Source organism: Dendropsophus ebraccatus, chromosome 2, assembly GCF_027789765.1.
Source record: "Dendropsophus ebraccatus isolate aDenEbr1 chromosome 2, aDenEbr1.pat, whole genome shotgun sequence".
In the NCBI taxonomy this organism is placed as follows: domain Eukaryota; kingdom Metazoa; phylum Chordata; class Amphibia; order Anura; family Hylidae; genus Dendropsophus; species Dendropsophus ebraccatus.
In genome coordinates this window covers 176,605,616-176,735,203 of record NC_091455.1, presented here as the reverse complement: position 1 = coordinate 176,735,203, position 129,588 = coordinate 176,605,616, and the positions used below count along the sequence as shown (strand labels likewise).

Below are 129,588 nucleotides of genomic sequence, written 5' to 3'. Positions count from 1 at the left end.
TGTAACTAACACATTTGTGTTTATACATGTATGTGTCTATACTACCGTTCAAAAGTTTGGGGTCACCCAAACAATTTTGTGTTTTGCATGAAAAGTCACACTTATTTACCACCATACGTTGTGAAATGAATAGAAAATAGAGTAAAGACATTGACAAGGTTAGAAATAATGATTTGTATTTGAAATAACATTGTTTTTATATCAAACTTTGCTTTCGTCAAAGAATCCACCTTTTGCAGCAATTGCAGCATTGCACACCTTTGGCATTCTAGCTATTAATCTGTTGAGTTAAGCTGGAGAAATTGCACCCCACGCTTCTAAAAGGAGCTCCCACAAGTTGGATTGGTTGGATGGGCACTTCTGGCGTACCATACGGTAAAGCTCCTCCCACAACAGCTCAATGGGGTTCAGATCTGGTGACTGCGCTGGCCACTCCATTACCGATAGAATACCAGCTGCCTGCTTCTGATGTAAATAGTTCTTGCACAATTTGGAGGTGTGTTTAGGGTCATTGTCCTGTTGTAGGATGAAATTGGCTCCAATCAAGAGCTGTCCACTGGGTATGGCATGGCGTTGCAGAGTGATAGCCTTCCTTATTCAGAATCCCTTTTACCCTGTACACATCTCCCACCTTACCAGCACCAAAGCAACCCCAGACCATCACATTACCTCCACCATGCTTAACAGATGGAGTCAGGCATTCTTCCAGCATCTTTTCATTTGCTCTGCGTCTCACAAATGTTCTTCTTTGTGATCCAAACACCTCAAACTTGGATTCATCTGTCCACAACACTTTTTTCCAGTCTTCCTCTGTCCAATGTCTGTGTTCTTTTGCCCATCTTAATCTTTTTCTTTTATTGGCCAGTCTCAGATATGGCTTTTTCTTTGCCACTCTGCCCTGAAGCCCAAAATCCCACAGCCGCCTCTTCACTGTAGATGTTGACACTGGTGTTTTGCGGGTACTATTTAATGAAGATGCCAGTTGGGGACCTGTGAGGCGTCTGTTTCTCAAACTAGAGACTCTAATGTGCTTATCTTCTTGCTTAGTTGTGCAACGCGGCCTCCCACTTCTTTTTCTACTCTGGTTAGAGCCTGTTTGTGCTGTCCTCTGAAGGGAGTAGTTCACACCGTTGTAGGAAATCTTCAATTTCTTAGCAATTTCTCGCATGGAATAGCCTTCATTTCTAAGAACAAGAATAGACTGTCGAGTTTCAGATGAAAGTTCTCTTTTTCTGGCCATTTTGAGCGTTTAATTGACCCCACAAATGTGATGCTCCAGAAACATAATCTGCTCAAAGGAAGTTCAGTTTTGTAGCTTCTGTAACGAGCTAGACTGTTTTCAGATATGTGAACATGATTGCACAAGGGTTTTCTAATCATCAATTAGCCTTCTGAGCCAATGAGCAAACACATTGTACCATTAGAACACTGGAGTGATAGTTGCTAGAAATGGGCCTCTATACACCTATGTAGATATTGCACCAAAAACCAGACATTTGCAGCTAGAATAGCCATTTACCACATTAGCAATGTATAGAGTGTATTTGTTTAAAGTTAGGACTAGTTTAAAGTTATCTTCATTGAAAAGTACAGTGCTTTTCCTTAAAAAATAAGGACATTTCAATGTGACCCCAAACTTTTGAACGGTAGTGTATGTTTGTTACACAGAAAGGGTGGGTTCACACTGAGGAACTCTCGTGGATAAATTCCGCGATATTCCATCGGCTGTATGCGCACACGGCCGCGCACCTTTCCGCTGGCTCCATAGACATCATTCTATGGGCCGGCTGATTCCGCATTCCGCTGAAAGAATTGACGCGCGTACAGCCAACAGAATTCCGTGGAATTTATCCGCAAGAATTCCTCAATGTGAACCCACCCAAACCATTGGTGTTTTAATTACTGTCTGACCTTGGTACCCCCCCCCCCCCCCGGCGATCTCCATATCAGCCCTTGGCTCCCTTGTTTTTAACAGAGCCGTTGGTACAGCACGTGACCCATGGCTCTATTCATTCTTTATGGAGCTGCCGGAAAGAGCTGAGTGCTGTACTCGGCTCTCTCCAGCGGCTCCATTTATTCTCTATGCACTGGAAAGAGTCGAGTACAGGCTCCATAGTGATTGAATAGAGCCGTGGGTCACGTGCTGTACCCGTGATTCTATTTGAAGCAAAGGAGACGCAGTCCAATATAGAGATTGATTGGTGGGGATACAGAGTTTGGACTCCCCACAATCTGTTGCTTGTCACACCTTTTAAAATAAAGCCGATTTAAAAAAAATTACTTTATTTTACATACAGGACACAATAGAAAAATAATAAAAAAATGAATGCCAAGGTGTCTATAGCCTACAGTATAGGTTCACTTTTGGTTTTCATTGTTATAAGATTTATTTCTTAAGTACTTAAACCATTCTATAAATTTATTTAGCATTATTTTCTTTAGATGCATTACTACAATTGATAGAGTTGATTGGGAATTGTTGAGATTGGAGCTCATTAGCCAGTGCCAGTGGGCCTGTGTAAAAAGGCACCAAGGTATATAAGGTGAATATAAACTTTCAATAATGTCATCCATATGATCATTTGGTTGACAGTTATCTCTCCTGTCCTCCCCATACAGTCCCTGTGCTTTAAAGGGAAAGGAGGGGTAAGTCGTCACCAGACTGCTCTGGTGGAAGCTTATATCTGCTAGAACAACGGGTTGGTCAGTAAAATTTTATAACACCCGGCCCCTATCTCCACCAACATTATCTATAGCTGGAGTCTTAGGAGGCTCCCATACACCATGAACTGTGGCAGGCATGACAGCCAGTGTTAAGTGTATGAGGACCTTTAGGGTTTACTAGAGATAGGTTGCTTTGAAGAGCTGCCCTTTTTAGGGCATCTACCCTAGGGCACAATAGTGTTCATTTTGCAGGAAGAGATTAGAGATATGAACCCCTTCACGCACCATACATTCCATACATATTTACTTTATTTCAGTTCAGAAATGAATAGCTATATGTATGTATGTCTACTGATTTATTTTAGATTTTTGGTTGAACTTGATGGACATGTGTCTTTTTTCAACCGTATTAACTATGTAACTATTAACTATGTAACTATGTAACATATTACCAGTAAACGTTATGTTTTTGGCTCCATATTTTTGTTTTTTTTTGCTCCTCTGCATCCTCTTAAGGCCCTATTCCACGGGTCGTTTAGAGGAGCAATATCGTTCGTATTCGGCTGATATCGACCACTACGAACGATATTCGTCCCGTGGAATAGAGTGCAACGATCAGCCGACATCGTTCATGTCGGCTGATCGTTGCAGTCGCTTGTTTTTCAACATGTTGAAAAACAAGCGACTGATATAGCAGCGATCTGCTGCCGTCGCTCCGTTGAATAGGAGCATCGGCAGCAGGCGCTGCTGTATCCTATGGGCTGCCCGGACGATCAGCGATCCCCCGGGCAGCCCCCCCAGCAGCTCCCCGCCGCCCCTCCCGCACTCACCCGCTCGCTGATGCCGCGTTGAATAGCGGCAGCAGCGAGTGGGGAACGAGGAGCAAACAAGCGCTAATAGCGCTCGTTTGCTCCTTCAAACGACTCGTGGAATAGGGGCATTAGAAATCCCATGCCCTTTTAGAGATCTCCAGTTACAGTCACTAGAACTTATGGAAATTTCAGGTGGCTGTTATGAAGAGTGTTGAGCAAACTTTTCGAGAAAAGTTAAGTTCGAGTCGAATTTCTCAAACTGGAACCAAACCGAACTTCTTACTGTTAGTTCGAGTTAGCGTTTGAGATCAAGTTCGGGCTCCTTTCTGCCACCCAATCAGTGCAGAGCACATAGTGTCAGAAACGTCATTGCTGAGGTGTAGGGGTCTCATTTGCTGTTAAAATCAGATGACCGTGTCATATATATATCTCACTGTGATGCGTTCTGAATGCCATTTTCTGCTCCCCACTGTGCTGTACAGACTGTTCTCTGACTGCTTGCCTGCATGCTGCGACTTAGCTTAGTTAGGTTGGTAGTTAATAGGGTGTTTAGCAAGCTTAGGGACTTAGGGACAAGCTTAGACTTAGTTACCTAGCATTTTCCTGTCTATAAACAACAATACTTAGGTTTAGAATTGCTGGCTGCATATTGGATTTGCTAATTCATACTCAGTGCCCAAAAGTCCATTTTGTCAGTTTACATTGCTGAATAATTGTCTAAAAAATGGCTCCACCTCTGTCATACGAATCAATCAATTGTACCTAGGAGTTAAATTTATCCTTAGTGAGTACAAGTCCATTTTGTCAGTTTTGGGGGTGAAATACCGTTCATTACCGTGTTATTGTCATACAGATATATATCCAGGAGAGTTCTCTCTGTTGCTAAATCTTTCTCAATGGCAAAAAGAGTAATTTTCACAGTTTTTAGGCTGGGTTCACACTACGTATATTTCAGTCAGTATTGTGGTCCTCATATTGCAACCAAAACCAGGAGTGGATTAAAAACACAGAAAGGATCTGTTCAGACAATGTTGAAATTGAGTGGATGGCCGCCATTTAATGGCAAATATTTGCTGTTATTTTAAAACAACGGCTGTTGTATTGAAATAGTGGTGGCCATCCACTCAATTTCAATATTGCGTTAACATAGCCTGTGTTTTTAATCCACTCCTGGTTTTGGTTGCAATATGAGGACCACAATACTGACTGAAATATACGTAGTGTGAACCCAGCCTTAAAGGACAAGTGCCATGAAAAACGTTTTCCCAGTAATTGAAGCACATTACAAAGTTATATAACTCTGTAATATACTTCAATCACCTATCTGCCTCCCTTCCCTGTCTTTTCCCCCCTCCACCCCCCACCAGGAAGTGTCCTAACTCACACAGACCTAATTACTGTCGTCACCGTCACCAGGCAGCTCCTTCTTGTGAGGATGAGTCATCAGCAGGAAGGCTGCTCTAGGTCCTGTTACACCAGCCCCCCCTCCCCAGTCCAAGTGATGGCTTGCAGTTGTTCAGCCAATGGGAGCTGAGCAAGCTGAGTCACCTGACAAGGCAGGGGAGGGGGGGGGCTGCTGTAACAGGAGAAGGAGCTGAGAGAAGAGCTTGGTGACGGTGACGACAGTCATTAGGTCTGTGTGAGTTAGGACACTTCCTGGTGGGGGGTGGAGGGGGGAAAAGACAGGGAAGGGAGGCAGATAGGTGATTGATGCATATTACAGTTATATAACTTTGTAATGTGCTTCAATTACTGGGAAAAAGTTTTTCATGGCACTTGTCCTTTAAGTGCACCTAACTCTCAGTTATACCACTGCGTTATCCACATATATATAATACACTTTTCTGTATTTTTTTTATTACATACAACTTGTGCTACGCGCAGAGCTATCATATTTAGCTTCTGAACATGGTGAGAACTAGAGGTGCTAAGCGAGCAACCACAGGCATATGGAGAAGTGGAGATAGAGGTGTTCGCCAATCGTACTGTCGTCTAATCTACTCCAGTCTACAGAGGCATAACTTAAAGTTCTTGGGCCATGGTGTAAAAAGTGAAGTGGGGCCCCTGCTAGTTACCATGAGCCATTTCCAATACTGGTGTCCTATGTGTCAAAGGAGCTTTTGGGCCACCTCAGGGCCCCATAGCGGCTGCTACCGGTGCACCTCCTATAGCTCCGCCACTGTTTTCAAGCTGTCCTCATCTTTTAAGTTAAAGAAATGCAGTATTTTACTCTCTTAATTTTTTTTTCTGTCAATCTTACACCCAAATTTTCTTCACTAACTTGTTCCATGTATCCAGTTTACTCTTCTCCTCGCCTGTATAGGTATATAAATTAACCTAAACATCTTCTCCAATTGACTTTAATGGGGTTCAAATCGAACCTCAAACGGAAAACCATTACTGTTCAAAGTTCGACTCAAACTCAAACATTTTTCTGTTTGATCATCACTAGTTATGAATGCCATGCAGTGGCATCCATTACCCACTCATAGGGTCTCACTGTAAAATTTTATGAGTTTTTAATGGACTCTGAGGGTCTGCTATGTTATTCCATCCTTTTTGTCTCCATCGTGCTAATGGACCCCTATGGAAATGTATGTGAGAAACTCTCCTGGTGTATGTTTCAGTACATGAAAAATGTGATGTGAATTACAGAACTACATGCCCATGACACAACTAGATTGCCTTGACAGCTTTATGACAGGATCAGTACTTATGCAACAGCTGGGGGCCACAGGTAGGAGACCACCACTCTATGGTAAATGAATGTGACATTATGCTTTCATTTTTTTATTTAAAAATATCATAACAAATTAATTTCTTCACGGTATTAAGGACATATCCATACACTTCTAATATTTCTTATAAAATATTCACTGTATGATTTTTATTAAAGAAGATATATGTATATCTCCTATGAAGCTCGTAAGTAGGCCAGCTGGGCCTTGCAGCAGTCATGCCTTATCTAGCTACAATTGCCCGCAATGTGAACCCTGTAGCCTGACACGTGTAAAAGGAACTGTGAAAAGTGTTTGGGAGCGCCAGGAAACAAGGTAAACAATAAAATGACCCAGTTTTGCTCTGCTAATAAAAGAAATATGATGACCTGCGAAATATACAGAACAGGACTGGCTTTAGTGGATTAAAGATTTATAGCTGAAATGCTACTAATAGCCATTCCCATAAATAAAAGAAGAAGCAGCCATTACAAAAAAATCTCCTATAGTTAGGGATAAAGTCCAGGGACAAACACATATCAATGTTTGGATGAAGCTGAGCTGAACATGTAGGGATGCTTTCTGGTCAGTTGGTATGTGATATCCAGGATCACTAAGGATCCACAGTTAGGCCTTGTTCACATCTATTATCAGCAGGTTTTATAGGTCAGAATTAGAGATGAGCGAACCTCGAGCATGCTCGAGTCGATCCGAACCCGAATTTTCGGCATTTGATTAGCTGGGGCTGGTTGGATAAAGCCCTAAGGCTATGTGGAAATCATGGATATAGTCATTGGCTGTATCCACGTTTTCCAGACAACCTAAGAGCTTTATCCAAGTTCAGCAGCCCCAGCTAATCAAATACCGAACGCTCGGGTTTGGATCGACTCGAACCCGAACCCAGTTCGCTCATCTCTAGTCAGAATACCAATCAAAAGGTGTTCCATGGTGTGCCCATGGGTTGGATAGATAGAACAAGTCAATATCATGGCAGTATAAATTATTGTGCCACAAGTAAAAATAAACTAGCATGAAGAAGAGCAAATGTAGTCACAAATAGACCATGTTTGGTCTATACAGGCCTATGGCATGCTGAGGTGTACATTGAACTACTTTAGATGTAAAAACAGTAATAGATATGAACAAGGCCTTAAAGAGGTTGTTCTGGGATAACATTTTTCAAAATGTTTAACTTTTGGTGGCAGGGGTGGTGTGGTGTAAAATGTAATAAAAAAAAGACCTCAACTCCCCAACCCACAATGCTGATGGTCCCTGATCCTCTCGGCTGTTTCCTGACTGGTCATCCCTGGAACAACTGCCCTGCACAGCCAGACACTGGCCCCAGTGGTGACCTGCCTCCGACAGAGATTTGCTGAGTCCCTGAGGGGAGGACGCATCATCAGGAGAAGAAAGCAGCTGAGAGGACCATGAGAATTGGCATGGCAGTTGCAGGGATTGGGCTAGGTAAGTATAGGTCCCTATAGCCACACCATTTTTCTTTTTATTCATTAAGAATTAATTAAAGCAATATGGCTCCTTCATGGATTTTTTTTTATTCTGCACAGTAGGCAGTTCTTCTTCCCCATGTTCAGGTTGTTGACAGGGTTACTGAAGGTCAGTTATAAAATGTCGACATTAACTACAGATATACAAAGAATTTGTATGATGGGAATACCCTTTAAAGGGAACCAATCAGGTTGATTGTGCTAATATTGTTCCCAGCCGCACAGTATAGATCTACTGTGCAGCTCCCCAATGCTCCAATCACCCCTGCAGAGGTAGCTTTACATCAGGGAAAAAGGAGTTTTATTTCAGTGCAAGGCTGGGAAAGGGGTGGCAACTAGTCATCTGGGCAGAGAGGCGCTTGTGACTAGTCATGGCTCTCTGTCTGTCAGTGCTGTGCGGGGATGACTGACAGGCAGAAAAGCCACTAAAAGCTCTCTCTGCCTGTCAATCATACCTGCACTGTGTGGTGACAGGCAGAGAGCCGTGACTAGTCACGGGTGGCTCCCTGCCCAGATGACTAGTTGCCCGGCCTTGCTCGCTGGAATAAAACTCCTTTTTCCCCGATGTGATGCTACCACTGCAGGGTAGCTTCCGCTGGTAGCCTTGGGGAGCTGCATTGTAGATCTATACTGTGCAGCTGGGAACCATATTGGCACAATTGTGCTGATTGGTTCCCTTTAAGGTCTTTATAACACATGACTGTTGTGCATAGAAAAAGCTAATGGGATCTCACAGCAGTGCCAAAGATTGTATCCTCGAACCTATAATACTATCATATAACTGAGCAATATAGAAACACACAAGAGGAGAATACACAACTAATGCTGGTACTGTACAATTTGGACACTATGGGGGACATTTATTAAGTCCAACGTTTTTTACGCCGGACTTATAAATGTCCCCGCATCTTCGGCGCTACGGAGATTTATGTAGAGGCGGACTGAAAGGTGGAGTAGGTTTTCGGCGTATCTTTTAGTTAAAAAAAATGGTAAATCGTGCGGACTCTGAGTACGCGCCCCTGTTCCACCCCCTCCCCGCCCCCCCGGCGTATCCGGCGGAAAGTGGCGATTTGCAAATATTTTATTCGCAAAACGGCCATTTGCGAATAAAATATTCGCAAATCGCCCCTTTCTGCAAAAAAAGTATGCCTTTTTGTGTTGATACATGTCGCCCTATGAGTCTCTGAGGCATAAAAGTATAGAAGATCCATCTGCAGCGCTATGTAAAGTCAGAGGTGAAATCTTGACCTTAATTGGGTTAAAGCAGTATATAGATATTATTCCTTTGATGGACCGCACGGTCTTTCGAATTAATATATTATTATAGGTGACATAAGAGCACTTCACAAACACACTACTTCTATAGGGGCCTATATTTTGGACGAACCTATATTAACTTATTCCTATATGTGCATTATGTATTTAATTACAGCACAGATGGATTTTATAATTTTTGATCACTTGTAGCAATTGCTTTTTTGGATGGTTTGTATTTGTATTGTTTCTTTTTATTAAACCTAGAAATAAATATACATATATATATATATATATATATATATATATATATATATACACACACACACACACACACACACACATATACATAAAATATCTATTTTTGTATCCACAGCTCCTAAATAACTATTGCCACTGTACTGACCATATGATGGACACCATAAATAATATACAAAGGTGATAAATTACATTAACATACTACTTTATGGAAACATTGTAAGTATTAGTAAATGGTACAAATGTAAATATTATCATTGAATGATAAATATTTATTTGTTACATAGTTTCAGCATGTTCAAAAAAAACAGATTTGAGGAAAATATTTACCAAGTAATTTCTTCCTGCCCTTATCTTGTGTACTAGGGGGCTGTGCTTCTGCCCTTTCATTTCCAGGACCCTCAAATTCTTCTAATTCTTCCACCATTGCAGATTACTATACACAAAGGAAGCAGCCATTTCAATTTACATGCACTGGCAACCATGAAAACTTTAAATCGCGAAACATAAAAAAAACTACAAATACCATCTCACGTCTAGATTTCTGTTAGTGAATGATGTCTATTACGCACTATATTAATACCATAGTCATATAAAAAGCTTGAAAATACCAAAAGTGTAACCTTTATCATGAAAAACATAAAACAATCATAAATTGTAAATACTAAGAATTATAAAAAAAAAGTAAAAATTTTAAATAAAATGTACTAATTGTAATTGTCTACTAAAGATTGTTTTATACCTTAAAGTGGCTTTTCTAGCTTTGCAAGTTCAGTTTGTAAGATCCTTATAATGTAGACATTGAGATCACGGTGTAGTGTCCTGTACTCACCTCTCCTGAACAATAAGGCTTACACTGTTATATAGAACGTCATCTCAGTGGTACTTACCATACACACGCAGCATCAAAACTCTCATGTGTCCTAATGTGTTTTTTCAAACCGGTGCTGGAAACAGTTTGATAACCGGAGAGAGGTCCTCCCAGGCATGGAAAGATGAAATCTCCAAAAGGTGAAGGAAAAGAAAAGGGATGAGATCACTTTATGAAACTTACATGTACACTTGCTAACATGTACCCCATTGTGTAAAAATGCTGGAGGTGCAAATGTTTCATGTTTGTTGTGAAAAGGACAGCCAGCACTTTCTGTCACACGTGACAGGCTAGTACAATGTGCTGTATCTGGGGTCATTCTGAGCTATGGGAATGCAGCGGCTGGAGACAGCCTATGCATTAGGCAGCCTGGGATTTCATTTTTACAACACAATGGGGGGAAAAAAAGCTGGCCCGATGCACGCAATCACTGAATTATATGGACACAAGCCTTTCTGCTCTCTCTGTAGTGTATATAACTAGCTGTCTTTTTTGTAAACGTTCTAAATGTTAAATGTTCCTTTATGTCCCAGTACCATCATATCAGAGTCAGGTACATTGATCGCCTCCTCAGTGTAATTTATTATCGGATTTTATACTCATCCTATTTACAGCAGTTTACATTTAGTCAGAGGATAGCAAGAAAAGCTTCTGCAGACAATTATACCAACACAGCGGAAACAAACAGTAACTTGCTCTAGACGGTGGAATTTTTCAGCAGGTCTTTTTTGCCCCGTCAATTAATGTAGATATTGTCCAGCGATGAAAAAAGAAAGAATAAGTAAGTGACTAGTGGGTCCAGAAGTTGCAATTACTCTGGGGCCCTGTTCTTCAGAGGGACCAACAGTCCACAGATGGAGAGGTTCATGACAGCGGCTGATAAAATCTGTTGTATTAGTAAACTGCTCAGGGCCCTTTTACACTAAATGATCATGGGCCTTACTTGGCCGTGGTCTTTCAACATGTTTGAATAGATCAATGACGATCTGCAGCGCGTCACTCCATGTAATAAGAGTGGCGGCAACAGATCACTGCTGACTTTAATGGGCTGCCCAAATAATCTAAGGATTGTTCGGGAGGCCCCTCCCGCTGCTTCCCAATTGCTGTCTATGGGTATACGCACACAGAGTAATTCTGTCGTAAAACTCTGCAGAATCTAAAGTTTGTCCCTGCTCGATCCCGCTTCCCTCTCTGCTGGCTCCATAGACTTCATTATATGCTCCAGCAGATTCCGCTGCCCGCCCAAAGAATTGTCGTGTCAACGACGGAACCCACCAAAGCATATAACGGAGATGGCAAAGAGGGAAGTGGAGACAAGCGGCCGATCTTTCTATTTCCATCTACACAGCCATATCAGAGTTTCTTTAGGGGAACTTTATATGCAATCCTTAGATTGCTTATATTGATCCATGCTATACCATTGCATACCATTGATTTGTGCTCTAGCATCATTTTCTGATCAGTTGGTATGTGATATCCAGTATCACTAAGGATTACACAAGACGAATATCGTGTGAAAAATAACGATATTGTTCAAATTTAAATTGTTTTGTGTGAATGCAGGCAACAATCGAAAAATAATTTGTGTGTTGTTGATCCCATCGTTTGAGCTTAACCTAAAATCACTTTTCATCATTTGCTAATGGCTCTCTGTAATTCCACATACGTTTGCTAATCATTTAGTGTCATTTCATATCGTTCATATGCTGGGATGAGATGGAGTAAACGATTGTAGTAACGACTATCGTTCTGTGCAATATGGTGAATGATATCAGGTAGCTCTCATACGCGACTGTTTATGGTTAAAAATCGCTTTAATAGGACCCTTAGGCCTTGTTCGTATCTATTATAAGTACCTTACCTGTATGTCTCCATATGTTCCAACAAAACAGTATTTCATGGCGCCTCCATGGGTTAAATACACAAGTCTATAGGTTGTTACATTTGGACTAAGGCTAGACAGATTTATCAGTCAGCCACTGTATTAAATCTGATTATTTCAAGTCTGTCCATCTAATTCTGCACCTTGATGTGTTCCTTATACGTGGAACTAAATGTGGTCAAACACTTCCACAACTGACAGCCGTCTGACCGTTCTCTCCTCCCATCCAGCCCTGCCCTTCCTGTTAACAGCAACGTCAGGAGCGGAGGGTCAAACTGCACCCAGGCAGATCTGACTGTGGTTTATCTTTCCAAGAACAAAGGGGCCGCACAGTGATTTTCCTTGTGTGAAGGGGTTGTGCAACACTCGGGTTCCTGGTCCTGTGACTAGGAATCACCACATTTGATATATTTTAGGAAATATTTTTTGCTTTTTATTAATGCTTCTTTTCTTTCTCTAGGGGACTTTAATAAGCAATCACTAGATTATTTTTTTCGAACGATTTAATGATTTTTCGCACGATAATCGTCCCATGTAATAGGGCCCTTAGGGTTCGTTCAGACTATGCAATTAGCGCAGAATTTCAAGCACAGTCCACAGCACGGATTCCACTTAAAGTTCCGCCTGTCCCATTGATTCAATAAGATGTTTCACTCACACTCCGCCATTTAGGCCTGTACTTAGAGTTCATGCTGCCCTAGGCACTTTGCACACTGAGGCCCCCCCCCCCCCCCTCAGTTACATGCATGATATATACCCTGGCACTTGAGTGCCGCTCTGCTTGATGCCCGCTGTTCTCATCAAACAGACGCGATGGAGGAAGGAAGGAGGCCGGGGACGTCTTAGTTTGGGGACCGGTTCTGTCCAGTGTCAGACTGGGGCACCTGGGGCCCACCAGAGGAAATGATCCTTGGGGCCCACCAATATAGAACCAGTGAGACACAACATGCTGACCTGCTCCTTTCCTGGATTCATCTGTATCTGTGACAAATCCCTTCTTCAGTGGAAGTAAAACTCTCAGAACCCCCTCTATTTATACAGCTCTCAGGGTATGCTGGGAGTTGTAGTCTCTGAGAGGACAACCCTATAATAAATCACTGTGTGCAGAGTTTCCTAGTGGCTGCAATCTGTGGGTGACAATCATCAGCCCTGAAGGTCCAGCAATACATCTGTCTACACTGTACTACAACTCCCAGCATATCCTGAGGGCTGCAGACTGTCAGTATAATCTGGGAGTTGTAGTGCCTGCAGCTGTCGTAGTTGGGTCCTAGGTGCATTATACACTGGATGCTTTGTGGCATATAAGAATACATAGATCTGTGGGGGCTTAGTGTAGGGAAGTGACCCCTATTAGTGATGTTCTGGGGTCACTTCCCTGCACTGACCCCACAGATCTATGTATTCTGATCTCCCACAAAGCATCCACTGTATAATGCACCTAGGACCCAACTGCAACAGCTGCAGGCACTGGGAGGCTGGGAGGTGCAGAGGGAGAGGCTTGGGGGGTGCTAGGGGAGAGGCTGGGGAGGTGCTGGGGAAGAGGCTGGGGGTGCAGGAGGAGAGGCTGGGGGAAGAGGGAGCGGCCGGGGAGCAGAGGCAGGTGAGGTAGGCTGGGCAGGTCCGCCCCCAATGCCAATGCAGCTTCGGGTCCGGTGAGCTTCTGGCACACACTGCTTTTACCACAGGCTGTAAGCTCACAGCTGCAGCCCTGCGGTGCACGAATTTCTCTCCTGTTCGGCGCGATGACGTCACTTGCGTCGCTGCCGAGCGAGAGAGGACTGCGGGGCTGCAGCTGTGAGCCTAAGCTGCACAACCCTGACCCCCCCCCCCCGGGGGGAGCGGACTAGGCATCCGTGGTCCGGTGCCTACGGCGGCAGGGGTGAAAAATATATATTTTTTGTAATAAAAAAAATGTTCCCTGCGGGTGCCGCCCTGGACATCGGACCACGGGTGCCTAGTGGCAAATACGGCCCTGCTGCCATCATATTAATTCTTTGGGCGGCTGGTGGAGTGCGCGTGAGACATCCTATTGAATCAATGTGACAGGCGGAACTTCAAGTGGAATCCTTGCTGCAGACTCGGCTTGAAATTCCTTGCTAGTGTTAAGGGATCCTAAAACAAAAAAGAGGAGTTAAAAATTCCTCCTCAGCATTGTACATATGTTGTTTAAAGATGCAGGAAACATTCATAGGAGGTGAGCAGGATCTACAGGTTTTTAAACCTTACCTTTTCTCCCTGCACTGTAAAGGGTTACTCTGTGAAATATATGAACAGTTCAACTATCTGTGTAGTTTTAATTTAGTTAAACCAGTGTTCATCTATGAGAGTATGTGCACACACCGGAATTGGGGCAGAAACGTCAATCGGAGTCCACGCAGTGGTCTTCGCTTGAAGTTCCACTTGTTCCATAGACTTTATGACATTATAAATCTTAATCCGCCATCCACCCAAAAAACTGACATGTCAATCTCATCTCAGAATATCATTATGGTTATGGGACAGACGGAACTTTAAGCGAAGACCTCCGCACAGACACTGCTTGAACTTTCCACCCCAATTCAGTCATAAGTATATACCCTAACCGTGGCTTTGAAAACAAACATTAATAATCTTAGAATCAGTGTAATTTACTTATTTTTCTCTTCACTTCTTCTTGCAAGTGACTAAGGTTGCACAGTGTCTTCTACAGCCCATCTAAGTAGTCAACGTAAATAGTGACTATTACAATCATACTAGACAGTTTACCAGTGTGAATGACAGTGGAAGAGTTCTGCATGGATAAAAAGGTGTTCCATCCATCCGAAATACACAAGAAACTAATTTTTCAAGAATTTATTTTAACAAGGAGAACAAAATGTGCAATACTAAATACATTACAGAAGTGTAAAAAAGGAACAGAGTAAACACTGCTAAATCCTATCATATTACAACAAGTCAAAAACAGTCGACATACAGAAGACAAAGCCTTATTTTTACAGTAAAGACAGGGAAATATGGTCTCAACCAAAAAGATGAGCATTTCAAACTGTATAGGCAAATACACTCTATGGCACGTCCATATTTCACTACAAAACTACACAAATTCCAAAATAATAAAAACATTAAAACATATACATTGAATAAAAAAAAAAAACAATGATCATCAGGTCATGTTTTCCTATGAACATAATTGTATTGTTATTATTCTACTCTGAAATATAATAGTGCAGACCTTGTAGACTATGATGATATTTTTAAGACCTGCACCTTTATATTGTGCCTATATTAATGACCATAGTGAGGGGTCTAGAGAATAACTTTAGGATTTGAGCAGCAAGATTTAAGGGATAGTTGAACTGTACATGAAAATGAAGTGTAAAAAGGGGTTGCCCAGGATTAGAGTGAGAAAAAATACAAACAAATGCCACATCTGTTTACAGGCTGTTTCTGGTATTGCAGCTCAACTCTATTCCATTCAATGGAGCAAGGCAGCAATACTAGACTGAACCCATGAACAAGTATGACACCGTTGGAAAAAAAAAATTGCTTTATAGTAATGTCAATGTTCCATCATATAGAATTTTAATTTCTTGTCATGACTTAAAGGGGTTATCCAGCGCTACAAAACCATGGCCACTTTCCCCCCCTACTGTTGTCTCCAGTTCAGGTGTGGTTTGCAATTAGGATCCATTTACTTCAATGGAACTGAGTTTCAAAACCCCACCCAATCTGGAGACAACCGTAGGGGGAAAGTGGCCATGTTTTTGTAGCGCTGGATAACCCCTTTAAAAGGTAACCTATCACCACTTTCATTGCTTTGGACCAAATGTCGCTGGGGCAGTCTTCAGCAGCTTCTCTCCACCCCACCAGCCTTGATTGATAAATCTCTGATATATTTCTCCCTGTTTGGATATAAGAAATCTAGGCTAGTGGGGTGGGGGGAGGGTGCTGATGACCTCATGACTTGTGGTTCAGGCAGCATGAAAGTGATGACAAGTTTCCTTCACTAGGAGGTTGTGTCAGAAAATGATCCCCTATCCACAAGACAGTACATGGTTGCGGAGACCCAGAGCAAATTCGAGAACTGTAGATAGGTTAGGTTTGTTGATTGGGACTACCCCTTTAAATTAAAGCACTGAAATAAAGCAGTATAATTAAAAATCAACTATATATATTTATTTTTTCTATTCAGTTAAACATCTGGAAAAATCTGTGCTTATGTGAAGCTAAAATATTATACAGATATTCAACCACTCATGAAAACTACTAGTTGACGGGGTTATCCAGGATTACATAATTAAAAAAAAAATGTCTTCCTTCTAGAAACAGCACCACTCTTGTCCTCACAGTTTGTTATTGCAGTTCAGTTCCATTTAAATGAATGGAGTAGAGTTGTAATACCAGAGACACAACCTGAGGACAGAAGTGGTGTGTTAACATAGGGACAGATGTAGCTCAGGCACATGGATTTAAGCTGTTAAATTGTTTTTTTTCCCCCCAATGTCCTCACTATGTTTGCCTGTAAAGACATAAATAAGTCTGTTTAACTGGATTGTCTGGGGTTATCCAACATTAGAAAACATGGCCACTTTCTTTCAGAATCAGCATGACTCGTCTCCAGTTTGGGTGCAGGTTTCGTAACTCCATTTCATTGAAGTGAATGGAGCCCAATTGCAAACCACACCTGAAAAGGAGACAAAAGCCGTGTGGTCTCTGGAAGAAAGCGGCCATATTTTCCTAATACTGTATAACCCCTTTAAGACAATGCTCCATTTCACATGTTAAGAGGTAAGGTCGACCACTGGAACCTCCACTGCAGCCAAGAACAGGCATGCGTAGCCCCATCCCGTCCTCTGATGTAATCATACATCTAATAGACTGGACAGTGGGCAAACGGCTAAGTAAGCAAGACCCTAATAAGTGGTGGCTACATTAACATTTTGGTGAGGGTTTTTGCTTGCATTGTGTACACATCTTGCGGTGTGTACATGTAGGATATCAACATCTTTTTAAAGTGACTGCAGAGATGGAAATTTAGGCGTAAAATTAAGTTTTCCAAACTACTTACGGCAGAATTTCAAGGTACAATAGGATATAGTCGCACATTTTCACTAAAAAATGGTTTTCACAATGATATAATACCCAATGGATTCCCACTTGCATAGGTATTCCCAATCCTATTACAGCACTTGTCCCCCCAAAAACACACACACACACACACAAGAAAAAAAGAAAGACACAACACTTGCAATGATAGAAAAAAAACAAGTAGGTGATGCCATCATTACATCTCCACTGTATGCTCTGGTCACTTGCTTTACACCCCTCTATAATATTGCAGAATTCATGTCAACTGTACACTTACTTGAAAAACATATTTATCATTCCGTATCCTTCTACCTTCTCCTACAACCATCTGGCATCTAGACAAGTTTCCAATGAACCTTCTTTTTATCAGTTTAGCAGTGTGTGGCTGAATGCTTTCTACCATTTACTCTTAAGGATGTGCTTTGTGATCTGCCGAAAAGAATATTCATTTAAAAAAAAAATTCTGATGCTTGAATTTCTAAAGAATATAGACTACAAAGTCTTCCCTTATTTCCTTAAGTTCATGTCCAAGCACCGAGCTGCGTGCGTAGGTTAAATCAACAATTATGGCTTTGATGAGTCTTTTTTGTTTTGTTTAACTGACTATAAAAAGGTTTCATAATAAAATATTCAGGAATTTCCAAAATATTAAAATATTGTTTAAAAAAAGGCCCAAAGAAACTATAAAAATGACTTCTTGCAACACAAAATAAAGTCACAAAAATTTAAACACTACAAAACTTTATGACTTTGCTTTAATGTCTATCAAACCAGCAAACGACCTGAAAACACTAGCACACGGTACATTACACTGCCATCTGCTGGCTCGCTCAGGTAGATTCTGTGGTATGTACTTTAGTGTAGGCCACTTAAGGACAATTAATTCCACAGTAAAGTGCTGTACCAACTGTATACTGCCATTTCTCCACTTCTATATCCACAGATTTCCCAAGTTCCGTTTTAACAGCCCGTAGCAAGCCAATAAGCTCTATTTCCTATAATATTTTTTCCATACCCCAAAAATGGCCACCTAAGCAGCCGGCTGTTAACAATGTGCTCTTTTAATTCGATAGTACAATATCTAAAAACTATGGCTAGATACCAATCCATTGTACAGAAACTGATGCTCCATTAGATAGCCTGTAAAAACTTTGGCAAGTTACTGCATACAAGTCAATAAAGTTTCGCCATTCATTTTAGAAAACACAGGTCAACAAAATCCAGAGGTCCCCCTTTCGATTCCACCGGGTCCAGCTTAGTCGGTAGACAGGGTGATGCAGATACTTGGGGACCTCTGATGGAGATTTGGTTGGGGTTTACCAGGCACTGCAAGCTCAGTCCTCTCGGAAATGTACACTAGGTTTTCCTCCTGTAGGCTACAGGCGCTAAACCGATTTGTTTCTACACAAGAACCTGTGCCGACGTTGTTTGAGCCCACGGCATTATGTAAGGCTGTCGCCCCGCTCATCTGCTCGAAGGATTTACTGAATACAGATGTTGCTGTTCGTGCAAGACTGTGACTCCCAGGCTTGGGCAGTGACTGACTAGTTGTCAAAGTCAGTCTCTTCAACGACACCAGCTCCAGGTTTTCACTCATAGCCCGCTGGTTCTGCTTCCTGCTGAGATGTTCACGGCAAGAATCTCCCCCAGAGTCCCTTTCTTTAACCCCAGCCCGAGCTCCAAGAGATCTTCTCTGGGCCTTTCCCAATGGTGGCCTGCTGAAACTGCCACTACTGCTGTGAGACAGGGCAGACTGGCTGGAGCTCGAGGCGGCCCGCGAACAAAAACCTTCATCCACCTCAGCTATTTCGGTCAGCTCATCTTGTAGCGTTAAATCTGCAGAGTCTGGAGGAAGAGAAGTCGATGTTAATATTATATATATTTTTTCAACTGATAGAATGAGACTCTACTGCTAATGCGCCATTCAAAGCCAAATCACCAGAAGCCGTGTCATTGAATACTCACCCAGTGATCAATCAAAATCAGAGTTTATACTGTGCAGATATACAGATATAAGCATTAGGATTTAAAGGAACATGCGTGAACTGATCGTGAAGAAGGATCTGGTGTTAAATCATGCAAGTAAGAGAAGATCGCAAGATCACCAAAGTCAAAGCAAACTGCAAACTTGAATTTTCCCAGAATTTGAAAAGGTAACAAATGGAAAGGTCTTAGGATGCATGATGTAACTCACCAATTTAATTCTTATACTAATACTACAAGAGTAAAGCAGAAATCCCCCATTAGCATATACCCCTTTACATAATAGTATGTTAGGCTGGGTCCACAACAAGTTTTTGCAATCCATTTTTTTTCATCCTTTTTTTTTTTTTATAAACTGATAAAAAAAAAACAGATGAAAAAAAAAATAATGCATTTGTGTGCATCAGTTTTCATCTGTTTTTCCATTGGCTTCTATTATAAAGAGAAAAAAACTAATCAAAACAGATGACTACGTTTTTGTGTACGTTAAAAAGATCCTTTTTTTTATAATGGAAGTCTATGGAAAAAATGGATCAAAACGGATGCACACAAATGCATCCGTTTTTTTCCTCCCTTTTTTTTTTTTGCAAAAAAACGGAATACAAAAATGTAGTGTGAATCCAGCCTTAAAGAGAGATATGCTCTCATGCACTGTTAGTGTTTCATGAAACCACCTGAAGAAGGTGGCTGCATGGAATCGAAGTTGTGTACAGTGTGTAGTAGTATACCGGACAAGCATGCTTAACTCTGCTCATATCTAAACACTTTAGTGTGTACACCCATGCATTGTGACCCTTTCACTTGCAAATACCTTGACGCCCATCTACCAAGTGATTTAACACTGCACTCTGCCAGGTGATGACATCCCGTCCTCCATCAATCTCCTTACAGATTTTTGCCTTCTGATCTCTGGTTTGCCCTCAGCTCTAGCTTCTGAACTGATATCCTGCATTGCCTGAATATGCTGAGTATCAGTCTCTGTTAGTGATTTCACTCTCTCCCCATTCCCGATTCTGTCTCCGGACACATTAGTCACACTAATCTCAGGAATGACAAGGTTTCCGGAATCTGAGGAGTCATTATTGGTTTCATTTTGTTCTAAATGAGAAAAAAAAAAATGGTGGCTGAAATGACAATGATGACTTTTGCTGGGGAAACAAATGCATGGAAATGTAATGTTTAACACAAAGGTTACACGAGAAATGAGATAATATTGGTTATGGCCAACCCTGGCACTACAGCTGTAGCAAAACTACATGACTGGGCAGCCAAAGCCATATCGTCGGTTGTCCAGCCATGATGGCAATTGTAGTTTTGCAAGATCTGAAGGGCCAAGCTTTGCCATTACTGGTCTAGGCTGTGTTTACACACGTCAGCTTTATTGATCCATTTCCATATGATTTTAAAACTCTGAAGACTAATCCCATTGAATTCAATGAGATTTCAATGAGCATTTACTTTACTGTTGCAAACAATCTTCTATTTACAGTTTGTCCAGTTAAGTTTAGCAAAAGTGGACACCAGCCGGAGACATGATGGATGAAAGTCAATGACGACTGGGAGTAGAAGAAAGAAGAACTGAAAATCTGCATCCTCTGCACAACAGAGAGCAGATAAATGGGGGAAAAAACAAACAAACATGGAGCTTCAGACTCAGAAGTGAACATCGCCTAAATTGGTCCACACAATCCTATTGACTTCCATGTAATTCTATGCAATCATAGGGCGGGTTCAGATTACGGAATCCTGGCGGATAAGTTCAGCAGAATTCCGTCGTCTGTACGCGCTCACGGCCGCATGCCTTTCCGCCGGCTCAATAGACACCATTCTATGGGCTGGCCGATTCCGCGTTCTGCCATTGTCACGTCAATTCTTTCGGCGGAATGCGGAATCAGCCGGCCCATAGAATGGTGTCTATGGAGCTGGCGGAAAGGTGCGCAGCCGTGACCGCGTACAGGCGACAGAATTCCGAGGAATTTATCCACGAGAATTCCTTAGTGTGAACCCGCCCATAAAATGGATGACAATGGATAACAACCAATGACAATGACTAAAATGGTTAAGGTTTCACAATCTATAAACTGATGCATGAGCAAAACATCTGGAGCAGGAAACAAACTCCAGTGTGAACATAGACCTAACATACATTTACATTAGTTGTTATTAGAAGTTTGACAATACAGTAACACCTAGACTAAAAAAAAAAGTTTTATTCTTAATTTAAATCCTAAGGTCTTTGACCCCTAAGAGAAATGTTACATAAAACCTAAAACTACACATATAAAAAAGGTAAAATTATCGGATAAGAGAACAGAACAGCAACTGCATTAACTGTGAAATTAGGATTTAGGGCCAGTTCACACAGAGTAAAACTGGCAGAATTCCGCAGCGGAACTCTCCCATAGACTGCCTGTATGACACGGAGGCTGGTGGGATTCCGCGGTGGAATTTTGACAGTTTTAATCTTAAAGTGACACTGTCACCCCCTTTGTGCACTCTGACATCTCTACACAGGTGTAAAGGGTAAATTTAGTGTTTTTTTTATACTTTATTTCATATCATACATCATGGTGTTTGTTCTTTCATATCATACGTCATGGTGTTTGTTCAAGTAAAAAGTGTCCTTTTATCAACTGCAGATTGTATTAAGTGGGCGTGGCCTCATGACATTAGCGCCACTTAGCCCCGCCCACAACGTTGGTCCCGTTGTCAGCCAAAACCTGATGTTCAACCTGGTGAGAAATTTGTTGTGTGTTCAATAGAACTGGCAGTCAGATGTGGTTTGTTCTGAAAATGTTTTGGGGCAGGAATAATTTTTCCAATTGCGTGTGAAGTTTTGAGGCCTCCTAGGCCTTAGTTTTTTTGTTGATATTTATCCTGTGCAGGGTACGAGTCCTAGCAGCAGTAGCACTGGCCAATAGATATGCAGCTGTGTGCTGGTAGTAGTGGTCACTAATTTGAAAAAGGTTTTTGATTTACGGAATACGCACAAAGGCTTCAAGTGGATTTCGCTTGACGTTCCGTCCGTCCCATAGACTCAATGATATGTCACTTCTTTGGGCAGACGGCGGACTTCATCGGTGAATATCATTGAGTCTATGGGACTGGTGAAAACTCAAGTGGAGGCCGTAAAGGTGGAATCCGCTTGAAGTCCCTGCATATATTCCATACTGTGCACATACCCTAAGCTAGTATAATTGGGCTTGAAAGTTTTGCACCAAATGTTAACCCTTTATGACAGGAGGAAATTTGTAACATCCAAATTCTGACTATACAATTTCGTATCTCCCAAAATTTGAACCCCCACTTGAAGGCCAGCTTTCTTCTAACCTGCAAAGGAACAACCACAAACCACCCCTTTTGGTCAATTCCATAGGACAATCCCACAAAAATCATGATGAGGCAGGAAATTTATGTACACTGATTTCCCTCAGACACGTGTTCAATAAAGATTTATATTACATTCCATTTCATAGAGAACTTAACCAGAAAACATAATTAATGACTATTCAAATAGAAGAACAAAGTTCAGTTTCTACTTTCTAAGCTTGATTTTCCCGGGCAATGTTCAATACACTGCGCTGAGACATAGCACATTACTGTGTAATTAGAGTAATCAGTGATAATCGTGACATCCACCCTCAAAGGAGAGCAAGAGTCAACAACCCATCCCTAATACAGTCATCTCTCCAGAGTAATACGATCCTGCACACAGGCGGGGACACTGAGGCCAGAGCTGTAAATCTATTTAATAAGCACAGAATGGCTGTCACATTATATAGATGTAACTATGACCGCCGAGCTGATGGCTGACTACCGAACGCAGCATAACAGGGAATATGTAATTTGTGCAGCTCTCATTTAACATAATAGAGTTTCATATATTGTAATGGTAAATCTGGACAATATAATACTGTGCACACATCCCAAGAGGAGAATAAAATTTATAAATTTGTAAAATTGGATATATAATTTTACACGGAACAAACACTTGTCCTAAATATTGCAAATTGTTCAATTTAAAAAACTGCTTTGAATGTGGTTAATGGGACAGTAATGGATAATAAAAAACATTGCTGCTTTCTTCAAGATTTTGTTTGGTAATGTAGCTCAACTCTACTAAAGTTTACATAGATGCAATACCAGGTACGACCTGTGGTCACATGTGGCACTGTTTTTTGTTTGTGGAACGCACCCGTCGTATATATTCTGTATTTTTGGCATATCTTAATATATTATATGGACAATAAAGATTGGGATTATTTTTGGCCGAGTGCCCACTTTTCTTCATTTTTTTTCACTCTATAGGGAGATTTATCAAACATGGTGTAAAATGAAACTGGCTCAGTTGCCCCTAGCAACCAATTAGATTCCACCTTTCATTTTCCAAAGAGTCTGAGGAATGAAAAGTGGAATCTGATTGGTTGCTAGGGGCAACTGAGCCAGTTTCACTTTAAACCATGTTTAATAAATCTCCCCCCATGATGATGATTTTTTTTTTTTTTTTTAAGTTTAAGGAAAAAAGTCAAGTTTTAAAAATCTTCACATCCTGTACCCATTTTAATTCTGAAGTTCACAATAGAAAAAACTAATTGTTTTCTAACAAGAGTCACTTGGGTTTCATATTAAGCGCATTATAGCTTTGAACTGGTAATGTTTATCTCTTCTGCAATCACTCGATAATCTTCTCAACACAAACCAAGTCTCTGCTTTGAGACGCTTATCTTTTATTAAGCTCATCTCCGCTCTAAGCATGTACTCTGCCCTGTGAATTCATCTAACGATTTATTCAGCTATAGTGTTTCAAATGTAGAAGACTCATGAAGAGGTAGCCACATTAGAAACCTTCTTATGTCCCCAAACAAGATAACAGAAAACCATAGTAGGTCATATCGCTGATCTTGTGATGCTGCTCAATGGGACAAGCCATCATGCTTTGGGTTACATATACAGCAAGTAAAATTATAAGGGGCATAAATGATGAAATAAGAGAAGTGTTGTTGAAAGGAGATGTCTGGCGGATTCCAAAATTTCGGCAGCGAGGAAATTGACTACAAGTAAAAACTTACCTGTCCTGGTGCCCACGGTGAGTGGCGGGACCCCCCACACGTCACGACCCGGCTGATGTACTGGCCACTCAGGGCGGGAAGCCGCTCCAGTCACTGATTGGCTGGGCAGCCAGTCCATCATCCAGGACAGGCCTATTACTCCATGTCCTGGAAGTAACTCTTCCGAGGTGAAGGGACAGGTCTTTGGTGTTTGTTTTGGGTGCATGTGATGTTCAGGACTCTTGGGTGGGAGTGGGACTGAAAAACTTTCTACACCAGCGAGCAGAAGTCTTTCCGAATAACACCTGTTTAGGTGCCTCTAAACAGCTTGAAGACCTATTGACACCTTCATATGCATTTTTATTTATTATTGCTTTGTAATGGTGGTACAAAAAATACAAAAAAAAAAGAATGGATACTATTAGTTTCTCTTCTACAACCTCATTATTTTCACATTCAGTGCAAGCTGTTGTGTCCTATTTACGGTGAAATCTGTCAGAGAAGCTGCCGGACAGCTCAGATTCCAGAGTATGTTCTACTGAATAATAATAATAATAATAATAATAATAATAATAATAATAATAAATAATAATATTATGTCAAAGTTGATCTGAAAAATCAGCTTAGAAAATTGATCAGGACAGGAGAAAAAGGCTGCAGACTAGATAAGAGTGAACCTAGAGCATGCTCGGGTTCAGACTACTAGGGTAGAGCTGCCTCCAACTTTTTAAGCCACTGGTAATTAAATGCAGAGCATCTGGGTTCGGACTAACTAAGGCATTCTGTGGGTTCGCTCATCTCTACTGCAGACCAGTTATCTTTTCTGATAGATCCAGCAGTCTGTGCTGGATGTGAAAATAAGGAGGTTGTAGAAGAGAAATTCCTAAGGACCTATGAAGTAAATGTTTTTAGGCTGGAGAATGGACGCATTGCACAAACAGATCTGGAAGTCGGAACTTTGGAACCCTAAATGTACCGGCACAATTTGACTTATTTCCAAAGAATGAACGACAATTGGTGAAATACACCTTTGTCACATTGTGTAAAAACAGTAAAGTGGGGAAAAACATGTCCACCTCCAGATCTTTTAGGTTTACAATGTTCTTTTGTATTATGAATTTGTAGCTATTTTCGGAGCATTAAAAGAACACTGTAGTTCTGTATCCCCATTGATCATAAAGAACAATATAACTTCCTCCAGCACATAATGCAGACAATAAGCAGTTTCATACAGCAATTTGCTTTTCAAGCCACAGACATCAATGACATTATGCCTGAATGAAACAACACATTGCTGAATTATCACTCGATTAGCGTATCTGCAATAAACATCAGGAAGGGTAGGGAAACAGATCAATTTTAACAACTCTCATTACACTATTATATGAAGGTTAAGTGACGCTCTTTTCAGTTTCAAAACAACAACTGCACCCACTTAAGTGCACGAACGCTGGGTAAATTGAGGCATACTTATTGTGCCGTTATATTGACAGGAACATTTCAATATAGAAGTTCTGAAACGAGTATGAATAATGTAAATTTGGGGGGATGGGGGTGGGGTGTGGTTGGTAAAGACTACCAGCTGTACTATGGACCTATCAAGAAGAAATTATCATGCCGGACCTTTTACAGTTAGGGTCCTTTTACATTTAAAGATCAGCAAGATCAGCGCTCGTTTGCAGTGCTTTTACATGGCATGACAAATCGAGCACCAGACTGCATCGTTCGTGGAGCCATGAAAACACATGTATCCCTGCTGTCAGTTTCCAGATGACCAGTAGTGCATACATGCCTTCCGTAATCTGGCACTCCTCTCTTCTATCCCTTTCGTCCTATATATTCAGGCCCCTCATACCACTGTCAGTCAATCTGGAGGAGGCGGTGGCCTGAAGATAAAGCTGCAGCCTGAGGATGGGATCACAAGCAACACAGATGGTAAGTATGTACTGCTTGTGACTTGGAAATTGACAGCACGGATATATGAATTTCCGTGCAAGCCGTTTCCCATTATTGGTCGCACATCCCGTTAACACAAGATGCTTGACGATAACAAATTTTGAAGCTGCCTGCTCTAGAGACGCGATCAGCTGAGGATCGGGCGTTTCTCCGCTCCTCAGCTGATCATTGTCACTTTCCCATGGGAATTATCGGATGGAGGAGCTTTCTGGCCCTTTACAGTATGGCTGCAGTTAAGTCACTATCTTTATCTTTAGAAGCATGCTAGCTTCCCCTCTACCCTTACACTGTTTACTTGAATCAGCACCAAGGCTGCTGTGATCACAGGATTTTATAACCTCATCAGCTTGTAATTCAATTTGGTAAAATAAATCTAAAGGGTACTCCGGAGGAAAAACACAAACGTTTTTAAATCAACTGGCTTTAGAAAGTTATACAGTTCTGTAAATTACTTCTATTAAAAAAAAAAATCAGCTACTGTATGCCGTACAGGAAGTTAAGTTTTCTTTCCAGTCTGACACAGTGCTCTTTCTGCCGCCATCGCTTTCTGTGTCGGGAACTGTGCAGAACAGGAGAGGTTTTCTCTAGGAATCTGCTCTGGACAGTTCCTGTCATGGACAGAGTTGGCAGCAGAGAACACTGTGTCAGACTAGACTAGAAAAAAAATGTCAACTTCCTGTGGGGCATTTAGCAGCTGATAAGTACTGGAAGGGTTAAGATTTTTAACATTCCTTTAACTCTCTCTATATCCACCCAACTTACTTTTTACCGCTCAGCAGGGATGAAGAAAAGGGCTTCAAAATTTAGGTCACACCGGACTCTGCTCCATATTGACATGAGTCTAAAGTGCAGCATCCAAGTAATTAAGGGCACCAATTTAAAAAAATATATATTAGTAACCTGAACTTTTATACTGAATCACGTCTGGTAACCTTCAGCTATGGCAATTAGAATAGGTCAAGCGTTTTTAAGTCACAATACTATATGTGGGATTTGGCTTAAACGTGTTGACTGCATGTGGAAATGAAGGCTATTAGAGAAGTAGCAGCATCCCTCTTTTTTCTTTGTAGGTTTCTTCTGGTCAATTAACAAAACATCTACCGTCTCTAGGAGCAGCTTCATTATAAAGATCTTCCATTTCAGTAATCAATGACTTTTTACTAATAGGTTTCACAGTTTTACGACTGCCCAGCTGCTGAAGAAAAGTGGTTTGCAAGAAATATGGAGAATAGTAAAGAGTTTTGCGTTTAAGATGTAGTGAGGGAAAATCAGAGCAGTTACTATAAGCTACTATAAAAAAAATTGTTCCATAACCAATGTAGGTGGGGGTCATTGGAGATCCACTCATGCCATTTTCAGATAATCACCAAGCTAATGTTTATGTGACTGGTTTTCTTTAAACTGGAAATTCCTCCATAACGTCATCAGCAGAGATAGTGTCATGATGTATTAAAGGTCACATACTCTCTTTAACATGTTATGTAAAAAAAACTAAACTTTTTGATAAGTTGGAGATTCTCTATTCACTCACTATAGAATCTGACTTCTGCAGTGAGGGCTTCTCCCGCCTCTAACGCTTGGTGAAGGTTTGAACACCTAGACTCTGACTTATCAAAATGTCTTACACAAATCTATGACTCTAAAAGTTTTTGGATATGTTAGTAAAACAACGTGGTCTTGACTTCACCATGAAGAAAAGGTTTAAGCTGTAAAATAAGATATAAATTTAGAGTCTCACCATTCCTCTTCCACCGATGACCCCTTATAGACATACTAGTGACAGCATTTCTAGAGATCCTGGATGACGTTGGGGCAATTTCAACTTGGATACATTTAGTGCCTCCCTTAGTTCCTTTAATAGCTCCTTGAGGTAATGAAGCCTTTATTGCATTGGCAACCTAAGGTGTGAAGTAGAATAATGCTGAAAATTACAAGATTTATGGTCATACCATATGCAAATTATACACATGTGCTGATGGAGATGTCGGTGGCATGAAAAACGGATGGTACTAGGGATTAAACATGTGTTACTACATAAAGAATAATCCCTTAAGCCAAACACTTACCAGCAGAGGCTCTGGGAACAATTCCAGCTGTGCCCTGTATAGGACGTCATCCAAGGCTCTACGTGCTGCATCCCATTCTCCATTGTAGCTACAAGGGACAAGAATATATTACAGAAATCCTGGAAGAAATATGGCATCTGCAATTTTAATAATGTCACTAAGTGAGCTGGAAGGAATACAGGTTTAGCAGATTGATCTCAATTCATAATCAGTCATCTCATCTTGCTTAGGTTGAAAAAGAATTCATTGGATAGAAAGGCAAGAGTCAGGATTTCTGACAAGTGTGGTGGTTTTATAGTCCACAATGAGGTTAATACTGCAAAAGACTGAAATTTTTGGATATATGCCATCAGTAGAGCTACAATCGGGACTTTGGCCTGAAACCAGATCTCATGGAACAAGATTTTAGCGTTGCACTGCTGCTGTAAAAGTGGCCAACAAGTAAAGGGGGATTTCCATCTCCGCATGTTATCCCCCATTTACACTGAGCTCCAATCATTCCAGGGACATTTCACCTCAGTTACATTGATCAACAGGGATCCTTGCAGTCAGACCTCCAACGATCAGTATATTTCCCTAAATTCTGGGAATACAGTACCTATTTAAAGATTGAAAAAGACTCACGCTTGAGTCGAAACGTCACTGTATGTGTATGGGTGAATAAATCATCACTTTTTAAACACTACAGTACAGAATAATCGAGGCAATAAAAAGAGACACATTAACAACAACCCTGGTTTCTTTTACTGTAAGGAATGTAAGGGTTGTCGGAAAAGTACTATATGCACCCCTATAACAGAGATTAAGAATGAGGAACATAAACATGTAATAAAATCCCATATCACATGCAAAGATAGGGGAGTGATATACTTTTTTAAATGTCCTTGCCAAAAAAACTATATTGGACGTACAAAGCGGCAACTATGTAAAAGAATAGGGGAACACATATACAATATTGAGAGAAAATTTATGGGACATCCCCTATCGAAACATTATGAAGAGAAACATAATGCCAATTTTAAGTTCTCACAATTTGGAGCCTTAATAAAAGTGGAGAAACAATGGAGAGGGGGAAACGATATCAAACAGCTATCTAGGATATAAACCAAAATGATCTTTCAACTCAACACATTGGGGGAGATTTATCAAAGGGTGTAAAATTTAGACTGGTGCAAACTGCCCACAGCAACCAATCACAGCTCAGATTTAGGCAGTGCTGAAAGGAAAGCTGAGCTGTGATTGGTTGCTGTGAGCAGTTTGCACCAGTCTAAATTTTACACCCTTTGATAAAATCTCCCCCATTGTCTCCAAATGGTTTAAACATGGATATGGAACTATTTGCTTTTTTAAACTAAACCATATGTTCCAAACATAGACGCTTATCTACTTAGGGCTATGAAATAACGCTAGGAAAATTAAGCATGTCCTGTTATAAAAGATAAAAAAATGCTATTAGGAGCTGCAACTGTAACGAAACTGCAGCAGTTCAAACAAATGCAATTGTAGCGAAATCACAGCGGCAGCATGAACAGAGTCCGACCACTCACTGCATACTGCAAAGGGAATGGCAACTCAAGATCAACTCACAATCCAGACGGGAACCAATAGGAAAAACACAAGACTGTTCCGTGTACGTAAAAGGAGTAAGAAAGGAGCGATTCACCATCCCTGAGGAAGGCGTAAGTAATGCTGAAACGCGTTGGAGAAACTTTGGCCCTTACTACACTCCGTAACACACTCTGTGACGTCACATTGAACTCTTACCGGGACAGTACTAGCTGGTCAAGACTACGCCCGCGGCCGGGGCGTACTCCCAGCGTGGATTACAACTACCCGCTGGAACTCGAATCTGAAGGACTACAACATCTCACCACCAAGAATAAGATACTTACAAGGAAAAATATCCCATAAGTAATGATAGTAGCGCTTGATGCAACTTTTTACCATTTCACTATTACTATACGGGGAACTACGGGTATCCCCACTCCGCATCAAATTAGCAGCATACTAATAGCCAAATCGATACAGCGCCGTGTATATTATACTAACAGTACATACTCCATTACTTTTTAAACACTATTGGAGTGCCGTCCTCTTGCCTATATCTGAATCTCTATTTAAAGAGGTATTCCAGGAAAAATTCACGTTTTCCCTATGCACAGGATAGGGGAAACGTAGGAGAGCGCAGGGTCTGATCTTGGTACGCCCCCCGACAGGTACAGTGTGTAACACGCAGCTCTATTCATTCCTATGGAGCCGACGGAGAGAGTACCTCAAGTACAGTGCTCGTCTGGCGTACTCGGCTCTTTCAGTTGCTCTACAGGAATGAATTACAGCAATTTTCTATTTTTCCCCTATCCTGTGGGTAGGGGAAAAGCTCATTTTTTCTGGATTAACCCTTTAAGTCCCCATGGCCCAACAGTCCCTATAATCCATCCATTATAAATTACTGGTCATGATGGCAGCTACTTTCTTTTATGATCTTTGGCTGCAAGACACCCCTCTGGCCTATACTGCGCCATTTATGGAGTATCAGAATATCAAAATATATTCCTTGTGTCATATATCTAATGTGAAGGATGAAAATCTCAATGGTATCAAACAGTTAACCAAGGTTAAACTCCATCATATCACTTCTGACACACAATTTACACTGAACGACAGCAGTTCTTCGCCCCCTTGCATATGGCCTTGGTTAGATTAGAAACTATGAAAAGTAGACAGGTGGGTGTAGGACTGAAATCACAGATCTCCTAATGGCTTTAACACTACCATCTATGGCTTCGGGTACCTGTACATATTGGTTGCCATGGTTTCAATACTTTCTTTCTGAGATTTTTACTTGCACGTCCTTACAGCGATATCTGATATACAGTACGCAATAATTACTTTGGAACAGACTGCTACCTATTTGCAGGAGCTAGTTTGGAATATTGAAAGTTAAGTAGTTAAGGGATTGCTTTCCATAGGTTTTTAAAGGTACAAAAAATAAAGGGAAACTGTTAGAATGTTAGAAGAATCTAACCTGCTGATATGACCCTATAGCGCACAGTGTGCTGAGGATGAAGGTAAGTTTCTTATCTTCCTCCTTTTCGCCATTTTTGTGATATTAGTTTATTCCCTATGCTAATGAGGAGTTTTGGTGCACTGGGGTGGAACTACTGCCCCCAGTGCACCGATCCGCCCCACTTGCTTGTCCTTCCTAATGAATATCAGCACCTCATTAGAGTAGGAAATAAACTGGTAATATAAAAAAATCACTGAGGATGAAGGTAAAAAAAACAAAAACTTACAGTCATCCTCAGTGCCCCATGTGCTATAATGACATATAGATAGAAGAGGATGACATGACACTACATTTTAATATTCTTCTCTTACACAATATTTGCATTTTTCCTCCATCAAATTTATCTCCGGCACTCTCCGCAAAAGTAGAGAACATGCAAAGTAACTTTCCTGAAGACAAAAAGAAAAAGAGCCTTTCCATTCCTAAATTACGAATTCATTCCATGTTTTAGCATTGCATATGGACTTCTCAACATGTTAAAGTGACACTGTACCCATAATCTGACCCCCCCCCCCAAACCACTTGTACCCTCAGATAGCTGCTTTTAATCCAAGATCTGTCCTGGGGTCCGTTCGGCAGGTGATGCAGTTATTGTCCTAAAAACAACTTTTAATCCGGCAGCGCTGTTTCTAACGGCCGGGGCATACATTTGTATATGCATTAGGCTGGCACACCCTCTCTGTCCTTCCTCCCCACCCTCCTCATCATTAGGAATGTTCCAGGCAGATTGCTTCCTATTCCTACCTGTGTGTATAATGAACATGGGCTGGATCGTTAATACACCTGTGCAAAAGTCAAACAGCAGTAAGTGTTCCTGGATCATTCCTAATGATGAGGAGGGTGGGGAGGAAGGACAGAGAGGTGGTGCCAGCCTAATGCATATACAAATGTAAGCCCCGGCCGTTAGACACAGCGCTGGAGGATTAAAAGTTGTTTTTATGACAATAACTGCATCCCCTGCCGAACGGACCCCAGGACAGATCTTCGATGAAAAGCAGCTATCTGAAGGTACAAGTGGTTTGGGGGGGACAGATTGTGGGTACAGAGTCACTTTAAGGCTATGATCCATCCAGTAACAACATTAAACTCTCTACACTATGTGATGCACACCTTGTTGCTATTACAGAGTGGTACTGGTATAAAACTGTATAATAGCACCCTGGCCACTATTACTATTGCATGTGGATAGATCATAGAATCCATCGTAAAACACTAAGTAAATAGATAAAGTTTGCGTGACACATAGATAAATATGCTAAAAAGATAAAAAACCGGACAGGAATATCTAAAAAGACAAACAAATAAACTTGCCCATAAAGTACAGACCTGGAGGCCATTTATTGGGTGTTGTCCAACACCCGGAGGCCAAGAGTAATTTCACAAGAACATCTACAAAGGTCCATCGCAATGTACCTGCACAATAATAGCATCTTCCTTGTATACACTCCCTAAGGCCTTCTTGATTCTTCTAGAAAAAAAGACTATTTCGCTAGTAGACCTGCCTTCCCTCAGATTACAGTGTGCAAGCAGTGTGCAAAAGGTCCAAATAAACACCAACGTTGGTGATCACTACTCTTTAGATGTATTGCACTCTGTATGTCTACCCAACCTTATTAGCCAACTGCTATATTAAAAGCTGGAAACAAGAAGACTCCTCCCACAGCTACAGCAACAATACTATCCAAATAACACTAAATGATTGTGTTCTCACTGATGAGTTGCCGTTATAAAATATTTAGATGCCAATTCAGTTATTGTGGCTATCTACACACATATCTGAATACTTGGCAGGCACTTGTACATAGGATCCATGAAAATATATAATAGCACATAGGTTTAATCTTACAATGAGTAGTAAATGCCAGTCAGAAGCTGCACCATAAACTCCGCTGACACGGGTATTCGGTTCTTGACACCTGTATATTTTCTTGCATGTTGCCGAGGATATCCACATACAGAGAGCCTGAAAAACAAAATCAGATGACAAATACATGGTCACTGTGTTCTCTGTGGTTGAATATGAATGTGTGACCTATAAATATTAGTGGTATCTATGCATACAACTGAACCATCCTCAGGCTGGGAAAACATTCTGTTACACAAGTGTCCAATACCATTCTAGCAAAACTATTTTGCATGCACTAACATGGGCACATTCTTACCTTTTTCAATGGTCCCAAAGTCCATAATTATGTAAATTATGAATGTAAAAAAAAAAATAAAAATCGGGTCCCTATTCAATATACAATGTCCTTTTATGTGGCAGATGGGTCTTTGGATGCCTTTTAGTCACAGGGCAAATTCTACCTCTGCACTCTTTACAGCCATGCCCAGGGCTGTTTCTACCATGAGGCCAAATGAGTTTATTGCTCAGGCGGCAAATGAAGTATAGGGTACAATGGTAGTATGACCATGAATTAGATCACCATGAAAACTCACAATGCATTGACTCTTGTCAACACACTGGTGGAACCGGAAACTTTTCTGCCTACACGCTTTACTTATAATTTTTAATAGGCTGGGGGATGAAGGGGCAGTGTGGGCACTAGGGCGGGGCACTATTTCAGGTTTCACTTCTGGAAGCAGATAACCTAGAATGGGCCCTGACCATGCCTGTTCCCTGTTGTACAACACACTGCCCAACAGTCTCTTAAAATGCAATTGTTCTGTTGTACATGTGCAAATTATCCATGTAGTCACCTTTTACAGCCACATATTTTTTAAATATATATATGGGTTTGGTCCTGTGACATTGGTGTTGCAGGGCCATTTCATGGCCTCCCTTCCCTGCATGTGCACGCTTTGCGGGGTTGGCGGTCGCTGACCGACACAGTGTGGAGTTAGCGTAGGGACCCGGGGGGCGGGGGTGTCTGACCAAAACTTAATATATATTTGTGACAGGACTATTTTTTTTTTTAAGCTACACCTTCATTCCACCAATAGTTCTTCCTAGAAACAGCTAACTGTACGAAACAGAAGCTTCAGTTCATACAATGAATTTAATAAGTGCTCTGGTATTTAGCAAAGCAGAATTATTCATTATTCAGTATATAATACAAAAAGATGTATGTTGTTATTTTCCAGTCTATAAATTCCTCTTATCACATAAAGAGGACACCGGTACATGACAGCTCTGTTAAGGCCATGTTGGCACATTCAGGATTGGGACATGATATCCACTGCTAATCCTCTCTCAAAAAAAAATAAGAGCACAACAGTTTGCACAGAATACTTAAAATCTCCTACATGCTTATTGTTTGTGTAGATTCCACATAAAAAATCTGCAGATTATTCCCACTGAACGATAATATCCCTTGTGTGGACTCCATGGGTCATTATTAGCACATTAGTGTCGGGAATCATGAGTATGCAAAAGAGGAGCCTGTGGAGCCTCATTGAAGAGTCTCGAAACACAGGACTAGCCAGATATCCCTCCGGGAAGGACCCAGCCAAGGGGCAGCTCCTGTTAGGAAACCACCAAATCCACCATATTAAGTGGCCCTATAAGTCAATGTAATGGCAAGGGATAAACCAAGGCTAAGTAACCATCCACATACAGATGTTTCGGGGTGTTGCCCCGAATCAGTGTGGAGCAGGATTCTGGCTAGGTGGGCGCAATGCCTAGTAGAGCCATCATGAGTGTCAGGCTTGGATTTCTGCAGCGGCTTCTTTGAAAACATACATCGTATTTCCCAGAGGCAAACCCTGACCACGAGAAGCTCACAGTAATGAAGCCGTACAAGCCGTGTAGCTATCAGAGAACTACAACATTTTCATTATCTGCTTAGGTACCTGAATTGGACCTTTCATTGTGTACATCCATAGATTACTAAAATAGTAAAGAATGTAAACAGAGAGAACATGAGAAACTTGTGTAACTACATATGATCAACAACTTATTTGTTAAAACAAAAAATGATGAGCCCTCCCGGCATCAACATCAGCATGTTATCTCTATGGAAGCCCTTCGGTTTAGTGCGTTCAGCTGACAGGGCCAGGAGGGATTATTGATATTTCTTCACTGGCAGCTTTTCAGTAACTTGCTGCATCTTTTAGGCTGGGTTCACAGAGCATTTAAAAAAAAAAAAAAAAGAAAAAAAAAAAAGAATCAATTTGTTTAAAACCAAAGCCACAACTAGGTTTAAAAGACTGGGAAAATAGGTAAAGGGAAGACTTTCTCCTTGCTGGATTCTTTTTGGACTTTGGTTCAAAAAATAACTAAATAAATAAAAAATAAGGGCACCAAAAAAATAGTGCATAGGAAACTATAAGCATAGGATTTGTATACCGAACATTACAGTATCAGCAAAGTGGATGGGAGTAGATATTTAATCCACATGGCATAAATAAAAAAACAAAACAAACAAACAAACAAAAAACACAACAGAGCAAGATTGGCTGAACTTTATTGCAAAGAGTAATGCTGGGTTTACACGGAGCGATAATTCGCCCGATCGTACGATTAACGATTTTGAAGTAACGATTTTTTTTTTATAACGATCAGCGTTTAGACGGTACAATATATCGTACAGAAAATTCGTTTTGCGATCGCTTAAGCCTATCTCACACATAGGGAAAAATCAGTGAACGACTGTTTTCACGGAACGTTTGAAATTCCCGGCTCCCCTCTTCAGCCAATCAGTGCTGCCGTGCATTGATTGGCTGAAGAGGGGAGCCGGAAATTTCAAACGGCTCCCCTTCAGCCAATCAGTGCTGAAGAGGAGCACTGATTGGCTGAAAAAGGAGCCGTTTGAAATTCCCGGCTCATCTCTTCAGCCAATCAGTGCGCTGAAGAGGGGAGCCGGGGATGTCCGAAGACCTGCTGCGCGGAGCAGGTAACGTATGTTCATGGCCGCGGCGGTGGGGGCGATCGGAGCGGCGGCGGGTAGGGCGATCGGAGCAGCGGCGGAGCAGGGCCAGTCATGTCCCTGGTAGTCTAGTCAACCCCCCAGTCATGTCTCTGGTAGCCTAGTTAATCCCTCCCAGTGATGTCCCTGGTACCCTAGTTTACCCCGCCCCCCAGGCATGTCCCTGGTAGCCTAGTTAACACCCCAGTGCCTGTCCCAAATAAAAAAAAAAAACATCCCACTCACCTTTCCTCCGCTCCCACGCTGCCCAGGTCCTCTTCTCTCTCCTCTAGCCCGTGCCAGTCTTCCCAGTCATCGCGCGCAGCCCGCAGTAGAAGGAAAACGTGCGCCACTCTGGTGGGAAAGGAGTCGGCACAGACAGCATCCTCCTGTGTTACAGACACAGGAAGATGCTGTGAATGCCGGCTCCTGCCCCACTAGAGCCGCGCACATCACAGGGGAGCCGTGGGCCGCATCGGGAGGTCTCAGGGGCCGGATGCGGCCTGCGGGCTGGTGTAAATGGACCCTAATCCTCACAGTGGATGACACTTGCATACTGATGCTCTGGCCCCATTATTTCCAATAACCCACCTGAGTACCCTGCTGCAATGTCTTCCAGTCCCCCACCACCACCCAGGGTCCTATTAGGCAAAGCAATTTTTCATTTTCCGATTAACGATAAACAGTCTCAATCAAGAAGTTTTGTGAACAACCAGAAATCATTCACCATAATACACAGAATGATAGTCTTAAGTTACGAATATAACCAAGATGGTTAATAAGATCCTTTGCATACTCTAGTGCAGCACTTCTCCAACTTTTTATACTGGAGCCGCACCGAACAGAGCAAAGTAATGCCTGGGTAACACCAGCATGACCAAGCGGATACTGGGGCCTTACCATTTGTGGTTAAAGTCAATGCAAAAATAAAAGCTATAGCTTAGGGGCCTATTCCACAGGAGCGATAATTGGCCGAATCGGCCCCATTCCGCGAATTTTCGCTCCGTGCAATAGAGAGAACGATAAGCCGATGATCGTTTCATCGGCTGATCGTTCATTTAGGTTCAGACCTTAAATCGCCATTTGCCACCAGCGCATCGCTACGCTTGAATAGCGGTGCGCGGCGGCGACCGACAATTTCAGCAGAACCATACATTAATTGTCCGGGTGCAGGTCTTCTTCTCCCAGTCCTGCGTGGCAGCATCGGCTTCGGAGCGGGGCTGTCTGAACTGACAGACCGCTAACCCAATCACTAGCCGGGACCGGGAGAAGAAGACCTGCACCCGGACAGGTAATGTATGAAGCAAGGGCTGCAAGGACATCGGTAACGATGTCCCTGCAGCCCTTGTTTCAGGATAGGGGCCGTGAAATAGGCCCAGTAAATGAGGCCCTTGTTTACGTCGTTGATTGGGCCCTGCTCGACCAGTGGAATAGGACCCATAGTCTAGCCTTCACTTGGCTCTTAAACTCTATATAACGGAACGATTATCGCCCGTATTCGGCCGATATTCGTCCAGTGGAATAGAAGGCAACCATCAGCCGACATCGTTTATGTTGGCTGATCGTTGCGTTGTTTGTCTTTTAAACATGTTGAAAGACAAACGACTTATACAGCACTGATCTACTGCAATCGCTCCCTGGAATAGGAGCGACGGCAGCAGATCGCTGCTGTATGCTATGGGCTGCCCAGACGATCCAGCAAACACCCGGGCACTAACCCGCTCGCTGCTGCCACATGGAATATTGGCGGCAGCTCGTTTACTCCTCTCAGTCGGCCCGTGGAAGTCAATAATGTTCCTAAACCAGAGACAGTTGCAGTCAGGGAAAGGACTGTGCAGCTTACAGCCACTTTTGTGAATACTTCCTCCCCAGGTGCGTCTCACCAACAACTAGGGGGGCGCCTCACCGGTGAGGCCTGCCTCTCAGTTTGAGAAGTACTGTTCTCGTGCATATAAGTATAAGAACGATCGCAATGACTAACAAACAAATGATGTATACATACACCAAAAGATTTCCAAATGATTAATTTTGATTTTATGGTTCATCAATGACACACAGACGATTACTCGTTAGTGGCTTGATGGCTGCTTTCATACACACAGAAAAATTATTGCTTAAATTTAAACTATTTTTAGCACAATTATCTTTCTGTGTGTAATCGGGCCCTTAGCAACAATGGCCCATCTCAGTCAATAAACTATGGACCCCCATTATCAAAAGACGGCCAAAGGCGTGTCATTTAGCCCTCTCTTGGGCTAGTGATGTCTGTCACAAACATATCGGGGGTGTATCTCCAGCAGACACTCCAGCAGGTTCTCCGCCACGTCAAAAAATTATATTAGCTTCAAACCAATAGAGGATGTATCCAGCAATTCTACAAAGTGAAACCAGCTGACCTGACCTCTAAGAAGCAGAAACATAAAACTGCAGACACTAAATCCTATGATGTTCATACAGTGTCTGCAAAAACAGGAAAATATTACACAACTTCTAGGTCAGGAAAACGGAGAATTTGAAACCGCCCCCTGTAACACACTGCAGGCAGCACTGACCACATACTTACACCCTATTAACACTATGCCTACACAAGTCTTCCAAATCACTAATATCAATGATATATTTGCTACATTATCCAAAAAAAAAAAAAAAAAGGCGGCTAGGGCCCCGTTGCCTGTATCTGCATTCACGTAGCTCCATTTACTGAATAAGGATTTACTTTGCTCAGTCATACAGAAAATTAAACTGTGCTGGGTATTTTTCTGTTTCAAGCACCGTTCTGTCCATTAGCTACTATATTAATACATGGCGTGCAGAGATGATTGAAATGTATTGGGATGAGGAGTTTAGTACCGCCAGGACTATTGACTGACTCCGCACTTAATTAGTTGGCTGATCAATACTCTGCAGTCAGCAATCATTCAACCGCAGCGTTGAGTTCCACTTGTACGGCATTTATAATGTATACCAGCGCTTAAGGGCAGAAAGCTGGAAAGAGAAATCAAATGCATTTTGCTTATTTTAAAAGTACTAAAAAATACTTTGTAAAGTGCTTTGATATTTAATTATTCTTACAAGGGAAAAAACGTCATACGGGAACTAAAAAAAAATATATATATACTGCTGTACATTTGGTAGTTAAAGGGGTAATCCGGTGGGGAAAAAAATGGTTTTAAATCAACTGGTGTCAGAAAGTTATACAGATTTGTCTATTTAAAACCCTTAAGTGTTGGAGTACTTATCAGCTAATGTATGTCCTGCAGGAAGTAGTGTATTCTCTCCAGTCTGACACAGTGCTCTCTGCTGCCACCTTAGTCCGTGTTAGGAACTGTCCAGAGCAGTAGAGGTTTTCTATGGCGACTTGCTACAGTTCTTAAGAGGTCACAGCAGAGAACACTGTCAGACAGGAAAGAATACACCACTTCCTGCAGAGCATACAGCAGCTGATAAGTAATGGAAGACTTAATATTTTAAAATAGAAGTAATTTATAAATTTGCATAGCTTTCTTATACCAGTTGATTTGAAAAAAAAAAATTCTTATCGGAGTACCCCTTTAAAGAGATGTCCAGTTTAAAAGACACAAAAGGTCACAAAGCACGCTCAGTAATGTACCAAATTCATCTCAAGGGGACAGGCTTTGTCTATTAACATCTATGTCCATTAGGCTTGCTGTAAAGCATGCCACTAAATGCTGTTAACAGCAGCCCAGGCCGCAATGAACAAAAAGTGAAGTTAAAAAGTTTAACGTCAGAAAATAGAAACAAACAGATTAGAATAAAAGAACATGTTTTAGTATCTAACCAGTAAAAGAAAAATTTAAGTGACATTCCCTTTAAATATTTCTGAACCTAAACCCACATAAATATGTAACGTATTAAAAGATTTAGTGATTTTTCGGTTGTCTTCCCACTTCACAACATGATGCTGACACTCCAATTAAAATATTATATTAAAAAAAAAAAAAAAAAAAAAAAAAAAAAAAAAAAACGGATTCTTAAGAGTCTTAGAATTTCTGGCAAAACATTTCCTATTTTAGCTGAATGCCAGGAAAATGTCTTCAAGGAATCTGTAATCATCCAAGCTGAGAAAAAACACCAAAGGCTGGGGAATACCGACCTTGCTCCATCTGTCAGAAAATCTACATCTACTACAGGCTGAGCTTTTCTGACGTTCATGGATGAGTTGTATAATTTCACAATTAGGGCTTAGCCCATAAGGAACATCTAAAGCTCAAGAATGACTGAATTCTTCACCGCTACAGCCATAGATGCAGAGCATGATAGAGGCAGATCAATGTTTTCTTCCTTCTGGAGGAGAACTAATTTGCACCCTTTATTTTCTATGGAGCAATAAGAGCTTAGAATAAAAGCAGATATAACATATATTGATTAAATAAATTGCTGTTGAATCCCTGAATAAAAACAATTACTGTATTTTCCGCTGAATCAAAGTGTATACATAAAGCGGTTACTGACCAGGCACTTTAACAAAAGCAGCATGAGAGCGCAAAAAGGACTTAAAAGAAATTGCTTTTACTTGACCAAGAGACCAAATAAAATGCATTGCTATCAACAGGGGCCTACTGCACAATTCACCGTTTTGCATATGGTTTGCAAAAAAACGAGTCAAGGCTCATTGCCTGCACAGTTGGCACCCGAAGTGCTTTACAGACGTAGCTTGGAGGTTATTAGGAAACACGTGAACTCCGGGCAAGAACAAGTTTATTTATAACTGGAAACTATTTCATTTCCTTATTCCTTTTGTTTTGAGTTTTCGCTTTGACCCCATACCACATAACCCAATATATATTTATGGCACTGGAGACAGACAGTCTTATTGCATGGTCCAATAAATGTATAGTTTGTGGATGGCACAGGGGGTGGAACAAAAAATAAAATAAAATGTTCCAGCCGTATAGACTTTGAGGCATGGGGCAAGCTCAACTACTGCTTTTTTCCACTGTTCTCTAAGGGAAAGTTCACACGAGCCCATGTGAGCCGATGTGGCTATCAAGCCATAAAGCAGTATAGGAGAACCAGCCCTAAAGTCCCTATTTTCAGCCCATTTCCCTTTCTACCACTGAAGTGAACGGGAATGGAGTTTTAAGCAGTGAGACCACACACTGTTTTTGATGCGGAAAACTAGTAGTTTTTCTCATCAAAAACAAACTGGTGTAAATTAGAACTGGCTCAGTTGCCCCTAGCAACCAGATTCCACCTTTCATTCCTCACAGATTCTTTGAAAAATGAAAAGTGGAATCTGATTGGTTGCTAGGGGCAACTGTGAGCCGGTTTCACTTTACAACATGATAAATCTCCCTCTATGTGTATTCTGCATGAAAAACAACACTACTTTTTACCCATGTGTATGTATCTTATTTGTGTTCTTGTAGTTGGAGAAAAACAGGGTTCCAACATTTGGGTGATCGATGAGAGTCCTAACAATCAGATCCCTGATCTATGTATAGGTGATAAATTGGGGCTGGAACACCCATTTAAATACTGTATACATCATGAAACATAAAATTTTTAATATAATAGCAAAAGAAATGCATTTGTTATATTAAAGAGTCACTGTAGTATTTTTTTTGCAGAAATCAATAGTACAGGCGATTTGGTAATTGGGTTCATTAGGCAAATATGCCGTTATCTGCATTTAAAAACACTTTTCCCAGCCCCCCCCTCCCTCCTCTTTCCATTCACTGCAAAATATCAGGAAATTGTGAGTTGTTGCATCAGACACAACCCTGTCTGTTCTATACAGAATGGAAGGGGGAGGAGAGAGTTAGTCAGCAGCAGAGAGCAGGCAGCAAAGGATAACACAACAGGAGGTGGGTGACAGCGTATTCAGAGGTCAGTGCTGACTGTCAGAGGAGATAGCCGGGTGATTAACTGTAGATTAACTCTTTGTTGTCCCGTTTTGGTGCCTCATCTCTCTCCACCCCTCCCCTCTCCATAAGCAAGCCATGAATATACCCAATTACAAAGTTTCTTAAAATCGCCTGCAATATTGATTTCTGAAAAAAAAAAAAAAAAAAATTAAACAACAGTGACACTAAGTATTATAGACTTACCTGGACGACATATGACACAGGGATCGGAGGGAAGGTGCTGGCATGAAGTTTAAGGCAGAATTATAACATAAGAGCAGGAATGACAGCACTTCGAATCTAGAGGAAAGCAGATATAACGCTGTCAGAATATAAGCTTAAAGGGGTTATCCAGGATTATAACTGCTTTAAATAAGGCACGTCATTGAACACATGGAACGATAACATAATAGCCAGAAATATTTTGATATAACTGAATAAGTCCTAGTCCAAATCAACTGGTTTCAGAAAGTTATATAGATTTGTAATTTATTTCTATACAAAAGTCTTAAGTCTTCCCATACTTATCAGCTGCTATATGTCCTGCAGGAAGTGGTGTTTCCTTTTCAATCTGACAGTGCTCTCTGCTGCCAACTCTGGTCGAGACAGGAACTGTCCAGAGCAGCAGCAAATCCCCATAGAAAACCTCTTCTGCTCTGGACAGTGGAGTCAGCAGAGAGCACTATATTAGACTGAAAAGAAAAACACCACTTCCTGTAGGACATCTGACATCTGTAGGCAGCTGATACAAACGGGAAGACTTGAGATTTTTAAATAAAAGTAAATGACAAATCTATATAACTTTTATTAAAAAAACCAGGTGATTTAAAAGAAAAATATTTTCAGATTTGAGATATATATATGTGTGTATATATGTTTGTTTTACGCTACAGAAGTAGTCCACAGATTGTATATACTGTACTATTTTTCTGAAAAAAAAAATTTAAAAAAAAAAAGGTCAGTTGAAAATCCATCCACCTAGAAAAACTCTCATTTCCCGTTGCAGCTTTAACGGTGTAGAATAAAACCATAACGACAATGTGGCTGTGATTATAGCTTACGATAAAAGAGTTGTAAGGCAATCCTTCCTTATTCCTACAGACGGTGCACAAATAATGGGGTTTCAGCAAGCAGTGCTAGACAGGGGATGAATTGCTTTTGTTGTCTGAAGTGTTCAGTTTCCATAATGAACGCATATAAATGCAGGGGAAAAAAATTGCCTTTGCTAAACTGCTATGCTGTGGTGTGTCGGCACAGATGTAAAGTGGTGCTCCGCTGAGATGACAAGGCGGCCCTTAGACCCATGGAAGTGTAAGGTTTCCCTTTCCATACCAATATAAACCAAAAGTTCTTACTGCTCATAATCATTCATTGCAGAATGTAATTATAAAAACAATATTAGATTCAACAAGAACGGCTCTGAGAGGCCTTTTTAGCCTTCAGCTCATACATCAGAGTTCACATTATATCAGATGTATAATTGTATAATCAGCTAGCTCCCAGAAGGAACGGAAAAAAAAAAAAAAGTTTCCAGAATTCAGTTTAACTTACACACATCATAAATGTCAGATTGGTGGGATTTAAAGGGTGCCTGTCACTATGTGTTCTCCATTGTTTGACATGGACCACTCAGGTCATTTGGGTTGCTGAGGAAATGTCCCACTCCCGGCGAGTTCTGTGCCAAATCCTTATTATTTGAATAGGGCTTCTATATGGAACTCGCTGAATTTCCTCTGCAACCTGATCTCTTTGCATGAGCTGTGTTGCTGCACACCAAACTGTGGCGAGAGTTGGCAGAGCATAGTGACAGATACCCTTAAAATGACAGTAAAAATATTTTTTATAGAATAGTTTAAAAAAAAAAGTGGAATCCAGTTAGAATGATCTTATGATTTGTCCTAGATACATAGAAAATTACACTGGAAAAATCTCATCACTGCTTTGGGTCATCACTGACTTAAAGAATAAAGGGAGTCCTATATATCACTTTTACCCATTTGCTTAAAAGGATACTCTGGCAACTAAAACTTTTTATATAGGGCTGCCCTTATATAAAACACAACAAACATCTAATTCTTATCTTTCAACATGCCCCCGGTGTCCTCAGAGATTCCCCTGCTGACTCAGCAACTTCCAAGACGTGTCGGCTGTGACAATCACTGACAGATGGGACAGCTCTGTGCAGAGTGATTGGCTGAGTGGGCTGTCACTGCCAAGACAGGTTAAGGCCCTATTCCACGGGCCCTCGTTCCCCGCTCGCTGCCGCCACTATTCCACGCGGCTGCAGCGAGCGGGTGAGTCCGGGGCGCCGTGGGGAGCTGCGGGGGGCTGCCTGGGTGATCACTAGATCGTCCGGGCAACCCACAGGGGATAGTGGCGGCCTGCTCCACGGGAAGACGGCAGCAGATCACTGCTATCCTGGTTGTTTGTCTTTCAACATGTTTGAAAGACAAATGACGCAACGATCAGCCGACATGAACGATGTCGGCTGATCTTTGTCTTTTATTTCATGGGACGATTATCGGCCGTAACGGCCGAATACGGCCGATAATCGTTCCGTGTAATACGGCCTTTAGTCTCACAAATGATGGTGGCTGTGGTCAGCAGGGGGCCTAGAGACACCGCAAGAGCATGGTGAGGTAAGAATAGGATGTTTATTATGTTTTATGTAAAGGCACTACCACTGACGGACAGAGATTCACACCCTAAGGCGATAAAGCATATTTTAATAAAGTTATTGCTAAAAAATTAACCATTAACAACAAAATCTTTGTGAACAACGTGCAACGTACAGATATGGAGGAACTCAGGATATAGGGCCAGGGGGAGGGATGTGCTCTCTCACAGCTAAACCAGATGTAAACACTCACCCTGCCTCTTGGGGTGCCCACCTGCTCATAGGGTGGCCCCAACCACGCTGCCGGTCCCTCCCTAGCCACTAGATGCAGGGAAAAAAATAAAGTGACAAACACGTGTTTTAAAAACAGGTAAAAAAACCTCACCAACACCCTATATACAGGAATCTATATACAGTTCTGACGTTATTCTCCTGTGCAGGCACAGAACCTGTGAAACTGGTGTTCCTACTCCAGAGAACTGCACACCATTGTGTCTACTAATTGCAGAAGGGTGAGCTGATTTTTAAAAATGTTACTGATCTACATCCTTGCTTAGGCCTGTGAGCCGTGACCCCCGCCTTGGGCAGAAAATTGTCATTTACATGTGGGGGCCTCTGTGTTGTAGCGCCTACTTTATTCCAAGTGTTGTAACGTCTCCTATTGTGATAAAGTCAAATAAAAAGATTTGTTTAGCACCCAATATCTGAGCAGTGCCAAAAGTTCAATTGAAATCTATAGCCAGTTACTAAAAACATACTGGGCCGTTTCTTGGTAACTATGACTTTCAACAAACGTTTGACATCATAGTGATATCACAAATTTTAATGGTTGGTGGCCTGGGTGCTATCGATCACTAAAAAGAACTGGTAGAAGCGTCAGCTAAACATTGTGCCTGCCTATTTCTATTTGGCCCCCCACAAGGAGCAGGGCAAGCTGTATACAGATTTATAAAAAAAAAAAGCTAGGAGCCGAGCACTTCTGCCCATTTCAGTAAACAAGGATCTATGATCCTCCCAGAAGAATGAATAGAGAAACTGACTTCCTGTGCACAGACAAGGCACTGAGTCAGTAAGCTTCTTTGGCGATCACGTGGTATGGCCAGAGACTGGAGCAGAGCAGATAACTCTGCAATATAGGCATGGTAAACAAAAGCTTTGTATTTCTATTTGCGTAATGGTATTTAGCAACGAACTAGGGGGGAGATTTTTTTTTTTTGCTAAATATATACCACTTTAGCAAGTCTATTAATGGTCTGCAAGCGGAAAAAGATGTATTTGCCATGGCAATCACAGGACACTTCTCCACATCAATGTTCTGTGAACAGTAACTAGATAAACTATGGACAAAACAGTATACACCAAAGTTGCCACTACAAGGCCACAAGATGGCAACTTAGTTTAGTGGATGGTACTAATCAGTGACTGGGTTAATATGTGTAAAATAACCGAGAAACCACAGGGTAGGACCGCCCACTGGGGTTCTAAGCCCAGAATGAGCAAAGGTTTAGATGGGGAAAAAAGATTTATAAGATCTACTAATGTATTCATTCATACAGTACATGTATATCAATACAACTTAAACACTTTTATACTTAGGAGTTTAAAGTAATACTGTCACCCTTCCCCCCCTTTATGGCAGATTATCGCTCTATGTAATAAAAACAATGATAAGCCAAAGAGCTGATCATTGGCTGATCGCTGTCTTTCAAATATGTTCAAAAATAATTGGCCACTGGCTATGCATCACTACATGTCAAAATAGGGTGCTCAGCCAATCACTGGCTGTGGTGCTGTCCAGTCTCGGCCAGTGACTGGCCGAGCAGCCTGTCACTGAAGAGACCAGACTAGAAGCGTCAGCATTGACCAGTGCACACAAGCAAAGGCTGCCTCGTGTAACACAGTGTCCCCTAGGCTGGGCTACACAGTCTAGGCGACACTGTCCACCGCGAAAATTAAACAAGAGTAAGCGGGGTGACAGTATCACTTTAAACTCGTAAGTATACTGAATTGTTATTTCATGGGCAGTATATGCATTTGCTAAAACAAGACAGGACAGAAATGGTGACAGGTCCACTTTAAGTGACTGCTAAATAGCGACTTGAGTACAGTTAGTACCCATATATATATTTTTTGTAATGTATTTCAAATGCTCAGTATTGCTCTGTTATAAGAATTTTTCTATATACACCTCACCTTATTTACAAGCTATGGGCAGTAGGTGCAATGTGGAACAAGTATTATGCAGGATAACTGAGTATTCCTTCTTAGAGCAACTTTGTGTCATCTACATTACTAGGTCTGAACAGAGCCCCAAGCATATTATATGGCAACCTGTTGCATGATTCCACAAAATTTCATATACATCTAAGTGAGAACTTTACCTGTTCTGAGCAGTTAACATTTCCCTTTGTGGATGAGGCCCACTGTACACCACTCTGGTTAGACCGTGCTGGGATAACGCTCCTTCAGTCAGAGCCATGGAGCCTATACTGGAGGGCTAAAGACAAAACATAGTTTAAAGGTGTTATTACCAGGTGAATTCATACAGTATATCTCACATCGTTAGTATGTTATTGCTGCCACTACATTCAGCATAAGTATAATAAGGTAATAATTTACAGTCTAGTGACTGCAATCCCAACTCTGATATCCCCAGCAATCTGGTCTATGTGTTATGCTGTTTGCCTGATATGACCAGATAAGCTGCTTAAAGGGAACCAACCACATTAAAAATACCTATTAAGCTAGGGAAAATGTGCTGATAAATCACTCAGCAAACTTCCCATACATGTCCCTATATCCTTCATCCCTGCAAAGTAAAATTTATACAAATTGGCGCACCGTACGTTACAAATTGGCATGCCCCTGTGGGCGTGAGGGGCATTATTCAATCTCCAGCAAAGCTGTGAAGTCATCCAGAGGCATGCCATAGTGCACAGCGGCACGTCAATGTTCTCATCACGTTGTACATGCGCAGTACAGCAAGTCACGTTCTGTGCTGTAGGCAGCATGATGGGAATGTTGGCGCACCACCGTGCGCCTCTGGATGACATTGCGGCTTCACTGGAGATGGAATAACCCCCTCACGCCAAAAGAGGTGTGATTAAATCGCCAGAACCGCCCAGGGGACTGTGACTACCTTCAAACAGCCCACTGCCCAGCTGACTACTTGGGGGTCATTAACATACTTTTACAAATTGACGCGCCGTAAGTTTAAAAGTATTACTTTGCAAGGACAGAGGATATAGGGACATGTATGTGATTTATCAGCACATTTCCCTAGCTTAAAAGGCATTTTAAACGTGATTAGTTCCCTTAAAAAATTTTAACTAGTACATTTTGAATAGAAAAAATACTTTAAAGGTAACTTGTCATCTTATCATTTTCATGCTGCCTTAACCAAGTGTCATCATATCTCCCCTCCTCACTAGCCTTAATTGATAGATCTGTCCTTATAACCAAACAGGAAGAGATCCATCAATCGACCAATCAAGGCTGACGGGGCAGGGACAAGCCCCTGGGGACCGCCCTGATGACTTATTGTTCAAGCAGCATGAAAGTAATGACCGATTTCATTTAAACTATGATGAATCCTGAGCGAACACAGAACAGAATTAGCTAAGGAATATTACAGATCATTGTCCTAAACTATCACATACATGAGTGCAAATATAAACAGCAGGACCCATTTCCCCCTGACATTTCAGATACAACACCTGTTTGTCTACATTGTAGCTTGTATTGGCACCGTACCGACTGGTGCAAAGAAGCAAACGTAGAAATGTGAATATTCATACTGTGTCCATTTGTAATAGATTAAAAATAAAGGACAAGAATATAAGGATCAGCTCATATTTCCATTAAACTGTCCCATTGCTCCTAGACAGTAATATTTTATCATAATGTATACACATTTTATTAGTGAATAACTCCATTCATATATGTAGATTTGTATATTTTACTTTCTTCAATGAAGAAAAACAAAAACCAAGAATGGACAGATATGACCTAAAACAGTCTTATTCTATAGAGGGGGAGAAAAAAGTATCCCAAGGACAACCGGACACATAGATCGACACTCTTGATGGGAAACTTACGGTGTGTTACATGTACTCATGAATATATTTTGTCCTATTCAAGGTTAGGCTGCATTTACGTGTCCAAAGAATCTGTATGCAATTGCGGACGGACTACAGACCCATTAATTTGAATGGGCCTGCTGACACATCCGTTTGTGTGTTGCAGGGCCATGATTTCTAATAAATGGGTCTATGCATCGTGGACAGCTAAGGATGCACATTAGTAGGGCAGACAGCCCTACAGATGCCTGAAGGTAGCCTTAGAATGCAGCTCCTCATCTATAACACTATAAAACTTTTTAAAAGTTTTGAAAATGTGGGTGGCATTGTGCCTGAGCTATTCTAATAGCATTTAACTATATGCTTTACAGCAAGCTCCATGGCCCAATGGACACGATAGGCAGAACCTGTCCCATTCAGATAAATGAGAAAGACTATTGAGCATGCTCAGTGACCGTTATAGAGTTTATTCTACAGGAAAGAGTTTAAGCTATTGTGTGTACCTCTTATCTATATATTGGCATCACCAGTCTGTATTGGCGTCACTAGCTCAGCCCTCTCCTGGATCTCCTCTTACCTCTCCAACTGCACTTTTAGTGTCTCCCACTCCCACACCACCTCCTCTCCTCGTACACCCACTGTTAGTGCCCCCCAAGGCTCGGTACTCAGGCCCCTTCTCTATCTATACCTTTGGCTTGGGACCCATCATAGAATCCCACAGTTTCAGGTATCACTTCTATGCAGACGACACTCAGATCTCTTTCTCCGGTCTTGATGTATCCTCCTTTCTATCCAGGATTACAGAGTGTCTATCGGCCATATCTTGCTTCTTCTCCTTCAGCTTTCTAAAGCTTAACATGGACAAAACAGAACTAATCAACTTTCCCCCATCTCGCTCCACCATGCCATCTAATCTGTCAATCACTTTCGATGGCTGCACTCTGTCCCCTGTCCCCCAAGTCTGCTGCCTTGGGGTCACCTTTGACTCTGCCCTGCCTTTTAAACCACACAATCAGACCCTGACCACTACCTGCCCCCTTTACCTCAAAAACATTTCCCGAATCTGCTCTTTTCTCACCCCTGACTCCACAAAACTTCTGGTACATACTCTCATTATCTCCCGCTTGGACTACTGTAACATCCTCCTTCTGGCCTTCCATCTAACTCCCTTGCTCCCCTTCAGTCTATCCTTAACTCTGCTGCCTGAATAATCCACCTTTCCCCTCGCTTTGCCTCTGCCGATTGTCCGACGGATTCATTTTAAATTGTTGACCATGACGTACAAGGCCATCCACAACCCGTCCCCTTAGTACATCTCTGACCTGATATCCCGCTACCGTCCCTCACGCAATCTACGATCCTTCAATGACCTCCTTTTGTGCTTCTCCCCTTGTTTTTACCTCACACAATCACCTCCAAGACTTTGCCCGAGCCTCCCCCATACTCTAGAACTCACTACCCCGACACATTCGGCTCTCATCCATCATCAAGACCTTAAAAAGTAAGCTGAAAACCCATCTCTTCAAACTAGGCTGCAACCTACAAAACATTCTGCATCACACTTTGACTGGCTGCACTTTACCTTCTGTCTCTCTACCCTTACCTTGTAGATTGTAAGCTGTCGCGGGCAGGTTCCTCTTTCCCTATGTACCAGTCGGCCATTTACCTTTATGTAATGTGTTTTTTTTATCTTATGATGTTCCTGTTTGCCACCCCCTATCGCCTATATAGCGCTCTGGAATAAAGGGGGCTTTATAAATAATAATAATAATAATAATAATAATAATAATAATAATAATAATTGAGGAGGGCACTGCTGGGAAATTACCTATACAGAAAAGGAAGCCTCAACTTAGTTTTAAAAAAACACAAGTTTTGTTTGGTCAACATAACAAAAAAGGAATTCTGACAGCATTAAGTAGTGAAAATCTTCAGGTAAAGTTATTCATGAAGCCAAATAAACAAGCGCAACATTTCAACTCAGGCAGGATCTTTTTCGAACATGCTGCACCCTTGATCAAAATGTTGCGTTTAAGGATTTGGCTTTATGAATAAACGTCATTAAATATTTTCACTACTAGATGCTGGAATACTTCTTTGTGTTACTTCTTTATGTTACTAGGCCCCTATTAGGGACTGGGGGTTGACTGGCATGCATCTACATTCTAACTACAGCAATTTTAATTGGAATTTTGTGGCTGTTCTTGTAATTATTATTATTATTATTATCATTATTATGCCCTGTAATATGTCAAGGGAATTTTTTTTATGACAGGTACTCTTTAAGCCAAGTAGCCAGAAGGAAAGTTGCTAAATAAAAAAAATCTTAAAAATATGTTTAACATAAAAAGTGTAATTTAAATAGTAGGACACTTTCCAAAGACAAATTCTCTATGTTCGCTACTCAAAGTGCTCTGATAATTCAGCAAAAATATAGATTAACCAACCACGTAACTGTACTATGTACAGTATTATGGGATGCTTATAACACTTTAAGTAGACATCAACAATACATTAGGAAGCTGATCTCTTCCTCTGGGCCGTCCTCTTCCGACTTTAAAGGAGATTGAGCGTAACAAAAAACACAAAGCTGCAGCCTCTGTGGAAATCACAGATGAAACATTCACTTCCTACCTCATGGAATACTGAGGGCTTCGAAACGGATGGGATTGTGAAAGATAAGACCCTGCTGTGTCCTTGTTCATCCATAATTTCCTGCAAAAACAAGAATAATATTTATTTCACTTGCAACTTCACAAATATCCGTCCATACCCCTGGCATGAAAAGGTATTGTGCCATTCCTAGGAGCATGGAGTTGGACTGCATATGTACAATTATATGAGGCATAAATATTAACACTGCGGCACTGGTCTTTAAATCGAACTATTTTTTATGTATTATCACCATGTTTTTAGGACTGTAACATGCAATTGGAAGGAATACATAATATACACACAGGTTTAAAGGGGTACTATAAGCAGGTTAGACAAATCTAACCTGCTGCTATGTCTCTATTGTGCACGAGGCGCTGAAGAGGAAGGTATGTCTCTTACCTTCATCCTCCGCACCGTCACCTTTAATGATTATCAATGGAGCTTGCCAACTGGATCAGTGCTCTGCGGGCGATAGCCACACCCCCAGTGCTCCCATAGACACAATTACCTTCATCCTTGGCACTGTTCCTGTGTAGTTATTAATGTAAGAGACATACCTTTGTAATGGCCCAGAAAAGGTATTTATTGGCAGGCATCTGGAGATGTATTGTTGCTATTGGCCACCTTAGACAGTCTGTATAGGGACCTATGTATTTGCTGCTTTTTCCTAACTCTCTTATGGAGATAGTGTTTTCTGTCATATATTTATTCAATGTGTTGTGATGTATTAATCGCTAATGATACAAGTGTTGAGCTTGATCAGTGCTCCTCCCCTGCAACCTATCACACTCTAGTGATTGGCCAGGGGAAGCTAGCTCCGCCCACCTTCTACCCAGTAGGGCTGTGCGGTCTTGTCAGTGACAGTTGGCAGTCTGGCATTGCCAAAGTCACATCTAACCTCCCTACGTTACCTCAGTAATCCTGTCAGCCTCCATCTTTAACCCCCTAAGGCGTTTTCAGCATCCGTTTAACGCATCCGTTTTTTTGAAAAAACGCATGAAAAACGGATTGCAAAAAACGGATTCATTTGTGTGCATCCGTTTTTCCATTGACTTCCATTATAAAAAAAAAAACGATCCGTTTTTTTTGGCGGACCAAAAAACTTTGCTGACCCTATTTTTCTGGACGTTAAAAAAAACGGATCCGTTAAACGGATGCTGAAAACGCAGTGTGAACCTAGCCTAACCGGTTTCCAGTCAGCCATAAGGACTAATACGTGTCTTTGAAGTCTCAGCAGGACATCCTCTGCATTTATTAGTGCCTGCTGTCGGATTGGTGAAGTGATAGAGGGTCTCCCATTCACCGTCCACATCTTCCTGGCTTCCAAGTCAGTGTGTCCATGCGTCTTCCTCCTACATGATAGTGAGCGTTGACAGCGTCAAGTCTCTTCAGTAACTTCAAGTACCTATTCACATGTACCTTATAAAGGCTGAAAAACCGCAAAATCCCTGGAACAGGTCTGTCTCTTTGAAATCCTATTTATCTGCCAAGTCTAAGCTATAGTAACCAAGGTAACCCTCCCCCTGAAGCTAAGGACTCTGATCAAGCCAACAATTTACCGTCATCAGATGCCCCTGTATTGGATTGTACATAGTTATCCTTCAAGTAAAGTCTTAATATACTTTCTCTGCTATTGTGTGAAGACTTTTATTAAAAATTATATGTCCCTGTGTGTATGCTGAAGAAGACAAGGGCCCCAGCACCTTCGGACCCCACCGTGACAGGAAGGTTTCAGAAGATGAACCCTAAGGTTGAACTACACCACCCAGCAACACAACCCCTTAGCATATCACCCCGCAACACCTAAGGGACATTATACCTTCATCCTCAGCGCCCTGTGTGCTATCAGCAGGTTCAATTTATCTAACTTGCTGATAGTTTCCCTTTAAAAGGGCTTGTCCGGGTATAATATACAGTATATTACAAAAATGTATAAATATATAATAAAGAGAACAACCCCCTTAAGCAAAAAAGTGTTTTACAGATGTGTCACCATTTTTAGTGATCTAAATGTTTGCTTTTCAGCTGTACTGTACTTTATGCTCTGCTTGAATATTTAGGAACTGGTTTTTCTAATAAATTGCTTTAATAAAATTATATTACTATGTAACATAACATCTTCATAATATACGTACTGTCAGAACGGGCCCGCTGTCACAGCACTCTGTATGAGTAAGTCCCTTATTTAATAAATTACTATGGTTTAATGTCTAGTTAATAAAAAGGTTGCCAACCACTTTAATGATTGTCGGAGGAAAGTTATGCCATGCTAAATACACTTGGGCATGCAAATCATTAAGATCTGGAAGCACCCTTTGTAGCTGCCAACCAACAATAGACACCACGGGCCATAGTAAAGCCAAAGAAAATCAGCAAAAATATTATAATATAAAAAAATATTAGAATAGCTAAAATATTTAAAAAAATTGCATTATGCCTAGTGCAGAAACATACAAAATTACTCTCACCGGTAATTCACTTTCCACGAATCCTTCATGACAGCACCATGATTGGGGATTGGAGGATGCTCCGGTCGTCTCTATAGGGACAGGAACACAGACAAGTTTAAAAGGCCCCTCCCTAGGCACACCCCCAGTGATTCTAAATTATAAGTAGAGGTGCACCCAATTTCCTTCAACCCATCCATCGGGCGGGAATTAATGTGGTGCTGTCATGAAGGATTCGTGGAAAGTGAATTACCGGTGAGAGTAATTTTGTATTTCCACAGCATGCTCCTTCATGACAGCACCATGATTGGAGACCTACCATATTAGTAGTCTCAGGGAGGGACAACTGCTTGTAGGACTTTTCTGCCGAATGCACAGTCCTGATTTGCTGCGACGTTCAGTCGGTAAGGTTTAATGAACGTATTTATGCTTGACCACGTAGCTGCTTTGCATATCTGGTCAGGTGATGCGTCCGCTTTTTCTGCCCAGGAAGAGGAGACCCCACGTGTTGAGTGAGCTTTGATGCCAGGTGGAGCAGGTTTATTTTGTGCTCTATAGCCCTCTGCTATTGCCTGTTTTATCCACCTGGCTATTGTATCCTTGGATACCTTCTTCCCCCTATTCTTATCCTGGTATTGCACAAATAGATTATCATCAATTCTCCATGATTTGGTTGTATTGAGGTAGTGTATTATGACCCTTCTCACGTCTAAACAGTGAAATTTCCTTTCCTTGTGATTAGCTGGAGTGCTACAAAAAGACGGGAGTATAATATCCTGATTTCTGTGAAAATCAGTATTTACCTTGGGAGTAAATGTGTAGTCATGTCTTAGTACTATCCTGTCCTCTAAAATTTTTAGGAATGGTTCTCTAGAGGATAGAGCCTGGATTTCTCCGACCCTTCTAGCTGTAGTGATAGCGACTAAGAAGGCAGCCTTGATGGAGAGCAACTTTATGGATATTTCCTCTAAGGGCTCAAAAGGATCTTCTGTCAGAGCTACTAAGACCGTGTTGAGATCCCAGGAAGGAAACTGTTTCCTAGGGGCAGGTCTAATCCGAGATACTGCCTTGACGAATCTGCTAATCAGTTTGTTCTCCATCAAGGAAGTCTCAAAAAAACTAGATAAAGCCGAAACTTGTACTTTTAATGTACTAAGACTGAGACCCTTATCTAGGCCTTCTTGAAGAAAGTCTAGAATAGCTGGTACATCCGGACTCTCCAAGTCAGGAATTTTCGGGCTATACCAGTTCAAGAAAGTTATCCAATATCTTTTGTATATAGCTGAGGTAGAACCTTTTCTACTAAGTAGAAGGGTAGATATTACTTTATCAGACAGGCCCTTACGTACTAGTATCTCCCTTTCAGGAGCCATGCAGCTAACTTTAGTTTTTCTACCCCTGGATAGACTACTGGGCCCTGGAGTAGGAGATCCTTCCTCACTGGAAGAGACAGAGGACCCTCTACTGCCATTTCCTCCATTGGGAACCAACTTCTCTTTGACCAAAGAGGGGCTACTAGGATCACCGTGGTCCGACTTTCCCTGATTTTTCTCAGTACTAGAGGAATTATCGGGAAGGGAGGGAAGGCATAAGCTAGATTCATGTTCCATGGAACCGACAGAGAGTCCAGCCTCCAAGGACTGTCTACCCGGCTGAGAGAACAAAAGACCTCTACTTTCCTGTTTTTTTGAGATGCGAAAAGGTCCACCTGAGGTAACCCCCATTTCTGAACTAGCATCTGAAATACTTCCTGATTCAGGGACCATTCCCCTGGTAGTATTTGCTGGCGACTTAAATAGTCTGCCTTTACATTGTATATGCCTCTTAGATGGACTGCTGTAATAGATAAGACATTGTTTTCCGCCCAGGCGAAGATGTTGTCTGCTACTCTCTGAAGGTGAAGGGACTTTGTCCCCCCCTGGTGACGTAGATAAGCTATGGTTGTCATATTGTCCGAGAGTATCTTGACGTGCTGACCCTTTAGAGAGTCTTGGAAGTGTTGGAGTGCTAGCCAGGCCCCTAGAAGCTCTCTTAGGTTTGAGGAGCAAACTGAAATCTCCTGTGACCACTCGCCCTGGGCATAAAGTCCTAGACACTGAGCTCCCCAGCCTGAGCCACTGGCGTCTACTGTGACTGCCACCACGGGTTCCTGAACCCATAGAACTCCTGCCTGTAAATTTTTGGGACAGAGCCACCAGGAAAGGGACTCCTTTACCTTCTGCCCTACCAGAACTTTATTGTCTAATGACCTGGGATTCCTGTCCCAGGATGATAGAATCCGATTTTGGAGTATTCTCGAGTGGGCCTGACTCCAGGCTACGCAGGTTATGGAGGAGGTCATGAGGCCCAGTATCCTCATGCACTGTCTGAGGGAAGCCCTGTCTTTGGCTCTGAATTCGGAGAATTCCTGTAGGATGCGAGTCTGTTTCTCCACAGGTAGAAAAGAGGTCTGTAGCTGAGAATCTAGTAACACCCCTAAAAATACCTTCTGTCTGGTTGGAACTAGTTCTGACTTCGGAAAATTTATTATCCAACCCAGCTGAGTAATTAGCTTCATTACTGAGCTGAGTTGACACAGGAGGTTTTCTTTTGACTGGGCTACCAGAAGGAAGTCGTCTAAATAAGGAAATAGACAAATTCCTTCTTTCCTGAGATGGGCTACCATCTCTATCACCAGCTTCGTAAATATCCTCGGAGCTGAGGATATCCCGAAGGGGAGACAACAAAATTGGAAGTGGCGTACCACTCCCTGCCAGAGAACCGCAAATCTGAGATATTTGTGATATCTGGGGTGTATTGGGACGTGGTAGTAGGCATCCTTCAGGTCTATTGAGACCATGAAGGAGCCCGACGGGATCAGGGAAATGATCGTCTTTATCGTTTCCATCTTGAAACGGCGGTAGACAATCCATTGGTTCAGAAACTTTAAATTGATTATTGTTCTGTACGTTCCGTTCGGTTTTTTTACTAAGAAGAGGCTGGAGTAATAACCCTGCCTCTCCTCTGGAACTGGAACTGGCACCACCGCCCCTAGGGCAATCATATCCTCTACCCCCTTGAGGATTAGATTGTTTTGGTTTATAGATCCCGCATCTGTAATGAGAAACCTGGTCGGAGGGAGGCTGCTGAATTCTATCTTGTAGCCAACCTGAACAATGCTCAGGGCCCAGGGGTTTGAGGTGATGTTCTGCCAGTCCTGGGCAAACTGGAGGAGCCTTCCCCCGACCAGGGATCCGTCATTGTTTTGTGGAGGTGGACTGATTTGTGTTGGGGTTGAGAAGGAATCCTCTCCCTCTACCTCCCCCTTTGGGGTAACTCCACCTTCCCGTTTTTCCCTTCCCCCTATAGTCTTTAGGGGAAAAACGGGTTTTCCGAAAGGGTTGTTTCTTCCCTTTGGACTCGTCTGGTAAATCCTTCTTTTTATCTGCTGCCTTATCCAGGATTTTGTCTAATTCTGCACCAAATACATACTCTCCCTTAAAGGGAATAGAGCATAGCTTGTTTTTGGACCATGTGTCACCAGACCATGATCTTAACCAGAGGGTCCTACGGACTGAATTTGATAAGGTAGCTATCTTCGCACCAGACCGAATAGACTCGGCCGAGGCGTCGGCCAAAAACCCGGTGGCCATTTTTAATAAAGGCAGAGTGCCCACAATTTTTTCTCTAGGGGTTTTGTTGGATAATAGGACCTCAAGCTGGTTTAACCAGACTGACATGGCCCTAGCTATTGATGTGGCTGCAATATTTGTTTTAGTTATATAGGAGGTGGCTTCCCAGATTTTTTTAAGTAAGGAGTCACCCTTCCTATCCATTGGGTCTCTCAACTGACTGGAGTCCTCAAAGGGGATAGAGGTCCTTTTGGCTACTTTAGCTACTTGGACGTCTATCTTAGGGATCTCATCCCAGATATTTGTTTCTGTTTTATCAAACATAAGGCGATTCTTAATCTCTTTAGAGACAGAAAACCTTTTCTCAGTTTGTTCCCATTCCTCCAACACCAAATCCTTCAGGTTTGCATTAATGGGAAAAACCGTCTGTTTTTTCGCCTTCAGGCCCCCAAACATTTCATCCACTACTGAACTTTCCTGAGTAGTCTCTTCCAAGTTCATGGTCTCTCTAACCGCTTTAATTAGGGTTTCCATGTCAGAGGAGTCAAAGAAGTATTTTTTAACGGCCACAGGAGTATGAAAAATGTTCTCAACCTCCTCTTCATCATTATCAGGCCTCTCTCCCTCCTCCAGCTCTATATCAGAGGTCACATGTACAGCGTCATCAGAGCTGGACGAGGAAGTAGAGATCTGTCTAATCCTCTTCCTAGGAACAGGATCTCTTTTAGGTTTAGAGCCAGAACTAGAGGGATTAACCCCCCCCCATCTCCTCCTTTACAATAGATCTGATGTCCTCCATAAGGGACTGTTTCTCATCTCTTAATACATTAGAGATACAGGAAGGACACAGTTGTTTGTTATAAGATAGCTCTAATGCGATACTGCACATAACACATCTTTTTCTGGCTGACTCTCTCCTTGGGGTCTCCAGCTCTCCCTAAAAAAAACCAGAGGAGGAGACCTAATTACCCCCAGGCTAAGTCCACACAAGTCACATTTTGTGGGTAAGTACCCTACTCACTGCCGGTATCCCGGACTCCAGATTGCGGACTTGCTCCATAGCTGCAGGGGGAGAGACAGAGCAGACCTTGCAGCTGAACTTTTATGGAGTTCTCCTGCGCGTGCCACCGCGCCGAACGCCGATTCCGGAAGTGTCGCGGGGAAGCCGCGGCGTCACTTCCAGTGACGTCACCAAGATGGCCGCCCCCACCGGAACGCGCGCGATCTTGCGTGGAGACTCCTGCCTCTCCGGAGTAGCAGAGGCATGGATACTCGGGAGGCCTCTGCCAGAGGGGCACCGAGCACCGGATGGCAAGGGAGGAAGGAGGCCCCACAGACCCCGATCGACCCGCTCACCAGGAGGCTTAAAGGGACCCCGCCGCCGCAGACCGCCTTGGTAAGACTTCTGTAGAAACGAAGTTGCTGTCCTCTCTGTAGGGACAGGAAGCACTGGGGGTGTGCCTAGGGAGGGGCCTTTTAAACTTGTCTGTGTTCCTGTCCCTATAGAGACGACCGGAGCATCCTCCAATCCCCAATCATGGTGCTGTCATGAAGGAGCATGCTGTGGAAAGAACCATTACCAAACTGTAGTTTTGTTTTTATTTTAATAGCTGCGTCATGCCCCCCGCTAGTCATAACATTCTTGTTTTGAAGGGTTGTTCCTTTAAATGACTTTACATAGACAGGTAGTTACAATGTTATTGTAACGCTCTACTATAACCCCGTCCAAGGAACAGTCATAACTTCAGTCTGTGCAGAGATAATGGTGAAGTAGTAAAAGTTATATTGGCCCTAACATTATCCTGACCTCTCTGGCAAGTGTAAACTTGTTATGCTATGAAAAATTGTAACCCATCCTTAAAAAGGAAGGTTACACAACACATCTAAATAACACCAGTCGTAGATCAGATCTTGCGCACATGCATTTCAATGCTATTCAATAATTAATTCATACTGTATCGGTTACATCTGTAAGTACGTCTTGTGTTAAGGTTTACTGTGAAAAAAATTCCAGAGCTTGAAATTAAAAAAAAAAAAAAAAAAGAAGGTGTTGCTTTATCTTTGAGCTTTTTAATATATCACCGCATCCAAAACAATAAAACCCATTAACGTCAATGAGGTCCATCATGTTTGTCAAAATCAGGCATGATTAACATACAGTATTTCCGCTGTGCTGCTAAAAAAGAAAAAAAAAAAAAAAAAAAAAAAGAGTTTCTTTTGAGCCCTTAAAAAATGGCTGGTAATTCACATTCATTATGGCAGTAAAAGTACATAAAAGTTTTTGCAACTTCTTTGAAAGTTCTTGGGCCATTTGTGGCTGGTTTCCAATTGTATTATCTTTGTAAAAGCTTTTAAAAATAAAATAAAATAAAAATTATATATATATATATATATATTTATTTTATTTTTAAAAGCTATTACAAAGATAATACAATTGGAAACCAGCCACAAATGGCCCAAGAACTTGCAAAGAAGTTGCAAAAACTTTTATGTACTTTATACTTTTACTGCCATAATGAATTATATATATATATATATATATATATATATATATAATATTTATTTATTTTTGGCCATTTGCTTTGCTTTGCTTTTTTTAGTTGTTAAACTTGTTTTAAACATGAAAAACTGACTGACAAATAGCCTCAGTCTGAAACCAGACCTGACAAAGCTGTAATGGCTCTATTATAAATGAGGCCATGACTCTAAAGTGAACAGACCCTTACTATAATCTTCCTTCTAGTACAGGCTATATTTGTGATGACAATAACATGAAGCTGAAGACATCAAATATAGCTCTGCAGGGAACCCCAATGATTCACAGTCACACCATACTTATTAACCCACGAATCCTACACCTCCCCCACAAGTAACTCCTTCCAGTACATGATCCAACAATGGCAGCCATAATTACCTTCATTACTGGCTTCAATCTGCATCTTAACAAGGTTTTATTTAGCAGGTCAATTAGATCAGGTTTCTCCCTTGTTATTTTATAACCCAACAAAAAGAGTTTTGGATTTCTTTGATAAAATTTACAAAGTGAATAGGAGGCTGAATAAAAACAGACCCAATGGTCCGAGAGATTATATGTACCATCCATCCTTTCGCCAAAAAACACCTTTATTCTAGCACTGCGATCACATGGGCACAGCTGCGGTGACTTCCAGCCACTGGACTGTGACAATGGCTGAAACTTCTGGCCTGAGGCTGGTCTGGAGGGTAAATAGAGACCTGTCAAAACCCCCCAAGGTATCCTGTGATAGGACTTGTTATGGCACGTCTTACATCAGTGGTCATCAACCTGTTGCAAAACTATAACCTCCTCTTATACTTTGGAGTCTACCCTCCCCTCACCCCCCCCCCCCCCCCCCCCCCCAAGTGCTTAGTGGCCCTACTTCACCCTTCTCCGTACCTTTAAAAAAAAAAATATATATATACACACTCTATAGTCTGTAATATTCCCCACTAGAGGATTGTATCATAACTCGTATTACTATATAACTACTTGTATTATACTCACGATATGAGACAACAGTTTGCAGCCACTGGTACATTGCTAGCAGGTGCAGCTCTACTATGATACAATGTACGGGAAGATTAAGCTCAATTCACACGCTCAGCTGGGAGTCTATATGTCCACAGCTGCTAACAGAGAATGTCCTGTATATTAAGTCACAAATCATGATCCCCAGCTTGGAAGTGTGATTATTAGCAATTCTAATGTAAGCAGAGCACCCTCAGGGGACAAAGAAGTCAGACGTGCCGACAAGATTCCTAGGAAGGAGAGAGGCACGAAAGCGATGAAGAAGATCTAAGCCGCAATTCCTGACACTGAACTGATGACATGAAACCAAGGAGGGCAGGAAAAGTTATATTTCTTATTGCTCCAATGTATTAATGAGTCACGAGTAAGGAAGAATTCATGGTATTCTCTCCCAAGTATCTGTTAGTGTCATCTGTGGAGCAGTTCTGGGATTCACATACCATGATCAGTATATAGGTGTTCACATACCGGTTGTTACCATCTGTAAATGCTTATTAGATTTGCAGAATTTCTGTCGATTTTTCTACCTTAACATAATCAAGTTAATCTGGAAAAACATCAATCTAAAGTTTGGGTTGGGTAGTGGTCTCCAACCTCAGGTGCTTTAGCTCCCAGCTGGTCCTATGGTAAATGCTATATAACTGATCTAGAGTGACTCACAAGGAAGTAGATTTATATTGCGTTGATCCAGGGATTATTCTTATTGCCATTACCAGACGGGAAGGAATTTTTCTCCCTGTGATGGGGCAATGGTGATCTGCCTCATGGGGGGTTTTGTCTTCCCCTGGATCAACACAGTAGGGTTTCCTTAGGTTGAACCTAATGGACTCTTGTCTTCTTTCAACCTTATTAGCTATGTTACTATGAACACTGGGCAACATAAAATCCTGACAGGCTCCTTGTTACTCTAAAATACTGGAGCAAATCACAGTTTAAGGTTATGTTCACACTACGTAAAAGTACGGCCCTTGTTGCCATCGGGGGACACTGCCTCTACTTCAATGGGATCCTGGCCGGAGCGCATACACATCGTATTTGCTCTGGCCGGGATCCCGTGCGGCGCCGCAAAGAACTGACGTCAGTTTTCAACGAATTGCGGCCATAGGAAACCCTGTCAGTTCACACAGTAAAGCTTCACTGTGTGCTATGCGAAGCTCTCAAGCGTTGCGGCCGGAAAGATCATCCGGGCAGAGACTGGCTGTTCCGCGACCCAGCCGGGGTCACGGAACGGCTGGTTGTTCACGTCGTGTGAACATAGCCTAAAACCTGATCCATGGTAACCGGGAAAGTGCCTGGGAGGTGGTCTCCCTGCTCAACTCTGCCTGATTGACAAGTTTCTACCTAATAATAATAGGAGACCCATGAATCATGCAGAGTCAGATAGGAGAACCCAAGGAGACTGCCTCCTAGAAACCTCCCCTAACCCACCCCCTCAGATTGGGTTATAAACCATGTTTTCCCAGAGTAAAACTTGGCTTTTAATGACTGCCTGCCAGGATTTGATGTTGTCTATGGTTTACAGAACGTTTCTGTCTTCCATTTGGTAAGCTGTCAAAACAAGAAGGTGACGTAGAGCCCAATGTGTCCATCTAGAATACATACTCACCATCAGGGTATCCGGTGTCCAACATGTTCATCTATGAGCTGGTATAAGTGTACACATGAACACTACTAGTGAGAGTAAACCAAGAATGTCTTCCCTCCTTCTTGCTAAAATAAGTGATCTTAATGCCAGATCTCAATACCCTTGTGAACAGGAGAACTTTTTAACGTCTTCTTTGGCTTCATATTAAACCTTTAACCATGGTCAAAGTGGTTGTTGGTCATTGCTGGTACTTGGCGTCTTATGGTTTCTAATGCCTAGCCGCCCTTGACGGATCTGCTTTAAGACGAATAAAGTAATAAAAATAATTGAATAAACTTCCTGTTTCTATGTATGAGCTTTAACTGCAGTCTGCACACGGCTCTGCTTCACGTTACTCCTGATAAGAGAAGGGAAACGTCTCATGGCTTATCGGTGCAACAGCTGCCGGTGTAGACAATAGCGTAAATTAAGTCCGTAGGCACCTTCTCTAAACGAGTCCTCATCCTATGTCCAGCATGCTTTGCATCTCGAAGCTGCTCTCTGTGGTAGACATCACATCTCCAGTGAAACGTAGGGACATCACCCCTAGGCAGCAGAAATGGAATAAATGTCCTCCAAGGAAGGACATAAGTATTGTCACATTTACTTACATAAAAGACATATCAAGGAAAGCAGTTTATTCCCAGCCCTTCTGTTGCTCTCATTTTAATAAAGCTTATTTAACTCTTCACAGATCCATGGGCTCCACCATTTAGTGAAGAGAACTTATCATTAGTAGTTCTTCCTTTTTTTAGCCTACTTTACAACTGTGCCTTAAAATAGTAAAGTGTTATAAATGTTCTCATTGTTCCCCTGCAGTGACAATGCACTCCGCATGAAAATGTTAACAGAGCTCGTCTTAATGACCTTGGGAAGCAACACGCTTATTCTTCATATCCAGTTTCTAGATTTCAAAGCAGTTTCCTCTATAAAATCCCCTATGAGAGCATTGGGATTCTTTAACAATGAACCAGGCAAAAACCCGCTCAAAAGACAAGTGGGTTCAATCTCCAGAGACAGGTCTTCTTTACCATGAGAACTGTGAAGCTCTGGAGCAGTCACCTTAGGAGCCACAAAGCAAGAAAGCAGGAGGGCTTCACAACATACTAAGGGCTGTATTACATTGCTCGACCCACACTGTAAGTGAGCATCGATCTGCTAGATCGGCGCTCACTTACAGAGCCTATACACAGCTTGATAATCAGGCGGCGGGCAGACATCATTACCCTTGTCCACGCAGCCCTTGTTTAAACATGTCAAAAGCTAACGATAAGCTGATGATCGTTTCTTCTGCCGATTGGTATTATGTGGAACAATATCTGCCCGATTTGACAGATTATAGCTCTATGTAATAGAGCCCTTAGACAACATTAATGCATATGTAAAAAAGTAGAATACTATGTAACCGGACCAGACAGTAGCTACAAAGACTCTGTCTCAGAAGGACCCTGCGCATTTATCCATTTCACAGACCATGGATTTTGGTATACAACTTGTAATATGCAATTTTCCTTGTGGTGGCACTGTAGGGGAAATGTTTACTTGCTACCAGGTTATCCTTGCAAACTACAGCTAACACTGGTGTTTTTGAAGGCAGGACGTCCTAAGTTCAACTTATGTCAGAGGGCCTCTTCTGAAGCGGACTACTTTTAGTTAAACTTGTAGCACTCTTCAAGGTATAATTTTTTACAAATACATCCTTTTATTCTCTTGATATGCCCGCTCTTATCCTCTTCTTGTTGACAGCTCGTTGTCGAGGCTACCATCCACCACTTTAAAAAAAAGTGGCCAGGCTGGTATATTTGCCAGTGGGACTTGCGACCGCAGCAGGTGTAAATTTTTGCATGGTTTACGGCTGTTTGCAGGCATAAACCATGACAAATTGGGGTGAGAGGAGGCTATGCAACCCCTTTCCGCCATACAACCCCCTTCCACTGCGTGAAACTTTACCCATTAGGATTTTTTTAAATAATTTTTAAAACTGTGTATGCAAGAGGTGATGAACAATGGCAACATGTCTAAATTACAGCTCCGTTTCTGCTCAAAATGTTCCCATAATATAAGAAAATTACTACATTAAAAGATACTAACCAAATTGTAGATACTTAGGAGAAGAGCCTCGATGCATCCGCTGCTTTGTAGGTCCCGGCTGGTGGACACGGACAAGTAACACCATATTAGCTCTGGGAGGAACTGAAGCGTAAATGTCCTTAGATTCTTCTCTTTGCTTCGATAGAATTCAAAAAGTTGGTGGCAGACAGGTTCTAGTAACTGCAAAGAGAAAAAAAGAAATCACATATGTAGATCAGATAAAGCACAGCATAAACTTAAACCTGTAACAAAGTAATACGAAAGGAATACTACAGGTATGACCGGGCAGATGAAAGGGAATCCTAATGTCAAAATCCATAAGGATTACCAAAGGGGATCAAACAAAGCTTATTAAACAATTATTGGGAAAGGCAAGAAACGCTTTTAAGTGTCAGGATTATAAATTGCCTTTTTAAATAGTAAAATTTGAGGTCTTTTGGGAAGAAAATCCATCTCTAAATTCTGGTGGAAACTCTCAGATTTTAAAGTGTCACTGTCATTACAGAAAGCTTTTGACATATCAGAGAAATAGAGAAAAAGTTTGATCGATCCCGGCCTGAGTGTTCAGACCCGTAGCGAATGGGAAAACCTGTGTGGAGAAGATGCACTACAGAGCTAGAAAAAAAAAAATAGTCGGACTCCATAGAGCTCCATTATAAGTCTGACTCTTTTTTTTCTTACTCAGATCGGGGAAAGGACACGCTGCAGCTGCGGTCCTCTCCCCGCTCATTCTCCTGATTAGTACAGGTCTGAACACTCAAACGCACACCGATCAAAACTTTTGACATGTCTAGGTTTTATGTCTCTGACAGGTCAAAAGATTTTTGTAACATTTTAAACAACTTTCTTTTAAATATTGACAAAATCTGGTGCATATTTTTGGTGCGAAGTCCCAATGACTTCAACAGAGGAAAAAAAAAACAAAACATTAAACACCTGTAGTTCAGAAAGTGAACTAAAACATGTTTCGCAAAACTCAAAAGAAGAAAAAAGTATTACATAGCACTTATTGTTTATTTATTTATTTATTTATTTTTAAATAAAACATATAGAAAAGGGCATAAAAAGGGTTATCCAGGACTTTAAAAAACACAGCTACTAGAAAGGCTTAAAGGGGTAGTGCGGCGCTAAACAATTATTCACAAAGTTATACAACTTTGTAATGTATGTTACGTATGTGAATGGCTCCTTTCCCCGTGTTTCCCCCCCACCCACGCTAGACCCGGAAGTGTGATGCACTATACTCACCTGATTCGTGTCGACCCCCGTCCGCCATCTTGGGACAATGATGTCATCTTCGGGCGGGCAGGCGGCCGAACTGCTCCATCCATCCCACGTGCTGGCCCCCCTCTGTCGCGTCATAACTGTGCTCAGCCGCGATTGGCTTAGCACAGTTATGCTAAGCCAATCGCGGCTGAGCAGCTGATGACGCAGCAGAGGGGGGCCGGCACGAGGGACGGATGGAGCGGTTCGGCCGCCTGCCCGCCCAAAGATGACATCATAGTCCCAAGATGGCGGACGGCGGTCGACACGAATAAGGTGAGGACAAGTGTGATGCTGTTTCTGGAAGAAAGAGGCCAATGTATTTCTAAGCTTAGATAACCCCGTAAAAGAAACACGTTCAGTGGTGGCTCCTCACGGTTCAGAACTCTGATGAACAATGTAAGTCACTGAAGCAAAGCTTTTTTGTGATTTATGCAGCGATAAGTAGTGTATAGGAGAGATTTTAGGCCCCATTCAATGTGTTCTTCATAGAACGCTGTTAACACAATTTACAGAATTATTTTTTACCATTCAGTAAGACAATGTGCTAAAATCCAATATATTACTGGGAAAGCAGGCTTTTCAATATAAACACTTCTCAATAAGAGCTGGCCGGGTGGGTTGCTAAGCTGCGGCAGACATTTAAAGTACCTCTACCACCTACACTTCTTTCAAGAAAATAAACATTTGATGAATCACCATGGCTTGTCTTTATTTCTCGGCCTCAATCACAGCATCAAACCTCATAGAAAATTGTTATCATTAGGTTACACAGAACTCTCATCACCATCTTAGGGTCCACAAGACACCATTTTTAGGTCCTGTAGGGGAGAAGACTATGACGTAGTCTGCACGCTTCACATGTGAAAAGCGGCAATAGAATGAAAAAGTAAATTAACCGGCTAAATGCATAAAGAACGCTCGACTGACCCGATAATTTACATCGGTGGTGTGAAGGTTTAAGAATATTTGGCTTTTGTATAGAATATCGCTTTATTTTGATTTATAGATAGGGCGACTAATCACAGATTAGTGATTTTACTTGATTCAAGTATATTTTACATCTATTAAGACAACGGACGCCTGTCAGTTTAAACAATTCAAAGGGATACTCTGGTGAAAATCTTTTTTCCAGTAATTAAAACACATTACAAAGTTATTAGGGATGGTACGAACAGAGTTCGGTTTCGTACGAACCCGAACCCTCGGTAATGATTCCCTCTGTCTGCCCGCTCCGTGCAGCGGGCGGATCCAGCGGGAGAACCGCCTGGAAAAATGGGATACAGCCATAGCCATCGGCTGAATCCCATTTTTCCAGGCATTCCTCCCGCTGTATCCGCCCACTGCACGGAGCGGGCAGACAGCGGGAATCCGATGCCAAGCGTTCGGGTTCATCCGAACCTCGGCGGGTTCGGACCATCCCTAAAAGTTATATAACTTTGTAATATGCTTCAATCACCTATCTTCCCCCTTCCCTATCTTTACCCCCTCAACAGTGGCGTAGCTACCATAGAGGCAGGGTAGGCAGTTGCTATGGGGCCCGTGAAGGAGGGGGGCCCGGGGGAGAAGGTAAGAGCATGTGTCCTTCTGCTTAACCCCTTATGTACTGCAGTGTGTAAGTGACCCAATGTTTACTTACATGCTGCAACACAAAAAAGGGTTAACAAGCAGAAGGCAGAGATCTCTGCTTCACTGCAATGATAACCTCTGACTTCCGCTCTCCAGCTGGCAATTAAGAAGGAAAGGAAAATGTGCAGAGGTCAGGGGTACGCCCCTGCCCCTCAACCCCCCCCCCCCCCCAGGAAGTGAAGTAAACTCATTCTTACCCAATGACTGTGGACCCCAGGCTGCTCTGTGGAAGCCATTTTGTGACAATGACAATATCAAGAGGGAAACTGGTCTAAGCCCTGTTAGGCCAGCCTCCCTTTGTCAGATGACTGATTGGCTGAGCAAGATGTAAGCCATGTAACAGTTTTACAGAGTCAGACATCACAGGAGACAAAGTGCATCATGAGAAAGCCCAAACCAGGAAGTAAAGAAAAAATTAAGACACCAACTGGAGCTGCAGTTCAGGGTTTTTTTTTTTCATCAGTGCCGGAGTTGTCCTTTAAACAATGGATGCCTGTCAGTTAAAAAAGCAAAACAAAAAAACTGACTTGACTTGCGAGCTATAATTATGTCTCTACTATTTGCCAAGTTGACAAAATTATTGAAAGTGAATTGAAAATTCCAAAGAACCTTTTTTGTTTGAATAACCTGCAAAAAAGCTAGAAAAAAGTACCTTCAGCTAGGACCACCAGCAGTCAGCAGTAATGGAAAGGGGAACTAAAGCATGACACTATTTCCATCACTTTAGAGATTAACGAACTTGCCGAAAGTTCCTCTCCAGACAGAAGTATTTAAATGGCGATCGTTAAAATTCACACGAACCCAAACTTTCAGCAGATTCTCTAATCAATATCATTGAGCGGTCCATAACATGCTCAAAGGTGATAGATAAACACTCCCCATAGCATATAGTTGAGGTTCCACAATTAGGACTCTGGAATATTTCTAAACCAGACAACCCCTTTAACTGGCGTCTACATTTTAGCCAAGAATTTTTTTTTACCACTAATAACTCCTATAAAGCTCCATAACAGCTGTCAGCTTTAGAATTATGAAGTGTTACAAGGCTATCCCAACATAAGTGCACTGTGCGTATATGGCGATAACTTGCTATAGAATGTGACAGCTCATTACATGCTAAGGACTGCTCTCCATTAGAATCCTTTATTTTCCTAATGACTATTAGATGGATCATAACACTTGTACAGCAATGACCGGAAAAATCAAGAAACACATTTTCCCATTTGATCTTTGTAATGGTTCATTAGCTTATGTTTATGCAATTCTTTATTCTGCTAAAACATGATTAGAGGTTACTATAAAATATCGAATATGTACAGTATATTTGTAACTACATGTGTCCAACTAAGCAGTGTAACTAAATAAATTTATTTCGCAAAATTGCCTTTCCCTTCCATTGCAGACAGCTCATTGTCTAGGTTACCAACCACAAGTCTGCTCTAAAAGCAGTGCTCTGGCTGGTGTAAATAACCATAATGTAGGTGTATGGAGATATTGTGTATGTATACCATAATTATTTTATATATATATATATATATATATATATATATATATATATATATATATATATATATATATATATATACACATATACACACACACACACACACACACATACTGTATATATTATATAATATACAGCTCAGTGTGAACGGGCCCTAAGAGTAGGCAAGTTAGCTAAATGAATGTATTTTTAGCTACAGGTGAGATGAGGACACCCCTTTAACTTCATCATAGTCAGCCACATTCATGTTTACATGGGAAGATGGCAGACAGCTACAGAGGATTTTAAAGGGGTAGTTCACAAACAATTTTTAAGTCAACTGGTGCCAGAGATTTGTAATTTACTTCTATTCTTGTCAGTCTGACACAGTGCTCTCTGCTGCCATCTCTAACCATGACAGGAACTGTCCAGAGCAGCAGCAAATCCCCATAGAAAACCTCTCCTGCTCTGAACAGTTCCTGTCACAGACAGAGGTGGCAGCAGAGAGCACTATGTCAGACTGTAGAGAATACACCACTTCCTGCAGGACATACAGCAGCTTATCTGAGCTTTTTAAATAGAAGTAAATTACACATTTGTATAACTTCCCCCAAGGGTTTCCCTGTAATATATCTTAGACAATTATAATAATAATTACTTCATATCTGTATTCATTTACTATAAGTGCTAGAATTTTAACATTCATTTTCATCCACTGCAATATGTCTACTGTATTTTCCATGCCACTTACCTCACTCTGAGGCTCCTGAATGACTTCATAAAGTGCAGAAACCAAAGTGGTCTTCTCCTTCAGGCTTACAGCATAGCTTGTAATAGATGCTTCAGGCAGAATCTAAAGACAATGCATCTTCTGTGAGTCAACATACTCTTGCTATTCGCTCATGTACAAAAAGGTTTTATATGCTCGAGATCCCCACAGGTGAAACAGAAAAGTGCTTTTTATCCTCCTTAAGCAAATTGCCAGGCAATTTGAATGTGGCTTTGCATGTACCTAAATGCATCAGAAAACGTCAGGATAATCACTTTATTTTAGCAACCATAGATACCGCCATTAAAACGTTACTAACAGATACCAACGCTGGTTTTTACTGCATTACATTACATGCAGGTAATTTTCTATCAAGTTATATAATCTACACCCCAGACCCCACATCCTTCCTTTCTTCCTCTAGACGTACAAGGAGAACTACACACTGGAAGTAGCCTACTGCACAAGAAAGACTTCCACTACTGGAAAGGGCTTGGACCTTCTCAAAAAAGCCTGGTGCCAACAGTAAGCCCATTGTAACACTGCCAAATGCTGGTCTTTTCCTTACAGAAATATAACCCATAAAATAAACATAGTTAAAGGAATTGATGTTTGTAATATTGGTGGATATTGAGGTGAAGGACCAAGTATATGAAGTAAGAAAATAAAAATATTGCCTTTGAACCTTTTTTCTTTTATTGTAAAATGATAGAATGAAAACCATGAATCAAACAGACTGTGTACTTGAGATAATGCGAATACTTTCAGAAGACTAAATAAGAATTTTTTTTTTGTATATATATATATATATATATATATATATATATATATATATATATATATATATATATATATACATACACACACACACATATTTCACATATGTCTATCTATCTATCTATCTATCTATCTCAGACTTACTAAACCTATTCCTAGACAGTCTAAGACTGTCCCCATTATTAAATTAATAAGCACTTGAAAATTAGATTACGCTAAAATTTTTGCATGGTTTTTGGTGCACAGTGTTGAATTTTAAAAGGTGTACTCTGGTATCAGAAAATTGTATGTAGCTATAACTTCCAAGATATATTACTTACTAGTAAAGTGTTATAACAAAATGTACTGGATTCAGTATGATTCACTCCAGACAGGAAGTTAAAAGTAGAACAACTACGGTGTTGTCTCCAGCTCCTCCTTCTACTGAGACAACACATTATAAGGCTGGATCTTGTCTCTGAGTGCTCTGTCTGTTCCCCCAAGTAATGTCACTATCTTTGGCCAGACTCTACAGAATACATCATCATCTTTCTCTTCTATTTAGCTTCATTGGGGCTTTTGAGGAAAATGAAAAGTGTTCACAGCAGTAAATGATGCCCCCAAAAAAGCTGACAGGGAATAACAGCAGCAGATGGTGCAATCTTACTGCAATAGTCTGCTGTGAAATGAGATAGTCTGCATGGAACTGGCAGTAGTGCCTTGGGAGGCATTCCTGTCTGGGAATTGTAGTATTGATCAAAATGAAGTACCAAACAAATGGGTTTTGGTGGTTTCAGAACTGGGCAGATAGATAACAATACTATATGCTTCTGCAGCATCTTTATTTTTATTTATTTTTTACCTGATGTCAGAGTGCCCTTTAGGCAATGCCCCTTTTATTTAACCAGTGTCCCTTTTATCAAGGCCACCCCCTTTTATCAAGAAGTATGTAAAACTCACGAATAGTTGTAGGACAAGTCATGTATGCTGAATTCTGGCACTATTTCAATGGTAAATCTGCCAGGATCCAGAAAATCCATCCAGTGGTCTAGTGTAAAACTTTAATTAAAACATCATTATGACAGCTAAGAGTATCAAGTAACAATGTGGGGAAACCTAAAAGGCAACACGTTTCCGGTGCTATCCAGAACACTTTGTCAGAACCCCTCGACAAAATGTGCAGCTAGCACCAAAAATGTAATGAGTTTCCCTGCACTGGCATGAATTATTTTCTGCTCTTTATTATCAATGTGATGTTTTAAAGGAGAAGTCCGGTGAAATGTTATTAAAGTATTGTAATGCCCCCCAAAAGTTATACAATTCCCCAATATACACTTATTACGGGAAATGCTTATAAAGTGTTTTTCCCCTGCACTTACTACTGCATCAAGACTTCACTTCCTGGATGACATGGTGATGTCACTTCCTAAATAAAATTATGATGTCACGACCCGACTCCCAGAGCTGTGCAGGCTGTAGCTGCTGGAGAGGATGATGGCAGAAGGGATGCTCAGTGTCCCTCCAGTGCCCTGTGTCCCTCAGTGTCCCCCTGCCATCATCCTCTCCAGCAGCACAGCTCTGGGAGTCGGGTCGTGACATCACCATGTTATCCAGGAAGTGAAGCCTTGATGCAGTAGTAAGTGCAGGTAAAAAAAGCACTTTATATGCATTTCTCGTAATAAGTGTATATTGTGGATTTGTATAACTTTTGGGGGGCAATACAATACTTTATTTAAAAAAATTGCCGGACTTCTTTAATTAAAGGGAATTATTTCCCCATGACCTAAACCTTTCGTATGGTTTTTTTTGTATTCCCTAATGCTTTGCATTAGAAACAAATTGCTTTCTTTTGAAGTTTGGCCCCTTTTTTCTCGCTGTACTGTTGACAGCGGTTGCCTAGGTTCCCGGGGCTGGGATCCTCAGGAGGAGTGGTGAGAGAAGCAATATAAATTATATATTATATTATATATAATATATATATATATATATATATATATATATATATATATATATATATATATATTAGTCTATGATTCACAGTGACACATAGAGAATGATATTTTACATATTAAATACCTTAAACTCTGATAACCATTCCTCCACAACTCCTCTCTCTGTGGTCAGCATCTTCCTGCATCTAGCAGCTTACAGCTTGTTGCCTAATGAAGGATAATAGAAAGAAATTAAATAAGCAGCTGAGTAATGATCAAGGGAAAAAAACATGAGGAAATCTATTTAGCAAGTTTACTACTATGGATTATCCATATAAAAATCCAGATACAGGTCCTTCTCAAAAAATGTGCATATAGTGCTAAAGTTCATTATTTTCCATAATGTAGTAATGATAAAAATTAAACTTTCATATATTTTAGAATCATTGCACACCAACTGAAATATTTCAGGTCTTTTATTGTTTTAATCCTGATGATTTTGACATACAGCTCATGAAAACCCAAAAATCCCATCTCAAAAAATGAGCATATCATGAAAAGGTTCCCTAAACGAGCTATTAACATAATCATCTGAATCACCTAATTAACTCTAAACACCTGCAAAAGATACCTGAGGCTTTTAAAAACTACCAGCCTGGTTCATTACTCCAAACAGCCATCATGGGTAAGACTGCCAACCTGACTGCTTTCCAGAAGGCCATCATTGACACCCTCAAGCAAGAGGGTAAGACCCAGAAAGAAATTTCTGAACAAATAGGCTGTTCCCAGAGTGCTGTATCAAGGCACCTCAATGGGAAGTCTGTGGGAAGGAAAAAATGTGGCAGAAAACGCTGCACAACGAGAAGAGGTGACTGGACCCTGAGAAAGATTGTGGAGAAGGACCGATTCCAGACCTTGATGGACCTGCGGAAGCAGTGGACTGAGTCTGGAGTAGAAACATCCAGAGCCACTGTGCACAGGCGTGTGCAGGAAATGGGCTACAGGTGCCGCATTCCCCAGGTCAAGCCACTTTTGAACCAGAAACAGCGACAGAAGCACCTGACCTGGACTACAGAGAAGCAGCACTGGACTGTTGCTCAGCGGTCCCAAGTACTTTTTTCTGATGAAAGCAAATTTTGCATTTCATTCGGAAATCAAGGTGCCAGAGTCTGGAGGAAGACTGGGGAGAAGGAAATGCCAAAATGCCTGAAGTCCAGTCTCAAGTACCCACAGTCAGTGATGGTCTGGGGTGCCATGTCAGCTGCAGGTGTTGGTCCACTGTGTTTTATCAAGGGCAGGGTCAATGCAGCTAGCTATCAGGAGATTTTGGAGCACTTCATGCTTCCATTGGCTGAAAAACTTTATGGAGATGAAGATTTCATTTTTCAGCATGACCTGGCACCTGCTCACAGTGCCAAAACCACTGGTAAATGGTTTACTGACCATAGTGTTAGTGTGCTCAATTGGCCTGCCAACTCTCCTGACCTGGACCCCATAGAGAATCTGTGGGATATTGTGAAGAGAAAGTTGAGAGACGCAAGACCCAACACTCTGGATGAGCTTAAGGCCGCTATCAAAGCATCCTGGGCCTCCATAACACCTGAGCAGTGCCACAGGCTGATTGCCTCCATGCCACATTGCCGCATTGAAGCAGTCATTTCTGCAAAAGGATTCCCGACCAAGTATTGAGTGCATAACTGAACATAATTATTTGAAGGTTGACTTTTTTTTTATTAAAAACACTTTTCTTTTATTTGTCGGATGAAATATGCAAATTTTTTGAGATAGGATTTTAGAGTTTTCATGAGCTGTATGCCAAAATCATCAGTATTAAAACAATAAAAGACCTGAAATATTTCAGTTGGTGTGCAATGATTCTAAACTATATGTAAGTTTAATTTTTATCATTGCATTATGGAAAATAATGAACTTTAGCACTATATGCTAATTTTTTTGAGGAGGACCTGTATATCCAAATCTAGCACACGTTTAAAATTTCTCTTTTTTCTTTTGGTCTCAGTAAATACTTAGGCCGCATTCACACGTTCCATGTTCTGCACGGAACACGCATGTGGAATGCATGTCACGGACTTCACATGCACCGCGCTGTAATCAATCAGCTACGCGGCGCTGTCATTACAGCACGGCGCATATGCATACAGTACCCCCGCTCCCAGCATCTTATCACAGATGCTGCCTGGGTGGGGTTGGTTGGAGGGGGGGTTGGGTAGTCTGTTACATGCATTCCATGTCCGTGTTCCGTGCAGAACACGGAACGTGTGAATGCAGCCTTCATAAATACTAATGTCGTACTAGATCTATAGACATGACAAAGGTTTTTTGATCAGTTGGGGTCTGGTCCTGTCAAACTTTTTTAATGGAGAACTTTAAATTGGCACGGTGATGGAAAAAAAAAGAAAAACACTATTTTTAATATGTCACGGGGACCCCCACCGATAGGGACACAGTGAATATCTTGGAAAAAGTGCAGAACCTAAACAGTTTGACAGATTCTGCAGATATGAGTCAAGAGCAGAATAAGTTGTCATGGCGATCTGGTCCAAATGGAGAACAAAAGGAAAAAAGAAAGTCTACAGTCGGAAGACGCCCCCTCACTGGATAAAATCACTTGTACGTCTGTAAAGTCTGTATCCATCATGGATGAGAGTAATATCGCTCTGTTTATAGGGTGTTCAGTGCAGTAACATTATGCCCATAATATTCGGATACTATGTTATGCTATATGGTCATGGGTCTGGCTGTACTATTTGTTTCTTGTATACTGGTATTATTGGTAATGTTGGTCTTGATATTCTCTTTTTCATCAGTAACAGTATGGTGGCAGAGCTAGTTTGGCTTTGGAATATATGCCTATTTTATACTGGTATACAGGATTTGGTCAATAGCAGTATACTGGTAGCCATATACAGTATACAGTAGCCATATGACTTATTTACAAGTCTATGGTAATATCGTGTATGCAGCCGGCAAATAAATGCAGCAAAGGGCTGAACAAAACTAACACTGTAAAAGGCTCGGTAATGTCGATCCAGTGTCTGGCTATCGAAGGGGACGCTAAGAAATGGGAGCTGGTATCCGATAGGTTGCTTTGGGCACCTGCTCACTTATGATAGATCTTTCTTCAAAAGTAGTCAAATGCAGTATTGCTTGGGGAGGAAAAAAAAAATAAAATTCACCATTTCAAAAACACTGCATGAAGAAAAATGTGCAATACCAGCAGACCCTGAGGACATTCCCACACCTAGAATATTTCTGCACTGTTTTAAGATGTGTAAGGGAAATGTTAGGTGGTACTGCTATTCAGTGAAACTATAGCATGCCCTATTCTTCACAATTTTGCCTTTACATTTCTGTCCTTTCATACCGATGCACATCAAGAATTCCTGTGTACACAAGACCAAATGAAGCTTCAGGCTCCACAGAAACAATGAAGGAATGTCTTCAGATGGATAACTAACATCTGCAGCTTGGTATCTGGCAGCAGAGAAGCTTGGCATGATTTTCTGGATTTAGGGCATAGTATAACGGAAGACACAGAATATAATTAGGTAAAAAAAAAAAAAAAAATACGTGTATTGCATTGAAATAAGGAACCATTAATGTATTTAGGTTATTTTTCAGGAAAATATCTTAATGCATGTTTAAAGGGGTGTCCCTGCTTCAGATAAATAAAGCTTACAGAGGTTTTCACTAAAAATATACTCCTGGCTTTAAAAAGGTAAAAAAGAGGAAGTGTACAAAGCCAGCCATATTGCTTTTGAGTGGCCGAAAAAAATAAATAAAAAATTCACAAGCCTTTCAGCATGTTCTAAAATCCCTTTCACGACAGCGATTGTTTGCTGTTTGCTACACGTCCATGTAATAGGAGCAGTGGCAGCAGACCACTAGTCTTCTCTCCCCCCAGCCCCCCACCCCCCGCACAGCAGCCCACGATGTGTGTGTGTGTGTGTGTGTGTGTGTGTGTGTGTGTGTGTGTGTGTGTGTGTGTGTGTGTGTGTGTGTGTGTGTGTAATCCCACGGACAGGGAGTGGGGAAAGAGGAGGAAGCGAGTACTTCCTCATCAGTATTGGGCCGTGTAATAGGGCTCTTACTTTCACCTAAGAGACCTAGAATTGCTGAAAACAAAACAAAACAAAAAAAGGTACATCATCTAGACAACTTTCTGTAAACTAAACTGCATGGACTACGGACTTATACACTGGAGTAAACCATCAGAGAGATTTGTGATTCACCTTAGGGATTTAGCTTACAAAGTATTGCCTACATTTAAACAATTTATTGACTTCTCAGCAAACAGGGGTCTAGTGAAAATGGTCAGAAATTTAAAGTTGGTAATTGTAATTTATACACAAATAAAAGGGGAAACGGACAGCACAGATATTCATATATCCACAATACTAGTTTCCCATTCACACTCATACAAGCAGTGCATACTTGCCTTCCATGCTGCTCTGTGATCTGGCTTCTTACTAAAAAAAATCTTTATTCCTAGGTTGACAGCAGAAATGAGCGAACCGGGTTCGGGTTCAAGTCGATCCGAACCCGAACGTTCGGTATTTGATTAGCTGGGGCTGCTGAACTTGGATAAAGCTCTAAGGTTGTCTGGAAAACATGGATACAGCCAATGACTATATCCATGTTTTCCACATAGCCTTAGTGCTTTATCCAAGTTCAGCAGCCACCGCTAATCAAATGCCGAAAGTTCGGGTTCGGATCGACTCAAGCATGCTCGAGGTTCACTCATCTCTAGTTGACAGTTCACAGAGGTCAGCCCTTGTCTGCCCCACTCTCCGGTTTATACTGTACCATCAATCCACCACCCTCCTCTAGAATTGACAGTGAGAGGAGGCTGGTAGAGGCTGAATGGGGCAGGTACCCATAGTGTCACAGACATGCCTCTGTCAGCCCAGAGATGAAGATAGTTATTTTTTTAGGAACAGGTTGGATTGCAGAGCAGGGCAGGGCAGAAGGTAAGTATGCACTGTTCACGTGATCTGCAATGGGAAACTGTCAGCACGGATAATTAATGGTCAAGCAGGCCAAGGTCATGTGGACTAAAGGTAACCACGTGACTTTCTGTCAGAGAAAGTGGAATGCATCCAGAACTCCCTGCATCCAACTTCTTCAGCCACCGGTATTCAAATGCCGAATGATCGGACTCAAGCACATGCTCCAGTTGCACTCATCCCTAGAGGACACCATTAGGTAAAATGTAATTTTCTCTGTTGCTCATTCTTATCTTTTATTAAAATTTTTACTAGTTAACTCTTCGAGACCAGGAGAAAATCAGAAGATTCGAGTACAACAACTCCGATCACACAAGGAGAAGGCGCGTCTGATATGATAACACGTGCCATTAATTATACTGTTTCCCTCTGCGTGATTTACCTCAGACATCAATCCAAGCAAACAAGCCCACACTATTAAGCTATTTGCTATCAAAGTAAAGGGAAGCTGTGAGTCTGCAGCATTCTGACATCTGTTTAATAGTTCCTGAGAAGAATCAACAGGCGTACGGTATAGCAGGGCAAAAAGGAAATTCAATGAGGTTCACCTAAGGATATTGACAGGCACAAGCACCTTGTGAAGAATGACAGCCGCAGCTGTAGAACTGATTTTCCATTTTGTAATAAGCCTGAAATGTCATCCACCGTGACAAACATGGTAGAACACTGTAGCCCACTACACGCCCACTCAGTGTATTCATCCCTCACAGTGTTTTCAGCCCTCTATGTGCTGCCGAGCTGTCATCTCAATTGAAACGATCACTTCTTTTTTTACTAAAAGAAGTTATCCTACGTATGTTCATCAGGAAGTTAACAGCTCACTAAGGCTAGCTTCACACCATGATCACTGTATGAGTCAGGAAACCTTTTGATACATACGGCAAACATATGCATTAGACCCGAATCAATCAACCTATGGCAAGAGTCACTGTGGCCTTTATAGTGGTTTCTGCCTGGGAGTCTATTTAGTTGGTGGATGGAATTGTAACAGCGTAAACAGACAGATAGAAAACGTTAAAGTAATCCGTAAGGTCTATATCATGCTCAAAGCACCGATAGAGAGAGAGAACAAATGATACCTCATAGCTGATGGCTGTTTGCAAACCCATAAAATCATGTTTTATTTCCAAGCTTAAGTGTCACAGAAGTTGCATCATGCATGCCTCCCTCTTCCCTGAATGATTAATGTACAGGTTTTGATCCTTGTACATCATTCATGCAGGCAGGGCAGAGATTTCCATGATGCAGCTTAGCCTGGAGACTCTGACTTCAGGGCTTTGAAGGGAAACATGATTTTTTAACTTTATAAAACAACCCCCAGCTAAGTGGTATCATTTGTATTTTAGAGAATAACTGTCCACAAAGTGATAAACTTAAAGGGGAACTCCAAGCATACATACACATAATATATATGAATAATTTATTTATTTAGATATTGCTGGGATTGCAGAGAAAACAACAGCCTATACTCACCTATGACTCTACCCCTAACATTATTCTATTAAATCTTTGGATCCCCTGCTTTATGCTCTGGCTGCTATTTCAGACACAGACTCTTCCAGGCAGTGACAACCCGCTCACCAAACCACTGACTGAAGAGTGACAGTGCCGTGGCTAGTGACTGGCTGAGCAGGCCGCTACTGCGGAGAAGATTCTCTCTCTGAAGTAGTGGCCAGAGTGTTCTGTGGAGGATCCGAAGACGTGACAGGACTCCTGGGGAGTATGGTAGGTGAGAATAGGCTAATGACTATTTTCTCTACAACCCCTAATATATCTTAAAAAAAAAATATTGCTTAACAGTGGTTTAATGCATGAATTTCAGGTTAGATTATCTACAAATGTATAGACTTCGCTATTGTGCAATATATGCTGTAAAAAGTGTTTCTGCTAAAGGGTGAAATATTGCACATTGTGACTAGCTGTCAGTGTGTGAGACAAGAGCCATGTATTATGCACCAAATAAATGTACTCTGTAGTTTACCCTGGAAGGTCTGTCTGAACAAAATGTTCACATCTGCCTATCATTCTTGCTGAGCCATTTATTTGATAGAATACTGCAATAAAGGTTAGCAGTAATGGGCACGCTATATCCTATATCACAGCAATACACAAATGGGTCATTTTCACAGAAAAACATGCACTCTAAATTGCTACCATCCAGGCAATGACCTACACATATAAATATTCCATCTGCAATAAATATCCAGGGGAGCTACAAGCTTCTGGACCATTGGTACTATGTACTGTCAAGAGCACACATCTGGAGATGTGGAACTGGAGTGGATTACCCTGCACCCAATGTTCCAATCACAGTCTAGCATTCAAGATTTCTGGGTACATATCACATTCTGCATAGCGTGGTCTACAGCACTGTACTCTGACCCAAGAAGTCTCCCTCACCTTCCAAATCATACCAGATCCACTTCAGGCTGGGGCTTGCATCAGGGGACAGGACTGTGGAGGTAATCTCTTCATAGCTGTAATCCCTGTCTCCCCTACAGAGAGTGCTGCATGTATGTGCCAACATATGTCCGGCTCATTACTTCATGCTCCCTGCAGTCTCTGTCAGCCCTTGTGTTTCCCTTTCTTTCCATTACTGTACAGTAACTTCTAATAATATATTCAGTTGTTTCTAAATGTTTCTTTTCATTTGTTTTACATCAAAATTAAAAAAAAAACTTTTTTTTTGGGGTGTGGAATTAATTGTCTGCATTTCAATTATTTCTTATGGGAGAATTTGCTTTGCTTTAAGAGTGGATTTGGATTAAAAGCACGGTCCCAGAAAGAATTATGCTCGTAATCCAAGGCACCACTGTACTGCAAAGAGGATTATTAGCCTACTGTATCACATCAAATCTATTCCAAGTTGACACCTTTGTCGGAGCAAGATTTGGCATTTAAAATGTCCAGGTATTTGCTTACGTGTAAAAGATCAACACTGAAGAAGAAGGAAGGACTCAAGGAACAGTCAAGGAGAAAACCAGCTTGTACCTGTTTATTATCACAGGCAGAAAAAAAAAAAAATTGAAAGTTTTGTGGAAGTTTATAGTACATTGCAGCCGTTCATTCAAGTTTAAAATGTTTTCTCCATTTAGAACTATTACACTGCACTCACAGCTAGAATTCATAAACAGTACATAACTTTTAAAAGAGCTGGGGGCTGCGTTCACACTACGTATATTTCAGTCAGTATTGCAACCAAAACCAGGAGTGGATTAAAATCACAGAAAGGCTCTGTTCACACAATGGTGAAATTGAGTGGATGGCCGCCATATAACAGTAAATAACAGCCATTATTTCAATATAACAGCCGTTGTTCTAAAATAACAGCAAATATTTGCCATTAAATGGCGGCCATCCACTCAATTACAACATTGTGTGAACAGATCCTTTCTGTGTTTTTAATCCACTCCTGGTTTTGGTTGCAATATGAGGACCACAATACTGACTGAAATATACTGACTGAAATATAAATATACTGACTGAAATATACGTAGTGTGAACGCAGCCTTAAAGTGTATTGGTCGTTATAACTTTTAAAATCTAAAATCAACAGTAGATGCGGTATAAAGTAAGTTTGCAATTAACATTCATTATTTTTATTTTTTTTTTATTACTTGGATCCCTGTTACTGCTCCATGGTCTGTGTGGGTCATTTAAAATGGACCTGGACACACTCAGAACATCCTCTATCACTGACATGTCCCTATGAAATCTTAAAAGGAGAAGTCCGGCAAAAAATTTTATTAAAATATTGTATTGCACCCCAAAAGTTATACAAATCACCAATATACACTTATTACGAGAAAAGCACACAAAATGCTTTTTTTCCCTGCACTTACTGCATCAAGGCTTCACTACCTGGATAACATAGTGATGCCACTTCCTGGATAACATGGTGATGTCACAACCCGACTCCCAGAGCTGTGCGGGCTGTGGCTGCTGGAGAGGATGATGGCAGAGGGACACTGAGGGACACAGGGCACTGGAGGGACACTGAGCATCCCCCTGCCATTATCCTCTCCAGCAGCCACAGCCCGCACAGCTCTGGGAGTTGGGTCATGACATCACCATGTTATCCAGGAAGTGACATCACCATGTTATCCAGGAAGTGAAGCCTTGATGCAGTAGTAAGTACAGGAGAAAAGGCACTTTATAAGCATTTCCCTGTATATTGGTAAATTGCATAACTTTTGGCAGGCAATACAATACTTTAATAAAAATTTTCGCCAGACTTCTCCTTTAACCTTTATTGAATAGGTCATTAAAAGAAATAAAAACACCATAAGATCCAAGAATGATTCAGCATCCTATGAGATAATAACAGTGTACTGTAGATCATAGATACAAAATACACCCTATAATGGTGCGTTCACACCTACAGGATCTGCAGCTGATTTTCTGCAGCAGATTTCATTTAAAAAACTGAACACCGCATCAAATCTGCTGCAGATCTGCTGCAGATCCTGTAGGTGTGAACGCACCCTTACAATAATTCACCCCTACAATATATTCAGAATGAGTGTATATTACACACACACACACACACACACACACACACACACACACACACACACCAGTCACTGCTATATGACCAGAAGCAGCAATATTACAAATGTATCTTAACAATAGAACACAAAGGATGGCTAGGTGTCTACATATGTAGCAGGAAGACAGTCATATACCAGACACGAACGAGTCAAAACTTATCCTCATCCCAACAGGTTTCCACATCCCAACAGGTTTCCACATTTTATATGATTCATTAGAGGATCAATGTGGTGAAATTAACTCAACCACAAGTATGGCACAATTGGGGTCACCACAAAGATATTGCACAAACAATAGAATTTGAAAGTGTTACATCATTTCTATGTTAAGGCTCCACATGAACATATATTTATTGACAAGGACAGGATTTGATCCAGTCTTTATTGACAAGGACAGGATTTGATCCAGTCTTTAGGAAAATCAGACAAGCTCTCAACCATCGACATTATTTGCTTTACTACAGGATTTCCACAAATTGTTCTTCACTGGAGTTTCAGCTCAGTCTCATTGCTGTAGCCACTGCCAGATTCGTAAAGTGCAGCAGAATATGTTGGCGCTACATAAAGATCACAGTCAAAATCATGATCATCAGTAGTCAACTAGCTAGGCATGTTAGACTCTCTTCTTTTTTTATACGTTACTTCATGGCTGGGGTACAGCAACACCAATTTTACTGACCAACATTTTTAGAGATTCTGGAACATGTATGTCACCGATAAACCACACCCTCTGCAGCCTAACATTTAGAATTTAACATTATATGTAGGGGACATAATAATCTGGTGGGAATGACTACCCACTCAGCCAGTCAGTGACTGCAGAGTTGTCCCACCTCAGTCACTGGCTGGCTGAGCGGGCATTTCTGAGCCAGGTCATGACATCACAGGAGATTGGCGGGGGACCATAAGAAGTGGCGCTACAGGGACGGGTAAGTATCTCTTGATTGTTATGTTTCCAAAACCCCTTGCCCTCTGATTTTTTTTATTTTTTTTTACATTTGCCTGCAGTATCCCTTTAAAGATCATTGATTACTGTATTGATTGTTGTTTCTTTAAAAGGGGTTATTGCACCTATGCAACTGATGGCAAGGTTAGGGAATGCTTGGACCCCCACAGATCACCAGGCCCTGTTACAAGGGTAAAAAGCTTTTCAAAAATGGGTTGTTTTATTAAGACAATTGCCCTGTCCATATGACTAATATAAAGTCCTACCACTCAGGAACCAGAACCTAGCGAGAACAAAAAAAATCACTTTGAGTTGGGAGGCCAGTGTAGAAGGAGTATTTACAATGGCCGCCATGCACTACTACATTAGAGGGGGCTGATGTAAATGATCTGGACCCGGAGTAATCTGCTCCCATATGAAAAAAAAAAAAAAAAAACACAGAATTACTGAATGTTATTTCTAATAGTTTAAGGTTATTAACTATCTATATGTAATCATGATATGGTGCGTTTACACAGAACGATTATCATTCGAATTGTAGCCATAACGATTGCATTTGAGCGATAATCGTCTTGTGTAAACACAGCGAACAATCAAGCGACGAGTGAGAAATTGTTCATTGTGATCTTTCAACATGTTCTCAAATGTTGCTGGCCGTTTGCTAAAAATTCGCCGAGCGCTTCGTGTAAACAGTCTTTCACAGATTCACCCTGTGTGTGAGATGGGCTTAAGCGATCTTAAAACGATTTTTCACTTTGTCTTAATGCTGATCGTTATAAAAATCTAATTGTTGCTTTAAAAATCAATAAACCACTGATGGGCAAATTATCGCTCCGTGTAAATGGACCAATAGTTGCAAGAATACAGATTGTTCTCTCAATACAAAACAGATCAGAACAGCACTGATCTTATAAAGGAGAAAAAAAAAAACAAAAAAAAAAAACTAGATTCTGGCAGTTCATGTGAAACACTTCTGTCCTAATGACCAGCATGGTCAGACTCATTTAGGAAAGAAAAACCAAGGGCAAAGGAGACATGAGGTCATCTTTATCCCTGTAGGGTAGATTTTATAGTTTCATATTCCACCACTTACTCCGTAGTATTATATAACGTGTATGATCTCTTCATCCAGGCTGTGACATTTAATCATGAAAGCAAGGCTGCCAATTAATATAGAATTTCTTGGATACCCATTTTAGCATGCGTGTCCTCTGATATTACAGAAATAAAAAAACTTGTCTCTAAACTATTCAGAATCCATAGAGGCAAAGGAGACATAATAATGTGCTGAAAGATGTTCACTGGGGCATAGTTTTGCCCTCACAATAATCGCAACTTGGAACATCTTGAAAAGCTTATTTCCAAAACGTGGAATCTCTGAACATTAGTGCTGAGGAACAGAAGGCTTCAGGCATGTTCTGCTCCCCTGGACAACACCACTAAAGCGACTCTGTACCCACAATCTGACCCCCCCAAACCGCTTGTACCTTCAGATAGCTGCTTTTAACCCAAGATCTGTCCTGGGGTCCGTTCGGCAGGTGATGCGGTTATTGTCCTAAAAAACAACTTTTAGGCTGGGTTCACACTACGTATATTTCAGTCAGTATTGTGGTCCTCATATTGCAACCAAAACCAGGAGTGGATTAAAAACACAGAAAGGATCTGTCCACACAATGTTGAAATTGAGTGGATGGCCGCCATTTAATGGCAAATATTTGCTGTTATTTTAAACAACGGCTGTTGTATTGAAATAATGGCAGTTATTTACTGTTATATGGCGGCCATCCACTCAATTTCAACATTGTGTGGACAGATCCTTTCTGTTTTTAATCCACTCCTGGTTTTGGTTGCAATATGTGGACCACAATACTGACTGAAATATACGTAGTGTGAACCCAGCCTCAAACTGGAAGCCCCATGCCCAACGGCCGGGGCTTAGAATTTCTATGCATTAGGCTGGCACAACCTCTCTGTCCCTCCTCCCCGCCCTCCTCATCATTAGGAATGCTCCAGGCAGATTGTCTTCTATTCATCAGCTGTGTGAATACTGAACATGGACTGGATCGTTAAGACACCTGTGCAATGTTCAGACAGGAGAAAATGTTCCAGTGGCATTCCTAATAATGAAGAGGGTGGGGAGGAGGGACGGAGGGGTGGTGCCAGCCTAATGCATATGTGGTGAGCCGGAGCAGCTTGTTGGGAGTAGTAGTTACTGATAGTAGATTTAGCCCAGTTAGTCAATGGCCAGGCATTATGTCACGGTTATGGCACAAAGGGAGCTGACTGACGGGCATCTGTTTAAGCAGGACCCCGTTACACCACACGATTCTTCGTTGTCCTTAGTTGAGGCACCAATAACCAGATCAATGTCAGGGTTCAGAAACAACTAAGTTGTTTAGGACAATAACTGCATCACCTGCCGAACGGAACCCAGGACAGATTTTGGATTAAAAGCAGCTATCCGAAGGTACAAGTGGTTTGGGGGGGTCAGATTGTGGGTACAGAGTCGCTATAAGAGCTGATGTATGCAGTAACTAGGAGCTACTCTCATAGTTTAGCACTTGTTTAAAGAGTCAGTCAGTAATTGTGTAAGTCTCTTGTCAGTAATGTGTGTTTGTGTATGGTAGTGGTGTCTCAAGTGATTGTGCATACTGCGTGAATGATGGGTGTATAGTGGATAGATGAATGGAAGAGGGGTTCGCTGAGGCTCTGTTACCCAAGGGCCCACAAAAACCTGGAGCCAGCCCTGGGCCACACATACATTACTGCGTAAAGTGATCCATCAATAACCCAGTCGACTGTGTACAGTAAGGGCTCTATCATTCAGGGCCTTACACACGATATTTACAAATTAAAAGTTTTGACAAATGTGGATAGATCCCAGACCCTAAGGAGAATTTCACATGGGATTTCAATCAACATGGTAGATCTTTCTTGTCTGAAGCTATTCTGGAGCTGGGATCTTTGTTATCCCCTGGAGTTCAGGACCGCTCATCTGGAACCCCACAACCTGCTTATTTTATAATAAATTTGATGTTATCCAAGTCTCTTAATCAGAAGGAGGACCAAGTGGCTCAATCTGTAAGCCAAACAATAATTTGTCCAGGTGTATCCAATATTATAACTGCGCTATTATAACATGGGATGCTACTTTATTGTTGGCAATATTATAAGTGGACTTAAAGGGGTAATAACAGCTTGAAGTTATCCCCTATAGACAGGACAGACTTTGCTGCTCCATTCAATCCCTATGAAAGGTGTGAAAGATAGACACCTACAGCATTAGGTTATTTGCACAACGTTGCAATGTCGTTCCATTCTGATAGGAGACAGAAGTCTTCATCCTTGATATCTTCGGGTCCTACCCTATAGCGGTATGGCGTCCTTGTCAAATTTAAAGGAGTTGGCTACGTCTTTTAAGTCTTAATGATCTACACCAGGAGTTTTAAACTAATAGACAGTGGGCAAAAATGAAAAAAGTGGAAAAAGTCGCAGGCCAACCTTAATATTGACTGAAGCGTGCTTGTGGCATTCCTGGCACTGTCCCGAGAGGCATTCCTGGCACTGTCAGAGCAGTGTGCATCTCCTGCTGCTGTGAACTATGATAAATTATATCATAAATTGCTATGATAGAGAAGTACAGGATAGGATGGTACACAGCAAGTATAGAATAGCAAAGTTTAGGTAGAGGAGTGTCCACCTCACTGCTACACGTAACACCCATGACACATGGGCGCCCATCCTATGGGGATGGCTGGGTTGCGGCCTAGTATGCTGGCTCCTCTGTGACAGGAAGCAACCAGCATCATGGTGGGTACATACTTCAGAGACGTGGACGCCAGTGGCAGATTGACTGTACCATGGGCCCCAGGCCAGAGTTTGTCATGCCTGATCTACACAATAAGCAAAACAGGTACTTACTGAATGCTCAATAATACAGTTGCGCTCAGTTATATATAGGAGGAAGCTCCACCCCCCACATTTCTATCGCGTTCTGACGGTGTTCCCATCCATACGGTAGCAGCATATGGAGGAGCATGTGACCATAAGGTTACCTAGGAACATTCTGTGTGCATGACTATAGCTCTATGGAGGAGGCTCAGCAATGTTGTCAATTTCTCAAAAATTCAATCAAAACATAAAAAAAAAAATCAATTACATCAATTAGTCTTGTGCTTTAGGGTATGTTCTAATGTTTCAGCTACCTCGTGGAGCTGAATCCAGGCCTTCATTTGTGTTGAATAGCAACAAAAAAAAAAAATAAATCTGCCATGCTTTGCCATTCTTGGCAGACTGCTTCCTAAAAAAAGGCCCAAATTTACAAGTAAAAGGAGGGGGGGGACTCCATACAAATTAAATGTAAATGATGCTGTGCTATCTATGGAAATGCAAAAGGTCTAGTTCAGCCGGGATACTGGCACATTTCTTTAAATGCTTGTCCTGTGGGATATGTTGCCACGCAGCAGACATAACGTAGCGGAGGATGAAAGCGATGGCCTGTGATCTGGAAACATTTATACAAACCATACGTGTAACTTATTGGAATTACAGGCACTGCACCCATACAAATAAATAAATATATATATATATATTTGTACGCTTCAAGACGGTGAGAGTCTGTATACAGTGTTATTCAGAAGCTGACATATAGCAGTCATCACACCATGACTACAGAAGCACTTTCATGATTACATCTGAAAGAAGCGCTCCCATAGAAAATGTTCCTCTAACAGGGATGGGGAAGCTGTGGCCCTTTATGTACAGTACAATGACCTGTATATAGGATGGAAGGTATGACAATACATGAAATGGATCCATTATGCTCAGAGATCTATTAGGAGGGGCCTGGTTATTGCAGCTGTACCCCCCATCTTCCATTATTAGCACTAGGGTTATATCTCTGGTTATAGTTTTTAGATTTAGCATCTAAGGCTATGTTCACACACCATTTTCCGAGGCTCATAAAATGGGCAAAAAAAAAAAAAAAAAGGTTTTGCATTTAAGCAGTTGTTTGGCTTTTTTTCCACTTTTTGCCGTATATTAAAAGGAACCTGTCACCCGGCATTCCGCCGCTGAGCCCGCCCGCCCGCCCAGCCACGGATACTTGCCCTTTGCTGCAAGTCCTGCTCCTGTAGCCGGGCTCAGCGTCAGAATGCCAGGTGACAGGTTCCCTTTAAGACATTTCTGGGCTTACAGACCCCTCCCTTTATATTATCAATTGGGAGGTTTAGATCTTTACACCCAAAAATAGGTCCCAAATTAGATACCAATACAGAGTTTTGTAGGTAAAGTTCAAAGATAACTTGTCACTGATAAATGTAAATCTAAGCAGTCAAGTGGGTGGTCTTGCTCAGTGAGTGACAGCTATCTGTATACAACTGTGCATAAAGATAGCTGTCAATCACTAAGTAGGTCAGCCCACTTGACTATTAATCCCCTAATGAGCAGATATTTCTATGAATAAATTAGGCTGGCTTTACACTGCCACGTTTTTTTGTACTTTAAAAAAAACCAACAACATGCATGTGTTTCGATCCTTACTTTTATAATGCAAGTCACCACAAAAACGCATTGCACATTATTTTTCAAAAACGTATACTTCAAACGGACTGCAAAAACGCAGTGTGAACCCAGTGAGAACTTTCCACACAGAACTATAGTGTCTCCTGAAGAGACTGTTAGCACCCCAGCCCCCAAGCAGGGGTATCTACAGACATCCTAAAGTGGACCTCCTAAAATAAATCATACCTACTGCAGAGTATACAGAACAATGTCTGTATAAAGAACCAAGCCAAAAAAGCACTAGAGAACTTTCAGAGGGACATGAAGTCAGAACATATGTCTCTATTCCAGATGCATCCTGTTTATAATCATTAGCAGCAGATTCTGAGACTCCAGAGTATTCTCCACCTCACGCACCTGGATCTTCCACAAGGGACAGACAAGGTGGGGGGGGGGGGGTTGGGGGGAATTAGCGCTTCCCTGATGTAAGAAGCTGCATCTCAGTGTTCTAATATGTATTCTCCCTCTTCACACGGCTGGCATAGACGCAGCTGGGCTGACAAGATCTACACAATGTACCTATGAATGGTGCATGTTCAGCACATGCCTCCCGGGAGCAAATTCAGACGAGCCACAGAATGAGAGAGAAAGATGATATTTTACTTACTATTAAGGGTGCGTTTACACGTACAGGATCTGCAGCAGATCCACAGCAGATTTGATGGCCCAAAATTGATTTGCTTTGAATCTGCAGCAGATCCTGTACGTGTGAACGCACCCCAGAGAAAAAAAAAATATATTGTTTTCAAATTAACCGGTTACAGAATTACTTCTATTTAAAGCCTTCCAATACTTCTCATCTGTTGCATGTCCTGCAGGAAGTAGTGTATTCTTTCCAGTCTCTGCTGCCACTTCTGTCCACGTCAGGAACTGTACAGAGCAAACATGGTGTAAAGTGAAACTGACTCAGTTGCCTGTAGCAACCAACCAGATTCCATCTTTCGTTTTCCAAAGAGTCTGTGAGGAATGAAAAGTGGAATCTGATTGGTTGCTAGGGGCAAATGAGCCAGTTGCACTTTACACAATGGGGAAGATTTATCAAACATGGTGTAAAGTGCAACTGGCTCTGTTGCCCCTAGCAACCAATCGGATTCCACTTTTCATTCCTCACAGACTCCTTGGAAAATGAAAGGTGGAATCTGATTGGTTGCTAGGGGCAACTGAGCCAATTCTACTTTACACCATGTTTGATAAATCTCCACCATAGTGTTTTAAAACCACGAATACAGTAATTAGTCCCAAGAATCAACATCACCACTAGATTATATGGATCTAATTATTAAAATTGTGTGAAAGCAGCCAAAGGAACGTTCAAGTTTAGGGTCAGAAAATGATTTGTGCCTGATGACTTTTATATTAAAACCAATAGCTCTTAATTCTAGTGTATTCTGACCCCATCCTGCTATAACCTCTATTACACCATCTTCACCAATTAATACACAGATGTGAACCTTGTCCTACGTGTCTTAAAGCCAAGATTCTTACATGCAGAGTTGGACACGACTAAAGGTCAACAACTGCCACGGCCGGCAATGGGTCGGCTTCTGTTACTTCCTATGTCCCGCGGGGGACAGAGGAGTCTGTTATGCTGCCCGTTGTCTAACGACGGCCCGTGCCATAAATAGGCCAGCAAGAATTTAAGCATTGATTGTGCATTATAGGTTTACAGCCTATTCTGGGAACTCAGCAATAGAATAGCATAGCATTTACAGCATTACCAATGGCATTGGGAGAAAATATAGATAAGAAATACAGACAGATGAGAAGCCTCTGTAGTCAGGCTCACTATAGCCCCAGAGAATGAGTGTGCTGGCCGAGTGTGTGTAGTGTGCTCCATTCATTTCGGTTGTATTTCTGCTTTTTTGGAATAGAGAAGGGTGTGAGCTGATCCACTACATATCCCCCATCACCAATATGATAATACTTAAGTGGATATTCAATATGAAAGGAAGACTAGTGACATCTGAGAAGTTCACCTGTCACCATCCACTTCTAGCCACAGCTTCACTGACTTTCTTCCTCCTTTAAAGCGACTCTGTAACCACAATCTGTCCCCCCAAACCACTTGTACCTTCGGATAGCTGCTTTTAATCCAAGATCTGTCCTGGGGTCCGTTCGGCAGGGGATGCAGTTATTGTCATAAAAACAACTTTTAATCCGGCAGCGCTGTGTCTAACGGCCGGGGCTTACATTTGTATATGCATTAGGCTGGCACCACCCCTCCGTCCTTCCTCCCCATCTTTAGGAATGATCCAGGAACATTTACTGCTGTTTGAGCTTTGCACAGGTGTATTAACGATCCAGCCCATGTGTTGGGCTCACACAGCTGACGAATAGGAAGCAACCTGCCTCGAGCTTTCCTAATGATGAGGAGGGCGGGAGGAAGGACAGAGAGGGTGTGCCAGCCTAATGCATATACAAATGTAAGCCCCGGCTGATAGACACAGCGCTGCCGGATTAGAAGTTGTTTTTATGACAATAACTGCATCACCTGCCGAACGGACCCCAGGACAGATCTTGGATTAAAAGCAGCTATCTGATGGTACAAGCGGTTTGGGGGGGGGGGGTTAGATTGTGGGTACAGAGTCGCTTTAAACCTACCTCAGCTATCAGATATATCAGTAGATATAGATATGCTACTTAGGGTTGTAGACTGTCAATGGGGTGGTGACCACCACTGAGTTCCCAATGGGGAAAGGCTCGCACAGCCCACAGAGAACTGAGCAGTGGTGACAGGCTCCTTGATGGAACTGTTCAGTTCTCCATGGGACACGAACTGTTCATCCCAAACTGTCAAAAAAGTTTTGATCGGTCGGGGTTTGCTCTGAATAAAAAAAAAAAAAAAGTTGCACTTATAATGGGTTCCTATGTAACGCAACTTTTTTCTTTTTTAAACTCAGGAGCAGGGAGAGGACCCGCTGCAGTCCTCTCCCCACTCTATCTCCCAATCAGTACGGGTCTAAACACTGTGACCCAGACCGATTAAAACCTTTGAGATGTCTCTATGACATGTCAAAAGTTTTCTTTAATGACAGGTACACTTTAAGTGCAGCAAGCTGTAACACCTCCTTACTATCCCCTCCCATAACTGACCCTGCTGGGGATTCAACTTCCAGGAGCCAATCAAGCAGGGAGGGGGAGAAAGCAGAGACATTGCAGCTTGCAGCTGCTCAGGAGCTTGGGAAAGCCTCTTTGTTATCATGCTAACCAAAAATACTGAGCAAAAATACTGTGTGGGAACATTTGGTCAGTATTTTTCAACTGAAACCAGGAGTGGGTTGAAAGCACAAACACTATGTTCACACACTGTTGAAATTTAGTGAATGGCCGCCATTTAATGGCAAATAATTGCTGTCATTTTGAATTGCCGTTGTTTAGAAATAACGGCCGTTATTTGCCTTTAAATGACCGCCATTTACTAAACTTCAATAGTGTGTGAACATAGCCTGCGTTTTCAACGCACTTCTGGTTTGGGGGCAAAAATACTGTGTGGGAGCATAGCCTGAAACTGGACTAAAGGCCCTATTCCACGGAACAATTATTGGCCGTATTCGGCCGATAATCGTCCCGTGGAATAGAGGGCAACGATCGGCCGACATTGTTCATGTCGTCTGATCATTGTGTCGCTTGTTTTTCAAACATGTTAAAAAACAAGTGGCTGTGATAGCAATCTGCTGCCGTCGCTCCGTGGAATAGGAGTGGCGGCAGCAGATTGCAACTATCCTCTATGGGCTGCCTAGACGACCTAGTGATCACGCGGGCAGCCCCCCCGCACCTCCCTGCGGCCCCTCCTGTACTCACCTGCTCGCTGCCGACCAGTGGAATGGTGGCAGCAGCGAGCGGGGAACCAGGAGCAAACGAGCACTGACAGCGCTCGTTTGCTCCTCAGAGTCGGCCCATGGAATAGGGGCTTAACTTTTAGAGCCGTCTATCAGCAAAATGTACAGACATTACCAGATTCCGGTGAGTAGGAAACAGAACATTTATATCCGGCACCAGCTTCACCCATTTCCTTTAAATAACTTTAAAATGGAAAACCATCAGGAAGCAGATGAAATGCGCTGAATGAATTTAAGAGAAAAAAAAAATCATCACCTTCCCTAAAATCCCAACATAAATGTTACTGCAAACACATTTAGTGCAGTAGTCACAATGGATTAAAAGCACCATATCCCAATGACAACTTGAAAACAGCTCAATGAACAGAAACTAATAGTGGTGTACAGACACGTTCCAGGCTATGAAGAACAGCAGCAATAAAGCAGAACAGATACCAAAACTAACAGAGGAGCAGATCTGCTTTAAATAACCTTTTTTCCCAGTCTTGTCAGCAAAGCTACAACTTTTCAAAGAATGTTCTGCATCAGTAACCAATTGCTGTGGCTTCAAGCTGGGCTCAAAAATCAAAGGAAAAAGTATATAAAATAACACGTTCATGTAACACTCAATAGTTTCCACTTGTAAAACATGGCTGCTATGACAAAAAAAAAAAGTTGGGATGTGCTTACATCAGGATTGTGTAGTTCATGGCACGTGTAGGTCATCAAACTGTCAAAAAGGATGTCGGCATATACACGAGACAGGCCTCAGTGACTTTAATGGCCAAAACATAGTAAACTATGTGTTTTGACTCAATAGGTTCAGCACGGTCAGTTTATGAGTCAAGTAAACATTTGGGAAATTACCCAAACCTATTCACTAGTTCACTGCGTTCAGGCCATGGCTGAATTTACATGAAACCAGCAGGTTAACATACCCAAACCTTATGAAATATTTCAGTAAATTTCTTTTTTTTTTTTTTTTTTTTCGTTTTTGCAAACCAAACAGATCGAAAAAGGATGCACTTGTGTGCATCTGGTTTGATCAGTTTTCCATTGATTTGCATTATAAAAAAAAACAGATCAAAACACGTCTGTTTTTTTATGTACACAAAAGTAGGGTCAGCTTAGTTTTTGTGTACGTTAAAAAAAACGGATGCGTTTTGATCCTTTTTTTTTTTTTATAATGGAAGTCAATAGAAAAACTGATTAAAACGGATGCACACAAATGAATCTGTTTTTTCCATCAGTTTTTGAAATAAAAAAAAAAAGTTGCAAAAACATAATGTGAACCTAGACTTAATATTAATTTTTTTTTTTTCACATCTCAGTGATCCCCCTTTAAGGGCTTTGACTTTCAGGTAGTAAAACCGTGCCAAACCACAGACATAAGTAATTTGCTTTACATAACAGATTTCCATAGAAAACGTGAAGAATAACAGAGCTTTCTTCACTTCCATCCAGCCGACAGCCGAAACTGTAACCTCTTCCAGACACCTCCGAGGAGCATTCCTTCTGCTGCTGCTGGAGATCACAGACTGGGTCACCCGAGAGACTTCTCCATTTAATCACAGCATTAAACGTTACAGAGTAACACACAAACACCAATACTAATCAGCTGCTGTATGTCTTGCAGGAAGTGGTGTATTTTTTCCAGTTTGACACAGGGCTCTCTGCTGCCACCTCTGTCCATGCCAGCAACTATCCATAGCAGCAGAGGTATTCTATGGGGATTTGATACTGCACTGTGTCAGACTGGAAAGAATACATCACTTCCGGCAGAACATACAAATATATAAAGTACAAATCTGTTTAAGTTTCCGAAACCAGTCGATTTGAAGGGGGAAAAAAATTTTCCCGCCGGAGTACCCTTTTAAGGCCCATTTACTTTCTATCAAACACTCAACCAATAGTTCAAGCAATTAGAAAAAAAAATACAATTAAACAGTATACACATCTGTTGTGATGGAACCTGTCAGTATTTTTTTTCTATCATACAACCCCGCCTGTTATTACAACACAAAGCCTCGCATAAATATAATGCTACACATTTCGAGGGAAGATAGTGCGGCTGTCACTGCAAGGAGCGGATCAGGACGTCTCGCAGCAAAAAAATGCGCTGCAAGCTTTGCCGGCCAAGATTAGCAGAGAGACACAGGGAGCGTCGCATTAATTATTCTATTACTAATTTCTGATAATAGTAATGAGTCAGCGAGGCATACCGGTATGTATGAGAGGCTGCTCAAGATGTTCCATCCGCACTGTCTGTATCACTCGCTTACTTCATAAAAATGCTGAGGTGCAGTAGTGGTAAGTGGAAAATAATAATTTACATAATATATCAGAACATTTTTATTCACATAAGGTTTCATGTATAACCAATGAAGTCAGATCATTTGTATGCAGATCTACCTGCACCAGTGCATGGGGAAAGAGAATATTAAGCAGTAACATATTGGTGATATTTCTGCAGGTGCAATTCAGGAGGGGAAGTACAAAAAAAAAAAAACTTCCATTTTTTTTACACTATTGATAAAATGCATTTTTAGAAATTTACCTTCATCCTTAGCATTCCGTGTGCCATTAAAGGGGCTGTTGACCAAATTTTTTTTCTTTCAAATCAACTGGTGAGATTTTTTTAACAGAAGTAAATTACAAATCTCTGGCACTTTCTATCAAGTCTTCCAGTACTTATCAGCTGCTGCATGTCCTGCAGGAAGTGGTGGTATTCTCTCCAGTCTGACACAGTGCTTTCTGCTGCCACATCTTGTCCTTCACATGAACTGCCCAGAGCCGTAGCAAATCCTCATAGAAAACCTCTCCTGCTCTCCAGACTGGAAAGAACACATCACTTTCTGTAGCTGAAAGTACTGAAGGACTTGAATATTTTTAATAGAAGTAAATTACAAATCTCTGGCCCTCTCTGGCCCCAGTTCATTTGAAAGGAAATATCTTTTGGTGAACTACCCCTTAAGGCCAGATTCACATGCAACGTATTCGCAGCAGATTTCTCACTGAGAATTCCACAGTGGATCCCTTTTTTGTCAATTTCAATGAGAATCCCGTTAAGAGTATGTAAGTGACAGCCCCCTTAACCCCCCGCCGGAGCATACTTTACCCGCTCCACTCTCTGGCTTGCTTAGGGGGTTCCCGGCTTCCCGACATCCCGCTCAGCCAATCAAAGCAAAAGAAAGCCGGAGCGTGGAGCAGGTAAAGCATGCTCTGGCCGGCGGGGGTAATTCAGGCAGCCAATAGGCCCCTTATGTTCCAATGTGTTCCAAGACCAGCGTCATATCTGACTATCCGCAATTCATCCAAGCCAAATACTACTCCGATTTGTGCAATATTAAAGTTCCATGCATGTGCAGGAATTACAGCCATTATACCAAGGATGGGGGGGGGGGGGTCATGTAAAACCTCCACACTTTTTTAAGAGACAAAAAGGCAGATTTCTGCTATTTGGTACATCTGAGTGGGAATGCATCCAATGGGGTAAAAAATAATAATAATAATAACTTTAATGACTGATTGGCTGATACTGGGTTTGATAACAAGGCTTCACCTCTGTCCCGCTGATGGTAGCAGAGCTTTTCTATTTGATGAATGTGCTCTGAAGAGGAGAAGTGCATAGTGTGAGATTTCACAGTGGACCGTGACTGCATGATAAATGTAGCTTGTAGTAAAAGTGATGAGTGGTTAGAAATGATCATCCTCTTAAGTTCAGCTTCTCACACAATTGTTACCAGACCACCCCATGCCACCATGCTATTACTTTTTTTTAACGTGTAGATATATTAGTGTTGAGCGAGCATGCTCGGTCAAGCATAGTGCTCTATCAAGAAGCAGGCTGCTTGATCGACCTTGTGGTGCTCGGGTAAAGGTGGCCAATAGCTGACGGCCAAACGATTAGTTACATCTCCTGACTGAGTTTTACTGAGTCTTGCAGACACCTACTGCATTGAATTTTTGTATATTTTATTTAAATATATAATATAAAATATATAATAATAATAAAATATAATATAATAATATATAAATACATATATTAAAAAAAATAAAACTAAAAAATTGGTTAACCAGATACCCTACGCTCTACCAAACAGGGGGCACCTGTTAAATACTTAAGTCTCCCATTGATTTCAAAGGGGTTCGTTCGTAGAAAATGCTTCAGTAAGAGGCACTTGAGCATTTTAGTGCTCGCACAACACTACATAATTCAAATGATATTAAAACCATTTAAAAAAATTGATGGTTGATGGGTCAGGAATCAGGAATCTTCTACAACTTAAGTCGTTTTCTAATGCAGCAATAGAATGTGCATAGTAATACAGAAAGATACGAGACACTATTCAAGAACAGCCATGTAGCCATACTTAATCAATACTATATCAATAACACCAACAACAAAAACATTTTAATCATGTCTTTTTATTCCATCAAAAATAAGCAAATAAGGAAATAGAAGAAAAAAGGGAGGGGGGCATGTGTAGCTCAAACCACAATAGTGTCCCCCCCCCCATAAATGGGAACTGTCACAAAAAAAAAAAAATAAATTAACATGTCTAAAGTTTTGATTGTTCCGGATCTCAAGGGATATAAACCCACCAACCACTAGCTATGGACAGATTTGTGTGCCAAGCATATTCTTTGCCATATAGACATATACAACCAAGAATGACTTCAATAGAAAGTCTACGGGAGAGTCATCTGTTGCACGCACAGAGAGCAGGGAGAGAAGCACTCAGCCATGTGCTTCTCACCCCTATTCTAGTAACTGGTGGTGGTGGAGGGGACCTGATCTCCACCGATCTTAACATCTCAGAAGTTTTTTTTTTTTTTTTTTTGAAGTAACAAAATTCAAAGTTTATTTTCCCACATGAATTCTCACCAGAAAACATCTTAAATTATCGAATGAGACAAAAATACTTTAGAAAGTCACTGTAAAAAATAGAGCTACAAGAAAGGGTATTAGAAGCGCGAGACTATTTCGGATGACACATTGCCTAAATTGCACTCACTTCTTCATCAGGTCCACCCTTAATTAAATGCTTTTATAGTCATAAAAAAGCTCTTCAATAAAAATCAATAATAAATTATGGGGAAAGAAAAACAGAGAATGAATAAAACATTGTCACGAGAGAAAAAGGCATGCTTTCAGCTTCACGCTTTTATCTCCTTTATTAGTACAGGAGAGCTTTTGTATGAATATAAATGGCGTTTGTGTCCAATATGATGTAACCTGTAGTCAGAGTCTTTCCTGTTCTGAAGCAGTTTGTGTGTGGACCTGATAAATTACAGTGCCATTTCGGAACAAGGGATAGGGGGTGACAAACAGAACATTACAAAGTCAGAACACGTTACATGAATAAGGTAAATGGCAGACTGGTACATAGGGATGGAGGACCCTGCCCACGAGGGCTTACAATCTATAAGGTAAGGGGAGAGAGGCAGAAAGTGCAGCCAGTCACAGTGTGGTGCAAAATTACTGTAGGTTGTAGCCTAGTTTAAAGAGATGGGTTTTCAGGTTACTTTGGAGGGTCTTGATGCTGGATGAGAGGCAAATGTGTCGGGGTAGCAAGTTCCAGAGTATGGGGGAGGCTTAGGCAAAGTCTTGGATGCGATTGTGTGAGGTACGAACAAGGGGGGAGGGGGGGGGGCGCAGAAGGAGGTCACTGGAGGATTGGAGGTTATGTGAGGGAAAGGAGTGGGATATCAGGTCAGATGTACGGAGGGGACGGGTTGTGGATGGCCTTGTATGTCATGGTCAACAATTTAAAATGGATTTGTTGGGCAATGGGGAACCAGTGGAGGGATTGGCAGAGGCAAAGGCAAAGCGAGGGGAAAGGTGGATTAGTCAGGCAACAGAGTTAAGGATAGACTGGAGGGGAGCAAGGGAGATAGATGGAAGGCCAGAGAGGAGGATATTACCGTAAGCCAAACAGGAGATGATGAGAGCATGGACCAGCAGTTTTGTTGAGTCAGAGGTGAGAAAAGAGCAGATTCAGGAAATGTTTTTGTGGTAAAGGCGGCAGGAGGTGGTCAGATTTGAATGTGTGGTTTAAAAGAAATTGTAGAGTCAAAGGTGACCCCAAGGCAGCAGAGTTGGGGGACAGGGGACAGAGTAGCCATTGATTGTGATTGAGAGATTAGACGTCAGGGTGGAGCGAGATGGTGGAAAAGATGATAAGTTGTGTTTTGTCCATGTTGCATTTTAGAAAGTGGGAGGGAAGAAGGAAGATATGGCCGATAGACACTCTGGAATCCTGAATAACAGAGAGCTGACATCCGGACCAGAGAGGTAGATTTGAGTTTCATCAGCATAGAGGTGGTACCTGAAGCTGCAGGTTTCTATGATGTCTCCCAGGCCAAATGTATAGGGACACAAACAGTGAGGGGACGAGGAGAGGAGATGGTGTGGGAGACACTAAAAGTGCGGTAGGAGAGGCAATCCAGAAGAGGGCTGAGCCGGTGACACCAAGGGATGAAAGCGTTTGTAGGAGGAGGGAATGGTCAACTATGTCAAAGGTAGAAGATAGGTCATGGAGAAAGAGCACAGGGTACTGGTGTGAGGCTTTGGCGGTTAGCAGGTCAGGGATGGGGAACCTTCAGGTTAATGTGAACCCAAATGCTCAGCATTTGAATCCAACTGCCTGGAGAAGATGAATGCAGCCCTAGTGCTGCATATATTTTCTCCAGGCAACAGAATTCAAATGCAGAGCATTCAGATTCACGAAAACCCAAACTTATTTAAAAGGGGTTATCCAGCGCTACAAAAACATGGGCACTTTCTTTCAGAGACAACACGACTCTTGTCTCCAGTTCAGGTGCGGTTTGCAATTAAAGGGGTTGTCCTGCGAAAATCTTTTTCTTTCAAATCAACTGCCGTCAGAAAGTTATATAGATTTGTAAATTACTTCAATAAAAAAATCTCAAGTCTTTCCATAATTATTAGCTACTATCAGGGCCGATTCTGGGTCTCTGCCGCCCCCTCACTAGCACCCCCCCGCTGTAACCTAATCATCCGCGTCCGCACCCCAGTCTGACATAGTGCTCTTTGCTGACATCTCTGTCCGAGACAGGAACTGTCCAGGGCAGGAGAGGTTTTCTTTAGGGATTCCCATAGAAAACCTCTCCTTCTCTGGACAGTTCCTGTCTCGGACCGAGATGTCAGCAAAGAGCACTGTGTCAGACTGAAAATAAAACATTTCCTGCAGGACATATAGTAGCTAATTATGGAAAGACTTGAGATTTTTTTTATTAGAAGTAATTTACAAATCTTTATAACTTTCCGACAGCAGTTGATCTGAAAGAAAAAGATTTTCACTGGACAACCCCTTTAAGCTCCATTCACTTCAATAGAACTGAGCAGCAAATTCCTGACCAAGCTGGAGACAAAAGTGGGGCTGTCTCTGGAAGAAAGTAAGAGAAACCGCGTCTGAGCAGATGATGACGCGGCAGAGGGGGGCCGGCATGAGGGACGGCTCGAGCGGTCCGTCCGGCCTCCCGAAGATAACATCATTGTCCCAAGATGGCGGACAGGGGTCAACACGAATCAGGTGAGTATGATGCATCACACTTCCGGGTCTAGCGTGGGGGGGGGCACGGGAAGGGGGACATTCACTAACATAACATACATTACAAAGTTGTATTATTTAGTGAATAATTTTGAAACGCTGCACTACCCCTTTAATAAGGTGGTTATGGTGGTATCCTTACAGGAGCCACCCCTCGGCTGGGTCCTTCCCGGAGGGATATCTGGCTAGTCCTGTGCTTTGAGACTCTTTGATGAGGCTCCACGGGCTCTTCTTTTGCATATTTTGGAAGAAAGTGGCCATGTTTTTGTAGCGCTGGATAACCCCTTTAAGTTTGCTCTACTGGACACCCAAAGCTAGCCTGTAACTTCCCCTGTGTGTTGCATTTTCATTTGTGGTTGTGTCCAGCAACCTGCTAAATACTATAGCTTTTGCTACATGTGATCTGGCCTTATTACCCCATCAAAAGAATGGACAAGGTATAGGACATGTAGTTACAAGGTCTGTAATCTACATGCATTTGGCGTCTCAATTAACAAGGGTAAGAGGGTTACTGAAAAAAAGAGTGTGGCTTGCTTACAAACCCTTGCGGCAGATTTTTTTTATATATATATATTATATTATATATACACGCACACACACACATACACTTGTGCAGACACCCATACTACCTGAGCATCTGTCAGGCAAAGGCTTAACTATTACATGGATGAGCAGTGCCATACAGCAAGCCATAATGTATATAAATCCATAATATGCTCTAATACCACAATCCCCATTCTAATTTATGTATTTGACCTACTTGAGTGTAAAATGCATAGAAAATTTGCATCAGAAAAAACCTATACTTGCAGAAGACGTAACATCAAATGGCTGTGTAGAGATCAGATCACATTTTCAAACAATCCATAATTCCATCACTTCTAAATCCAGTATTCTTAACAAAAGTAACGTATTGATTGAATGTTATTTTACCACAATATTGTACCTTGTGTGTGTGGGGGGGGGGGGGGGGGGGGGTTTAAATATTCCATAGCCTTTAATGGTCCATGAGTTCCCTTTCCAGCTATTACTCTTATTATTGTAAACTAGGGATGCACGATGCACCGAAAAATCAATACTACTATCGATTTTCGGGGTAAAAAAAACGGTTCGATACCAGGATTTCCTGGTATCGATACTTTATGTTAAACTCAGTGGCGTAGCTATAGGGGTCGCAGGGGTCGCCATGGCGACCGGTCCCCTACGCTAGGGGGGCCCGCACGGCCCCCCCTTGCCACTTCTGGACCTCTTGTAAATTCAGTGAGCTTCCGGGACGCCGGCCCCAGCCGGAAGCTCACTGATGCAGGACTGCGGCGCCCGGACTTCTCCTCGCTCCTCCTCGGCAGCTGACATGTGACGTCATCACGTCACATGTCAGCTGCGTACAGTAGAGAGGAGAAGTCCGGGCGCCGCGGTCCTGCATCAGTGAGCTTCCGGCTGGGGCCGGCGTCCCGGAAGCTCACTGAACTTAAAAGAGAAGCTGCCAGGCCTGAGGGAGATCAAGGATCCAGGTGAGGTGAGTTTATTTATTTATTTTCATTTTTTACATAAATGTTGTAATGTGGGGGGCTGCACAAGGGGTCTATACAGGGGGGGGGGGGGGGCTGCACAAGGGGTTTTTACTATGAGGGGTGGCTGCACAGGGGGTCTATACTATGAGGGGGGGCTGTACAGGGTGTCTATACTATGAGCGGGGGCTGCACAAGGGGTCTATACAATGGGGGGCGGCTGCACAGGGGGTCTATACTATGAGGGGGGCTGCACAGGGGGTCTATACTATGAGGGGGGCTGCACAGGGGGTCTATACTATGAGGGGGGCTACAAAGGGGGTCTATACTATGAGGGGGTTACACAGGGGGTCTGTACTGTGGGGGATCTACACAGGGGGTCTATACTGTGGGGGGCTACACAGAGGGTCTATACTGTGGGGGGCTACACAGGGGGTCTATACTGTGGGAGGGGGCTACATAGGGGGTCTATATCTACATTATCTGTACTCAGAGATATCACTGTGTTATCTGTTGTGTTACATAGGACTGCAGGTGACATCTACATTATTTGTACTCAGAGAAATCACTGTTATCTGTGGTGTTACATAGGACTGCAGGTGACTACTACATTATCTGTACTCAGAGGGATATCACTGTGCTATCTGTGGTGTTACATAGGACTGCAGGTGACATCTACTAGATTATCTATACTCAGAGATATCACTGTGTTATCTGTGCTGTTACATAGGACTGCAGGTGACTACTACATTATCTGTACTCAGAGGGATATCACTGTGTTATCTGTGCTGTTACATAGGACTGCAGGTGACATCTACTACATTATCTGTACTCAGAGATATCACTGCAGGTGACTACTACATTATCTGTACTCAGAGGGATATCACTGTGTTATCTGTGCTGTTACATAGGACTGCAGGTGACATCTACTACATTATCTGTACTCAGAGATATCACTGTGTTATCTGTGCTGTTACATAGGACTGCAGGACACATCTACTACATTATCTGTACTCAGAGGGATATCACTGTTATCTGTGCTGTTACATAGGACTGCAGGTGACATCTACTACATTATCTGTACTCAGAGATATCACTGTGTTATCTGTGCTGTTACATAGGACTGCAGGACACATCTACTACATTATCTGTACTCAGAGGGATATCACTGTTATCTGTGCTGTTACATAGGACTGCAGGTGACATCAGGTGACTTATCCAGGTTGCAGAAGTTCAAACTTCATCGGGCCCATCAGCCTTTAGCTACGCCCCTACAAAAACTACAAAATAGCGTAGTTTAACATATAGTGCCGAGAACATGACAGGCGGCTACCTGAGCGCCTGTCATGTTCTCTCTGTGCCACCCCTGCGAACACAGACCCGGGACCCTGCGCGCTCACTCGGGCCCAGATCATCCACCTACCATGCAGCTGCCGCCGGGAAATTTTAGGTCGCCGCTCCTGCCTCTGACATCGCCAGCCCCGGGACACGTGTGTGTCACTGTGGGTCCTATGGGCTAAGATGAGGACCTCCCCCCCCCTCCACAGGCACCGAGCATGAGACACAGCTGGGCCGGTGAGTGTCTGACAAGGGCAGAGGGGCAGCACAGGGTCGGTGGCAGGAGAGGGAGGAGAGCGGCTGAGAGCTGCACGGTCCGGGAGAGGAGAGCGGCTGAGAGCTGCACGGTCCGGGAGAGGAGAGCGGCTGAGAGCTGCACGGTCCGGGAGAGGAGAACGCAGGAGAAGGCTGGAGGTGGGGGAGGCGAGGAGGAGATCTGACAGGAGGTAGCTGTGAGGCCTGGCCGTCAGGACATCCCCGGGGCCGGCATCAGCAATGTGGGGGGTGAACAAAAGGTCGGCCTGGCTGCGACTGTGAAGGGAAGTGGGAGGGGGGCGGTAGCCTGCACATTACTCTGCCGCCCGAATCCAGCTGGAATAGTGCAATTACAACCCCCATCATCCCCCCTGATAGCTGAAGTGTGTTACATGACTACAGTTCCCATCATCCCCCTGATAGCTGAAGTGTGTGTTACATGACAACAACCCCCATCATCCGTGATAGCTGAAGTGTGTGTTACATGACTACAACCCCCACCATCGCCCTGATAGCTGAAGTGTGTGTTACATGACAACAACCCCCATCATCCCTGATAGCTGAAGTGTGTGTTACATGACTACAACCCCCACCATCGCCCTGATAGCTGAAGTGTGTTACATGACTACAGTTCCCATCATCCCCCTGATAGCTGAAGTGTATTACATAACTACAGTTCCCATCATCCCCCCTGATAGCTGAAGTGTGTGTTACATGACTACAGTTCCCATCATCCCCCTGATAGCTGAAGTGTATCACATGACTACAGTTCCCATCATCCCCCCTGATAGCTGAAGTGTTATTGTGCATATTATAAGATTATCACCTTCCTGATGACGCACAGTAAATGGTGCAAGCGGAGAAACCACCAAATTCAGTACCACATAAAAACGTGGTACTAAATAAAACTACAGATTGCCCCATAGCCATGTTAAGAATCAGAATATGGCTATTTTTTAAGAACATTTATTTAAAAAAAATGGAAACTTTATTTATAAAGTAATATGGTTCGTACAGACCTGACAGTCGGGGGGGGATCTCTACTCTTGTGTTTTTTAAAAAAATATATAATTTAATAAGTATCGAATTGGCATCGAGCATTGAAAAAAAAAAAAGTTGGTATTGGTATCGAACTCAAAATTCTGGTATCGTGACATCACTATTGTAAACCATATTATAATGTTATAGATGTATGGCTACAATCATTTACAGGGAAATCATAATGATACATGATGCCGGGAGGTCTGTAGCGCATCTTCCGTGCAAGGACTTTAATCACGGAACATGTGAATGCTCTCTGATACTGTGTACACGTGAAATAGAGTGATCATGTTGCCCACACTTAATATAGGACCTTGTTCCTTTATATGTGACCCTGTATATTATTGTGGAGTTTGGACATTTATGCTGTATATTGGTTTATTTCAGACTGGCATCGCTGGTTCTTGTGGTATCTCTTTTTACATCTGGTGTATTTTAATGACATTAATAAAGATTAATACTTTTTTTTGGTGTCTACCGAGTTGCTATAGAAGCTTTTAAACGTCTTGTCACCAGACACACCCAAGCCTGGCTGGGCTGCTATCAAGAAGTGACAGAGTACAGTATGTTATTTACTAAATTAGTTTATATTACACATCTTTTACGGTAACCGGACTTCCCAGAAAGCTCTGTGCAAACATGGAGTTTGTAAAGAGATTTTAATGTAAAGTCCCTAAACATTTTATACTCATGGTGGCCAAATCCACCAATCACAGCGGGTTCGGCAGTCAGTATAATGCTGGGTTCACACTATGTATATTTAAGGCAGTATTTGGTCCTCATGTCAGGTCCTCATAGCAACCAAAACCAGGAGTGGATTAAAAACACAGAAAGGATCTGTTCACACAATGTTGAAATTGAGTGGATGGCCGCCATATAACGGTAAATAACTTCCATTATTTCAATATAACAGCCGTTGTTTTAAAATAACAGCAAATATTTGCAATTAAATGACGGCCATCCACTCAATTACAACATTATGTGAACAGAGCCTTTCTGTGTTTTTAATCCACTCCTGGTTTTGGTTGCTATACAGCCTCAAACATACAGCCTCAAATATACGTAGTGTGAACCCAGCCTAAAAGTGTATAGGGGTCTCCTGAGACTACACCAACAAATGTCAGAGGTCAGACATAATGGAAAACCACTGCCGACCTCCTTGTTCTCGTAGACATGCCAAACTTACGTGTATAGGGAGGACAGGAGAGATAAGTGAACAATTGTTCAGCTGACAGTAATTGGAGGTGTACGGCCACGTTTAGGAGTAGCAAAGCATTTTAAATTTGTGCTAACCATTTTACACCACACTAGAGATGAGCGAACCTCGACAATGCTAGAGTCCACCCGAGCCCGGTCGTTCGGCATTTGATTAGCGGGGGCTACTGAACTTGGATAAAGCTCTAAGGTTGTCTGGAAACATGGATACAGCCAATGACTATATCCATGGTTTCCACATAGCCTTAGGGCTTTATTCAACTTCAGCAGCCACTGCTAATCCGAACGATCCGGTTTGGATGGACTCAATTTTATGCTTAGGCAGATTCCGCCGTCTGCCCCACAAATTGGCATTTGGGCAGATGGCGGAATTCGCCTGAGCATAGAATGGTGCCTATGCAATGGGGGGGGGGGGGAGATTCAAGTGGGAGCAAGCGTCGGAATCCACAGAATTCCATAGTATGAACGCACCCTAAGGCAGGGGTCGAGAACCTTGGCTCTTCAGCTGTTGCGAAACTCCCATGATGCATGGACAGCCAAATCAGGCAGGATGGGAGTTGTAGTTTTGCAACAGCTGGAGAGCTAAGGTTCCCTACCCCTGCTCTAAGGCCTCATTCACGCATTCAGTGTTTTTCCCCGTCGACATAAAGGTCCGCTATGTTTACTCCATGATCCGTGCAATTTAGTCTGTAACTGCATCATGGTGCATCCGTATCCACATGTGCATAAAAGGGGAGATTTATGAAAAGGTGTAAACTGCCCACAGCAACCAATCACAGCTCAGTTTTTACCTCTGTTAAAATATAAAAGCTGAGCTGTGATTGGTTGCTGTGGGCAGTTTACACCAGGTGTATATTTACACCCTTTCATAAATCTTCCCAAAAATGTTGAAGAAAAAAAAATTTTTTTTTACTAGTTTGCTTTGATGTAATTGCGTTTTTTCACAGACATCCATGAAAAACACAGCAAATAGAAGTCTATGGGATCCAATTCATGTTGTGATCACATCCGAGTTATGACATGTCCTATTTTTTTCCCTGTACTGATCTCAGCGCGGATAGACTCATAGGATTCAATGGCCTCTACAATTCTCTATGGTATCGGATCTGCGATCACAGACAATTTCACAGAACGTGTGAATGCAGCCTTAGGGTGGTATCACACGGAACGATTATCGTTCGAAAAATTGTTCGGATTTGAACGATAATCATTTCGTGTAATAGCAGGCAACGATTAAACGACCAACGAGAAATCGTTGATCGTTTAATAGGATCCGGACCTATTTTTATCGTTTGATCGTTCGCACATCGTTTGGTGGAATAAAAATTCACAGCTGAAACGTACGCAATAGCGACGACTAAACGACCGCAAGAACGATCATAAATAACGATCATCGTTTCGTGTACTCGGGTGAACGATTTCGGGTCGTTTGCCTTAGCGGTCGTTTAAGATCGTTTATCGTTAATTGTTAGTCGTCGGAAAATTGCTTGGTGTAATAATACCCTTACGGCCCTATTACACGGAACGATAATTGCCCGAATTTGCCCGATTCGGACGATTATCGCTCCGTGTAATAAATGCAACGATCAGCCGATGACAATGATCATCGGCTGATCGTTGATATAGGTTAGAACCTATTTTTGTCGGGCGCCGACCGCCCACCGCTGCGTGTAATAGCGGTGCACGGGCGGCGACTAACGATATACATTACCCATCCACGTTCCAGGGCTGCTCCTGCCGTCCGCTTCTCTCGGTGTCCCGCGCGCTCTAACTTCACATCGGACTGTCAGCTGATAGGCCGCTCAGCCAATCACAGGCCGCGGCGGTCCCGGCCTGTGATTGGCTGAGCGGCCTATCAGCTGACAGGCCGATGTGAAGCTAGAGCGCGCGCGGGACACCGGGAGAAGCGGACGGCAGGAGCAGCCCTGGAACGTGGATGGGTAATGTATGCCAGTTTAGCAAGGGCTGCAAGGACATCGGTAATGATGTCCTTGCAGCTCTTGCTAAACGATTATCGGGCTGTGTAATAGGTTCAGTAAACGAGCGACGATCTAGCAGATTGGCGCTCGTTTACAGGTATTATCAGGCCCTCCTCGGCCTGTGTAATACCACCCTTAGGCCGGGATCACACCGTTTATGCAAAACGACTCCAAAAATAACTTTAACGAACACCCAACTATTTTCATTGGGAATAGTTGTCAACTGTAGGATATGTTTTTTAAACAAGCATTCAAGTACGCTGGGATATCTGCCATGTCACATATATTTCAACCATTATGTTTGTGAAAATTCAAGGCATTCATAGGGTCAATTGAAGGAGGCCAACCTCTGACCTTAAAAATCCTTAGAATTCCTATCACAAGTGGCAAGCTCTACTTTTCACTTCAGGTAAAACGGCTAAAAAAAAAAAAAAAAAAAAAAAGGTATGGCACCAATGTGTGGCCTCAAACCACATAATATAAAACCTATGATATGGCAGCACCCATACTGTAGCTCTACTCATACTCAGAGTCTCAGAAACACAAATCTCATGACGCAAAAATAAAGTGGTCAGTAAGGAAATGGATTAATTCCTGGAGTGCTCCTTTAAATGGAAGCTGTCATTACTTTTATTCTCCCTTAGGGTACGTTCACACATACCGGATCTGCAGCGGATTTCTAGCTGCGTATTCGAGACCCGCCACTGATCCCTGCCCAGTAAACTGTATTGGCAGACAAAATCCCGCTACAAGTTTGTCCACAGCCTGCCCTGTTAACCCCCGGAGCCTATATTTTACCTGGTCCTCGCTCCAGCTTGCTTCGGGGTCCCAGTGTCTTCACGTCCCACTTAGTCAGTGCGCTGCATTGGGGCAGTGCACTGATTGGCCAAGCGAGACATGTCTGGAACCCCCGAAGCAAGCCGGAGCGGGGTCCAGGTGAAGTGTAGCCTACGGCAGGTTAACGGGGCGGGCTGCGGACAAACTTTCAGCTGGATGTGCATCCTGCTGCGAGTTTGTCTGCCCATAGAGTTTACTGGGCAGGGATCCGCAGCGGGTCTTGTAGCGAGAAATCCGCTGCGGATCTGGTACATGTGTACGTACCCTTAAAGTCCCCATACACAGACAGATTTATCTGCCAGATTTTTTTAAGCCAAATCCAGAGACAGACTAAACAGGGAACAGGTCATAAAGGAAGACTGAGATTTATCCTCTTTTCAAATCCATTCTGACTTTGGCTTCAAATTACATGGAATTACATGGAACGATTATCGGTCGAAAAATTGTTAAATCGTTCGGATTTGAACGATAATCATTTAGTGTAATAGGAGACAACGATTAAACGACCAACGTACCCACGCGCCTCGACTGTCAGTCTAGGGTGTATGGGGGGTGTCCCAACCGTCCACCAATGAGGTCGGTGTAAATGTGGTCGGATGTGATGGGGTACTTTTCTGTGCATGGGGTGGACAGGGGCCAGGTGTATGGCCACCTTTAACCAAGTGTTGTCAGGGTGGTACCTGGTTGTCTTGCCCAGCAAGATAGATAGGTGGATAGATCTCCCGATATCCAAACAGGAGAGATCCATCAATGAAGGCTGGTGGGGTGAGAAGAAGCCACTAGGATCCTCCCCAATAACTCATGGTTTGGGCAGCATAAAAAGTGATGACAGGTTAAATTTTAAATTTGTACACCACCAAAAAGTAAATGTAGGTAATACAAAAATGAAAAAAAAAAAAAGGCAAAAAATATTCACTGTACCATGAAATAAAATTGCTTTTTAAAGCTCAAACCGCTTTACGAATTGCAGGCAAATGAAAGCGAAAGATTAGGATATTTAATCACATTTGTGAACTTCACACTGATGTTTCCTGAAGCCTACAGCGGAGTCTCCTTGGAGACATACATTAATGTTAAACCTTACTAAAGATATTGTGCACGTGTCGGATTGGCTGTAATAACGTTATTCAGGAACTGCAGCTATACTAGAAATCAGGGGCAGACGGAGCCGGTTACCAATCATATCACTCATTGCCTTTTAGCAGCATTTATCTTTTTCTAAAGTAGGACCTGCGCAAGTAATAAGGTTGGGGGGTCCGGATCCTGACACCCTCTAGAACAGGAGTGTCAAACTCAGGCCCTCCAGCTGTTACAAAACTGCAATTCCCATCATGCCTAGACAGCCAAAGCTTTAGCTTTGGCTGTCTAGGCATGATGGGAATTGTAGTTTTGCAACAGCTGGAAGGCCTGAGTTTAACCCTTAGAGGACCGGACCAATTTCATTTTCTGCGTTTTCGTTTTTTCCTCCTTGTGCTTAAAAGGCCATAACAGTTGCATTTTTTCAGAGACCCACATGAGCCCTTATTTTTTGCGCCACTAATTGTACTTCGCAATGACAGGCTGAATTTTTTGCATAAAGTACACTGCAAAACCAAACCTTTTATTTGGAGGGGTTTTGTTTTTACGCCGCTCGCCCTGGGGTAAAACTGTCTTGCTATATATGTTCCTCAAGTTGTTACGATTACAACAATATATAACATGTATAACTTTTATATTATGTGATTGCTTGTAAAAAATTCAAACCATTCTTAAAGTGTCACTGTCGTGAAATTTTTTTTTGCAGAAATCAATAGTCCATGCGATTTTAAGAAACTTTGTAATTGGGTTTATTATGCGAAAAATGCATTTTTATCATTAAAAAGCAGTTTGAAGCTCTCCCCCCTGTCTTCATTGTTCTCCTATGGAGAGAGCTAAAGAAAAGACCAAAACAGGACAACAAAGAGTTAATCTACAAATCCCTCACCTGATATCTCTTGGGACCATCACCAGTGACCTGTCTGAGCTCGGATTACAGCTGTCACCCAGCTCCATGCCTGTAATCCTCTGTTATCTGCTTTCTGCTGCCGGCTAACTCCCTCCTTCCTCCTCCCCCCTCCCCTCTCCCTAGAACAGACAGGGTACGTCTTCTGCAACAAGTCACAATTTTCAGATTTTTTGGAGTGGATGAAAAAGAGGAAGGAGGGGGGGACCTGGGAAAAGGCTTTTTACATGCAGATAATGGCAGATTTGGCTAATAAACCCAATTACAAAGTTTCTTAAAATCGCCTGGACTATTGATTTCTGCAAAAAAAAAAAAATACGACAGTGACTCTTTAAATATATGTTCCTTAAAATCGCTATATTCCCAGGCTTATAACGCTTTTATCCTTTGGTCAATGGGGCTGTGTCAGGTGTCATTGTTTGCGCCATTAGGTGTTCTTTCTATTGGTACCATGATACGACTTTTTGATCGTTTTTTATTACAATTTTCTGGATTTGATGCGACCAAAAATGCCCAATTTTGCACTTTGGGATTTTTTGCGCTTACGCCATTTACCGTGCGAGATCAGGAATGTGATAAATTATAAGTTTGGGTGATAACACACGCGGCGATAGCAAACATGTTTATTTATTTATAACATGGGGGAAGGGGGGTGATTCAAACTTTTATTAGTAGAGGGTTTATTTTTTTTTTACACTTATACCAGAAGCCCCCCTGGGGGACTTCTAGTATAAGCACACTGATCTCTCATTGAGATCTATGCTGTGTTGAGTGCCGAGCCGGGATCAGCGCCATTACGGCGCAGACCCTGCCCCGAGCCGGATGTGTGGATCGCTCCTCCGGGACGATTTACCCCACTAGACACCAGGGATGGCTGCAGTAAGTAATCGGATGCAGCTGTCAAAGTTGACAGCGGCATTCGATTACTTACTGCAGCCCATCCCTTATTTAGCGGGCACGGCGATTGGACAGTGCCTGCTAATAGTCGCGGTCCCTGGCTACGAGCGGCATCCGGGACCGCCGCGCGGCACCGCTCTGAACATCCCTAGGCGGCCCAGGACGTACAGATACGCCCAGGGTCGCCTAGGGATTAAAACCCCTGCAAAAAGCAATGGGGGAGGATTTATCAAACTGGTGTAAAGTAGAATTGTCTTAGTTGCCCCCAGCAACCAATCAGATTCCACTTTTCATTCCTCACAGATTTTTTTGAAAAATGAAAGGTGGAATCTGATTGGTTGCTAGGGGCGACTAAGACAATTCTACTTTACCCCAGTTTGATAAATCTCCCCCAATGAGTTTTGTCAGACAGCGCTATCCTTGTATCACATAGCCAGCCAGACTCTGCTATAACAGCCAGGATACATTGTATAAAAAAGGGGTTCCCTCCATAGGACACCCCTATAAGAAAGGGGTGCTGTGGCCCCATTCTAGCAATGCCTGTATGATCAGTAAATTCCTATATATTCAGCCTCATGTACATTAGGCACAAGCTGTCTATACCGTGAAATGACTGAACACATGGCCAAAACAGAATTGGAACTATTAATTCCTTGGTGGATTGAGCCATTGGCTTCTGCTATTTACCACGTGTAACCTGAGCTCTTGCACAATGCCCGGATTCAGATGGTACACAATGAAGCAGCTCACATCTTCTGCACATCTGTGTGGGTGGAACCAGGACGACTCTGCTAAACCAGTTCCATTGCTATTGCTTATTTGTGACTAATCATCTGCGGACAGGATCCGCAGAATCCGATGGGCTATAAGTGACAAATACCAATAGGATATAGGGTCGGCTGCTGCGGCTACAAATCTTATTGTCATCAATTTAGTTTCCAAGCCCACAAATGACTGGGAAATGAACCCGGCATCCCCAAGAGGCTCCTCCGAGACCAGAGACTTCAGAAGTCAATAAAGGACTATCAGGACACATGCGGCTCGGCCTCCTGGCTACTCCATAGTTGTGTTAAGAAATTAATTTGAGTTATAAAGTCGGACGCCCGGCCAGAGCCTTCCCCCACCTCTTTTTCCACCAAGTCTTGGCCTCCATTCAAAGAGCAAAATTGTACTTTGTAATGGCTGCTAGGTACAGCCTGATCGGATATACAGCTATTGACTGCAATCCTGGCTTTATTAACTCCTTCTTTACAAAAAGGTTAATAATTAGATTGTCAATTAGTTTTCCCAATCAATATTAATAGGGAAAATCGATTATTGTTTGATTTTTAACGATAACGAACGCATTTGATCAATAATCGGCCCGTGTAAACACAGCAAGCAATCAAGCGACGAGCAAATAAACGTTCATCCTGATCTTTCAACAGGTTCTCAAATAATCGTTGGTCGTTCACCGAAAATGCGCAGTTCGCTTCGTGTAAACAGTCTTTCAACGATTCAACCTGTGTGTGTGAAAAAGGCTTAAAGTGACTGTACCACCAGGCCCAGGCTGAAGCACTGGAGGCGGCCGACCCCCCCTTAGTGGGAAGAAACCCCAGCCCCTCCATGATGTGACTCCATTAGAATCAATGGAACCCTATCATAGAGGGGCTAGGGTTTCCTCCCACTAAGGGTGGGACGGCCCGCCTCCAGTGCTTCAGCCTGGGCCTGGTGGTGCAGTCACTTTAAGTGATCTTAAAACGATCGCAATAACGATTCTTTAAATGATATATCGTTCCGTCTAAACGCTGATGGTTATAAAAAACACAGTTGCTTCGAAATCGTTAATCGTTCGATTGGGCAAATCATCGCTCCGTGTAAAAGGACCATTAGCGCCCTATTACACCAACATTATCTGACAGATTTTTTAAAGCCAAAGCCAGGAATGGACTAGAAACAGAGAACAGGTCAAAGTAAAGACTGAGATTTCTCTTCTCTTCAAATCCATTCCTGGCTTTTGCTTAAAAAAAAAACAGTCAGATAATCTGTTGGTGTAATAGGACCCTTAGGGTGCCTTTACACACAGATATCTGACAGATTTTTGCAGCCAAAGCTAGGAACAGACTATAAACAGAGGACAGGTCATAAAGGAAAGACTGAGATTTCTCAAATACCAAATCCATTCCATTTGGCTTCAACAATCTGTCAGATAAATCTCTATGTAAACACATCCTAACATATACCACTACAGCTCTTACGGGTTTCTTGTCCTTGCAAGAGGGTCTCCTATCTATCACACCGAGGCTACTGCACATGGTTCCAATATCACAAAGATAACATGACTTCTATATGGCTGACATCAGTGTCCCCCAACCTGTGGCAAAACTACAACTCCCATCATGCCCTGGTCTAGGGAAAACATAGCATACTCTCTACTGCGTTACAGCTCGGAGCAATACAGTGTTGTCTGTAAGATTGTGGATTGCTGCTGTAAAGAAAACCTGCTTTGCTGAAAAGTCAGTCCAATCTGAAGGCGCCATGTTTTAGAGCAATGCCAGCTGATAAGACTGTCTTATACGTTAATAGCAATAGACACGGTAGATTAAGTTATTAATAGTTAACACAAAATTCTGCTCATTCTGGATTTAGGAGTCCAGTGGGCGGTCCTACTATGTGCCAAGTAGGACCACCCACTTGGCTCCTAAACCTAGAACAAGCAGAGGTTTAGATAAATAAACAACTACTTATATTGGCTCCATTCCCACAAATACATGTATCAATATTCTCGGCTTCTCCCCAGTCTATGAAGCTTTCTGCGGCCAAAATGCTGTCAATGACATTTGTTTTGTCAACGCGGATATAAAAACTCAGGGGTAGGGAACCTTGGCTCTCCAGCTGTTGCAAAACTACAACTCCCATCATGCCTGGACAGCTAAAGCTAAAGCTTTGGCTGTCCAGGCATGATGGGAGTTGTAGTTTAGCAACAGCTGGAGAGCCAAGGTTCCCTACCCTGGTAAAAAATGGATCAAAATAAAATATATATTATACACACACAGGAGATATATGGACAGCGTGGTCTAGAACAAGAGGAGCGGAGAATAATATATATATAATATATATTTATATACACATATACATACATACATACATACATACATTCTCCGCTCCTCCTGTTCTAGACCACGCTGTCCACAGGAAGGATTACATTCTCTATGTGACAGGTTCCCTTTAAAAATTAATCAGTGCTGTTACAAAAAGTTAGGTGTAGCCCCAGCTTGTGGCTCCATTCACACTAGTGCCATGTGTCATCCATCAGAATGTGTTCTCTCCCTGGATGAGGGTTCCCACCTTTTCCCTGGATACAGTACAGAAGGCTACATCATATACTGGCTGGTATAATGCAACATGAACACTTGCTAATCAGGGAGTGTTCACACATGGTGGAAAGGCTGCAGATTTTGATGCTGTGGCATTATATCAGTGTCATTGAATGATTCAAATCCGCATCAAATCCGCAACAAGTCCTTAGTCCAATGAGCATAAAAACAGCAGAACAATAGGACGATGCGGCTGCGGATTCCAGGACATCACTGACACTACACACATTGCTGCCGCTCATGCACAACTTCTTTAATAGACAGACAAACCGCACGCTCCCCGTACACACCAGCACGGATCCGCAGCGTCCTCCGATCCCCCAGCAGCCGGCATCCTTAGCACAGGCAGCAGACAAAGCCTGGCCGGGATGCCGGAGCGAGCCGGGGGATGGCTGGAGCTGGGTGGGATCGTCCATAGGAAACTCCATGTATCTGCCAGTACAGAGCCAAGTACTCACGGTGCGATCCCAGCCGAGCGGCTCCCTCACTGGACAGGCCGGTCCGGATTTGCACAACAAACTTTGCAGACATTTGAAGGGAAGTGTCCCCTCCCCGATAAGTGCTCTCACCCCAAGAAGTGCTCTCACTGACAAGAAGAAACCATGGGAGGCTGAAGAAGAGGGGGGATCCGCTGCGAGGAGGAGGATGAAAAGCGCACCGGGCTGCAGCCAAAGACACTGCTGCCTCCCGCACCCAAGCTGCTGTCTCCCCTCCTGTCTCGGAGCTGTCAATCAAGGAGCACCACGTGACTCTGGGCACTTACCAAACCACGAGTTCCGATGAGCGAGTTGGGCAATGCGGTGACGTCACGCAGACACGCCCCCAAGCTGTGAAGACGCTGTGAGTGTGTGTAGTGTTCTGGGCTCCGTCTCTTCATTGTTACAGCGGTAAGAAGCGCACCGTCTGTACTGTCACCCAAGGTGGAGGCGGTTTTGTAATGACAGTCCCCGTATAGTCTTCAATATGGTTCGCACTGGTATCAAGAAGCACCTGACTACCCTGCTAATATGCATATATGGTTTATTCCCTGACTATAAGCAGCACATGAGCCACATAAAGCAGTGCTGCAGAACTACAACTCCCATCATGCCCTGACAGCTGTAGGGGGTGTAACTGTGCATCAGCCAGTGAGCTACAATGTTGTAGAACACTATTATAAGGTATATACAATAGAAGCTGATGTTGTGACCAATGGCTTAAAGGAATTGTCTTCATGTGCACTATTACAGAAGGGGGGGGGGGGGGTGAGTCCAGGACACCAGTGCTGCAGGGCGACACTAACCACAGAGCTGTAGTGCTGCCCACTTTCCCTGTCTCAGTGGTGCAGTTGTAGCTGTCATGTCCTGGGCAGGGTGCATGACTACTCCAGAAGAACAACTACAAATGGCAGCTGGGGGCTCACATTCAGATGCTGCACTGGGGTCCAGGAGCTTTAAAGTGGTTATTCAGCATTAGAAAAACACGTCCGCTTCCTTCCAAAGACAACACCACTTGTGTCTTCAGTTCAGGTGTGGTTTGCAATTGAGTCCATTCACTTTAATGGGACTAATGGTGCTTTTAGACGGAGCGATAATTCGCACGATTAACGATTTTGAATGAACGATGTGTTTTATATAACGATCAGCGTTTAGACGGAACAATACATCATACGGAAAAATCGTTTTGCGATCGCTTAAGCCTATCTCGCACATAGGTTAAATCGGTGAACGACTGTTTAGACGGAACGATCTGCAAATTTTTTACGAACGACAGTTTAAGAACATGCTGAAAGTTCAAAATGAACGATTTCTCGCTCGTCGCTTGATCGTTCGCAGCGTTTACACGTACGATTATTGTTCCAATCCGATCGTTATTGCGCAAATTCGAACGATAATCGTTCCGTCTAATAGCACCATTAGATGTTAAACTCCACCCAAACTGGAGACAAGAGTGGTGCGGTGTCTGGAAGAAAGTGGGCATGTTTTTCTAATGCTGTATAACCCATTTTAACCTCAGGATTGATAGGTAATAGCTCCAGGCATCACATTTAACACCGCCATACCAGACCAGACCAGACCAATACCTCCATACTGTGACTGGATAACACCGCCATACCAGACCAGACCAATACCTCCATACTGTGCTGGATAACACCGCCATACCAGACCAGACCAATACCTCCATACTGTGACTGGATAACACCGCCATACCAGACCAGACCAATACCTCCATACTGTGACTGGATAACACCGCCATACCAGACCAGACCAATACCGCCATACTGTGACTGGATAACACCGCCATACCAGACCAGACCAATACCGCCATACTGTGACTGGATAACACCGCCATACTGCGACTGGATAACACCTTTACACCACACCTGACCAATACCACCATACCACACACTCCCCCACCATCAAAAAGACACCAGATTTACTTGCAAGTCTAAATGGGAGGTGGGAGACTTAAAAAAAAAAAAAAAAAGTTGTTTCCTTTCCCCTTCTCCCTGGTGCTGCCCCCCTGCAAGGTGCCTAGTGGTAAATACGTCCCTGCCTGTATCCCTGCACTGTGACATCACTGTATTATCCCTGTATCCTCCCTCCCTGCACTGTGACATCACTGTATTATCCCTGTATTCCTGCACTGTGGCATCACTGTATTATCCCTGCATCCTCCTTCCCTGCTCTATGACATCGCTGTATGACCCCTGCATCCTCCTTCCCTGCTCTATGACATCACTGTATGACCCCTGCATCCTCCTTCCCTGCTCTATGACATCACTGTGCATTTTCCCTGTTCCTATTACTTTTGTGCTGTCACTTTATTTCTATATTCTGTGACATCACAATATTTATACAGGGATTGTGCAGGGATATCACTGTTGTATTCCTGTGTCTGCAGTTTGACATCACTTTATTATTTCTAAACAGTGAGGACCCTGTAGCTATTATTCCTGCGCTATTATTTCACATTGATTACTCCCCATCGGCCGGGAGATCACTGTCTGTAAGATCCCTGTGCAGAGATATACACTCACCGGCCACTTTATTAGGTACACCATGCTAGTAACGGGTTGGACCCCCTTTTGCCTTCAGAACTGCCTCAATTCTTCGTGGCATAGATTCAACAAGGTGCTGGAAGCTTCCTCAGAGATTTTGGTCCATATTGACATGATGGCATCACACAGTTGCCGCAGATTTGTCGGCTGCACATCCATGATGCGAATCTCCCGTTCCACCACATCCCAAAGATGCTCTATTGGATTGAGATCTGGTGACTGTGGAGGCCATTTGAGTACAGTGAACTCATGGTCATGTTCAAGAAACCAGTCAGATGATTCTAGCTTTATGATATGGCGCATTATCCTGCTGAAAGTAGCCATCAGATGTTGGGTACATTGTGGTCATAAAGGGATGGACATGGTCAGCAACAATACTCAGGTAGGCTGTGGCGTTGCAACGATGCTCAATTGGTACCAAGGGGCCCAAAGAGTGCCAAGAAAATATTCCCCACACCATGACACCACCACCACCAGCCTGAACTGTTGATACAAGGCAGGATGGATCCACGCTATCATGTTGTTGACGCCAAATTCTGACCCTACCATCCGAATGTCGCAGCAGAAATCGAGACTCATCAGACCAGGCAACGTTTTTCCAAACTTCTACTGTCCAATTTCGATGAGCTTGTGCAAATTGTAGCCTCAGTTTCCTGTTCTTAGCTGAAAGGAGTGGCACCCGGTGTGGTCTTCTGCTGCTGTAGCCCATCTGCCTCAAAGTTGGAGGTACTGTGTGTTCAGAGATGCTCTTCTGCCTACCTTGGTTGTAACGGTTGGCTATTTGAGTCACTGTTGCCTTTCTATCAGCTCGAACCAGTCTGCCCATTCTCCTCTGACCTCTGGCATCAACAAGGCATTTCCGCCCACAGAACTGCCGCTCACTGGATGTTTTTTCTTTTTCGGACCATTTTCTGTAAACCCTAGAGATGGTTGTGCGTGAAAATCCCAGTAGATCATCAGTTTCTGAAATACTCAGACCAGCCCTTCTGGCACCAACAACCATGCCACGTTCAAAGGCCCTCAAATCACCTTTCTTCCCCATACTGATGCTTGGTTTGAACTGCAGGAGATTGCGGAATCTGTTGGCGCTATACAAATAAATTTATTATTATTATTATTATTATTATGTCTACATGCCTAAATGCACTGAGTTGCCGCCATGTGATTGGCTGATTAGAAATTAAGTGGTAACGTGGAGTTGGACAGGTGTACCTAATAAAGTGGCCGGTGAGTGTATGTGTATTTATTATAGATGTGCCCACTGTGTTTATTATCCTTGTAATTGATGAGCCAGACGAAAAAAATAAGAGTGCCAACGTGAGCACAATAGGTTGGGCACACCAGGAGCAGCCTGGACTGAAATCAGAAAAAAGTGAGCAATGTTAGGGTAGGTTCACACTGAGGAATTGTAGAGGAAAGCTTTCCGCTTGAAATTCCTTGCCTTTTTAGCTCTGTCAGAATAGAAGCGGAATTCAAGCAGAATTTAAAGTGACTCTGTACCCACAATCTGACCTCCCGCCCCCCCAAAACCACTTGTACCTTCAGATAGCTGCTTTTAATCCATAATCTGTCCTGGGGTCCATTCGGCAGGTGATGCAGTTATTGGCCTAAAAATTACTTTTAAACTTGCAGCCCGTGCCAAACTGGAGTATCTGTGCCCTAACTTGGCACCTCCCCTCCGTCCCTCCTCCCCACCCTCTTCATCATTAGGAATGCCACTGAAACATTTTCTTCATGCTGAACATTGCACAGGTCCTTAACGATCCAGCCCATGTGCCGGGCTGCCGTAGTGTGAACCTACCCTTTGGGCAGAAAGCTGATTAGTTCTGCTCGGAATTTCTGCAGTGTAAACAACAGAGCAGAAATCCACAATGGGACAATGCTCTGTACATATATTTCAGGAGTAATTTCAAGCTGAAATAAGAGCAGATTCCCCTTTAATTCCTCGCCTAATTCCTTACCTATTTCTCAGTGTGAACCTACCCTTGCAGAAAGCTCTAGGAGCGCCTACAAGCAATTTGTGCATCCTTTTTACATGCCTTCCTTGACCAAAAAACATGAAATCTCTTTGTGTCCAAATGCATCTTTTACATTTAAAGGGATTATCCAGGACTAGAAAAAGCACAGCTACTTTCTTGAAAAAACAGCACCACCCCTGTCTGCAGGTTGTGTGTGGCATTACAATTCAGCTCCATTCACTAATGAAACAGCTGCAAAACCCACATCCAAACTGAAGACAGGAGAGTTGCTTTTTCTAGAAGAAAGCAGATATGTATTTCTGATCCTGGAAAAACCCTTTAAGTCAGTGGGAAAGGCACATGACCTTGTCACACTTCTTTCCTCATTGATTTCAGTGTAAAATATTGTGGAAAAATTGACATTGCTCCATTGACACTAGCGCTCAAAATGGATGGCTTTCGTCCAGTATTTTTAATCTTGGTGTCAGAGGAACGATCAATGGAAAAATGGTGCATAGATGATAAAGTTGTCATTGTGGAACATCAATTTTTTCATCCAGCATTTTCCTCATTTGTTATGAATTCTTTAACAAGACAACAGAATGTGTGAGAAATAGGTGAGAACAAAGCCTAGAGAGCTGGCGTGCATAGAAAGTGCAGAATAAATAGTCCTGTATTGTATAGGTCTGCTGTCTAGAGTCTGTATGGGAATCGTTTCATACCTGGCATCAGTATGTTACTGTTTGCTAATATTGACATAGAGAAAGCCAGCTATAATAGAAATGTCCCCTTTAAAAAATTCTCAAAAACTTTACAAAAATGTGGATAAGGAAAATTGCCCAGCAATTACTGCTTTTTCGCAACCTTCTTAAAAAATCATCTTTATAAAAATAATCTGTGGCTTTAGTTGTAGAGTATGGCGGAGCCATATGCCGGTATGTACAATGACACGTGGAAGCCAGCAAACTCACTTCACACTTACCACAATCCCTCCTGCTAGTACAGTCCTGAATCACTGCTGATGTCACAGTAATCGCAGGAGTTTACTAGTAAGTGTTTTCTCTCTACAAACACACAAACATCTTGTAATTCCAGTTGGGTAAGAAATTAAAGTTACTATAGCTATAGATCTCTTGGCATATCTAACTCTCATTTAACCGCTCTCATGCTCCATCTATCTGTTGTGCTGCTATTATTAGCAGGGAGGAAGTAAAGGTCTGCAGTCAGGATTACAAACAGAGTAATGCAGTTGACCACAGGTTGGGTGTTGTATTGAAGCTTAGTCTTATTTACATCTCTGGGGCATACTGCAATACCCAACAATTGTGGCGCTATTGCTAGCAGAAAACAACCATGGTCCTGCAGTGTTCCAATTTGTTAAAGCGACTCTGTACCAGAATGTAGCCGCCCCTAAACCACCAGAACTGCGTTGTAGAGGTCCTCACACAGTGTCCGGTCTTTCTCCCGATGCCGGCATTTTGAAGAAAATGTGGCGTGGCCTAGATCATATGTGCCCTAGGCCTGTGGCGCCTCTCTTCACTTTCAGCACACCCCTGGGCTGGATGGAGGCACCACAGGTCTAGGGCACGCATGCTCTAGGCCACACCAGATTGACTCCCTGCCTGCAGCAATAAAAGTAGTTTCTCTTCAAAATACCGGCCCTGGGAGAAAGGCTGACCCCCGGGGGGTTTGGGGCTGCTACATTCCAGTACAGAGTCGTTTTAATTCCTAGCATTTTGTCAGACACTCCAACACCACTATCTTAGGCCCCATTCACACGTCCGTGTCAGTTTTTACTGTCAGGAAATCCTGATCAGGAGACCTCAAATGTCATCAGGATAGTATCAGGATTTCCTGACAGTAATCCGTTTTTACCATCAGGAAACCATCAGGAAACCATCAGGAAAAACCTTCAGGATTTCCTGATGAGATGGTCTAGTATGCCAACATAAATCACAGGTACCCACACAGCCCCTAGTGTACCTGGATGGCCACAGGCTGCAGAACTACAACTCCCATCATGGCCTGCCAGAAGAGCCATGATGGGAGTTGTACTTCTGCAACCTGGATGGCCACAGGCTGCAGAACTACAACTCCCATCATGGCCTGCCAGCAGAGCCATGATGGGAGTTGTACTTCTGCAACCTGGATAGCCACAGTCTGCAGAACTACAACTCCCATCATGGCCTGCCAGCAGAGCCATGATGGGAGTTGTACTTCTGCAACCTGGATGGCCACAGGCTGCAGAACTACAACTCCCATCATGGCCTGCCAGCAGAGCCATGATGGGAGTTGTACTTCTGCAACCTGGATAGCCACAGTCTGCAGAACTACAACTCCCATCATGGCCTGCCAGCAGAGCCATGATGGGAGTTGTACTTCTGCAACCTGGATAGCCACAGTCTGCAGAACTACAACTCCCATCATGGCCTGCCAGCAGAGCCATGATGGGAGTTGTACTTCTGCAACCTGGATGGCCACAGGCTGCAGAACTACAACTCCCATCATGGCCTGTCAGCAGAGCCATGATGGGAGTTGTACTTCTGCAACCTGGATGGCCACAGGCTGCAGAACTACAACTCCCATCATGGCCTGGCAACTCCATCAGAGCATGGTGGGAGTAGTAGTCCTAAAGGGGTAATCTCACCTGTCCTGGATCCTGCTCTGTCCGGGGAGCGAGGTTGAGGTCCGGGCAGAGTGCAGTGCAGAGATCCGGGCGGCGGCAGCGGACGGAGGTCCGGAGCATGCGGCGGGCCGGTGGTGAGTTTCCGGGAGGGGGGGGGGGGGTGCAGGCGAGCGGGGGGGGTGCAGGCGAGCGGGGCGGGCGGGCGAGCGAGCGGGGCGGGCGGGCGATCGGAGCGGAGCGGAGCTTGCGGGCGGGCGGGAGAGCGGAGCTTGCGGGCGGGCGGGAGAGCGGAGCTTGCGGGAGAGCGGAGCTTGCGGGCGGGCGGGCGGGAGAGCGGAGCTTGCGGGCGATCGGAGCGGAGCGGAGCTTGCGGGCGAGCGGAGCGGGCGGGCGGTCGGCCCCGTGGTGAGGTCCTGGCTCTCTACCATTCCGGAATCACGGGCACTTTCCTGATATACATCAGGAAAATGCCCGTGATTCCGGCGCTCCCATAGACTTCTATGGGGGCGTCCGTGCCGGATTTCCGGACGAAAATAGGACAGGATCTAAAAAATCCGGTCCTATTTTCCGGAACGGACACCCTTCCGGAAAAATCCGGAAGGGTGTCCGTGTCCAATGTTAGCCTATGAGTCCGGAAATCCGTCCGGATTTCCTGATAGGAAATCCGGACAGATTTTCCGGACGTGTGAAGGGGGCCTTAAAGTGTCACTGTTGTTATAAACATCTTGTGATATGTCAGAGAGACATACAATAACTAAACAAGTGGGCAACACTAATGTCTATAATGAAGGCTAAACCTATGCTTATAAAACACTAGAAAATTTCTAAAATAAAAGCATATGCACAAAGAGGTAGCATATCAATATACAGTGGTACCTCGGTTTAAGAGTATTTTGCATTAAGAGCGTTTTGCAAGAAGAGCTGACAGTTTTTCAGAATTGTAACTTGGTTTAAGAGCTCCCTGTACTGGGTGTGACGGGGAGTAGGGGAGGGGGATGGTCTACATAGTGGGGTCTCCAGCACTGAACTCTGTCCCAGGAAGTCTCCCCCACCTTCCAAATCATAGTGGATCCACTTCAGGCTGGGGCTTACATCAGGGGACAGGACTGTGGGGGGTAATCTCTTTTTAGCTGTAACTCCTCTATGTGCCCACATCTGCTCAGCTCAGTTTCCCATCCTCTCCATTCCTGCTATAATGTGCACTGTATGTCACCCATACACACTGCTATAATGTGCCTGCACTTACACTCAGCTATACACACTGCTGCTATAATGTGCCTGCACTCACACTCAGCTATACACACTGCTGCTATAATGTGCCTGCACTTACACTCAGCCGGTCACACTGCTGTATAGAAAAGTTTCTATCACTGTCCTCTTGCAGCTCTGTGATTCTCACTTCCTGATTGGTCCATGCTGAACACACCCCTTTCCCATTGCTGTCATGTGATCTCACAGACCTCTTACAGCAGCCCTGCTTCTCTATTCTAGCCTGTTGTACTACACTACTGCATTGTGGGTATCTGCAGTTCCATCCTGTACCTACCAACTGCAGCTGTATTTTTAGGTTTATGCATTTACTATACATTATACACCACATGCTGATGGCTATACTGTACAGTAACTGATAATATCACATTATCACAGCTGTTTTTAAATGTTTGTTTCATTTACTTAACATGTTATTCAGAATTTTAAAAATCATTATTTTGGGGTGTTGCACCAATTGTCTGCATTTCAATAATTTTCTTATGGTAAAATTTGTTTTGGTTTAAGAGTGATTTGGATTACAAGCACAATCCCAGGACAAATAATGCTCGTTATCCAAAGCACCCCTGTACTTTATTATGAAAAATCCTATCACAAAAAAATACTAACCAGGAGCAGTTGAGAGGGACACAAGCCCCTTAAACTACCAAACATTAAAAACTATTAAAATATCACATACATGTTTACGTGCAAGCAAGGATACCCATAGATTCCTGAAAACCACAACATGGGTCAATCATGCATGATTTCCAATGGTAAAAAATATGTACAAAGAAAATAATGCCGTATACAACTCACACAGGGCATGGGGGAATGCTTGGGGTGCTTCTATCCCCCCTGACCCTCTACCACTCGTCACACATGGTGAACTCCATATTATTATACCACATTATTTTCTTTGTACATACTTTTTCCCTTGGGGATCATGCATGTTGTGGTTTTTAGGGTGAGAATTTAATTTACCACCTATTTGAGCTTAATAATAATTCTCGCATTCAGTATTTTTTTTAGGACCGTATATTACGTCCGCAATCGTTTCAATTCGTAAATCAGAAGATGTGGATAGCGCATGTGTCCATAATTCCTGCCTGACTCTCCTCCACTGATTCAGCCCAGTAATACTGACAGCATGGAGCAGCAGGGCTCTTGAAAAATCAGGAAACTCGCTACTTCTTATCTCAAGATATGTAAGGGAGCCTGAGAATTCAAGCCTACAGCATTATCTGTCTGAGGTCAGTATGGGGCAGGGGACAGTATAGGGAGAGAGAAGAGGTCACAAGGTCATCTACACACAGAGCGGGAGCAGAACACTTAGGCCTCCTGTCTGGTAATGAGAACAGCCAGTAAGGGCTGTGCTGTTATATACTGCTCTCAGTGTCTGCATTGGCTATTATCAGAAGTGAGATCTTTCAGTAGATTTACAGGCCCCCTTGGAGCCCGGGCCCCATAGCAGTTGCCTAGTCTGCCTGCATTGTAGCTACACCACTGCACTGTACATACATTATAGGAGGTTTTATGGTACAGCAAAGACAATGTATTTATTGTATGATGAAACATTATAAACTATTCTAATATACTTCTGGCCTACTTCTATAAACTCCTGCCTACTGTCTTTAAATGGGGGTCCGACCACTGCCCACCCTCAATCTCAAGAACAGGTACCTAAGTCTAAATTAATTAGGTAAAACATGGATCGTATAGTGCATCCTGACAGCATTTACGTTTACACAAACACCTGGAAGTCCACATGCTGTAAACAAAAATGTGATTCTACAGACCAGAACACCTTTTTCTGTTTCTCCATAATCTAATTCTGATGTGATGATGTGATCTGACATCTTTCTGTCATATCTAACATTAACCTTTTCAGCAATGCAAGTAACATGCTTACAATAATGATTAATACATGTCCCTGGACTGAGCTATGACAACCAGAGTGAAAAACAATACAAAATAGACTCTCAGTTTATATTGCATAGTAACTTCTTTAATTTCATGAAGAACAGCTTTATTTATAAGAAGTGGCTTAAAAAGATGTCGAACCAGTTTAACTTGGTTGTCACAAGCAGTATTTTCCCTGTCCCAGTCACTGATTGGCTGAGTGGACAATCGATACATGATGATGCAGCTGGTTTAGCTGGAGGAGGCCAGAGGCTGTCAATCAGACCCAGGGGCAGTTCTATGGGGCATGAGGATAGGTAAGTATACTTTAATTAATATGCTCCACATAGCTTTTTTTTAAATTTTCCCCCTTGACATGACAGCACCAACCAGAGAGAGGGACTCCGCCCCCACAGGGACAGGAAACCTAGAGAGATAAAAGAGCAGGCCCTCCTCTTCCTCCTCAGTGGTTTTCCTGTCCCTGCAGGAAGCCCGTAGACAATGTAAAGAGAGAGAGTATCACCTACTAGATGTAAGGAGCACTACCATTTAGATCTCTCTTCTACATCTGAGGTGGCTTTTGGGAGAAAAGTCTTGCAAGCGGTGGTCCCTCCCTAATTTCCAGCTCTGTTATCCTCTCTGGTTGGTGCTGTCATGTCGAGGGGGAAAACGGAAATTACTCACCGGTAATGATGTTTCCTGGAGTACATGACAGCACCATGGTATAACCCACCCTTCTGTTAGTATTTTCTTTGGCACTGGTGTGATCACGTGGTGGTTTAAAAAGGGCAGTTGTTTGTTGGTGACGGAATAGTTATGTTTCTATGATTATATTGTACTAATGATTCAGGCTCTCTTTGGTCTCGGAAATTCACTGAGGAGGAAGAGGAGGGCCTGCTCTTTTATCTAGGTTTCCTGTCCCTGTGGGGGCGGAGTCCCTCTCTCTGGTTGGTGCTGTCATGTACTCCGGGAAACATCATTACCGGTGAGTAATTTCGGTTTTCATGGGGCTTTTCCTTTAAAGCGACTCTGTACCCACAATCTGACCCCCCAAACCACTTGTACCTTCGGATAGCTGCTTTTAATCCAAGATCTGTCCCGGGGTCCGTTCGGCAGGTGATGCAGTTATTGTCATAAAAAACAGCCTTTAAACTTGCAGCCCGTGTTAAACGGGAGTATCTGTGCCCTAACTTTGCACCACCCCTCCGTCCCTCCTCCCCACCCTCTTCTTCATTAGGAATGCCACTGAAACATTTACTCCTGTCTGAACATTGCGCAGGTAATTAAGATCCAGCCCATGTTCAGTATTCACACAGCTGACGAATAGGAGGCAATCTGCCTCGAGCATTCCTAATGATGAGGAGGGTGGGGAGGAGGGACAGAGAGGTTTGTGCCAGCCTAATGCATACACAATCTATGCCACGCCGGTTGGGCATGGGGCTGCCAGTTTAAAAGTATTTTTTAGGACAATGACTGCATCACCTGCTAAACGGACCCCAGGACAGATCTTGGATTAAAAGCAGCTATCTGAAGGTACAAGTGATTTGGGGGGTTAGATTGTGGGTACCAAATCGCTTTAAACTAATGACCCTCCTGTTGTTGCATAACTACAATTCCCAAAGCTTTGGCTGTCCAGGCATAATGGGAACTGTAGTTTTGCAACAGATGGAAGGCAGCTGTTTCACACCTGTAAGTTAGATAATATATGAAAATCAATCTGGATATTAACATAGCCGAATGCCTGGACTGCTCAGTGGTAGTTTTTTACCCATGTGCAAGTGGATCCAGACAGTGGGACTGAGCTATTGAGTGTGTGTGACCACTGGCACGGGACACACTAAGTGGCCGTCCTGTGGGAGAGTCAAAAGACACCATAAAACTATGAGACAGCATTTAGAGCATTTTTTTATTAATCAATTATAATAAATTAATAGCTCACTCTATATACTGTACCTTTAACAGCTCAATGAAGTGAGATAAAAGTCATAGATATTAAAGAGTTAATATAAAGTACTTGCATAATCATTTTTAGTCTTCTGTTTCTAAAGCAAAACCATATAACCTTCATGTCCATTTTCACTTTTAGGTTACATACATTGAATATTTAGTCTCCCTGTATAGGGTAACCTCTTTAAATTTTATCTCATTTCAATAGATAATCAATTTCTACATGCAAATCAATGTATGGCCTAAATTTCAAATCTTTATATCAGACTAAAATGATATTTATATACAGCGGATACCATGTTCTGCTTTTTCTTCATGATTCCCTGCACACTTCCTCTTTTGGATTCTGCCTGTTAGCAACCTCAGACCACTGACTCATACTCTGATTCACTCATGTCTGAACCTTGAATTTGCATCATGCTAGTTGACACCCATCATATAATTTAAGGCAAAACATTGAGATGGTTAGTTGAAAGACAGCTTAGTAAATGTGAAAAAAAAAGCTTTGTTCTAAATCCCTGCTCACAATGCTGGCCATTTGCGACCAGATGGATTGGTGGAAGCTCCCATGCTACGTTCTTATTACAGTATTGGAATTTATAATACAGAGCACACAGTGGAAAAACATTGCAGGTCACATTAGGTAGAGCTAAAAGTTACAGAAAATATGTCGCCTAAATTATTATTTTTTTTTTAGTACGTTATTATGGGGAAGCTGTTTTGTCCAGGGCTGTGGAGTCGGAGTCACGGAGTCAGAGTCGGAGCTAGTTTTGGCTGGAGTCGGAGTCGGAGTTGGAGTCAGAAAAAAATGTACCGACTCCAGCTTTAAAAAAAAATCTTACATACTCGCAACGGGATTCTCATTGAAATTGACAGCAAAGGGATCCACAGTGGATTTCGCTGCGAATTCGCAGTGAGAAATCTGCTGCAGATCTGTTACGTGTGAAACTGGCCTAGAGGGCAGGGCTGTGGAGTCGGAGCTAGTTTTGGCTGGAGTCTGAGTTGAAGCTAGTTTTGGCCGGAGTCTGAGTCGGAGCTAGTTTTGGCTGGAGTCGGAGTCGGAAAAAAATGTACCGACTCCAACTCCAGCTTTAAAAAAATCTTTAAAAAAATGTAGAATTGAATCTTGATATGAATTTTACAAGTTTTGCTCTTGAATATATATTATAAGCAACATTCTAATAGGACACTGACCCTATTTCATAAGGGTGGTCGGGGAATATATCAGTAATAGTACACTGGTCCTATTACATAAGGGTGGTCGGGGAATATATCAGTAATAGTACACTGGCCCTATTACATAAGGGTGGTTGGGGAATATATCAGTAATAGGACACTGGCCCTATTACATAAGGGTGGTCATGGAAAAGTTGTCGGTCACTATTTGGCAGTTTGTTTCTGAGCTGGAAGAGTCCATTGTGTGGGGGGAGATCTGTGCTGTTCTCTTCCTGGATGCTGGATAACTGTATAAGAGCAGCAGTGTAATAGGAAGATTTCCTGTGTAAAATAGAGGAGGAGGAGAAGACATAAGTAGTGTAGCAGGAACCTCTGTCCTCAGTGTGGGGTTTTCTCTCTGGGAGAAGATTGTGTGTTTTCTTCAGTGTTCAATGGCTGCAGCTGTGTGTATGTGTATGTGTGTGTGTGTGTGTGTGTGTGGTGTGCGCTATGGCTGCAGCAGGCTGTGTGTGTGTGCTATGGCTGCAGTAGGCTGTGTGTGTGCTATGGCTGCAGCAAGCTGTGTGTATGTGTGCTATGGCTGCAGCAAGCTGTGTGTATGTGTGCTATGGCTGCAGCAGGTTGTGTGTGTGTGCTATGGCTGCAGCAGGCTGTGTGTATGTGTGCTATGGATGCAGCAAGCTGTGTGTGTGTGTGTGTGCACACACTATGGCTGCAGCAGGCTGTGTGTGTGTGCTATGGCTGCAGCAGGCTGTGTGTGTGTGAGAGGTGTGCGCTATGGCTGCAGCAAGCTGTGTGTGTGTGTGCACACTATGGCTGCAGCAGGCTGTGTGTGTGTGCTATGGCTGCAGCAGGCTGTGTGTGTGTGTGTGAGAGGTGTGCGCTATGGCTGCAGCAAGCTGTGTGTGTGTTTGCTATGGCTGCAGCAGGCTGTGTGTATGTGTGCTATAGCTGCAGCAGGCTGTGTGTGTGTGTGTGTGTGTGTGCGTGCTATTGCGTGCCCCCACAGTGACCTTCTATGTCACTGTGTGACCTCTATATAACTATGTTTGACCCCTCTCTATATCACTATGTGTGATCCCTCTCTATATCACTATGGCTGACCTCTATATTACAGGTATCTGGCATTGTTAGCAGTGTTTCTGTGTGTATGGTGAATATTAAGTTAGAAACATAGAAGACTGTCAGCAGGAAAAGACCACCTGCTCCATCTAGTATAGTTCTGAGTTGTTCAGGACATGGAGGCTGGAGACTGGCTGCATCCACTGCACACACAGGAGAAGCTGCTTTATATGTTTCCTTATTCCCTCAGAAGTCTCCCCAGGATCATGTAGGACATTAAGGGAGAAGCTGCTGAGCCAGTGTGATAAATAACTGGTATATGACTGGCCATTTATAAAGGAGCAGGAGATGGAGTCAAAGTTGGGAGTCGGTCCTGATA

General features: G+C 42.5%; 1 protein-coding gene across 4 annotated transcripts; it reads right to left on the bottom strand.

Annotated features, from left to right (window-relative positions):
- Nucleotides 1-14,780: 14,780 nt before the first annotated feature.
- HYCC1 (hyccin PI4KA lipid kinase complex subunit 1) lies at nt 14,781-114,968 on the bottom strand. Of its 4 annotated transcripts, none has more exons than XM_069958796.1 (12): nt 114,709-114,968; nt 72,512-72,594; nt 69,662-69,763; nt 64,536-64,715; nt 51,195-51,275; nt 46,863-46,978; nt 42,069-42,164; nt 32,997-33,113; nt 28,084-28,171; nt 27,756-27,915; nt 19,903-20,111; nt 18,770-18,875 (listed from the first exon to the last, which is right to left on the bottom strand). In XM_069958796.1, exons 2-12 carry the CDS (start codon nt 72,560-72,562, stop codon nt 18,861-18,863), a joined length of 1,215 nt encoding a protein of 404 aa, XP_069814897.1. In that variant the 5' UTR covers nt 72,563-72,594; nt 114,709-114,968; the 3' UTR covers nt 18,770-18,860. The 4 variants fall into 4 exon arrangements, with proteins under 4 accessions (XP_069814894.1, XP_069814895.1, XP_069814897.1 ...); XM_069958795.1 differs by having other exon boundaries at nt 18,787-18,875; nt 19,825-20,111; XM_069958793.1 differs by lacking the exon at nt 19,903-20,111 and having other exon boundaries at nt 14,781-18,875.
- Nucleotides 114,969-129,588: the final 14,620 nt, after the last annotated feature.

What these genes read in the sequence shown, in the direction of transcription:
- HYCC1 (XM_069958793.1), bottom strand. Translation starts at nt 72,562, where the DNA reads ATGCTGACCACAGAGAGAGGAGTTGTGGAGGAATGGTTATCAGAGTTT. An exon ending in ATGTTAACTGCTCAGAACAG is followed by an intron (nt 42,165 to 46,862) that starts GTAAAGTTCTCA and finishes GCTTTCCTCTAG; the next exon opens with ATTCGAAGTGCTGTCATTCC. An exon ending in TGTTCCCAGAGCCTCTGCTG is followed by an intron (nt 27,916 to 28,083) that starts GTAAGTGTTTGG and finishes TTCACACCTTAG; the next exon opens with GTTGCCAATGCAATAAAGGC.